We start from the raw sequence: 144179 nt of genomic DNA, 5'->3' as shown, positions 1-144179 counted from the left end.
ATGATCCCCAAAGGAAAGTTGCAAGGACCTAAGGGTGGAGTTAAGCAGCCACTTTCTCTGTTTTTAAATAAAACCAGCCATGTTAGTGGGGTCTGGGGCACTTGGCTCGTGCTCTTGGCCAGGCAGGTTTGGTCTCAGCAGGTCATTTGGGATTCCAGGTCGGCGGAACAGGTAGGACACATTTAAGAATTTATCTCCCTCTTTTCTCCCTGAGTTGTACATTTCCTCATTCCCCTTTCCTTGTAAATAAACCTTTGTTAACCTTTTGTGTGTGCCTGCAGTGTCCCTTTTAAGTGCATGTGTGAGGACCCACAGTCAGGCAGCCCGTTTTAGAGCGGGGTTGCCCTGTAACACTATAGAATACTATATTTAATGTCGTCCAAATTCTATTTAAATAGTGCTTACCAAAAAGTTGTGAAGAATGTCATGAACATTTTAAAAGTGGTTGAGACTACAGGTAACAGGTTTTGCTTGGGTGGATACTGTTATTTGATATATTTTCTATGCTGAGCAATTATTGATTTTGTCATAGCAAAGCAATAAAGTTAATTAAGTATAGTAAATAAATAATAGCAATTAAAACTCAAGGCTGTGTGCACAGGAAGAGGGCACTGACCAGACTTGGGGCCCCAGGGATTAGACCACCTGCAGAGTGAAGGCAAGGACAAGGTCATGTCTTATTCTCACCAACTTGAGTACCAAAAAAGGTAATAACTCAGTGTTGTTAATTTTTATTACTTTGATACTAGTGTTGTTAATCACTTACCTTTTGGAGAAAACACTGAGAAAGCCCTCCAATCATCTGCCAGATAGACTATTATCAAGTAGACACACACAGTGCTTTCTGTACACACAATAGTCAGGCTTCTTTTGGTGAACTTTCCCTAAAATCCATGGATGAACTATCAGTGTATCATAAATAAGTTTCATGGAATTCTGTATTCCACCTGAGAATCATTAACCCTAAGCAGGAACTGTGAATTCAGAGCAGGCCTGTGGTGGTAGGTGAGTTGGATGGCTTTGGAGAAACACTGACAATCTGAAGGGGGGAAGGGGTTCTCTGATTACACTAACCACAAACAACTGGTATCCCAGCATCCCATGCCAGCATTTATGTTCCACCACTGGATGAGGGCCAACCATTCACAGGGATCTAGGAGAGAGGAGAGGGTCAGCCACTGATGAAGAGTCATGGTTGATTAGGCAGTGACAAGCAAAAAAGGAAATGAATCAAGCCTCATGTTTATTTCTGCATTTTCCACTCTCCACTACAGACCCACTGAGAATTTTCCCAGGAAGGAAAAAGAATCCTTCAGTCATACTGATGTGTCACTCTGGGCATCCCTCAGGAAGTCCTCATCACAATTTGCTAATGTTCGTGCCAATGGGAAGACTTACTTTTAATATCTATTATGCTCTTCCCACACATCTGAACCATTGAGAAAAATGTCCCAGAATTTTAGAATACCGTTCTCGTAATCAGCATCACCGTGGTCAACATTACTGACTTCAAACTGATGGTGCCATCTTCATAGTGTTGTATGACTTCGCTTTGCTGAACCAATTTTCTGAACAAAGTTTTCCTGATTTTGTTACAGGGCAGAGAGAGGGTCACCCAGAATCCCCAAACCTGCCTGCTTTAAAAAGGTTCTGCCATCCTCCACATCAAGACAAAAGATATAAGACCTTTAATGGAAAGGAACTTTAATACAATTAGTAAACAATACAGAGAAGACAAAGAATATAGTTTCTAAATCAAGCACCCAAAGTTACCCATCTCCTCGTGGGTAAAATTCCACCCAAACGGGACTGGCCCAGAGCAAGGCCTGAAAGCCTGTCACAGGTCTAAAGCACCTTCCAGCGGGCACCCATAGAAAAGGATCAGAAACAACCAAACTAATCTGGGAGGAAAAGAGAAAAATCAAAATCAAGATAAAAACTGCCATTGTCACCTCCCCACGGGTCTCTCACCCACATCTCTTTTAACCAGTCCAGGACCAAGAAGCAAGTGCAGCTTCTTCACATGTCTCTCTGCTCCATGTGCCTCCTCCAGGTCTCCTTCCTGCTCTCCATCCTGTTTCCTTCCTTCTTCAGTCTCCAGCTTCTCCTCCCTGCTCAGCTCTACCCTCCTTTGGGTGGGGCAAGGAACCTGGAACTTCCCCTTTTCCTGGGCACCACCCTGTTACAGATTGACTATAGGATTGAATGACACCTATTGATTTTAGGACACCACAAGGAAGAGTTAGCATGAGTTTCATGTGAGATTTAACAGGATGTAGAAGTGAAAACTGTACTTTAATCAATTTGGCAACTATTATTTACATAACACTCAATATCACTATTCATGACATCAGTGACTAATAATGCCTTATTTGTTTGCTTTTTATAAATTATCATATAGTAACATCAGCCTTTTTTTTTTTTTTTGGCATACACCAGTACAAATTATTAAGTAGGGATTCATGTAACCACCACCACAATCAAGATACAGAATGATTCCATCACCTGAGAAAACTTCCTTTTGCTGTCCCTTTGTAGCCAAACTCACCCCTGCCCCCCTCCACTGGCCACTAATCAATTCTCGAGCACTATATATGTATATATTTTATAAAATGTCACATAAACAAAATTATACAGTACATAACCTTTTTTTTAAGATTTATTTATTTATGCATACAAGAGCTGGGGTACAGACCAGAGATGCAGAGGGTGTGAGGACTCATCAGAGACAGAGTGGGGAACAGAACAGGCAGACTGACTGAAATACACTGCTGAAGGGAGCAGTGCACGAGACGGGAGAGGTCTGCTGCGCTATGTGGGTTGCTCTCTGGCCGGCCGGGGAATCAAACTTGTGTTGCTGAGGCTGTGGATTGCTTCATACTGCAGTGCTCAATCCCTTGCGCCACCAGGGAGGCCTACAGTACATAACCTTTACATAACTCCTTCCACTCAACGTGATTGTGCTTGCATCTTTTTCAGTGCTGGATATTGTCAGTAGTTTTTATTTTAGCCATTCTACAGATATATGGTGATATTTCATTGTAACTTCAATTTGCATTTCCCTAATAGTAAATCATGAATATCTTTTTGTGTGCTTATTTGCCATCCCCATACTCTCTTTGGTAAAATATTTGTTCAAGTCTTTTGCTCATTTTTTACCTTTGTGTCCCTTGCTCCTTTTCCTTCTCCCTCCCTCTTAACCTTAGAGCCCTCAAGATGTTTGTCAATGTCCACTGGCTTTTTAAAAGTGTTTTACATTGTTGACTTGCTTCTTAGGTGAATGACCAATATTTGTTTTTTCGTTCTGACTTACTTTGTTTACTTAATTTCTCAAATTCCCTCCATTTTGTTGAAAAATGGATCCATTTCTTCTGTTTTTGTGGCTATATGATATTCCATGGTGTGTGTGTCCCATGCCTTCTTGATCCATTCATCCACTGAAGGAGATTTAGGCTACTCCCATGCCTTACCTATTATAAATAATGCTACTGTGAATATTGTAGAACATATGTATTTTTTTTATGATTTTATATTCTGTGGATAGATGCCCAAGAGTGAGATTGCCAGGTTGCACAGTATTTCCATTTATTCCCCTACTTTTAATATCTTAAGGTAAATCCAGATTTACCTTAAAGGTTTTAGTACTCAACAATGTCAAGGAACAGTACCAAGGAGGGGTGCAGGCGACTGTGGGTCCTCACCCATGTGCACAATTGTCACCACTCAGGCTCAAGTTCCAACAACAACAGGGTTTATTTCATGAACAGGAGATTGGGAAAAGGAGTTTCTGAGGCCACAAGTGGCTGGCTGTCTTAGCCCAGATAGGGTCCACACTGTCGAGTAGTTCCAAGCAAAAGCAGCTCATGCCAGTTGGCGATGCCCTGTCAATGAAGGCCTGGAGCTGGTGGCACATTGGTCAGCAGCACACCAGGGTCCAACTCGAGGTTCTCACAGGTGGGGCTGCTGAGGTGCACCTGAGCACACAACAACAGCAGTCTGAAGGCCTGGATGGAAGCACAGATGCCAGACTAGTATGAAGGATTCCACAGCACCAGGAGACAATTCCAGAGGACCAGAGGCAGAAGACAGAGCTCAAAGGTGGCCAGAGAAAATGCTGATCTCTGATCAGTATTGTTGGTCAGCACCTGTCAGATGTCAGAGACACAAGTGCTACAAGTCTTTGTGAGCTGTTGGTTTGAACCAATAGCCAACAACTCTTTGAGACACTGGGCTGAGGGTGACAGCACTCCTTGCAGGCAATGTCAGTGACAGGAACAGAGGCAGGTGCAGCAGTCTGGAAATCTATGGGCGTCTGCAGAAGTCTGCTGAATCCCATACAGATTATCTGCTGAATGCTGTTTTTTTGTTTTGTTTTTTTAAAGATTTATTTATTTATCTATATCGAAATACACTGCTTAGGTGAGCAGCGGGCGGCGGGAGAGGTCTGCGCAATGTGGGACTGTTGCCGGCCGCCGGGATCGAACCTGCGCTGCAGAGACTGCGGGGCAGCTTCCCTGCCCAGCGCTCAACCGCTGCGCCACCAGGGGAGGCCCTGAATGCTGCTGCTTTCTTTGAAAGCTGGTTGCTTCTTTTCTCTTTGGAGGCTTCTGACTGACTCAAGCTGGCTCTACCTCTGCATTATAGTCTCTTCATGTTCCCCCCACCCCCTTCCGCACCCTACAAGCCTGATTGGACAGTTTTTCAAAATTAAGCACCTGACTGGTCTGGTTAGCACCAGTCAGCTCACTTTCATTCCCTGTTGCCATAAATAGCTCAACCCCTTGACCAACAGCCAGAGAGCTTGAACCTGAATGCCAGGCTAAATGTAATACCTCCACTCTTCTTTTTCTCAGAATTGCTTTCGCTATTTGAGATCTTCTGTGGTGCCATACAAATTCCAGTCACTTTTGTTTTATTTCCTTGAAGAATGCATAGCAATTCTGTGTTAAATATATATAGTGCTTTGGTTAAGATGACTGTTTTGACAGTGTTAATTCCTCCATCCATTTCTTCGAATCTTCTATTTCTTTTAACAGTGTCTTACAGTTTTCTTTGCACAGATCTGTTACTTTCATTCCTGGGTACTTAATTCTTTTTGATGTCATTGTTAATAAGATTGCTTTCTTGATTTTATTCTCTTCTAGATTGTTGTTTGCATCTAGAAATATAACAGATTTTTGTTTATTAATTTTGTAACCTGCCATGTAACTGTAAATGATTGTTTCTAGTGGTATTTTAATGGAGTCTTTGGGGTTTTCTAAGTATATTCATGTCAGTTGAAAATAGTGATACTGTTGGGCCTCCCGGGTGGCGCAGTGGTTGAGCGCTGGGTTGTGAAGCTGCCCGCAGCCTCTGCAGCGCCGGCTCAATCCCCGGCTGCAAGGAGAGGGTCCCACATGGCGCGCAGACCTCTCCTGCCGCCCGCTGCTCCCCTCAGCAGTGTACTTCGGTCCTTCTGCCTGCTCTGCTCCCCGCTCTAGCTCTGTAGCTCTGGTGAATTCTCTCACCCTCCCACGCTTCTGACTGTACCCAGTGCTTGTATAAATAAATAAATAAATCTTAAAAAAAAAAAAGTTAAAAAAATAAAAAAAAAAGAAAATAGTGATACTTTTAATTCTTCCTTTTTATTACTTTTTATTACTGCTTTGGCTAGGACTTCCAATACTTGAAGAGTAGTAGTGAAAGTGGACATCCTTGTTTTGTATCTGATCTTAGAGGAAATTTTCAGGTTTGCTTGTTTTTTTTTTTGTTTTTGTTTTTGTTTTTTTTGTATTGGGTATGATGTCAGTGCTGTGAGTTTGTCATATAGGGCCTTTATTACCAACATCATTTGTTTAAAAAAACATTCTTCATTTAATTATTTTTCAAAGTCAATTCACTGTATTTGTGTAGGTCTATTTCTAGTCTCAATATTCTGTTTCATTGCTCTGGATGTCTATATTTCATTGTTCATACACCTACCATCTTATAACCATAGCTTTTGTAAGTCTTAAAATCTAATAATGTCATTCCTCCAACTTTATTCTTTTTTTCTCAAAATTTCAACAACCAATTTTCAATGAACTTTTGCTATAAATCCAACATGCTAAGAACAATACGTTATTTCACTTAATTTTCATAACAGACATTTGAGGGAATGTTGGTTTAAGTCTGCCAAGAAACACATGTCAAGGTGGATTTAGAAGTGTCATGAGTTTACTGGGGAAATGACTCTAGAGGATATAGGGGAGAGGGAGCAATAGTACCAAGGAAAGCCTTCAAGTTGTGATGGTGGTCTGGTATCTATGAAAGGCAGAGAAAAGGAAGAGGGCTTGAGCAGGAGCAAACTAGGTGGTAGCACAGCCCTGTGAAGATCGCAGCCAGGATTATGGGAGAAAATTCAGGAAGAAGCTTTCCTATTAGATGTGTCCCATCTTGGGCAGGAATTGCCAGTACTCATCCTCCACCATGCTAAGCCATCAAATGGGAGCAGCCTAGGGCCAGCGTGACCTTAGTGTGAATGCTGGAGAGAAATTCAAGTCCAGAACAGTCTGATTCTAAATTTTATCATTTCCCCAAAGGCAAATTTCATCTCATGGTTAAATTTAATTATATTATTACAAAAATATAAAATAAACTGAACCATTTCCTACTCAATAATAAATATCTCAAGGTTAATAGAGTTAGAAATTTTATAGCACTTTCTGCTCTAGGGAGTTTGATATAGTGCTTTTGTGATGGGATTTAGATCTCTCTCCCTAGACAGACAAGAGACTGGACTTGGAAGCTATTTCTTGTCCTGGTTCCTTGTTAATTGATACTTAATACTTTTTGCTCCTTCCTGTTCTTCCTTTCTTATCCCTCTGTAGAAATTTCTTCAAAGATCAAAGTCGCCATCCACTCATGTCCTTCTGTCTGGTTAACAGAGACCAGCTGTGTTCTGCTTTATTAAAGCACCACATTTCAGAATCTCTTTAATCAATGCTCCCATTTAATATTTGTAATAAAGTGCTAGAAATGGTACACCCTATCATTGACAGGCAAAACTCACTTTAATACTTAGGTGCACCCCATTGAAGGTTTTAAGCATCTCAGTTTGTATAAGATATTTTGTGTGTTTTTATACATATATACTGACCAGCAGCTGGCAAATTAAGACCTCTCCTCCACTAATCTTTTAAAATGATCTTTCATTTTATGAAAAGAAAGTTTCAAATTTTAAAGGTTTTCTTTTTCTTTTATCCTTTTTTAGTAATAGTGATAACACCAGCTTATATGTAGTTGTCTTTAATTTGGAATGTGATTCATTTTTTTAATCCTGAAATGAATCTGCAAGATAGAGGTGGTAATATCATCCCCATTTTACAGATGAGAGAAGTTAAAGTGACATTAAAGGCAGAGCTGCGGTGAAATCTAAATTTTTATGACTCAGATCATGGGTTCCCATCTCTGTACATGAAAGCCTGTATATAGTATCCCAATATGTAAACAAAGACAACATAACAAGCTATTAAAAAAGTAAATAGTTGACAGAAGGTTTTGAGTGTTTGTGAACATGGAACATGCTAGGCATACACATGTTTATGGAGGAGCCAACCACCCACGCTAATGAGAAGCTGACCCAGAGAAGGTTCAGAGATAATTGAATGAATGAATGAGTGAATAAATGAATGAGGGACTGTCCCAAATCTGGTCAAAGCTGCCACTGTGAGTGTGGGGAGTCAGATGATAAACACAAAGTTGTGCTTATTTCAGAGCTTCTCTTCCTGAGTCATGATGTTATGTTTTCCTCCCACTTGCCTGAAAAGCGCTTCCAGGAAGCCTCTGCTAAGAGGCAGGCTGTGAAGGTAGAGTGTTTTCTCCAGCCCTGCATAAAATTCACTTTCTTGATCTGGAAAGACAATGAAATGGTGGGTCAGCCTTTCCAGTGAGCTCATTTGCACCCATTGAATTCATCCAGAAAATGTATTGATTTCCTTCTATCTTCCTCCCTGCCATCACTACACTTAGCACTTAAGTTACTACATTATATATGTGTCTCCATCATTGAGTGAGCAACATGACTTCAGGAGCACACTCAGTCATCTTTAAATTCTAAAGCGCTGATCACAATTCCTGGCATATTGGCCCTCATTAATTAATTGTCCATATGAAGGAATGAGGGCAATGTTCAACACAAACACTAGGTGTTTTATGATTCAGATAAGGATGAAGTAGATAAAAAGGATGTTGATATCAATTAATATTTATCAGCACTTACTATATGCCAGGCACTTTTAACACACATAATCTTATTAATTTTCATAGCAACCCTTAGAGGGAATTATTGCTAGTCAGGTTACATCTATAGGACTGGGACTTCTTGAGGTTAAATAATCTGTCAAAGACTACACAATGAACATGTGGCAGAAGTAAGGCTGTTGGAGTGTAGTCCTAATTTCTATGTTATTCTGTTGATCATATCGTACAGTCCAGACAGTTGATGAATGGTGTAGACCATAACCTTTCAAAAAGGACAGGAAAGATTTCTTGAAAAATATGCAAAGTAGCAACTTTATGGGAAAAATAAATTTAAGTAGGAAGCAGATTCTTATCTTTCAAGGCATAAGAAGATGAACCCAACACCTACATGAATGAGAGTGACTCAGACACATGAAACTGACTGTCTAGATATCCACTCATTCACCCAGACAGCTATTCCTCTGCCACTTGGTGAGTACAGACTATATGCCCCACACTCTGCTAATTGCTTTATGTCTGTTTTCTTAATAATCCTTCCAATGACCTTTAAAACATATTATTATCAACTTATAAATGAAGAAATCCTAAGTTATTCATGTTAGACCACAGAGCTAAGAATAAGTGGTGCATTTGGGCTTCCATCTAGGCCACATGACTGCAGAACCCAGAATACAAACCACATCCTCGTGAACTCTGAACCAGGAGTGGCAGCAATCTGGCCATTATGCCTTAAGAGGCAAGTGTTGCCAAAACATACCACTAAATGGAGACAACTTTGTGAAGAATGAAGACCCATAACAAAGACTTACAGACTTGGTGTAAACCAGTTTTTCCAGATTAGCTAATAATTCAGTTTTTTGGGGCATGTGACATAGGACAGTTAAATATATTATTTTCTGCCCAGAGGTGTCAGTTATGCATGAAGGGAACATGAGGCATCCTGATTAGATGGAGTGATGTGGTGACGGGCCTTGACAGGATGGGAGAACTATAGCCTAGGACTCTGGAAATTTGAAGGAAGGCAGGTCTGCAAAGTGGGTTGGGGAACGATGAGACCAAGGCCACAATTTCACAAGAGACTGACCCTGCTTAAGGAAGTAGAAGAATTGTGCTTTGTTGACTAATTCTTGGAGGTTATTCTGCTTATTTTGTTATTCTTCTCACAGAAGCAGAGTATTACCTAGTAAAATAATGAACATTTTGGAGCACTTAATTTATGTGCCAGGCTATGTTCTAAATAAGTTTTGCATGAATTATACCTCATTAAGTTATCACAACTAGCTATTAGGTAGTTGATTCTCAACAAATATGAGTTTTATAAATGAGAATTATATGTATTAACCTGTCCTTGCTTTTTGTTTAACTTAATATGTTTGGAGCTATTTCTAGGTGAGGAAAGAGTGATTTTTTAAATGAGTTCACATTATTCTGTGGTATTAATGCAACATGATTTATATAATCATTCTTCTATTGTAGGACATTTAGGATATTTCTATTCTATTTTTATATAAACAACAATCCATTAACATCTTTGTTCATATATCCTGTGTCAATTTGCCAAAGTTTCTGTAGGATGGGTACCCAAAATAAATGTCATGGTTGTTTTTTTCCCATGCAGCTACTTTACTTTTTATTGAGGTAACATTGGTTTACTGTGGGATTTATCCCAGCCTCCATTGCTCTTGAGGATATTGTCTTAGTGCCCAGAGTCCTCTCACCAAGGGTGAAAGTCCTGGTAAGAGGAACATACTAGGAAACCAGTACCTCCTGATAACAGCAGGCAGATATTAGAACAGAGATAATATACTTAGACAGGCAGGAATAATGGAGCCCCCCAGGCAATAGTACCCTGGTCACGCCACCCTAGCTTACATCCCCAATAACTGCTTCCTCTAAGCATGCACGCTCCTTATGTTCTTGTCCCACCTTTGTACTCGGCTAATAAATGGGAGACTGCCTTTGGATCGGGGCTGCACATTGCTTGAAGTGTAGCTCCTCTAGGCTTCTTACTGTTCCGCATGGACTTGAGTAATCTTTCCCTTATCCTACACCGCTTCCAACACTGCCGGCCCGTGAGACGACAGTTTACAACACTGCATGTGATTCAGAGGCACAGGATCAACACCTCACATGTGTGTGCTCACACCACACTCACTAGCAAGGCACCTATATTCCTCCACAGTCCATTATGCCCCTCTTCTGTGTCTTCCCAAAGTCAAAGCTTTCTTAATTGTTGAGCTGATGAAACAACTCCAACTTTTGATCTAAATTGACTTTTGAAACTTTCGTTTCCTGCTTTTATCTGAAGTCAAATATCATCTTGGTTAAAGATAGGAGATACAAGTTGTAAGTCTTCAATTTGAGATAATAGATCAAAAAGCTATCTGTGCTCATAACACAGCTATCAAATTCTATTCTGTGCTTCTGTATGAGGCAAATAAAAAATTTCGGCGTAATTACTAAATTATAGGCTGTTTTGATGTCAACTTTAGGCTTCACATCTATAGTATTGCCCTTCAGTACTCAAATTTTCAATTGACTTTTGGGTAGATTTGTCATTTGAACATGGTACACAAAAATATGAAGGGAACTGTATTAGCAAACCTCCTATGCTTTTTAAAAACCTTATTTTGCTTCTGTACATACTTTGACTCAACTATCCTCTAAATACCTGAATGTATGGTTTCAGAATTAGAAAGCAGTGGTAGGGAGAGTCAGTAGGAGGTAGAAAAATAGAAGATTGAACTAAAATACTACCTGTGGGGCCCTCTGCCTATACAGAAAGTCCCTAAACTCTGAAATAATTGCTTATAAGCACCCCAAAAGCCCTTTGACAGATGAAGGAATAAACAAAATGTGGCAGATACATACAGGGGATATTGTTCAGCCTTCTTAAAAAAAGGATGTTCTGATACAAGCTACAGCTTGGATGAGCTTAGAGGACATAATGAGAAGTGAAAAAGGAAATTACAAAAAGTAAATATTATATGATTCTACTTACAATAAGAATTCTCATTGGCAAATTGGGAATAAGAACAATATCCACTATGTTGAGTAAATGTGGTGATTAACAATGGTCATTTAAGTAGAGGACTTAGAACAGCACCTGGTATGCAGAACCATTACATGAGCATCCAATGTTATTGTGGTTACTCATGTTAATATCATCTGGTCTCAGGTCTTGATTAGTCTGTGATGGTTCCTGCCATGTGAGTGCTCACCCCAAACTATAGGCTGCCCCAGGATTGCTGTATTTCAGTTGATTCTGTTCCAGAATGCTCCCATGTTCTGTAAGCATGATGCTAACTACCACGCTATTCTGAAAAAAAGATGTTGGTGTCTCATCCAGACCCCTTGGGATCCCTTTTACATATTGGCTGTCTCCCCAGTTTCTGTGGGTGTTTTGACTGAAGGCTTACCCCTGCAATGATGTCTGGTGTTTTGCCCCTAGGGAATAGAAGCCTCCTCCTCCTCCTCCCCTTGCCCCCTCTCCTCAGTTAAAATGCCCTCATCCAAGGTCAGGAACCCTAGAGTAGGCTGTAAAAGTCTTTGCTTCCTTGTCTCAAAGCAGACATGATTTATGGTCCAGAACTTGAGAGGATCTGGCAGAAGCCATATCTTTTCCCTTCCCTTAACTTTAGCACTTACAAACCCCACAGATAGTCCCTGAGAAAACTTCTGTGTATGCAAAGTTTGAAGTTCTATCATAAACTCTGTTTCTCTCTCTCTCTTTTTATTATTTTTTATTGAGTTAATATTGGTATCCAATACCGCATGATATAGGATCCCACCTCTTCAGATGTGTCTTAGCATACCACACCCACCCTCTTTCTTTTCTTTTTTTTTTAAAGATTGATTTATTTATGCATACAAGAGCTGGAGTACAGGCCAGAGGTGCTGGAGGGTGAGAGGATTCACCAGTGACAGAATGGGGAGCAGAACAGGCAGACTGACTGAAATACACTGCTGAGGGAGCAGCGGGAGAGACAGGAGAGATCTGCTGTGCCATGTGGGTAGCTCTCTGGCTGACCAGGGATCGAACTCCTGCTGCAGTGGCTGTGGATAGCTTCACAGTGCTGTGCTTAACCCCTTGCACCACCAGGGAGGCCAGTGGGTCCTCTTTCTAAGAAACTTAACCTAAAACATGGTCTCAGGCATTAAGGCACAGTAGGAACTGTTTAAAGTACATGATAGGTGCTCTGGGAGAGGATCATGAAGTACTGTACAATTGTAAAGGAAGGAGAGATTTGGGCTGGAGGAGCAGAGAAGGCCTCATTGAGTGGCCTGAGTCAACATTTGGCTTGTGCATACTCAGTGGAAAATCATACCTTTCCATTAGGCTTTGTTTTACTAGCCACCTTCAGATGTCATTGTATCCATGTACATAGAATGTGTAATGCTATTTCTAACTCAACCTTAGTTGTCACAAAAATCCATTTTTTTTTTCTCAAAAGCAGTACCACTTCTACCCCTTAAGGCTTCCTTCTGCCTCGATCATAAAAGTAAATCTTAAGAGCTCAAAGTTTTGTTGCACCTAGAAACCAAGCAAAAAGTTTCTAAGACAAGTAAAATTATGGTTGTAGTTTTTCCTGAATAGATTAAAAAAGAAAAGACCAAATAAACAAGCCATTAAATTTTGAGATATCTCAGCAATTCATACTATTATCTTTTTGTTTTATTTTCCCTTTAGGTGATACACTGCTTAATACGTAAACATTTATTGCCATAGTGTCTCAGTACTTTACAATTTTATTTCATTACGTTTTCTGTAGTTTACATGTTTATGTTCCTTCCTGACTTCCCCCACTACCTGTGACAACTCCTGCGCCCATTTAAACTCTTCACTCTCACATCATCCATACAAAGTCTTTCCCCACGATCTGTTGCTTTTTTTTTTAAACAGAAGAACTATGGCCATTGGCAAACTGCTCTGGGGCTTGTAGGAATATCATAAGGATTCACCCAGAAAGACAAAGTATATTCTATAGAAGGTGCAGATAATAAAGCTAAAGAGTAGTATCTTCCCCAGGGCCTCCCCTGGTGGCACAGCAGTTGAGCGCTGAGCTATGAGGCTGCTGCAGCCTCTGAAACTTCTGCAGCACCAGTTTGATCCCGTCCGCATGGCACACAGAACTCTCCTGCCACCCGCTGCTCCCCTCAGCAGTGTACTTTGGTCCTTCTGCCTGTTCTGCTCCCCACTCTGGCTCTGGTGAATTCTCTCACCCTCCCGCGCTTCTGACTGTACCCAGTGCTTGTATAAATAAATAAATAAATAAATAAATAAATAAATAAATAAATAAATAAATAAATGTTTAAAAAAAAAAAGTAGTATCTTCCCGAAGACATAAAAGTGTCCAGAGGAAATAGCCACAATGGCCAATCATCTGCCACTGAATAGGCCCAGGAAAAGGTAATGAGTGACTCTCTTCTACTCATTTGTATTTTGATCCCCTTCCTTCTTATCCATAGTCTTCTTAGCTTTTCTGGACAGTTACCAGGAACCACACAGAAATACGCTATACTGTGGGAACTGTATCTAAGCTGTCAATGAGGGAACAAGAAGATCCTTCCAACCCTGCTGGGCCACTGGCGGGGACAGTCCGCCCATGTCAGCTGGCTCCACCACCCTGGACCTCCTTGGACAGAGGTGCTTATACATCAAAGGGGACTTGGAAGGGGCAAAAGAGAAGACACTCTTTATCTGCCCTTCTTTATCTACTTCTCACTTAGAAATACACTGCCATGTATGTTTTGACACCTTGACATCAAAATTATCCAATCTAATACTTTGTTTTTTGTTATTTTAGAAAAGTTGAAACTGTAACAGGGTGGTCCCCAGGAAAAGGAGAGGTTCTAGGTTTCCTGCCCCACCCAAAGGAGGGTGGAGCTGAGCAGGGAGGAAAAGAAGCTGCAGAGGAGACTGGAAAAGGAAGGAAGCAGGAGGGACAGCCAGAAGGAGATCTGGAGGAGGCGCATGGAGCAGAGAGACATGTAAAGAAACTGTGCTTGCTTCTTGATCCTGGCTGGTTAAAAGAGATGTGGGTGAGAGACCTGTGGGGAGGTTAACAATGGCAGATTTTATCTTGATTTTAATTTTTCTCTTTTCCTCCCAACTTGTTTGACAGTATCTAACCATTTTCTATGGGTCCCTGCCAAAACGTGCTTTAGACTTGTGGCAGGCTCTCGGGCATTACTTTGGGCCAACCCTGTTTGACTAGACATTTACCCACAAGAGGATGGGTAGCCTTGGATGCTTAATTTAAAAACTATATTCTTTGTCTTTTCTGTATTGTTCACTAATTATATTGAAGTTCCTTTCCATTAGAGGTCTTATATATTTTGTCTTGATGCGGCGGATGGCCACACCTATCTAAAGCAGGTAGGTTTGGGGGTTCTAGGGTGACCCTCTCCCTGTTCCATAACAAAACTTGGAAGGAAAGTTACCTTTATTCCTCTCATTTCTCTCTTAAAAATAGAGTAATATATGTTTTGGGACTTTCCAGTCTTGTTTTATTATACTTTTGCTTTACCCTTTTTCGTTCTAAGTAAAAAATGGAGCTAGACAAGAATCCAGATGTCTTACACATTACTTCAAGGGGAAATGAGGAATTGTACATGTAAACATAGTGTCCTCACAATTCAGCCATGCACACTTCACCATAATTAGCAGCAGTGACATGCACAGCCCTTTGACTTTTTCATTTTTCCAATGGGGTGACTTTTTTTCTTAATCAGGTTTTCTAGGGGGTCTAATGCTTTTATTATAAGACTGACTTTTTGCTTTGTTAGTTTTCTCTACTGTTTGTCTATTTTCTGTATAATTAATCCTGGCTTTACTGTTGCCTTCTTTCTACTTATTTTAATTTATTTTGCTTGCCTTTTACAGCTTTGTTAGTTGGAAATTTAGAAAGTTTATTTGAAAACTTTCTTTCTCATGTAAGCATTTAAAATTATACATTTCTGTCAAAACACTGCTTTACCTGTACTTCCCAGACTTTAAAACACTATTTTCATTTTCATCCAATTAAAAAATCTTTCTGATCTATCTTGTGGTTTCTTCCTTGAGCCATTGGTTATTTAAAATTATGTTATTTAATTTCCAAATGTTTGGAGCTTTTTCTATTCACTTCTGCTGTGGCCAGAAAATATATTTTGTAATATTTAAATATTTGGAAATTTATGCAGACTTACTTTATGACCCAGTTTATGGGGCACCTTGATGAATGCTCTGTGTGTTCTTGAAAAGAGTATGTGTTATGCAGTAGTGTTCTGTAAATGTCAATAAGGTTACACTGATTGGTAGTTTGGCTCATATCTTTTACATCCTTACTGATTTTTTAAATCAATTTATTTTATCAATTGCTGAGAAAGGGGCATTAAAATATTCAGCTACAAAGAAACCCAGTTCCCTATAGTTCTGTAACATTTTTGTTTCCTGTCTCTTAACCCTCTATTACTAAGCATACATATTTTGGATTATAGTGTATTCCCAATGAATTAGCATTTTTAACAAGAGAAATTTTTTTATTGTTTGTAATATATTTTGTCTTGAACTCCTACCAGGTTTCATGGGCTTACTGTTTAGCAGGTCTATTTTTTTCCTATTTTTCTTACAACCTATTTGAATCTTTATAAATAAAGATACACTTCTTATTTTTTCCTAATACATATGACTTTTATTTCTTTTCTTGTTTGTAAATTTATTGTTATTGAAGTACCATTGTTATCCTTGCTAGTGTCTTGATAGTATAGTGTCCCTGTAGATGTAGTCAATGTAGGGGTCCCATCACCCAAGTACCCATAGTCTTCTTAGTCCATTGTGTTCTTCTCCCCTCCCTAACCTTTTATCCTCATCCCTCTCCCTCCCCTTTTGAAAGCTGCAAATCTGTGGTTCACTTTCAAGGGTTTGATTTTATTTTATTTTTTAAATTTAATTAATTAATTATTTTTTAAATAATATTTCCTTCCCCCAACCCCCTCAGGTTGAGTCCCCATAGAATTTCCTTCCCCAAGGCACCTGTACACCATCACCTCAATCTTCTGTTCTCTTCCTCAAGGGTTGATTTTAAAGTTTGTTTTTATCTGACCCTTTTGCTTATTTTTTCTATATTCCATGTGTAAGTGATACCATCTGGTATTTATCTTTCTCTTTCTGATTTATTTTGCTTAGCATAATCCCTTCCAGCTTCATTCATGTTGCTGCAATGGTATGAGTTTATCTTTTTTGATTGCTGAGTAGTATTCCATTGTGTATATATAACACTTGGACATACACTTCTCAAAAGCTACCTATTATCCACTCATATTTGTATTCCTACTGATTTCTGCCTTTAATTGGTGAGCAAAGTCCATTTGAATTTGAATTTTAAATATTGTTATTTGGGGGCTTAATTCTACCACCTTGCTTATTTTACTTGCCTCAAATGTGAGAGAAGGTGATCAACCATTCTGGGAAACATGTTGGTCCAGGCACACGGTAAGAATTGCAAACCCTTAAATCATGATATGCATCTGTACTTTGTAAACCCCTAACCTGAATTAATATTGTACCTATTCATATACACTGAAAGAACCTTACTATAATTTCGTTTACTATTTCTCTCCATTCTTTACTGTTCCCATGGATTTTACTTACACATACATTATAAATTCCAAACTAAATTGTAATTACTTTTGCTTTAAATAACAAAAATTGTTTTCTGTAGAAATTGAAAGAAGGAAAAACTTTTAAAAATATATATGTGTATATATATTTATCATTCCTGGTGTTCTGCATTCCAGCTGAGCATTTCCATTTGGCATCATTTCTCATCACCCTGCAGAACTTGCCTTAATATTTCTTATAGGAACATCTATTGGCAATGAATACTTTTGTTTTTTGCTTTTCTGAAGATGTCTAACTCATTCTGATTTTTCAGAGATCTTATTACTAAACATAGACTTCTATATCAATAGCTTTTTTACCCCTTTTAGCACTTTAAAATAAATTTCCTCTGTCACCTGGCCACTGAAGTTGTGTTTACTGTGTCTGTTATTTTTGACCTTTAATAGATTTTCTCTTTGGGTATATACCTAGGGGTGGAAATGCAGACTACAGAACTGAGGCTTTCAGAAAGGAAGGGAGAGCGAAGGACCAGCACAAAGTGGGGAGGAAGCACAATGAGTTGTGGTATGGACTATGTGAGCTTTGGTGGTAGGAAGGCTCTGATAACAGCACCGGAACGGGAGTGGGGAATTCTATACTTACAAAATAGGAACGATGAAAAATCCTATGTTGTGAATAAATAAACAAGGATGTTTAAAAAAAATACAATGTAAACCAACATTACCTCAATTTAAAAATAAATGAATAAAAAAATAAGAGATTTTCTTTCTACCTTTGTTTTTGAACAGCTTGACTACAATATGACTAGGTGTGATTTTCTTTGTATTTACCCCACAAAATATTTGTTGAGCATTCGGAGTCAAATCTGGCTGATGTGAGTGATATATTGTAGGGAAACTGGATTATTCTGCCTTTCTTCAAAAAGTGTTGAGTTTTATCGTGGCAGGCAGCTACAATTCTGGTAGATCTTAATTTTCCTGTCAGATTTAGTTTTATGCTCTGTTGAAGTGGATCTATTTTGATTTTATCCATAGTTTTAAGGAAAGGCTAGACCTTACTCTTAAGATGTGGTCTTTCTCTGATTTTAATGGAATGCAGTAACATCTCTCTACTCTGACTCGGGCAGGGCTCCAACACTTCCAGCAAGTGCAAACATACTATCTCTTGCCTGAAAGCAGCTGTCCTCTCCTGGGCTTCTATACCTTTCATACCTTTCCATAAACCCAAGCGAATGCCCATGCAGACTTTTTGATCACCTTCTGTGTTGCTACCTCCTTTCTAGTAGTTTGCTCAAAATTTCAGGTGTCTGCATTACCTGTCTCTCATCTCAGCAAGCCTGCTTTTGGATTTTCCCTTCCTGAAATTTTCTTCCTGCAAATTTCCCCTAGGCAGAGAGCTGGTGGTAGCCCTGGGTAACCTTCTGTGTATTTTCCGTTTCTTAAGAATCTTGCACTGCCTGTTATGGAGTGCTCTACAATAGGCATCTCATATATTTTGACCAGTTTTGTAATTGTTTATAATTTGGATCTGAGTGGGTAAATCCAATAGCAATTACTCCATTCTGGCTAGAAGAAGTGATATTACTGGGTCTTTACAAGCTTTCACTTTGTTTTTATAAAAACTTTGAATTTTTTATAGGGTTGCAAAGCAAATTGAATTATGACTTACACCCACAGTTCAGAGATCTAATTTCTCATGTTTTTGCAAAGCTGTCACATCCTCAACTATTACAAGATTTTCCCCTCTCACATGTCGGAACATTTCTCTGGGACACTTACGCACTATTCTTCCACCCCACCCCCACCCCGCACTGTGCCTGCAGATGCATGTACGTCCAATTTAAGCACACTATCCCAGAATTCCACATCATCCACATCTTCTGGAATATTTATCTCAAAACCTGAATTCCTTAAAAATCTAATGTCCAACCATCACTTGTATGAAAATGCTTCTTTAGTCTGCTTATATTTTTATTCTGTCATATTTGGGGAAAAGATCTGCAATATGTATTTTTTTTTAACCTTTATGTATTTTTAAACTTCTCATAATAAAATGCCACAGCAAAAACAATAGAAATGTCCAAAAGTCTGCATATCTATCGTTTTCATTTGCCCTCTAATTATTTCCTTCAAGAACTAAGTGATGCCCTTTATTTCCAAATCCAGGATTCGAAGACATGTGTGCCCTCTTTACACGTTAACTTTCACTGTTCTATAAATCTCACTTTCCTGCTATGTTTTATCCTGCCTGAACCCAACTATTTTATTTAGTTTCTCCTCATTGAATCACTCTTAAATCTATAGACAGTTTTATTACTTTTTTGCAGGATCTGCAAATGTCTTTTATGTCTCTTTCTGAAACATAGTAACCCCAGCAGCATCTGATAGTCCAGGAAAGCATCCACTATGGATATCCAGCAGCTTCTCCAAATCATTTTGTTATAATGTTGCTATATAACATCGGCTGTATAATAATAATCCTGCCCAGACATTGAATGAAAGGAGAAATTACTCAAGTAAATGTCATTTTGTTTGAAGTATCAGTTTCCAAGAATCTATTAAAGACATTAAGTTTAGACTTACTGTGTACACACAAAGGAAATAAACATCACTCAGCAAGGAGCTGCTGAGTTCACACCTTGAGGTTTTCTTTTGCTGGACACACATATTGAAGACCTATGAAAATATGCAAATTATGTTCTCCAATGACAATATAAATCAGTTAGCCCTTGAAAATAGAGATTCCAAAAAACTACAATCATGGAAACTTAAAAACACATGTAAAAACAAAACTGAAAACGCCCTCCGTAAAATATTTACTAATTTTGCTTCAGTTTTTAAAGCTAACAGGCAGCTATTGCCTCCAATTCCCAACCAAGAAGAATTTATGGAAAAGATTTCAGAAGACTTTTATAAACTCCAGACACACTGCCCTGGGAATTATGGCTCTAAAACTCACTAGCTGGGTCAGTTTTGGCAAAAGATAGAAACTTCTCAAGCCACAGTTTCTAGTCTGTCTTATATAGACATTTCTTGGTGTGCATGAAATTTCTCTTGAAATGTTCACCTTGCAAAGAATTCTTGCTCTTTAAACCTCTGTACTCACTAAGTCGGTTTCAAATCTCAATGTGCATGTCTGAAGTCATAACCATGTCAGTCACCCTGCCATAATTTTAGTGTTACTCCTTTTGGAAAACAAAAGAGAGTTTAGGAGGGTTCACCAAAGTGCTACTTCTGAGCACCCTACTCCCACCTATGGGTGCTTTTAATTTCCTTGAGGAGGATTCAGAAGAGAAATCGACCACAGAGTGTCTGTGCATTAAGAGCTACTGCTGCTCCATGTAGGCAAGGCGGGCAAGCCTTCCCTGTTACTGAGGCAGAGGCCCGGGAAGAGGGAAGCTTCCTTCAGGTGACCTGGAAGGGAGGTCAAACAGCACATCTACCTGTGAGTACAGGGACACAGGAACAAAAACCCCTTTGCTTCCACCACCTATGGATCCTCATCTTAAGGATACTTTCATATCAATGGATCTGAGACCACGCCTGCCAACAGAGAAATAGAACACCCGCTTTGAGCAAGAGCAGAAATAATTAGATCACCCATACAAGGAAATAAAACTGCTAGAGGTGACAAACGAAAACATGTAAAAAAATTAATACACGAAGAGCACAAATCCAGCTATAAGTTAATGAATTAAATGATAAATCCATCAATAATAAAAATGATTTTCCAATAAAAATGCGAATATGTCTTTATCAGAAAATTGCTCTCAGGGATCATCAAACTAAAGGATAAAACTCAAGAATCATATCAATACCTCTTTAGAAAGGGTTTTGATAAAATTCAAAAACCCTTTCAAGTATCTCCCTGGTGGCTCAGGGGTTAAAGTTTCAGCGCTATCTAGCTATCAATAGCCACTGCATGGCCAGGGAGCCAACCCACAAGGTGCAGCACATCTCTCCTTCCTTGCCACCTGATCCCCTCAACAGTGTTTTTCAGTAGATCTGCCTGTTCTGCTTCCCATTCTGTCTATGGTGAATCCTCTCACCTACCTGCCTCACCTCTGGCCTACACCCCAGCTCTTGTATTCATAAATAAATAAATCTTTAAAAACAAATTTCAAGTAAATATCAAGTAATGAGACTCTGATTACTATTGTCATTCTAAAAAAGAAAACAGAATACACTAAATTGTGTCCACTAAAATCAGGAGCTATGTACATTGGATGCCTTTTGTTTGCCATTATTTTCAATAACACTTTTGTCATTAGATAACTGCATAGACATTAGAAAATAAATATAAAGCCATACTTTTTGCTGAAGAAATGTGTCTACCTAGAAACACAGGAGACGCAAGTGGAAATCTAACTAGATCAATTAAAAATTTTTTTTTAATTTTTTTTTATAGAGGCATGTTTTTTATTTATTTATTTGTTTGTTTGTTTGTTTTGTTTATACATGCACTGGGTACAGCCAGAAGCGCTGGAGGGTGAGAGAATTCACCAGAGCCAGAGCGAGGAGCAGAGCAGGCAGAAGGACTGAAGTACACTGCTGAGGGGAGCAGCGGGCGGCAGGAGAGGTCTGCGCGCCATGTGGGACCCTCCTCTGGTGGCCGGGGAGCAGCCGGGGATCGAACTGGCGCCGCAGAGGCTGTGGGTAGCTTCGCAACCCAGCGTTCAACCGCTGCGCCACCAGGGAGGCCCCAATTAAAAATTTTTGTAAGGGCCTCCCTGGTGGCGCAGGTGCTTGAGCACTGCACTGTGAAGCTGTCACAGCCTCTGTAGTGCCGGTTCGATCCTGGCTGGCCCGCGAGGGTCCCACATGGTGAAACAGACCTCTCCTGCCTCGCCCTCTGCTCCCGTCAGCAGTGTATTTCATCAATTTGCCTGTTCTATTCCCTGCTCTGTCTCTGGTGCATCCTCTCACCTTCTTGTGCATCTGGACTGTACCCTGGTTCTTGTATTAAAAAAAAAAGAAAAAAATTTTGTAAGATGATAGTATACAAAACAAATATTAAAAGATTGAACAGTTTTCCTCTAGCAATAAGTTCCTAACTAAAAATGAGGGGAATTCTATTTACAATAGAGACAAAGTATATACAAATAAAGGGAATATATAAAAGAGAGACACAGGCTCTAAAAGAAAACTATAAAATCTTATGAATAGGTATTTACAGGTCTGAACAAGGCTGAGTGTAACATTTTCTGCTTTGAGATGACATGTAATTTTAAGAACGTTATTGTCCCTAAACCAAGCCATAAATTTAGCTCAATTCCAAATGGAATTCTAAAGTGATTGTAACTGTCTAAAATATCCCTAGAGTTTATGTGGATGAAAAACTATCCCCCAAATGTCCAAGAAAAACTTTAAAAAATTGAAAAATATTTGTGGTTAGGGAGAGCTGGAACATGGCTTTGGAATTATCAGAAGTATCAGAGAATCAGGTAATCAAATATATACGGCATGACAGAATAGACAACTAGAGCAACAGACAGAATAAAGAATTGGAAATTGTTCATACTATAAGAATATGTATACTATGAATTAAAACCATATTGTAGAGGGATATATTAATAACAATTACATAAGAAGTCTCACAAGCAAAAGGAATGTTACCATGTAGAAAAATGGAAGAAGGAAATGAATAGATAATTCATAGAAGACCAACTCCAAATACAACAAACACATGAAAAGATGCTCTATGGTCTTAACAGTCAGAAAAATGCACATAGCTTCAGGAATGAGCTATCACTTAATACTTATCAAACTGGCCAAGAAGAAAGCAAACAGCTATTGCTGGCTGGAGAAAGGAAAAGGATATTCTCAAACATCACTGGTGGAGGTGTGGGAACTTTTTGTTGTTGTAAAACTGTGAAACACTAGATCATAAAATTAAAAATATTTACTTTTTAATGCAACAATCCCACTCTTGGGAATCTAAGCCACTGAAAGAAAAATCACCATTAACTATGGAAATATATAAAAGGTATCTTCTGTTCGTAGGAAACAACTGGAAACCAAATGAATGCCAGTTACAGGGAAATGGCTGGATGGAGCATGCAATACTCACACCCAAGGGACTTAGGCAACCATTAAAAAAATGAATGAAAGTTCTGTCAGGTCACTTAGAGGAATTTATATAAGATGAACAACGTGGTTAATGGGATCCCACTTTGTAAAACAAACAAGAACAATAAAAACTAACAAAAACTCTTGCACATGTCATGTGTGTATGTGTCCATATAGAGTTTGTCAGCAGAGAGTTAGGAAAGGGGAAATAATTCAAATTGGGCTGTCCACAAAGATTACTGTAATGCCTGGGGGCCTGCCTGCTGTGAGAAGAGGTGTGTGTGTGTGTGTGTGTGTGTGTGTGGTGTGTGTTGGGGGATCTGTATTTACAATGCAATCCTGCAATGAGATCTGCTGAGAACTCATTTCCTTTGTCATTTGCATAACTAATAGCTACATGAAATAGAGCAAAATGTTAATATTTTGAGTTCTGATGCCCTGATAAATTCTTTTTTTTCCTTCCCAGAAGCATTTTCCTTATTTCTATTTGAAGCCAAAAGGGTGATTGTTGATGCTTTTGTTTTAATAATTCAATTTTCTTTATTTCCATCTCAGAACCTACAATTTTGGGATTTTGTTCTCATTCTCTGGGTTTTATTTTGGGTTTAAACTCGTTATATGTGCATATTTTTCTTTAAAAGAATAATGGCTACTCTTGTTTCCTAGACCCTTCTTAATGTTATTCAGTTTTTTCCTGTGTACTTTTGCCCACAATAGATGTTTCTATGAGCAAATTTTACCATGACTCAAGTATTCTATCCTAGGCCATAATTAATGGTGGAGAATTATCTTGAAAATCTGTCATCCAGTTGAGGGGCTTCAAGGAAGGCTACCTGGAGGAGTACATGACACCAAGTAGGCACTTAAATATTTGCTAATGAGAACATTTCTAAACTGTCACTTCATTGGCAAGTAGGAATTAGCTGGGCAGGAAACTGGGAGTACAGATAAATTATTCCAGGCAGAGGAAACACTAATAACAATGACTGGCATTTATAACAACTGGCATTTATTGAGAAAACTGGCACTTATTGAAAGTTCATTATGTTCGGAGGGACTTGCTAAATACTTTACATGTATTAGTTCATAGACTGCTCCTATTAACCCTGTAATCTCAGACCTATTGATGAGGAAACTGAGGCTTAGATTCAGTGGTCTGATCAGAGGTCAAGACATCTTAGAACACAGTGAGAAGTGGGACTGGGATTCAAAGCCCAGGCTGTTTGTTACCAAAGCCTGAGCTACTACCCACTGTAGTGCACAACCTCTGCTAACAGCTGGTGTATGTGGCTGCATTCAGTCTCCTTAATGTATTGGCTTTCTTACCAACTCACCCAAGTGTGACCATCCTACCTGTCTCACTTTTCACTGCCTGAAAGAATTTGGTAACAGTTTTACACCTGTACATTTAAGCACTTTGTCTTCTAGATCTTTTGGGGAAATGTTCGATGACGTGATTTTCAGCACCAACTTGTAGGTGATCACAGTATTATTTTATTCAGAGAAATATCTATGTATTCTATGCTACTTTTTGGAGTTTTGAAGTTACCTAACTATTGTATGTGGAAAACATTTCCTCCAAGGTAATTTGACAATTTATATATTTTTTAATTTAACAATTTCCCCCTAATCTAAATAATTTTATGGTAGTTTGTTTTCATTAAGACTGTTCTCTTTTTATACATACCCCACAAAGCACTAAATGGCAAGGATTCCATTCTGTTGAGAATGAAGAGAAGGTAGTCAAAACTGCATCATTTTTATCACTGTTTTTGTGATCATTTACTAAAACCCTGTTAAACTAGCTTAAAAATATATTAAATGTATTTCATATTCCTGAAGGAATAGAATTGATTTGTATCTCAAAAGAGGTTAGAAAAAGAACTGAAAAAAAAATCAAGAATCTATTTTAGAGTCATATGTGCTGTATTTCTGCTTCTCTCTGTTTGCCTGTTTCATTCTTTATGCTGGAGACCAGGTTTTTCTATTTCAGCACACAATGACCCCTTGCCAGTTTTGGATAACTCCCAGGTCAACATAAAATTAAATTAGACTCTGAATTCCTTGCTTTAAATGATCCGAAGGGTGAATCTGATTGGTCATTGACCCAGTAATAAATTGCTTCCCCCTATATCCAGCCCTGTTCTACATAACTGTGTGCAAAGAGGCATGGAACCATTTAGTAGGTAGTACGTAGGGTTCCCCACCTTGTAGACCTTCTATAAGATGGTTCTTTAAGAGCGGTGAGCTGGGTGAAGGCTAGCTGCCAATAAAGTGATAGTCTCCTTACAGTAGTAACACAAGTATTACCACTTTGTATAGAATCAGCCAAGATTACATTTGTTTTCTGTTCAACTGGATATATACAAATACAATGCAAATTACCTTAAGATAACTTTGTAGAACCGTCCTTCCCAAATTCATATATCTAAGTATAACTCTTAGGAAATGCTGCTTGATGTCCAAGAATAATGTAATTTTATAAATAATGTTTTCTTAAAATTTTCATATCTGATTTTAGGAGTGAAGTCTGATATTTACCCTATATAGACTTGTGATGTGAAAATAACTCTTTATTTAAAAATATATTTATTCTAACACCTTTCAGTAAAATTAGTGTGCCCACCCAAGAGTTCCTGGCATGCAGCAGATGGGCCATACGTGTTTGTTAAATGAATGATGTCAAGTTTTGCAAACTTCTTTTTTTTTTTAATAATGTATTTATTCTTTTTTTTTAAAGCTTTATTTATTTATTTATACAAGCACTGGGTACAGTCAGAAGCGCGGGAGGGTGAGAGAATTCACCAGAGCCAGAGCGGGGAACAGAGCAGGCAGAAGGACCGAAGTACACTGCTGAGGGGAGCAGCGGGCGGCAGGAGAGGTCTGCGCGCCATGTGAGACCCTCCTCCAGTGGCCGGGGAGCAGCCGGGGATCGAACCGCTACAGGGGCTGCAGGCAGCTTCGCAACCCAGCGCTCAACTGCTGCGCCACCGGGGAGGCCCAAGTTTTGCAAACTTCTTAAGAACCACACTACTGTGTTAGAGAAACCAACACTGGTGTTTTGACTCTTGTTTTATTCAGGGAATAATTTATGTATTATACAGTTCCTTAACTTTCTTGCCTGTGTCATGCTGCCCAAAATGTGACAATTTTGTTCAACATTAGCACCGAATCAAATTATAAAACTAAAGTCAGGCAACAACACTGGCAAAGGTTGATGGAGGCGAATGGAGAAAACAGTGGAAAGTTTGAAACTAAAAATGGATTTTTTTTGGATTGCCTGTAGAGTTTAGTCATGGATTCAGCTCACTTGCCATTATTAGCATAAGTAATTAATAGTTGGCTGACTCTTATTTTCAGGTTCTATCATCTTTCAAGTGCATTTAGTTGAGGCTGATCCTATAAATGGATTTCTAGCCTAGGCACTGGTAACATTCCAGGGAATGACAAGTGGAAAAGCAACCAAGGATAGTAAGGTGGCATCTTTCTCCCTTTGCAGTTTCCTACTGACAGCTCACCTTGGGACACAGCACCTGCTTTTCCATGGTTATAATGTGGTGTCATTAGCTATCATTATGACAGAGTCTAATGTGTCAGCTTTGGCTAAAAAATATGTTTCCAGGGCCTCCCTGGTGGCGCAAGGGGTTAAGCACCACACTATGAAGCAATCTGCAGCCTCTGCAGTACGAGTTCCATCCCCAGCCGGCCAGGGAGCAACCCACATGGTGAAGCAGACCTCTCCTGTCTCACCTGCCTACTGCTCCCCTCAGCTGTATTTCAGTCAGTCTGCCTGTTCTATCCCCCACTCTGTCTCTGGTGAATCCTCTCACTCCCGCATCTCTGGCCCATACCCCAGCTTGTGTATGCATAAATAAATCTTTTTAAAAAAAATAAAATAAATATATGTTTCCAGTAGAAAACATATTTTTTTCAGTATGAAAAAAACATATGTTTTTTCATTTTCCAGTAGAAAAATATGTTTCTACTTCTATTATTTAATTTTATTTTGTTCTCTGTAATACTTTTTTTTATATATTTCTGTAGCTCAGCTTCTATATTCCGTTAATTTTTTTTTACCTTTTCTTGTAAGATTCTTGAGATAGAGTATTTATTCTTGCAGCAATAATCAGTGAAGCTATTTGGGAAGTGATTGGTTTTGCTTTTTTATTTGCTGTGCTCTTCAAAGTACAGCCCACAAACAGATGCCCCCGAACTATTAGGGAGAAACCTTTGGCTCTAGCCACAAAAGACACAGTGTATTACGTATACGCCACAAAATTCCATGGAAACTAAGTCCTCAAACATTTAAAAAACATTCCAGTTAGCAAAATACACAAACAGGCTGCTAAAGACTGAACATTCATATTCCCTTCCATCCCGCCCCACCCCCAAAAAATTCAAATTGAAATCCTAATCTTCAAGGTAATGGTATCTGGTGGTAGGGTCTTTAGGAGGTGCTTAGAGTTTGGGGGTGTAGCCCTCATGAACAGTACTACCGTCCTTATAAAAAAGGCCCCAGAGAGCAACCTTGCCTCTTCCACCACTGAGAACACAGCAAGAGACCACCGTTAAGAACCATAATGGCTCCCATCAGCCATGGAGTCAGCTGAAGTTTTGACTTCCCGGACACACCAGAACTGGGAGACATAAATTGTTGTTTATAAGCCACCCAGTCTATACTGTTTTCCCTGTAGTAGCCCAAACAAACTAAGACACAGGTTTTCATTTCATAGTCAGCTCTTTTGTAGCTGCTTTCACTATTACACAATCATATTATCCTTTTTGGTCACACTGTCAGTGGATTACAACACATGATCTTTAAGACCTATTTGTTATCAAATATGTGCTATTGTGTGATCCCCAAAATGATAGGATACCCATACGACATATACTCTGTGCTATGTTATCATTTATAAAAACCAAGTCACTTAAACTTTCACAACTACCAAGAAATTAAGGATACATCTTGGGGTTCACGAATAGCTACCTTCCTTGAACAAATGTATCTGCTTACTCATTTTTTTGACAGTCTTCCCAGGATAAATTTAGAGAACAGCCACCGTGCTTGTTAGGTGGATGGCCCAGTATACAGAAATAACTGAGAGGCAGCAAATGAGTACATTTCCCCCTTTTATTGGGATTCTGTTTTATTTGATGAATTAATTGTTGAGAAGAAAGTGGGTGTGGTCTTGCCCAAAGCTTGGGGCTGCCTAGGTCTCTTTTGGGGTGGGGGGAGGGAGTGGTAGTAAGAGGTGACATTTTATGGCTCTTCCCACTTCTTTCACATTGCTTTCAGCTTTTCCTTTGGAAGCTCCTTTCAGAAGAGTCCCCACATCATGACATTCTTCAGCCCACAAAGAATCCATCTTAAGCCAAGTTGGACCACACTGACTCAAGGGGCAACTCAGTTTCTGTAGAATCAGAAGCATCCAATGTTACAACTTCCAGCCTCCTGATCTTTTTCTTTTCTTTCTCTTCTTTCCACTCTTCCTTTTCTCTATATTACCTTGCGGACTGCCAACACTTGAAATGGACTATGCCCACGGGGAACTTGGTAGTTGGCACTCAAATCAAAGAGCCGGATGTCTCTGAGTTGTACCTCTCCAGCTCTCTAAGTTTCTTTCTTTCTTTGATATTTATGGCATTGAAAGGTTCCCAGGATAATGTTATTCTCACTGACAGCACAACTGTATTTTATTCTAAGTTCAAAAATTATCACAGTTACATCTACATGGACATCTACATATCTTAAAGGCTCACAACTCTTAGGCAGTAAATACCGAATTTTAGATCAAATATATTCAAGAAATATTTATTGTATGTCTTTATGTAACAGGAAAGAAAATACAGTGTGAACACGACATAAAGTTCCCTGGTTTCCTAAACTGGGCATGCCAAGAGCCAAATGACTCCATAATTCATTTACTCCATAAATCAGAGAGAAAAATAGGGTTGCAAACTGGAAGGGAACATGCATTTGCCATGTTCTGTATGTAGTATACCACCGACAGAACTGTAAAAAAAAAAAAGGAACAAATAAATAAATAAATAAATAAATAAATAAATAAAATTCACAACAAGACATTTCAGATTAATCATTTCCATTCAGGAAATTCATGCTTATTGTTTTCCTCCAAACTTTCTAGAAGTGACTTCATTTTTTCTTTGAAATTCTCTTAAATCTGGGGTTGTTTAGATTCTATCTAATTTCTCATCAATTGTCCTATTTGCAACTTTCAAAGTTAATACCTCTCTGCTGAAATGCAGCCTTAGGGGCTTAAATCGTGTGTGAGGCAGAAAAGGCATTTAAGCTCTTAATGAAATTATGAGCTTTGAGTGTGGCATTTTGGGTTTACAGGCGTCTTCCTCCACGGGGGTGGGTGGGAGCCCTGTTAGGGAAAGTGGAAAAATACTCTTAATGCAGTATTTCCCTTTTATTATCCTCTCTTAAATTAAGATTCACGGACAGTTCGCATTGCTTGAAGGCATCTGTAAACTTTCTGTGTTTTCCCCAACTCTCTAAGAAGCAGTTTCTTTCTACGGGTCAAATTTTGCAGGCAGAAAAGTCAACGAGGTCTCTGGCTGCTTCCCTGATCTTTCTCCAGACAACTGAAAGCGAAGAGAAAACAAAATTGAGCCGAAAAGAGCATCAAGGAGAGAGAAAGAAAAAGGAAGGCAAGTAAGTGGGAAAGGGAGAGCGAGAAAATGAAGGCGCACGGGAGCGCTGCTTGCGGAGGAGCCGACCCGGAGCAGCCACAGTTGCAGAGCGCCCACTGGTCTCCAGAGCTGCCAATCGGGGCGTAATCCTGTAGGAATTTCTCCCGGGTTTATCTGGGAGTCACGCTGCCGCCTCCTCTCCCCCAGACGCCCGGAGGAGCGGAGAGAAGCAAGCTAGGAGGGAGGGAGGCAGGGAGGGAGGGAGCGGGAGGAGCGGAGCAGGAGGAGCACTCGGGGAGGCGGTGGCGCGCAGGAGGAGGGGCGCAGCTGCCGATCCACTAGCCCTGCTCGGACGCGCTCTGGCCAGATACTCCGGGAGCTCCAGCCGCGCGCCTCGCGCGCCCCCACCGCGCTGGCCCCAAACTTCAGCTGCAGCTACATTTCCAGCCATCTAATTTATTACTCAGATTCCGAAACGGAGCCACGATACGGGGAAGGCGTCCGCGGAGGAGTAAAACAACAGCAGAGCTAGGAGAGCCCCGGAGAGCAGCCTCCCCAGAGCAGTAACTCGGTGTTGCGAGCGCAGAAACCAACAAGTGAGAAGGCGCCGCGTTCCCGGGGCGCAGCGGAAGGCGGTGGGAGCAGGCGCCGGAGGAGCGAGCGAGCGCCCCCGAGCCCGGAGCCGGAGCCCCGGAGCCCCGGAGCCCGAGCCGCGGTCGCTGCGGCTGCTCTGCTCCGGATCTTGCTGCGCGGGCTGCGCGGGGCGCTGGGAGGAGGCTGCGTTGCGTCCTGGTTGCAGTCGGCGCCTGGGAGCAGCTGGTCTCCGGGGAATATGCGGCGCGCGTGGATCTTGCTCACCTTGGGCTTGGTGGCCTGCGTGTCGGCGGAGTCGGTGAGTGGGCCAGGCGGGGGACGCGCGCGCTGTCGGGGTGCTCGAGGCCGTGTGGAGCCCGCAGCGCCTGCGGGGGACCTGGGAGCGCCACCTGGGGGATCTTACCCTCATCCCAAACGCGGAGAGAGCCCCCCCAAACCCCCCTCCACGCCGGAATCTGCTGGGGCAAATGCGCTTGCTCGTGCACCTCATTTTCCTCCCTTTCCTTCAGAAAAGCGGGGCTCACTAGAGTTGTCCATAAGTCCCCGGGAATGAGGGCGCGAGAATTGCAGTTTTGTCTGACCGCAGGGGCTCCTGATGTCACTTCCAATTTCCTCACCCACTGGGGTCTTGCTGCTCTACCCGGGGGGGATCGAGGGCAAAGGGTAGCCAAAGAGCAAAGCCAAAAAGCTAAGCCAGGGTAGTAGCCGCGAGGAAAAGGGTGCCTCCCGCGCGCTCCCCCAGACTCAAGGACGACCTGGAAACTTTGGGGGTCTGCTATTCCGCCCACGGTTCTACCCCCCACCCCCAATCCCCCACTCCCCAAAAGGCAAGGCCAACTTTCCTACTGGAGCGAATGCAAGTTCTGGTGAGGTGGGGCCCAGATTTAAGAAATCCGCCAGTGCCGGGAGAGCAAAGTTTGTAAAGTTCTTTTGTTTGATGTTCCTTGCGACCGGGGCGAGGTGGTAGACACTACGTGGAAGCACCACCCGCGAGGGCGCAGTGCGGGGTCCCGCTGGGGGTGCACAGGACGCGCCTGGAAATGCTGGGGCGCGAGTGGCTGGACGACCCTCTCCTCCTTGAGGTGCTGAGGGCGGCCGTGGAACCCCGAGGGGCAGGAGGACATTTTAATAGGAATTGCACTGGAGTGGGGCTTCCTAGGCCAGGCGGGGCGCGTGTTTTCCTGTGCTCGCTCGCCTTCGGGTCCCCGGACCACTTGCACACGAGGCTTCCAGCTCTCACGCTCCCCACAGGGACCCTTTCGAGTCCCGAGGCGTCTTCCCTGGCCTGGGTCGGCTGCCGGCGTCCAGCCTTCCTCCCCGGCCGCAGCAGATGGAACTTGGTTTCTTCTCTGCTGGAGCTAGTTTCCCGGCTTCGCCCGGTGAGCGCCCTCTAAAGGGAACTGCCTCCTGGGCTTCCCCTGGCGCGTGCGGCCCCTACCTGGGCTCTCCTGGCTTTGTCTGCTTAGGTGGGAGCCCAGTCCCCCGGAATTTGGTGTGCAGCTTCGGTGCTGTCTTGGGTTTAGCTTAAGCAGCTGTTTCTGTCCCTTCTACTCCTCCACCCTCCTCCCTTTGCCACCTAATAACTTGTCCATTTGTAATTAACTGAGCTGTTTCATAGAAAACAAATGTCATCTTTCGGGGGTTTTGTGAGTCGTGTGTGCTTTCTCCCTCCACTCTTACTCCCTCCCCCCTTGGGGTGTAGCTTCCCCCTCTCTATTTTTTGGGAGGCAGTTTAGGGCTGGGAATCCTCTTTGGCACTGAGCAGCTGATAGGCATTTTTCATCCATGTGGGAGCTTGTGAGGGCTAGCAGGTACCCAGATGTTGCTGGAGGTTGAAGAGCACGTAGAGTTGTAAGCTGCACAGATAAATGAGTATTTGGATGCTGAAGCTGTGAAATAGAACTCCGAACCTTTGCGGCATTTCTCTTTGGCAAATGGTGGTTTAATCCACCGGGATTGGTAATCGCCCAGGCAGTCATGAACTTTGCCTCCTTGTACACAGGAGAGAGATTCTCTGTTAATTTCAGAAAGACATACATTATTGCTTATTTCGTTGCAAAACAGGGCAAGAGGAGAACTCATCTAAAGATTTTCAAGAGCAGTTTGCCTAAAATCTGTGCCTTTAAAGGGTTGAGGATGTCTCTCTGTCTCTCTCTGTCTCTCTCTCTCCCTCCTACCCCCCTTCTGGGATTTTCTGGGAAGCATTACTGTCCAGGTTTTCTAGAGAAAGGATGTCTTCATTTTTCTTTCCGGATTTTTGCATAAGTCTGACTGCTCCTTTAAAGAAGCTTTTTCCACTGAACTCTACCTATCCTCCCTGGTGACACCTTTTCTTGAATGCTACCTTCGGGATTCTATTATATTTCATTTCTAACCAGAATTAAATGCTCTCCGAGTGAGCGGCTTACTGGGGTAGATATTATTTTCAGTGATTGGAGTATCATCCAAAAGTGTGATTAGATGTTTGTAAAATGTCAGCTTGAAGACTAGCAGAGTCTTTGTTAGACAGTGAGTCAGTCTTTCTCAACAGAAACTGTTTCAAAGGCCAGGATGGGCTAGTAGTTCATTTAAATTCCCATGCAGTCTCAATTTGTTTCATATGTCACAATGAAAACTTTAATTCGAAAACATGTAGTCATTAGAGTATATTATTTCCAGAACTTCCCATTTTAATTTGGAAACTGCACTGTTTCCTGGGAGTTAAGTAGAGATCAAGCTGAACTTAGAGCCTCTCTTTAAAAAGAAGAAAGGAAAATGTTTACAGTTAGTGAATTTTTGTGATTTATACTAAGCTCTAGAGGATGGAAAGGGCGGTGGGGGGGTGTGGGTGGGGAGGTTCTTAGGAACTAACACTCAAAGCTGTCTTGGAAAAGGAACTGGTGGTTCTGCCTTTGTGGATGCAGCAGGGACAGCGTGTTCGGGGTGATGCAGTCATACTTTCCACTGGTAGGTTAGGACTTTCACTTCACTGAGGGAACACTGTGCAAGGAGAAGGACTGACTGAGTGTGGCAGTAGTGATATGCTGCTGGTTTTTTAACCCATTTTTTTCTGTAATTTTATCTTTGGAAATATTGTATTGTAGACTACTATAAATGCATCATTTGAACTGGAAATGTGTTGAAGGAAAGGAAGCACTTGAACTAGTGGGATTTTATATATAGGCTTAGATGTCTGTAGAAAAGAAGCTGTCAAGTCATTTGGACCCATGCATGACTGTTCAGTATATTATGAAGAGCAGGCTTTGGAAAGTTTGTATTAGAAAAGAAAAAGTCGGGCCTCCCTGGTGGTGCAAGGGGTTAAGATGCAGCCTATGAAGCTAGCCACAACTTCTGCAGCAAGAGTTCGATCCCCAGCTGGCCAGGTAACTACCCACATGACATAGCAGACCTCTCTGACTCGCCCTCTGCTCCCCTCAGCAGTGTATTTCAATCAATCTGCCTGTTCTGTTCCCCACTCTGTCTCTTGTGAATCTTCTCACCACACCCCTCCCCCCCCCCCCACCTCTAGCCTGTACCCTAGCTCTTGTATGCATCAATAAATCTTTGCCAGTGAATGAACCGGCGCTGCAGAGGCTGCTGGCAGCCTTACAGCTCAGCGCTCAACCGCTGTGCCACCAGGGGAGGCCCTGCATAAATAAATCTTTTTTAAAAAAGTAAAATAATATAAAAAAAAAGAAAAGAAAAAGTTATTGGAACCACATAATCTTTTTTCAGTCTCTAAAAAATAGTTTGGCTGTTGTAATAATGAAACAAATTACTTTAGCTGGAGAATTGGTTAGAAACAAGGACCTTTTCTATGTTCCTTAAATGTTAACAGTAGGTAGATGTCATTTAAGAAGGAAAGATAGAAGATTAGGCTAGCAGAAGGTGGGTGTTGTAGGAGGAATTTGAGTATGTCCATCAACACCTAATTCTGGGACCCTACACATTTAGTTTTAGTGGGGGTCTTCATTTGCAGGACTGTATAACATGAACCAAGTAACATGATTACTTTTATGCAATCATTACAGTTGACCCTTGAAAAAGGGGTGCCAAGCTTGGGGTGCCAAGCTCTATGCAGTAGAAAATTATAGTTTGGCTCTCCCCAAATCTAACTACTAATAACCTAGTGTTGACCAGAAGTCTTACCAGTACATAAATGGTCAATTATTGTATACTGTATTCAACAATAATGTAAGCTAGAGATAAGAAAATGTTATTAAGAAAATTGTAAGAGAAAATACATGTATAGTACTATAGTGCATTTATAGGTGCCTTAAGTTTGCTTCCTCTGTCTACAAGAAAGTATGAGTTTAAGTAGATCCAGGGAAGTCTAGAGTTTACTGTGTTTAGAAAGGACTTCAAAAGATTGTTTAGTTTTGTCCTGGGTGGGACTAGTTCTCATATCTCTAGAAGCCTCCATTGTCTTGAACCAGCCACAGGTGGCCTCGAGTTTCTTTAGGTTGGCAAGGCCCCTGAGGCTGTCCCAGCCACACAGAGCTCTGTCATTAAGGTTTATAGGGAGTCTAGTCAGGCCACTGTGCTGTTGGCATCAGCTGGCAGTGATCCAGTAGGTCATATGAGGAATACCGTCTGAGTTTAGATTCTCATGAGATTATTTCTCTTCCATTGCCAAAAATCAAACTCGAAGATCTAGCCCATCATTTTCTTCTTTTCAAGGTATAAGACCTGTCATTTATGCCACAGCAGACAGTGGAATTCCAATATCATAAGACCAATTAATTCTTTCATGGACCTGAAGCCAAAATTAAGTTTTAAAGAAAAGCAAGAAGTAATGAAGAAAAGTCTTTGCTGAAAACAAGCTACTCATTTAATGTTTTATTCAGCTGTGCCAGTACCATCATCTTAATTCTGGTCTTTGGATATGAATATTTAGGAAGTCCTTGACCCATATCTACTTGGCCTCTAAATCCACCTACTAATTTTGCATTCCCCAAATATTTATTCAGTACCTACTAAGTGCTTGGGAGAAAGCAGTAAGGAAACCAGGCAACTCTCCCTACCCCCCACCACCAGCCTTCTTGGAGGTCACATTGTAGTAATCCAGATAAGTTTCCCATTCAGAGTTTTCTTTTTCTAGGCTATACCACCTCCTGACTCTAAGTCAACAACCTTATCGTTGCTCTCTCTCGCCCAGATGCTGTGTGGTGTATCTTTGTACCACTTTGATCGTGTTGCCCGTGGTCCAGACCCATGTCCCCTTGTCATGGTGTGGAATATAAATATTATTGCCAGATTTTTGAGCTTATTCCTTCCTGTTTATCCCTACTTGATCACTGTCCATGATATCCCCCAGCCCTGATCAATGGCCTCACTGTCTTGATCACTGCAGGGACCTAACCACCTCTTCAGTGCTTCTCTGTTGAAATTCTATTCATTCAAATCCAAGCTCCATGACCTTTCATGACTGAGCCAACTCTGGTTTGTATCATTCTGTAGATAGTATGGCAAACTGATGATCAGAGTCACTGGAAGTTGGTAAAAAGACAGATTTCAAGGCCTCGTCTCAGACATGTAGAATCAGAAATCAGAGAGAGAGGGGGGCAGTCTGTATTTTAATGACTTGGTTAAGATGAGTCTAATGAACCCGCCACATTTGGGAACCTTTTTGCATGCCGTCATGTATCAGTCCTAGGGCCCAGCAGGAAGTAGCCATATGGCACTGGGGTCTGGGAGAGCACAAGGACTTGGCTGTGGGAGTTGGACAATCTGGGTTCAGCGCTGGTACTCTGCTGCTCACTCTGTGTGTTAGGACTTGGACAAGATACTGAAACTTCGAGTCACTTAAAAAAATATATATGTGTCTATAAATTGCATCCAAGAATCCCCTTATAACCTGACCATTATGAGGATAAAATAAGGAAGTATAGGAATGAGGCATGAGGCACTGGGTTTTGGTTTTTTTTTCCCCTTCCTTTCCTTTCTTGGCTGCAAAATGAGGGAGCTGTGCAAGATGTTTTTAAGGCCTCTAATTCCGCTGACGTGCTCGAGAGGTAGATTTTTTTCTCCCATGGAGATTGGTGCTCTCAGAGAGAGAGACCATGTTTCCAGACCTTTGACTCCTACCCAGCACTGAGCTTGGTAAACACCTGTTGAAGCTCTCTATTTCAGTGCAGGTGGCCTTGGGCTGGCATTTAGGCCCAGATGGACCTGCTGAAGCTCAGCTTCTCTCTGACTGCTGAAGGCAATGCAAACTTCAGTTAACTGACTCCCTGGACTTCAGTTTCATCAACATTGCAGTATTAATTGGAAGACTAGACAAAACATTGCTGTCAAGCCCTGCACATGAATATTGTACATTTATGCTTCCTCCCATTCCTTGGGCTGCACTGAGATTCCAGCATGTGGAAAGGAGAGAGTTATGTCTACATTGCCCGCTGGAGTGCTGCTTCTCATCTAGAATGAGGTGGCAGGGGTGATGAGGGAATATTGGTGAGCCTGGGGGCAGAAAAAGGGAGTATTTTTATATTTGAAGGGTGGAAATGCCTGAAATTTCTCCTTGCAGCTATTTGAGCTTTGGGCCCTACTATTAAAAATCTACATTGTATGTTTTGACAGGTCTGTTTCTAGGGTAGGATTAGCTTTAGCAACAAAGCTAGAGAGGTGACCATCTCTGGATAAGAAAGGACACCTCTCAAATAGAATTGCAGATGTCTGTTTTTCTTAGGTATCTCGCAGAATCGTGAGGACTTAGAGAGGATAGAAGCCTTTAAACCTTTCAAGATTTCCTATTTAAAATCAGAGTTAGACAAATGGTCTGTAGTCGGTAATGTGAGAGCCAGCTCACGGTCTTGGACTTGGAACTTCAGAAAAATGTTAAGGACAAGGTGGTCTTCACCTTTTTTTCCTTTGCTGTGGGATCTGTTTAGTGAAAGATGTCACAAAGATGTAGTAAATGTGCCCTATAGAAAGCATTTTGTGTTTTTTTAAATGATTGTATATTAAATGTAAATAGTGCTTTAATTTAAGGAACAGATGCAATTAATAGAGTTTGTCTTATAAGAATGACACATGGAACAAGATACTCAAAATTATTTTAATTTTTCCATGTTTTTACTAAAGAAGAGCAAAAATATGCATTTCGTATGCTTTGTTTTTAAATAGAAATAGTAAAAATAAATGTGTGGTATTGAGGGCAGGTTTTACACACGTGTAGTTAAATATCTTAATCCCTGTGCGATCTTAACTTACCCATCTATAAAATGAAGGAGTTGAACTAGAGGACCTTTCTGCCTTTAATAGTTATTGATATGCTTTTGGGTGTGATTAGAGAAATGTTAATCAATAAGTAATTATTAAGCTCCTGCCAAATACTTACTATTTATTATTGAAACAAAGAACTCATTCACGTTTCTCAAATTCTTATTTCTAATAGCTGACGCTAATCAATGACCTTGAACTGCATATTTGTCCTACAGTGAGATTATATGTTTATATGTTGCTCTGATTATCATGTTCTAATTAATGTCTGTCTGGTATTTTCTCATATTTGCTGTGATCAGTCATTGTAACATCAAAACCAGTTGATGTGATGAGAGTTCACTTTCATTCTAGATAGACAATAACATGACTTGATGTGATTTGGAGTGCTTTTTGAGGCATAAGTACCAGTGTCCTCATTTGGTTTCTTGCCTAGACTTCATTTCCAGAGAGGTCCTTATTGCTGCCTTCTTTCTTCTCTGTGGCACTGGAGCCCAATGTAGTACTGGGTGACTACAAGCAAGAATGTAAATGAGCAGGTAATACTGAAGAGTGGCTCAGAGCTTGGGCTGTGAAGGGTTTAAATCTAATTACTGTGTAACCATGAGCAAGTTTGTGACCCTCTCTATGCTTAGTTTTCTCTTCTGTAAAATGGAATAGCTTAAAATAGACTCAGGATTACGTGAAACAAATAGACACTTGCTTTTTAACACAGTGGCGTATCCATGCTCCATTTACAGATTGTTAGGTCATTGTAATTCCTGGTTTCTGCCTTCCTAAAAAGTGGAGGCTTGGCTTAATTCATGGGCTCATCCGATAGCCCCCGGTCCAGCAGGTAGCCCAGTGTATGCGTGATAGAACCTATATTTTTATAGCTGGGCCTTTGTTCCTTGACTTGGGAAGGCCTAGTTCTATTTTGAGATATTGGGGATAATGTTTGTGTTCAGCTTTTTTCTAAATGTAAATGATATGAGAGAATATGCCATTGACTATTTCTGGCCCATGGGAAGTTCCTTCCAAGGTCTGGATGAATCCAAATGTGTTAAGATTTGATAAATTCATCTTTTCCAGTAACTTGAACTCCCCAAATCTAACTGAAAGAAATAATCATAGCTGGTTAATGTATTTATTGCAGATTTATATACAATAGTTAAAAAACTAGAAATAACCTGAGCGTATAGTAATAGAAGAATGGTTTAATAAGGTGCTATTTTTGTGCATTCAATATGCAATGATTAAAAATGTATCTGAAAAAATGTGTATAAATTGGAAACTTTGTAAGACAAAGAGTTGGATATAAAACTATAGTAAAACAGTGGTTTTATTAAATACAGATACATATTGCTTATATGTGTATATATGTATGTGTGTATATATACATATGTGCATAAACCTGTACATGGGAGAAAATGGTATAGCGTTAAGAACATGCACACATACACACAAACTTAAATGAATAAGATTGACTGATTGTAGTAATGTCAATATCCTCATTGTGATATTCACTATATTCCCATAGTTTTATAAAATGTTGCAATGGGGGGAGGCTAGTTAATGAGCACAAGAAATCTTCATTATTTCTTATAACTGCATGTAAATCTACAATATCTCAACAAAAATTTCAATTAAAAATATGGCACCAGACCTAAATGGATCTACAAATAAATTCTGTTGATCCTTCATGGAACAGATAATTGTTGAGTTCAGAGAATGACAGAGGCTGTTCTTTATGTTTCATGAAGTTAGCATTACTCAATGTCAAAACCAGGCAAAGAAAGCACAAGAAAACAAATCTGCAGGCCAGTTTCACTTATGACTACAGATGCAAACATTTACAATAGAATATTATCAAACTGAATATAGCATTTTATTAAAAGAATAATGACGAACTCAAGTAGGGTTTACCCAAGGATGCCTCAACATCAGAAATAGAATACATTTTTTTAATAGTTAAAGGGAGATAACAATGTGATCATTGCAACATATGCAGAAAGGCATCTGATCAAAGTTTACAAAGATTTTAATGTAAGGATCTCCAATTTTTGATTAACTGAAGGCTTACTATATTGGGGTTAGCACATCTGTGCTGATGGCTCAATTCACTTGACATGTTTAGGAACCAGGCGGCTTCTGTTTACTGAGTTGTTAGGCAAGTCTCTGGTTGCATGGATAACAGGTGTGTGACAGTGCAATAAACTATGGGTCATAACATATGCAGATTCTAATTCATATGAAATTATTGTTCTGACATTGCCAAGGTTCTGATGTGTGCACTTCCAGATTGAAATAATGTAGGAGATAATCTTGCAGGTTTTGAAATAGGGTATATTGGGGTTCAGTTTCTGGTATTACCACCTAAAAGCCATGTGATCTTAGGGAAGTTTCTGTCTCCAAGCTTGTTTTCTCAGTCTCAAATTGGGGACTATATTTTGCTTTTTGACTACTTTTGAAAATTAGCTTCAGTAATAACTAAAACTTCTACTTGAAAACCTGACCCAAAATAGATAATTTAAACACATTTGTTTCTCTTTCCTTCTAAATTTAAGTTTTGTGATTCTGGAATATAAACACATGTATACACATGCATTTGTTTCTCATTTTCTTTCTGACACTTGACACTCAGAGACAAATTTATGGCCAGTTTATTTTTTATCAGGCAGTATGTGATGCTGAATCTTTTTCTTTTCCCATCACTTATGTTTCCTCATGTTACACTCATGTTACAATCAACTCAAAATAGACTTTCACATAAGTTGGAAATTTAGTTAAGACTCAAAAATCTCAGGTAGCACTTGGGATTAAAATGATATAATTGTAATCTTACATTGCAAACATTGATTTATCTAAGGTTACTAATGAATTGAAAATTAAACTTCATTTATGTTGCACTTCTGAACTCATTTAGATAGAAGTGATATTTTGCTTATACTAGATTTGATTAGATTTTATAATTGTCCTGATTATTGATTGAATGAAGTTTTGTGTTTGATAAGTCAGGAAGTTAATTAAGTCACATTACTGCACACCTACCAAGAGTAAAACTCTGTGCTGGTCTTGCAAGTTAAAAAGAAATAATGACATCATACCTACCGTCAAGCAGTTATTATCTATGTTGCATTACTTAGGGTAATTGAAGATGGGTTGGGCTCTTATTTAATATATACCTTTTAAATAAAATATGCATTATTGTATTTTTGTCTGTATCTAGTTAAACTTATCTAGCAATCAAAACTGCCAGAGAACTACAATTGAGAGGGATGAGAGGAATCCTTTAGAGAAGAGGAGCCACTGCTTTCCCAGAAAAATAAAACCAAAACCTTCCCTGAAGTGGCACAGTGTATTGGAGGAATGTCAGTATTCTATTGATGACTTGAAGATACTTGAGGTTCAGATTTTTATTCTCCGCTTGCTCACCAAAGAAATATTTCTGAGTATTAAAATGTATAGAAGTCACAAAAAGCTAGATATTAGAACCTAAATAATTTTTTAATGTTTTTATCTGGGGGAAAGGAAATTGTACATTTCATCCAGTCTCACTCTCTATACTTGATAAGCTTTGGGTTCTTAGTTAAGAGCCGACCCTAATATTAGGTTTTAATATCATATAGTCTTAGCTGATGAATAAAAGAGATACAAAAATGTTATAGTGATTTTTGTTGCATTCTTTTGGATTCTGCTTTTCAGTATGTAGCAATGGATTGTAGAATTGATATTGACTTTCAAAAGGATACATATCTAGAGAACTTTAAGTGATGTGTCCAAGTGCCCTTAGTGGCAGAGTTGTAAATTGGGCCTAGGCCATCTGATTTGTTAATATTATTTCTTACTATATAACTTCTCCTGTTTGGATCTTTCTTCCTCATTTCCCACATTAATGTATAACACCCAGTCCACTCATTTCTGGCACATGTACAATGAATAAATTAAATACAAAATGGAACATTCATTGTATATTATACACTGCATTAATGCCAGTTAATATATATTGTGCAAAATGAATACTTAAGGTGATGTTTAAATACTTTCTCAATTTCAACAAAAATCCTGCTCCAGCTAACTTCTTTATTGTTTGCAAAGCTTTTGGCCAATTGAGGAAAGAGAACTGGGAACTGAAATTTGGAAGACCCAGAGATACCAGGGACTGAATAAGGTTGATTTTTTTTTTAAGTCTTAGGAGGTCTGTAAAGACTTGTAGGCAGAAAAGGAGATAAAAGCTTCCAGGAGATAAAAATCAAAACTAGAATCAAAATCCTCATGAATTAATACCACATTTCATGGAAAAAACTGTGCTATTGTAAGTTGACGGAAAGACGAGCATTCCTTGGATTTTTATATATTTTTGGGTCAATGCAGTCCAGGAGAAAAGTGTCTGCAACACCTTTGGCCCAAGTAAAAGTGCTTTTTCTCCCAGTTCTTTCTGCTAAGGTTGGTTTATCTTTTTTCCAACATTTTCCTCTTGAGCACCACTTGTGTACAGCTTAACATAATGACATAAATATATTTGAGTCATAGTTTTTTCATAAAATAAGTCTGTGGGTTATTTTTAAGAAATGGATTTTATCAAAAGACAGAACATTAAAAATCTTAACTTTCATCTTCTGTGCACTTAGACCATGATAGGCATTTTCTGTTTATTGTTATTGTCTCACAATCGCCAAGGCTGCATTGCAGGTTAGATCCTTAGTTTTTTCAGTTTTAAGTAGTTCTGATAGGATACTATAATCTTTCAAGAGAGCAGTGAAAGCATTTGAATGTTTCACCACGTTCTAATACAGTTTAATGGGTGCAGGTCAGGATAGTGAAGTGTCAGACTCTTTATTTGCATTGGTTGCCTTATATTCGGGGTCACTGATATTCTGATTTTTTTGTTATTGTTAACATTCAGCCTGTTTGTCCCACAACCTTCATCTTGTAATTGAAGAATTAAGGAGTAGAGTTCATGGAACTTTCTTTAAATTTCAGCTCTGTTGTTATCTGGCTGCCTGGACTTTGGGCCAGTTACTTAACCTCTGTCTCAGTTTTTCCATCTGTAAAGAAGAGAGTCCCAGTAGCCACCTCATAGAGCTTCTAGGAGGCTTAATGACTCTGCATGTTGAGCATTTAGCAGAGTGCCCAGTGTAGAGCCAGCACTAGGCTGATGCTGATAAAAATGAATGGTTAATTAGCTGTGCTGATTCAACAAAGGATCCTCTTTTGAGATTTTGAATCTCAGATTGAGAAAAACCATCCTGCCACAGACCAGATAGAAAAGACTGAAGGAGAGGCTGATTTTTTCCCCTCTTTTTTTTTTTTTTTTTGTGACTCCTGTCTTGGTGGAAAGAGGGGCTTTTAGTCTCTCTAACTCTTCGTTTCTCATCTGGATAGTGAAGGACAACTCTCCATAGATCAGTGATTCTTGACCCTTTCTGCACATTAAATTCCAATTTAACCTTTAAAAGCTACCTTGCCTAAGCCCATCCCAGACCAGTTAAATCAGAATCACTTAGGGGTGGAGCCCAGTGCTCATTTCTGTCAAAGCCAAGGTACTTCTAATTTCCAGGAAATTTGAGAACCACTGCTCTAGGTGACTTTTTGGTTTTCTCCAGCTCAGAGGAAGTCTAGAAAGTAAGATTTTGTCTTCCTAAAGTACGCTGTCTGTGGCTTGTGACCAAGCCTCTGAGTGCTGGGCAAGGACTGACCCGCTGCCCATCATGGGGGTGGGGGTTGAGGGGGATGGAGGGGTATAAACCTGGCAAGTGCTTGCTCCCTCCCCCCTTCTTCCCTTCTCTTTAACATCTGGCTCACACTTTTCTATTAATTATGTTAGTGGGTTATAATACATTTGAGAGTTACTCAGATGAAAGCTTTTATATGTACAAATGAAATTTTTCCCAGGATATCTTAAAAATCATCAAAATATTTCCCATAACGAAGGAAAACGTGCCTCAGTGGAACAGTGGACGCTTGCCCTCTTGGTCTGGTTGCCGAAAAGCTTGTTTGGTCAGTTTATTAGATATGCCTGAGCTCATCCTTTGAACAGAGAAATGGTATGTTTTATGATTGGAAATGTATTCCAGGACTTGTCTCAATTTCCTGATCTTGTATAAGCCCTGTGCACGATGGCCCTCTTATTGGAACTGCACTTCAGTTCGGCAGCTTGGACTTGGTTCAAGTCGAATTAATTCCACGGAACTATACTGTTTCCTGTTGAAGGAGAAGAGAAAGTGCTTTAGGCTGTCCTGTGAATAAAACATCTGAGTTGTCTTTAGTTCTTGCTTAAGTCAAAAAGCAGCAGCCCATTATCTAATCTATTCCTAGGTTACTTTGTTCAGATATCTAATTTGGGAACATGTTTGCCCTCACTCAACTCTGAAACACAATTTTCTAGCCTATGAATAAAAGGAGATATCTTTAATTGACTCAGGGAAAAAGAAAAAAAACAGGTTTAAGAATTCTTGAGTTCTTAAAGCTTTTAAAAACTGCCCTGCAGGATACATTAAAATATTGCCCCTTTAGAAACTGCCACTCAACAATGTACTGTCCTCCTGTGGAGTTGGAAGGATTATTTGAGGAGCTGTTAAAAATGAGCTATTTGCTTTCAAAGTCATAGGCTTTTATTACATGTCTGTAATATCTAGGATAAATTTCAACATTATTTTGGTGGCCATAGGGTTAAATGTGTCCTTACAAATATTCCACGTGCCCATTGGCTAATTTTAGAAACTAAGAGAGTGGAAATGTGGATCTACCCACTTCTCCTGGTATTTCTCTGTTAGATGTTCCAGAGCATGGATAGAATACAATTTGCAGATAGGAATGTTCTTGGTGCAAATCATGGTTTATTATAGGAGTCATTAACTCTAGCATTAGGTCAGTGTTTCTCAGAGTGGGGTCTAGTCATCAGCATCACCTAGGAACTCGTTACACAAAGTGTAGGTTCTGGGTCTACTCCAGACCAACTTAATCAGAAAAGCTGGGGCAGGGAATGGAGGGATATCCCAGAAATCTGAGTTTGAAAGAGCCCTCTGGGTGATTCTGTTGCATACTAGAGTCTGAGAATTTCTGAGCAAGAGTTCTCATTCATGACCCCACGGGTACTCTTAAATGAGAGCCCTTGGCTGGGAAGCCCAGATATCTGTACTTCTTTTTAAGTCTCCTTGGCGATTTCGGTTTGCAGTGAAGCTTGCAGACCACTGCTCTAGGACCCTACTACTCAAAATGTGGGTACCAGACCAGCAGCATGGGCATCATCTGGGAGCTTATTAGAAATATAGAATCCTGAACCTCACCTGAGACTACTGAGTTATAATTTGCATTTTAACAAGACTCCCAGTGACTCATAAGCATACTAAAGTTTGTGATGAAACACCATTTTATAGAAGTGGTGCCTTTCTTTTATAGAAGTCTGTCCCTAGAACTCCTCTAATTGAAAAGTTTTGTGAATTGGCAGGTTGGTGACTTTGGCTTCTGCCTAGGGAAGTAGGCATTGATCAGGAGGAAGGGTTAGTTCCATAGCTACTGCTGTAAGGACCATAAGGTGTTACAGGAGCCCATAAGCCAACATCAAGTGGATGACAGCCATTAAGACACTTCCAGATGTGAGTAACAAAACTCTTGGGTTGGTTTAAGCAATAAAAAAGATCTTTTGACTCAGGTAATGGAGGTGTTGAGGAGTGGGTGCATCTTCAGGATAGGCTGCATCAAGAGACTTCTGTAAAAAAAAAAAAAAAAAATTAAAAAAAAAGAGACTTCTGTAATGTTATCAGGCCTCGGTTTTACCTACCTCTCTGTGCAACTTTCCTTTGTTAAAGTCCCTCCCAGACCTTATACTAATTACAGTAACTGCTAAAATGAGCCCCAATTTAACAGGTCAAAATGGATGTTTTATTTTCCTTTGACCTAATAGTCTAGAGTCAGGACTGGTAAGATGGCTGTGCTGTGTTCTATGCAGTTCCTACCTGTTTTTCCATGAGGTTGTTCACCTTTACTGTCTCCCAGACAGGAGAAAAGTGAAGGGGAGCACATACCTATTCCTTTCAAGGCTGCAGACTAAAAGTGTACATATCACCTCTACTTATATTACTTTAGTCATAGGGCCACATGAGGGCCACGTGCAGGCTGGGAAATGTAGTCTTTATAGTGGCAGCCATGAATACAACAAAAATCTGGGGAGGTTATATTACTGAAGAAGGGAAGCTATTAGATATAGATCACCACTGTAAATACCGCCCTTTGTGATGGTATAGTGGGGTCTGGCAGCTCCAGGTAATGAATAGTCTGTCTTCTTAACAGTTGTAGAATTCCCTAACAGTTCTTCTTAAGGATCCAGTCATAACTTATTGTTAACTCTTGATTGGCTTGGGTTAAAGGCATGACCCTAGAACTATAAGGAGGAAGCATCACCTGATTCCCATGGACTATGATTGCGTAGGATTGGTTCCCCAAGGAGAAATGGAGAGACTTACCTGAGGGAGGATGATGGAATGCTGTCAAGACAAAACACCTTTTATTCTCTTCCTATGGTTACTTCTCTTTTCCCTTTCTCTCTATCCTTCTCTTACCTGATTTTGCCAGGGTAAGATGTTTGGTTCACACAGTAGTATGTATTGGGGCTCTAACTCCTAAGAACTGATCTTGGATTCAGTATCACTTCCATCCAGGTGAAAACTCATGTGCATGCATCTCTTTGGTGAAGGATGAAATAGCAGTGAACTTCATCTTGCACTTTTGTTTGTTGGCATTTGGACCTAGACAAGAAAGGGAAGTGGAGAACTTGGGGTGTGGGGGTGAGGATTTACTGTCAACTTAGTTGAGTATAGAATATTTGAAGATTGTTTACACATTAGATAAAAGACATTAAAGAACAAATTTATTTGATGAGTTTAATAAACATAGTAGACCATAGCAATCTACTTTTGATGTCTTATTTTAATGATCTGTAAGTGTGAATAAAGGAAAAGATAAATTCGTTTATCTTAGGTTGATTGGCAAATACTTTCTTTCCCTTTAACGTTCTAAATGAGATGTTTTGCATCTTTCACTGCTAAGTATTGTATAAACAGATCACTTTAGTACATCAAACAGTGATGAGTGCTGCAAAAATGATGAATTTTACTGTGTTTACCCTCTTCTTCTCAAGGTTTTGTTTCCTTTGATTAATTTTTTATACCTAATTCATTGCACAAAGAATTTGAGGTAATTCCCAAGACTGAATACTTTTTCTACAAACTTTCGAAGAGATGATGTAAATCGTTGAATTATACTTATGCAACTGGGGCATTCTCAAGGCACATTTAGTAATCTGTTAAAGAAAAGAGTTAACAGTCTTGAATGATAGGAAAATAATACACAATATTCAAAGTAATATGCTATTTCCACACTTCTCAATTGAATGCTTATTGTCCTTTTAATAAAAATGTGGATTGCAGGCACATCTGCTGTAAATGAATTAAATTTTCATTTGCCCAGAACTTTGTGTATTACATTAATAAAATTTGCCCAAAACACTCTTGTTGGTTTAATAAATATTAAGAGAGCATTTGGGAGATGCCTCCTGGTGTTTGCTGCTTTTTTTTCCTTGGGCATTAACTACTCTTGTGAGTCTTTACCAGGCTGCTCTTGTTTTTTGCCTTGAGGTATAAATAGAGACAGAAAACTTAGAAGATTTAAACAAATTCCATACCATAAACTATTCACAGATGTGTTTAGTATTCATTGAGGAGAACCTTTTCGTTTAATATAAAACTACTTTCTTTTCTACATGTGCAAAAGGTTCAGTTTTTATTATACTGGAAATTTAAAAAACAATAATAAAAACATTTTCTGGAAACTATTATCATCTCACAGGCACCATGAAGATATAGTATAATGACTTACATCTGACCCTTTGTCTTCCTGGGTCTTATATTCTTTTTGACAATCAGAAATAAAAGGAGTGGAAACTTCCAAGGAAACATATTTTGATTGAATGAAAGGAAGACATTTCTAGAAGACAACCAGCGATGGAACAGAGCACTTCAGAAGTATCAAGGGTTCATGCCTAGAAGGAAACAAGAATGTATTTGGATGTCCATTTATTTGGGATCTTCAAGATCAGCTAGCTGCGAGTTAAGCTGATCTTTAGAGCTTTCTTCGAACCTTAGATTCTGCTGTTTGCTATTATATTTTGAAGTTGAATGCTGAGCAACTTAAAAATATTTTGCTTCCATTCTTGATAACTTGGTCTGACTAGCCTAGTCATCATTTGTTGCCCTTAGTTGAAGGAACTTGGCATTCTGGGACCAACTTTAGATCAAACTAATGGCAAAACCTCTATTCGCCAAGTTAGTAGGCAAGATAACTACTGATAAGTGACATTGCCTCAAACTTCAAGTGGCTCTGACAGGTACTTCATTAGGTCAAACAGCCAAGTTGACTGGTGTGAACCAGAGAAGTCAGTAGAGGGGAAATAAGGAAAATTCAAGGCATAGTCAGCAGCCACTGAAGAAGAAGCAAGAGTCTCCAGAGGTGGAGAGACAGAGGATCTAGAATTTGTTAGTGGGCAGAATGAGAGTTACCCCAGGACCCACAAACCTGCCTGCTCTAAATGGGTTCTGCCATCCGCCACATCAAAGCAAAACATACTCTAGTGTATAAGACTTTCAACAGAAAGGAAATTTAATACAATTCATTTGCAATAAAGAGAAGAGAAAGAATATAGTTAAAATTGTTTCCCCATGAAATACCCAAAGTTACCCATATCCTACTGGGTAAATGCCCAACCAAACAGGGTTGGACCAAAGCAGGACCATTGAGGCCCGAAAGCTTGCCACAAGTCTAAGGCACCTTCTGGTGGAGACCCATTGGAAAGGGCAGAAGGGGCCAGGCAAGTCTGGAAGGAAAAGAGCAACATTAAACCACAAGTCAAGATAAAGGCTGCCATTGTCAGTCTCCCCATGGGTTTCTTACCCACGTGGCTGTCTCTTTGAAGTGTCTCCTTCCATGTCCCCCAAGTCCCTGCTACAAGTCTAAGGTCAAGAAGCAAGTGCAGCTTCTTCTTAACATGTTTCTCTGTGCCATGTGTCTTCTTCCTAGTTCTTCCTTTCCTTTTTTCTCTGCTTCTTCATCTTCCCATCCCTGTTTAGCCGTACCCTTCTTTAGGTGGGGCAGGGAACCTGGAACCTCTCTTTCTATGGATATGATACTGTTACAAAGCCAGCATGAGAGTCTAAGGGAGAGGGACCTTCTGTCCCTTTGACAGGTGTGATAGGTGTTCTGTTAATCTCCCAGGCATTCATTCCACCACTTTGCCACTGGTACCAGGTAATTTTTCTTAGACTGGAAAGGACCATCAGGCTGTGTCATCATCGAACATGAACAGGGGACATAGCACAGAGCTTTCTCCACGAGCCCCAAGTGACCTCTGTGAAAAACAACAGACACAAATGATGGGTGGAAGAGAGAAACCATTTCTCTACCTCTTTACCTTTTCCTACTTTTGTTCACTTCTGTGTGAAGTAGGCCTGGTAGTCAGCCGACTTGGGTTCTTCTAGACTGGCCTTTCTCTGCCAGTTGTATTCAGCTGTGACTTTTGACAAATCACTCCACCTCTTTTACGTCAGTTTTCCCATTTGTGAAACCAGTTGATTTCTTTTTTAAACTGTATTATTTTTTATCATGATAATGTTCATATATAGTAATGTAAAAATCATTTGATTTCTGCAGCCAAACATTCTGTAGTCTTATAATGGTTGTGAGTGTGTGTTTGTGTGTGTGGGGGGGTGTTTGGTTTTTTTTTAAGGGCATCATGTTTTGTACTTTCTACCTATTGCCTTGGAATAAAATTTTGAAAATTCCAGTCCACATTTTAACATTATGCTCTATTCTTCTCTCTTCTTGCCAGCCAAATAAATTGGTTACAGTTGTCATTTAGAATGCAGTAATCTTTCATGACTAACCATTTCCTCTCAGAAACACCACTCCATCTAGCTGCTGTAGCTCAGATTTCTTCCTCCCAGATAGGAGGATGGACATTGCTTTTGAGTATGGGAAGTAGAAGTTGGAGTAGGAGTTAAAATCCTCACAGTAGGGGAAAAATGTCCACCTGTTAGAGACAGGAACCAACTGGGATGTGAAGGCCAGCTGTCCTTGTTCTGTGGATGACGGATCCCAGCAGACCTCCCTCAGCCCCCCACCCCCTTGCATTTTAGGCTCTGAATGTTACATCCTGGATATATTGCCTTGTTTTCCTGCAGTCTAATACTTTCATTAAAAACGGGCAGTGAACACACTCTAAAAGGATTATGAGGCTGAGAGTATTTAAAGTATTATATTCTGGGGGTCCCAAAAAGTTGATGAACCTCATCTTCCAAAGGTTAACCTTTCATCCAGCATGCTTTCAGGTCCAAACGCTTTCAAATTTGAAAATCTCTTACATGCCTATGATGTGAATGGCAAGAATTAGCAGGAGGTAGGTGACAAATGCTGCCTGTGACCGTGACACACCCTCCTGTTCATAGCTCATTGGTCCCAGGACTGCCAGGAGAGCCTAGTGGCTGCCCCACAAGAGAACTGAGACCCACTGATGGGTCTCCTTGCCCAAGGTGCTGTCCTTGACTGTATTAAAATCTTCTTGGGGGAGGGTGGCATGCATCCTCTTAGTTTCTACTCTAGACTGTGTTTTAATGAGGCCCAACATATTGAATTTACAGAATAACCATTTTAGACTGTAAGGCTGGAAAGCTTGGAATGACTTTCTATGAGTCCTACCTCTCTGCTCACCTTTATTTTTTTAAGATTTATTTATTTATGCATACAAGAACTGGGGTGTAGGCCAGAGGTGTGGGGTGGGGTGAGAGGATTCACCAGAGAGAGTAGGATAGCAGAACAGGCGGATTTACTGAAATACACTGTTGAGGGGAGCAGTGGTCAATGCAGGAGAGGTCTGCTGTGCCACATGGATCAGCTTCCTGGCCAGGGATCGAACTAGTGCTGCAGTTGCTGGTGATAGCTTGATAGTGATAGCTTGTGTTTAACCCCTTCACCACCAGGGAAGCCCCTCTGCTCATCTTTTTGATGAGTTTTTAGTTCCAGGTCCTCTACAAAAATGCAAAAAAATAAAAAAATTCTGATGAAGCAACATAGCATTATAACATTATATAGGTTTAAGGTGTGCATCATTATTAATCAACATCTGTAAATACTATATTAAGTTCATCACTAAAATTCCATTGGTTACCATATAATTAAACCCTTTTAACTGATTTACTCACTTCCATCTGCTCTTTTCTTTTGGTAACCCCTAATTTTGTCTTAAGTCTAAAGTTTATTTTTGTTTTACTTAGTTCACTGCTTTGTTTCTTTATTTGCCACATAGAATTGAAATCATACTTTGTCCTTCTCCGTCTGTACTTGTTGCACTAAGAGTAATACCCTCAAGGTCCATTCATGCTGTTGCAAATGGCAGAATTTCTTTCATCTTTTTTTTAAATAACTGAGTAGATTTCCAGTGTGCATATATACCACATCTTCCTTATGCAATCATCTGCTTAGGTTGTTTCCAGCTCTTGGTTATTGTAAATAATGTGGTGAATACGGGTGAGCAAAATGCACATGTTGACATTGAGTTTAGGATCAAAACATCCCTAGCATTATCTGGAAATTATTAATTTTTTAGAAAGTAGCTTATTTTCCATGCAGTAGAATAACTGTTAAACAATATTTTTTTATGCTACATGCAGTTGAGGTGCAGATATATATCATAATATTTTATAACTTTTTCGAGGTACAGCTCATACCACAAAAAAGCACCCATTAAAATTGTTTGATGGTTTTAATATTTCCAGAGTTGTGCAACAGTCACTACAATTTAATTTTAGAACATTTTCATCCCTCCCAAAAGAAACCATGTACCCACTGCCAGACACTTCTCATACTTCCTCCCACAAGTCCCCTCCTATAAGTCCTAGGCAAGCACTAATCTTCTTTCTAGAATTGCTTGTTCTAGAATTGCCTGTTCTGGAAAGTTCACATGAGGGAATTCTGCAGTATGGTCTATCATGACCTGCTTCTTTCATTTCATATGATACTCTATTGCATCATGTAGCAGGGCTGCAATTCTCTTGATTGCCAAATAATATTTCATTATATGACCATATCAGATTTTGTTTTCCCATTCATCAGTTGATGGGCATTTGACTTATTTCATCTTTTTGATGATTACGAATAATGCTTTGAGCATTCATGTACAAGTTTTTGTGTAGACATCATTTCTCAGGGCTCTAGTCTGGGGAATAAAATTGTTGGGTCATAAGGTAATTCTGTTTAGTATTTTGGGGAACCACCAAACTGTTTTCCAACCTGTTTTCCAACAGCTCACTTTCCCACCAGCAGGATACAAGGGTTCCAATTTCTCCACATCCCTGTTAATACTTGTTATCAACTGTCCATTTGAGTCTAGCCATTCTAGGGTGTGTGAAGTGATTTCTCATTGCAGTTTTGCATTTAACTCATAACTAATGATATGGAGAATTTTTCTGTGTTCCTATTTGTAATTTCTTTTTGGAGAAATATTTATTTAAATCCTTTTGTCTTATTTGAAATTGGGTTATCTTGTTAGTATTGAGTTTTAAGGATACTTTGTATGTTCTTGATACAAGTCCCTTATCAGACAGACTATTTGTAAATATTTTCTCCCATTCCATTCTGTGGGTGTTTTTTTTTTTTTTCATTTTCTTGGTTATATCCTTTGAAGCACAGTAGTTTTTTATTTTTATGAAGTCCAGTTTATCTTTTTAATTTATTGCTTTTTGTGTCACATGTAAAAAACTGTTGCCTAACTGAAGGTTGCAGGGGTTTATACCTATGTATTTTTGTAAGCAGTTTATGGTTTTAGTTCTTACATTTAGGTTTATATACATTTTCAATTAAGTTTTTCCTATTTTCTCAAGTAGAAAAAAACTTCAATTTTTGCAAATAGTATCTAGTTGTCTCAACACCATTTGTTATAAACACTCTTCTTTCCCCATTGAATTGTCTTGGCGCCCTTGTTGAAAATCAGTTGGCTCTCACTGTAAAACATTATTTCTGCATTCCAGTTGTAGTCTGTTTATCTATATCAGCTATGTTCAGTACCATATGTACATATACATAAGTATATGTGTGTATGTTTGTGTGTGTTTACACACATACAGACGAAGGAATTGTAAACAAATTTGGTTGTGATTGGTGTCTTTCCTTTGGTAAGGAAATGGAGCAAATTAAACATTAGGATTTGAAGACATTAAACTATATCAGAAAACTTGGCGTATACTGTCCCTCAAGCCTCAGTTGCATTTCCTTGCCTGGGGAACAGAGTAGGTGGTAGAGGGTTGTTTGCTGTTAGATTCCCCCTGCCTCCCCCTTCCTTCTAAAATAGAATATGTTACCGTGTGTTTTAGAGTGGAGAGTATTTTAGATCTCTCTGGTTCTTGGCGTGATGTTCAGTAAGGACTTGTTTAAGGGATGTTAATGAGCTGCTTATGCCATCCACCCTGCATGTCCAGATTCTCTGGGCCTGAATGTCTTTATCTGGGAAGTGAAGGAGCTGACTAGATCCTAATGCTTACCCCTTATTAACTTGAAACCATGATGTGTGTGCATGGTCACTCCTTAAAAATGGCATGTCTTATCACTGTTGTCTCTATATATGTGAAAAAATCAAGACACAGTCTATTCATTCCCTCATCGTTTACTGCTGATTCTGGTGAGAAGAGGCCAGGAAGCCACAAATAGTGGGATTGAAAAGACCAGTTCTTTTAAATTATTTAGTTTAAATAAATAATTGTGTGCTCTTCATAGTGTTTCTTGGCTACTTTAATTTTTAATGATAAAACACATGATATAGACAAAGGAAAACACAAGTTTTTGCTATCACATGTGATCCTGCCTTGTGGATGCCTTACCTTGGGAGCAGTTAATTACTGATATTGCTGAGACTTCTTTCAGAAATATCTTAATTTTATTCTTGGGTTTGTGGGGATTTAGAAATATAGGCTTTTAATTGTTCACAGCTGGAACTTGAATAGTGTGGTAATAATAATTAGGAATACTATGGGTCACCTCTTAAATTTAGTTTTAATCCACTAAATATTTTTGATCTGAAGTCTGGCAGAATCTTCAAGTGGAATATTTGGAGGAGATCCATCCTAGTTTTGGGTTAGAAAGTGCTGGAGTCCACCTTGTCTTGCTGATTTGTTGCAGTGATTTTCATAGCTTGATGTCAGCCGTCTTCCTCCTAAAAGCACACACACACAACCAGCCCATCCATATGCAGCAACATCCTTCCAGATGTCCTGACTGCAGAGTGCTTGTGCAGAGGCATGGAGGTGCCCAAGCCTATATCAAACCTATTAGGTGCGTGTGTAGAAGGGGTGGGGCTAGGGGTTGCAGCCTCAAGAGTGGGAGTCTTCTGTGCTGGGACTATGGTGTCTGGTAGAGATGGGAGACTTGTTAGGGGCCAGAGTTTGCTTAAAGCCTTTGTGAATGGAGAGTGCACTCATGTGTGCTGCTCATTACTCCATTGAGATAAAAAGAACTCTTTAAAATCTCTGGATAGTGGTCCTGAAAATCATCCGATTTAATAAGTTATGTATTCCAAAGCTGTAATACAAGTTATGGGTGGGAGTTCCCTTGCCATAGTTTCTTAATGCTCCATCCTAGGGAAATCTTTTCAAAATGTTTCAAAATGATCGATATTTATTCAACATTAGTATAAAAAATAGAATGTGTGCTCCTGAAGAAATGATTTGCATGGAGGTTATGCTCTGGGAAACTTTAAAACAATAACAATAGATATCTTATGAGAAAAGGTGTTTATAACAAATTATTAAAGCATACCTTTTTTACCTTGGAAAACTTGAGTGAAAACATCTTAAATTTACTTTTTCTACATGAAAAAAAAATTTTTAGAAGCAGCAGTATAATATTACTATATGAACAAGTTGATAGCTTCTCATCATTTATGCTGGTCACTAATTTGACTGATGGAGTCCGTAGTTGGTAGTCTGGAACTAAGTGATTCTCATAACACATCAGCTTCACTTTTCTCAGAGGCCTTTCTGTAATAAGATTACTTTTGCCAGTTAGAGTGGATATAAGAATCTGCCAAGGAAACTTGGTCATGAGGACCTTTTTACTTTTTAAAGTATGTCTAGAAAAAGTACTCTTGAATCTACAAATTTGAGCTGTTAGTCTCATTATATTTCCAGAAAAGCAAGGTAGAATTGTTTTTACTTTTGAGGACTCTGGAACTGAAGCAGAGAGAAGTTGTGATTTCATGAAAACACGAGGTCAGTATTAGAAATAAGTGTGAGATTCGTAAATCTAGCAATTTCCAAATGGGTGACTTTTGCTGTTTTACTCACTTTGACTTCCTCATGATGTATTGTTTGGCGAAGTGAATAGAGAGGCAGTAATCATCCTGTTAACAAGGAGTGCTGCTGCCCTGTCCCTCAAAGGCCTTTCTCCCACCCCTAGCTGTCTGTATGTCATCAGCATGTGGATGCTGAGCATGCTTATGTTTTAAGTATTTGCTTCTGGAGAGCCAGCTTGAAAAAGCAAAACAGAAAAACCCATTGGCATTTTGAGAGTTTATCCGCAGAAGATGTTGTTTGCAATGTGCCGAAAACATAAGGTCCAAACAGCCGGAACAGGCCTGGTGCCAGGCAATTTCACTGTGAGAGAAAGAGAAGGTCTGAGCAGTCCTTTTAGGATTATCTCCAGCTCAGCAGCTGCTGTCTGAGTTTGATTATGCACATCCTGCTCTGGGAGAACTGCATTAACCCTCAGACCCCTGGGGAACTTCAGGGCTGCCTTTTAAACAAAAGACTCTTCCCTTGGACACCCAAGGGCAAAAGCCAAAATAATATGGAGGTTAAAAGAAGGTGGAGCTTTTGGAAGACTGGATTTGAGAGAACAAGTTAGGGAAGAAACTGAATGCAAAAGTTCGGAACTACAACTGCCATTTAAGACCCTTTCATTTTACTGATGAGGAAGCAGAAACTTAGAGAAATGACTTGCTCAAAGAGAACAGGCCAGAACTGACAGCCAGGTCTTCTCATTCCCGGGTTAGAGCTGTGTTATGTTGGGCCACCTTGATGACATGATTCTCAGGGTAAAGTGAATATTGTTTTGTGTGTTTTTGAAAATCAAGCTGAAAGAGAAGAAACTTTTAAAAAGTGTGTAGGAATGATGTGTTAAGCACTTTTAACTGCCAGGGCACATTCAGATTTTTCATTGAAGCAATAGGGTTTTTTTTTTTTTATCAGTGTGTAAATCCTAATAAGTGACTGAAATAGTTGAAATAATTCATTGGAGCAAATTCTGTATGTAGTTCTTAAAGACAGATCAGGCATATTAAAGAGGTGCTAGGAGGGAAAACTTGAATCTAGAAAGATTTGCTCTAAAAACTAGAAAGGATGTTTATATAACAGGCTCTTTTGTTCAGTGATGGTGGTGTCTACAGAGGGGCGGCAGGCCCTGAGGATTTATGACCTCCAGTCTGCTAGAGGTAGGTGGGCTCATATTATATATGCTGAAGAACATGTGTAGGGTCTTTGAGCCTCAGGCTGTCCAGGTAACAAAAGGCTTTGTCAAAGAAGATGGCTATCTAGAGTTCTTTGAGAAGAATGTGTGCTGTTTATTTCACATCTGGGTTGGAAATCAAATTTTCCTTGCTGTGTGGTTGTAACAAGATCCCTCGTTGTTGTTGTTTTTTTTTTTTGCTTTTAAAAGTTGGGAAGCTAATTTCGTGTAGGAAATAAAACATAAATTCAAGGATATCACTAAAATGTGGATGCTTTCTCTTCTTGCCTAATTAATTAAAAGGTTGAGATGTTAAGAATTTTGTTTAGGGCCTCCCCGGTGGCGCAGCGGTTGAGCGCTGGGTTAAGAAGCTGCCCGCGGCCTCTGTGGCGCCGGTTCGATCCCCGGCTGCTCCCCGGCCACCGGAGGAGGGTCCCACATGGCGTGCAGACCTCTCCTGCCGCCCGCTGCTCCCCTCAGCAGTGTACTTCGGTCCTTCTGCCTGCTCTGCTCCCCGCTCTGGCTCTGGTGAATTCTCTCACCCTCCCGCGCTTCTGACTGTACCCAGTGCATGTATAAACAAAACAAACAAACAAACCAGCAAACAAATAAATAAAGCATGCCTCTATAAAAAAAAAAAGAATTTTGTTTGGTATAATGACTCTATTTTATTTTTACACTGATGACCTGAAGGGTTTTGGCTAAGCTGGAGAAAAAAAAATCAGGTTCATCATATTTACTAAAAGTTCTAGTGGATTTAGAATCTATTTTTAAGCTTTTTAATAAGGGGGTTGTAATGCTTTATTCAGTTTCAAAGGTGAAGTTGTGCATGAAGCGAGTGTCCCACCATCCTGTCAGCAAAACTTAAAATTCTTCATTATCATATTCTGTTAAGCTACAGTGGAACATCTTTCTTTGCCCTTATTCACTAAGATTTTGGATATATGTATAGATGTAAACAAATGGTTAAGGGGAGGTCTAGAGCACATCCCAAATAGGCAAATATGAGTCTTCTTTTAGAACTATAGTTTGGGAAATTTTTTCACTTAATGGCATAATGAGGACTTGCATATATCTGCTTATTGAATGATGAACTTTTGACATACCTGTTGCCTAAAAGTGAATATTTCAACTGGTTACCTGACACCACCCCCACCCATGTCCCCCTAATTTCCCCTACCCTTACATTCCACTCCTTGGAGGAAAGTTTTAGGGCAGGAAGAAAAAAAAATTTATATATTATTCTTTTTGTTCTTTGCCAAAGGCAGTTTTGGGTATTTTGCAAGAAGACGGTATCAAAGTTGGTTAATTCTTTCCTTCTTTGTTTCTCTTAATTGATAGCAATGGCTCCTTACTTCACTGAGAGATATTCTGAATGGCATTATTATCCTATAATGATATCAAAGGAGACAAGCAAAGTGATTTTCTCTGTAAGCAATTATTCTAGTTTATATCCTATATTATAAAACTTTTGGGAGAACTGTTTGGACTATTATGGTAATAGATATTAAAGACTATTAAGAGAAATAACTTAAGGATGTATGATCTATATTTGAAGCAGTCATTTACCATCTAACTATATTTGGAGAGTAGAATAAGTTTCAGGATGTCAGGTATAAGGTAAGTCCTGTATAGGTACTATTTCTGAATCCTCATTTCCACCAGAAGTCATTCCGCAGGTGGTGGCTTTCCTTAGGAAGGGGATATGAGTGTCTATTTCTGGATTAGCTTTACACACATGAAGTGAGTTTCCCACCTGCTGCTCTTGCCTGGGGTTGGAATTTTTCCTTTTCACTGCTTGTCACTTGGTCTTTGAATGGAAATGTGTCTTCCTTTCAGAGACAGAAGAATCTATAGTGATTCATCAGGAAAAATTTCTCCGAAGAGTTACTAATTCGGTTATTCCACAGTTTATGGCTCACATGGCAATGATCAGCCCTCTGAATTGGAAATCTTTAAAGATTTTTTTTCTTAAAAAAAAAAGCAATCAGTAGATTTCTGAGTTAAAAATCACAGCCTTTTTACTATTATCCTCTGTATTTGTCTTTTTTAAAAGAAGATTCAGTGCTGTTTCACTGCCTGAACTTAAACCATATTAACATGAAGATCCGATTTTTGAAGTGCAGTGGTTCAGGAATCATAATGGAAGGCATTTAGATTTCCTTGAAGAAAAAAGATGAATGTATGGTGAATATACATGAGTCTCCCATGTTTGCAAATGTTACTTATTAATTTTAGTGTGAGTTAAGCTTGCCCCTGGTGGATTGGGCTTCTTCCAGGAGTAGTATTTTGAGTCCGAGGTGCTTTGAAAGAGGAGTCTTTCATTCTCTACATTCTGGGGGAGATTTACATCTGTAAGCCGGATAAAAATATGTGGAAAGGTGATTAGTTTAATTGGCCCACTATTATAATTATTCAGTAGGAGTTGACTGTGGGATGGCTATTATAGCCCAGAGTGCCTGGTAGGCAGGGGAGGAGACTCATTCAAAACAACAGCAACATTATAAAACATTGGTTTAAACGTGCATTTAATAACTAATTACCCTGGCACTTGAAGAAGGATGGAGGAATTCCTTTGGTACAAGCACTCACCCCCCACACCCCCCCAAAAAAAGAGGTGGGCTTTTTTCCAAAGATAATTATGGGGAATTCTGCTAATGATTTCACTTCCCTTAAAATAGTACCCCGGATAACAGGATTGAGTAGATGTAAACTCATTTTGCTCCAAGTGTTGTAACTTTTCAAGAGTCATTCTGAAGTCCTTGCTACAGACACTCAGGGTGGCCGGGATCATGGCAGTGTTTTAGCTGCTTTCAGAAAAGCCCTGTGCTGGGTAATGTTGTAAAAGTGGCATATTTTTCTTTCACATCAAAGGGTAGGGGATGTTACACAGACAGCGAGCTAAGAAGTAGCCGAGCAGGCATTTCAGAACTTGCTTTGGGAAACTATGCGTGGAATGTCATAGTTCACGGACCAGGGACCCTGAAGTGAATCCAGGTGCCTGCAAGGTACTGTTTTCCTGGAGCAAAAATGACTGCGGGCAGAAATTGCAGCCAGATGAACCCCAAATAAAATTGATGGCTTTATTGGACATTCTTTTCATGAAATCTAACTTTCTAATGTGCACGTATATTACTCTGGGGATGTCATTATAAATGACTGACCTTTTGTTTGGGGGAGCCGCTGCTTGCAGTCTGTGCAGCTTGGGCTCAGCTCAGCTTTGATTCTGACCCACATCTGTTGAGCATGTGAAGCGCACACACACACACACGCACTCACACACACACGCACCAGCACATTGACAACTAGCTAAGAAGATTTAATGAAAACTAGTTCAAACTAATTTCAGTGAGATATTCCAGTTTAGGGTATCAACTCTTCTGGTTTCAGATGTAGAAGTGATGGCTTCCTAAAAGTTGGTGTTGATGGCAGCATCAGGAGTCCCTTTGGGCAGGGCCTTGGGTTTCTGTGTCTTCCAGCACCCCACCCCCACCCCACTCCTCCTGGTGGGTTAATGATTGCAGGGTGGCTGGGAATAAGCAGTGCAGCACAGCTTGTTATCAGCAAGCTCCACTAATGTTTAAAAGTCACTCCTTCTCCCTCGTCCTCCTTTCCAGAAGGCTGAGCCCTGCTATGATTCCAACCAGTGCACCCTGCAGACTTCATCAGGCTGTGCAATGGTACCTAAAGCGTGTCTTTGGTTCACGTTGGTGGTGGCTCTTAACTTTTGTGCAGCTTTCTGCTCAGTCTTGAAAAGAAGTGAGCTTTGAGGACTTTCCAACAATCACAGTCTTTTATGGAACTAGATTTGAGACAAGATTTCAGCTGTTATTTAATAGGCCACGTTGATTTCCATATGAGCTGGGGAGATACTGGAAGAATCGGGTGCCAATAATAGAAAATTGTACTCTATGCTTCAGCTCCTTCCAGATGAGCAATTAGAAACCCCCACTCTCTACCTCCCTTCTTCGTGTAAATCCCAGCCACAGTGTCAGCCTCAACCCGAGTGTTCCTGAATGTTCAGGGCTAGCTGTGCCTCCTCCCCATGGCATGCTCTATCTAACTTTGCCCATCTGGAGGCAAGAAGTGGTGAGGCAGGAGATGGAACTGTCTTGATCATCTTGGAGGTGTTTCTGCTTGTCACCTTGAAAAAAGTAGTAACCCCTCTTTGGTGGTGTTGTGGCTGCTTTTCCACTCCCACTCCAAAGCCAGCCTCCCATTCAGTTAATACAGGTAGGAGTGGAGGTGGAGTGGCCCATTTAGGTCATTGGACAGACTCCTCATCAGCTCTTCCTTCCCATTGGAGTGAAAATGCACCCCTTCCTGCCCTCGTCATCCTTTTTGGGCTGCCATTACCTATGAACTACTACAGGGGCAGGGAGAAGGCTCTTGCTCTATGGATTGGAAGTCACGCCCAGTTCCTCTGGTTTTTGTTTTCTAGAAAGCTCTCACGACAAAGTATTCCTTTGCTGGTCTGCCCTCCAGACTGGTTGGTTGAACTCAGATACATAAGAAAAAAGGAACTTGGAAGGATGTTCCTGGTGGAAGACTTGGAGTCCTAAGTTTTTTTTGAGTTTTAGGGCTTTCCTTTGGTTTGTTGGATTCTTTTTTTTTTTTGCTTGGGTGTCGGTTTCTCCCTATGTAAAATCAGAGTGAGACCGCCAATTCATAAACTCCAGGGGGTGGTCAGATGGTCAGAGCACTTCCAGAGAAATGGGTCCAGAATGTTTGCTTAAGTACTTTATAATCTACAGGTTGTATTTTCCACACAGTATCAGGCTTAACTCACATTAGCTCTAGGGTAATAGCACCTTGTTTCAAGGATGAACAATGTTAACATCCCAGAGAGGTTGAAGGGGAGGCTTATCCAAACTGCCTTCAGTAGAAGTTTGTTAAGCATCAGATGATAGAGATGGTCTTGACTATAAGATGTGATTGTGAGGCAGTGGTAAGCGTGTTTGCCTATAGTTATTTCCTGATGTTTTGGTTCTTTAGGTTTCCCCAGAGTGACATTTAACTATTTTTGGTATGGGTTAAATGATGTTAGAATTCAGCAAGTATATACTGAAATTTTGTGATTCCAGTTTTAAACATAAGCTTCTTTGAAAGGAATGCAAAACTGAAGTATCAAAAGTCATTTTATGTAGGCAAAAGACCAAAATTAGAACTTCACAGTGCTTGATATACAGAGGGGATCTCCTTAAAGCAGTTGTTAAACTATCCAATTCCCACATGACAATGTTTGTTTCTTGTCATGCTGCATATGCCCGTAAATGGCCTAACTGAAGTGACTTTTCTCCCTTCCTTGAAGGTTAAAAAGGTGGAGCAGATGTCTTTAGTCTGTTTTCAATGCAATGGGGGTGTAGAGGAAGGACTTTCTAGATTGCTGGAGATGCCAAGGGTGTGGTCTTCTGTTCTCAGTGGGTAGATTGTGCCCAGAGAAATGAGGAAACTCCACCCCCATCAAGTTGGCCAATAGAGGTAGGTGGTGGCCCTTGGTTGAGGTTAGGATGTGAATGGGGCTCAGTTTGTATAGCGCGCCATTGGCTGTATCTGGGAACTGACCCAGTGTTCAGGAGCAAGAGGCAGGGCTTTCTGGGTGGAAGGTGTGGTGTGAGTCCAACACCTAAAGGAAGAACTGAGTGTGTTTTGAGGTTAAACTGTGAGCAAAACATGGAAAAAGGTCTTTTCCATTTTTTTTTTTTTTTTTTTTTGAGGATTTCTAAGACCCTTCCTAAGTACTGTGATACATCATGAAGGGTCAAGCTGGGAAACAAAAACTGAGTTCTGTATCAATCCGCATGTATCCTTGTTCAGGCTGCATGATTTCACTCTGCTTCCATTGGTTCATCTGTATAACAAGGATGATGGCTGAAGGACGGTCGCTTTGGGTGACTGAAGGAAGACTGGAGGGATACTCCATGGTTTCTGGAACTGCTGGAGGAATAGCATGGGGGTGTGACCATAATCTGGAGGGAAAAGGCAGGTCCTCTGGAAGGCGGTGGTTCCACACCAGTCTTTTCCTGATGTCTGGGTGACTCCAATTCCTAATATTTGACTCTGTCTTTGGATATCAGTGTCATATTCTTCATTCTTTATGACACCTGCTGGTTTTTGGTACTGACGCATTTAGCATTTATTTCAGCAGCTAGCGTGGTGCCTGGCCTATAGTAGGTGCTCAGCAAACATTGTTGAGAGAATGTGCTCCATAGGGGAAAGAGGGAAGGTGTGGTGATGATCTGTGAGGATAGAGACTCAGCTCAGGTTTAGATTCATGAACTTTATAATTTCTGCCTAAGGAGCATTTAGCAGTACCCTCTGTAGTAACAGGGGTACTTTTGCAGTATCATAAATACCACTTGAATCTTCTCTCTTTTCCATCCCCACCATCTTTGCCCCTACTCTTTGAGAACAAACACTAAAGGAAACTCCACACTGTTCTTCCTGCCTCTGTTGTGGGCTTCATCACTAGCTGTCCACTCTCAAGGTTACCTTTATCCTCCTGAAAAAGAAATCTGATCATGGCATTCTCCTATTTCAACCCTATGAGGGCCTTCCTGTTGCCTCCAGTGAAGTCCATACTCCTTGCTGCCAGGGCACAGGGTTCCGTGATCTGGCCCTGAGTGCCTCTCCTGCATCAATCCTAGGGCCTCCATGCACAGCCCTGCAGGCTGTTCAAGTGGGAACTCTAATCTACCAGGTAGGAGTTAGATTTGTGGGGATTTTAAAACAGACAGCTTTGAGTTGTATCTCCAAATGAGCTGGGAATATTTGAGAAGGGTTAGCAAGGGACATTTAAAAAAGGGCAATGAATGTTTTGAACAGGAGTGCAATAATTTATGTTAAATAAGCAGAGAAAATTGAGATATTAAGGGATCTTTGATTATAATCCTTAAAAATCATTTTATATGAAGTCTGTTTTTCAAATTCTGTAGTTCATCTGGAAAATATATATAGCATGTAAATGTACACATGCACACATGTACATATACATATATGTATTTTTTAATTTGGAGAAGAAAAGGAATGGGACAAAGGCCTCTATTATTAGAGATTAAAACATATAAAGCTATTAAAATTAAAGCAGATGATGTGGATATATATAAACAAAATGTATATAAGCAAAATAACACCTCAGAAATATTTCAGTGTGTGGAATAACAATTATATGTTAAGTCATCATGGAAAGTATAGATTATTTGGTGAAGGAAGTTTTAAAATTGGGTATTAAAAAATCTTACTTAGAGCTTTGCCTTATGTCATGCATTAAAAAGTCATTCATGCAAATTGGAATTAAATATATATTCTTACAAACCTAAACTGTAAAAACCTAACTAAAAAAATAGAGTATATTTGAGCTGTAAAAAGGATTATTTTTAAGCCTGAAAGGCAGAAATTATCAGTAATTGCTCAACTTGTGAACATAAAATTATTCATTTTACTGTAGAATTACTGATGACTAATGACTGGAATAAAACAGATGCGAACTAACCAAGTTATTCATTGTACTATCAAGATATTAGGAAAGATTTAGAGAATGCAAATACGCATCGCTCACTAGGATACTGCTTAGAAACCCATTCTAGAAAGAAATTAATTGGAATTTTTTAGTAAAATTATCTAATTTACTATTGAAGTTATTATTGACAAATAACATCGTAGCCTCAGATATACAACATCATGACTTGATATTTGTAAATATTGTGAAATGATCATTTCAATAAGTCTAGTTAACATCCATCACTAGTGACAATATTTTTTTTCTTGTGATGAAACCTTTTAAGATCTATTCTCTTAGCAACTTTCAAATATACACTATAGTGTTTGAAATATTTTAAAATGGTTTGAATTTTACATGCATTGAGGAATAATGCTGCTTAAAAACTAGTATAAATTATTCAAAAATGAAAATAATCTCTAATTTTGGTTTTGTAATCTTCTTTTTAACCTTACTTTTGTTGTTGTTTTAAATCTTTGGTCTTTGGGTTGTCCGAAAGAGGTATAGCTGTAATTTACTACTCTTAATGATGCACTTCTCTCTATAAAAAATAGCAAAGAGATAAACCATTGGGGAAAACATATGCTATAAGGGGTATTTATGATCCTTACTATCATTGAAGATCATAATGATGCATTCTGTATAAAAGTCAAGTCAGTTTAGATTCCAGTTTCTGATGTGCTCAAATTGTAATTCCTGGGTCTCAACGTCCGTATGAAGAGTTGGGTTAGTTCATTCTTCCTAACTGGGACGTCTTAACACAGCTGTGCCAGGATGCCCATGCCCGTAGCTCTCAGTGCAGCTGGATGCAGCCCCAGGTAGCTGGATAGAGCCTGAGCTGAGGCCAAGGATCCCTCGCTTCCAGCGAAGAGCATCCACTTGTTTCTTTCAGTGGGCTGGGAAAATACTAGCATGGGCAGCACTTACTGCATGAAACCTGTATGAAGTGAGTTGCTCTACCTTTAGGTTCAAGAGGTGCCAGCAAGGTAGAAAGGGGATAATTTCAAATATATTGCACCACTCATAATCCTCACTCAGTGTTCAAGAGCATGTTACAAAGTAAGTGGATGAAAATATATCAAAATGTTACCAGTAATTATCTCTGGTAGTTTGTTTATAGGTAAGTTTTATTTTCTTATTTCTCATTGATTGCTTTCAACTTTACTGTGTTAGAGTGGCTTAAGTTTACAATAAGAAGAGTTATTAAAAACCAACTCTCACTTCGCACCCTTGCTTTTTTCAAAACTCCGTGAGTCCAGGTGGCTGCTATAGCTGTCTGTGGTTAGAAAACATCAGACCTGGCCCTGTTTCTCATTATGTAAATAATTTGGGGCACTTTCATCCCAGGGTTTCTGGCTTCCTGCTTATTTTTGAGGCTGGTTTCAGGTGTAAGAAATAATTTTTGTGCAGAAGGTCTGTCCATAGAATGAGCCTTCTCCTCACTCAGGAGGTCTCACTCCAAAACCCTTCTTACTTTCTCCCAGAGATGCTTTCTTTCCTCTCCCCTTCTTCATGATCTCTGGAGGTACTGATCAGTTCTCTCTTCCTTTGTTCTTCTTGCTCTCCTGTGTGTGTATAGTTAGAGGTCCCTCGTGCCTTCTCAGCTAAGCGATGGAGTTCTGTTTTTAACTTATCCCTTATAGCCAACCTTCTAGTGCCTTAGTCATTATTGTTTTTCCTTTCCCAGCTCCCTCCCACTTATTTACATCTTTCTGGTAATGAGTTGCCTAGAACGTTCCAACCTATTAGTTTCAACCAGATTTGGGAGTGGGGTGGCGCAGATGGGTTTTTTTTTCTTCGTTGGTTTTGCTTTATTTTGAGGATAAACGCTCTACACATTAATGGCAACTAAACTCTGTTTTCTCTGACTTCTTTAAACAGGTACTTTTCATTGACTCCAAACATTTTAATTCTCTGAAAAGTGTGATTGTTTTGTCTAAATGACAGAGGGGGCAGACGCATGCGGAGTCAAGAGAAGTGCCATTATAATTCTTCAGGAGAATTTTAGAATGATTAATAGTGAGCCTACCATGGCCTGTTGTGCTTAGTTATAAAAATTAGAATATGCTATAATAATGTTAGTATTAAAATTATGGTAATATACTTTATGTAACACCTGAGGATCTTACCATGTACTTTAAAATTTTGAGTGTAGATAATAAACTAAGATAAGAAGTAATAGAGATTTCCAACTGATAAATGGTAGTAAACAACACTGTAATTATACAGTTAATGTTTAAAATAATGTTGATTTCTTACAAGTAGTGTCTTTGCATTTAAAGCTATTGTAACACATTTTTGAGTGCCTCCTAATTATAAAACACAGGGTCTGCATTGCAGATGGTAGAACCAGATAGTAGCTGGCCTTGGGCAGTAGCTCGGGAGGCAGATAATTCTAGAGTCACAAATGAAAGAGTCAAAATGGACCAGGAGATCATCTAATCTCATGCTTCCCAGCCATTTTTATAACATGGCACACATTGAAAAGGTTTGCACAGCTCACTGCGGGGAAACCAGTGGCTGTTCTGAGCTGTAGATGATGTGTTTGCACTCCACCAGCTGCTCTGAAGGCCAAGGGGCAAAAGGACCTTGACACATTTGTGCCAGGGCTCCCCATTTAACAAACTGTGATCCAAGCCACCCTCTTATGTTATACATGAGGCATACTGCATTTACACATCGAGACCTATACAGGTCTGAAGTAGCTTGTTTAAGGACACAGGATGAATTATGGTAGATAGGATTTGAACATTTCAGAACCTGGAATCTGATATGACTCCTCTTACATAAGATCCCTCATTATGGTCTTCTTCAGGACAGTAAAACCTTTTATAGGGTATATATTCCCACAAGATTTATCTCTTTGCCATATTTTATATGGAGAAGTATATGATTAAGAATAATAAATTTGAAGTATATGTCTATTGGATGACCCAAAGAATAAAAAAGCTGTACAAAACAGATTAAGGCGCTGAAATAAAAACAGTGCAGTGTATATAAAAACAACCAAAGCCACTTTAAAATATTTTATTTAAACAAATCAAGGATGCACTCAAAATATGAAACCTTTGTGCTTGGGAGTTGCTTTACTTTTAAGAATTGTGAGGTAAAAGGAAGATGGAAAAGGAGATTAAAATTTAAATATGCAGAGTATTGACCCCCAAAATTAAAATTAAAAAAATATTTTAAAGATTTAAATATCAGAACAAATCATCACCACATCCATCCTTACATGTACCAGCCATCAACTCTTCAAACCCATTATAACTAATAGGAAACTATACTGGTTATATGGCATGGTTTTATAACTCAATTTTGGTAAACTCTAAGTTCTTCTGTTGTCAACCCCTTTCTAAGTTACTTAAGCCTCTTTGTCACTCATGTCTCCTCTGCTCCAACACAGTCTAGTCTCTTTGTGTTCCCTTCGCACCCATTGATAGATTCGGTGTTCCCCTCCCAAACAAACACCCACTTGAGTAGGGTTGTCAGATAAAATACAGAACACACAGTTAAAATGGAATTTCAGATAAACATTTTTTTTTCCTAGCATAAGAATATCCCATGCACTTCATACTTAGACTGAAAATTACACATCATTATGTAGAATTCAAATTAAGCTGGACATCCCTTATTTTTAAATCTTCATGAATATCTGTACCAGTAATATTGTTATAATCTTTACTCCCAAGCAGCATGCTAACAAGAATAGGGCTTCCTTGGTGCCCGCTAGAGCCTTATTTTGACTACCTTAAAAAGAAAATGCTTGCAGGTTAATAGGAAATTCTGACGGTTGGTAGGGAATTATGACACGTGTACTTAGATATGAAAGATCAACACAATTTAAAAGATGGTCTTTTGCCAGTTAAGTAGTACATTAGGCAGTTTTATGAAACGTAGAAATGGGTTTTTCATGCAGCTCAAAGGCATGATGTTGAAGGGAAGAATCTAAACTGGAATGATTTGTTTTTGTCAACCATGGACATGTATGGAAATCATAAATATCTGCGGTTACCGAAGCTATCAGATGAATGGACTTGACCCCAAAAGAATTTAATTTATGGGTGAGAAATTTGAAAATAAAATGGTGTATCCTAACCTATCTTTTTCTTCCTTTTGTTTCTTCTTTTAATTTCCCTCCTAAGAGATAGAAATGGGTCTGCCACACATATGTGCAGGAATATCCAAGGGAAGGTGACCGAATTGGGGATACACCCAGGTGGTCACACTCAAGGCTCAGTGAACTTCTGTGGGATGTGCTTTGTCCTCATATTTGTTGGGTGTCTTTGGTGTACCTGGCAGGATTGTAGATGGTGGGGGTAGAGCTTCTGGCTTCATGGGGCTGTGGTTGCTAAAAATCTAAATACGTACCAGGTCAGAGAGAATCCTGCCTTTTGGGGCTGATAACCTACAAACCTTCCTTCTGGGTGATTAGAGTCTGCTGTTATTGGAATCCTAGAAACCTGCCTGTGCATTATTGTTTGAAAAGCTCATCAGATTCAGGACCCTCACTGAGGATTATACCAGCATCTTCAGTGGGGTCCTGATAATGGCAGGCTGTATCTAGCTACTCAGTCTATCTATCATTATAAAGTAATGAAGGCATACTCCATTTCATATCAGAATACCTCCTAATATTGGTGCCTTATCAGTACCTTTGTAGGGTAGTGAAAAATAGTATAACTTGATTAATTTTAATGACATTTTGATCCATTTTAAGAGGATACAAAGATTGTACTGTGACAGTAAGACTTTTTTTTTTCTTACCAAAAGAAATTATAAATGGCACAGAATAAGAAAGAAGGCCAGTAGTTCTGGCAGTTAGAGTTTTTTTGGTGAAGATAAGAGAAAAACTAAACCTGATTTTAAACCCTTTGTAATTTGGACTGTTACCTGTGTTCTAGAAGCTTCTTGGGTTGCTTGGGCACTCCATTCAGAAGTTTACCTGACTTCAGTGAACAGGTATTTTAGTCCTCAAGAAATCCTAAAGACAGTATGCTTAAATATATACGTGGAATACTCTTTAAGGCTAGTAGGTGTCTCTGTTGGGGGACATAACAAATCAGGCAGTAATGAAATGTTACCATGTCAAAAACACTGCATAGAAGTCAGTAACTTAAGGTGTGCAGGGGAAGGGAAAAGAAATTAACTTTTTGTCTGGAATATTTTTTGCTGTTGGAAAATTTTATTCATTTTTACTGGTGTTAAATGCTATTCGATTAACTCCAGTATATTACAGAATGTGTACTCATGAATTTTAAAGGTAACTCAGAGGAGAAAAGTTCATTATCCCATTCCTTAAGGGCTGCTGCATTTAAAAATACCTGTCAGCTTTGTCTTAAAAATCTTTTTTATTTACAAGTGACCCCTGACTTCAGACCTAATTGGTTCCTGAACATTTAGTCTTGAGGCATGGCCATAATACAAACTCTTATTTCCTGTAGACCGTGTTAAATGTAAAGCTTATGTTACATATTGGGCTTCCATTCCTGGAAGTCTATTTTATATATAAAAATAACAACTAGATATAAAAATATATCAAAAATACAAATGCACTATTTTTTACACAAATAAATATTTCAAATCAAAGATAATAAAGAATGAAAAACAACTTTGTTGTGAATGTTAACTTTTGGGGAATTTTTTCTGCTTAGGCTGAATGGTCTTCAGCTTGTTTGAGTCCAGTATTAAATCTCCCTAAAGCAAATACAGTATTTTTTCCAGTGCTTCCAGGACCTTCAAATTGTATTACATAATAGGGTTATCACCTCAGAATTTGTTGTGCATGCATGAAAAATGTTGAAATGCTGCTATGTTTCTTAATTGCAGAAAGTCCAAGAAGGGGTAGTTGTCACAGCAACTTTTTCAGCCACCACTGCTGCGATATTTCAGAAGGATCTTCTTTACTAAGCTGTGAGTGAAATATTAAGAATTCAATCAGGTCTTCAGAAAGTGAAGAGCAGTTGCTAAACAAATGCATTTGCCCTCAGCTCCCAGGGTCTGTACGGTCCCCAACTGGGTCAGCCTTGCCAGCCCACTGACCAAGACATTGGCTTTAAGTGTAGTTTTTAATGGGTCTGTTTTGGTGATCCTTATGAGGGTCTTATACGATGAGAGGCAGTTGCAAGTTGAGTTGACTTTGGTTGAGTTTGCTGCCTGGACATCATTGGGGTGTTCTCTTTTAATCTGTAAGTGCTATGTCTCAAGAAAGTAAGAAAAACAGAAATGTTGGCTAAAAGAGCAGATTTCTACTGTAATCACTTTCTGATTTTCCTTTTAAGTTAGGGGACAAAGCAGTACCTGGCATTGTCTAATAATAAGTACTGACCATAGAATGTATGTGCCTTATATGCGCCATCAGAGTTCTGCAGAAGTGACATTAAAGGAAGATCTTTCATCTCCTGTGTTTTCAAAGATGAAACACATCTAAGCATGAACGAGATTATATAAAAGTATTTTCTTCAGACATTTTTGGGAACTTTTTCTTACTGATCTTCTCAACTGGATTTTGTGCTTTGTAGGGCTGCATATATGGTAAAGTACTTTAGCACTTGTGGATTTATGATATGTCCACTCACATTATGACTGAAATTGTATCTTTAAAAAATTACTGAATTACATTTAAGGAAGAGACATATTTTGCTGTACTGCTCATAATCAAGTAAGCATCAGAACATGTGTCAAATCTAGCAGGTATTTGCCTGGCACTATTCCCACAGGGATCAAAAGGAAATGTGAGGACCGGTCTCTGCCTTTTTTAAGTTGCCTGAACTGATTTCCTGACCATTTATTGGTGATGAAATATCAATATGATGTGAGTTTAATTAGATTTTCACTACAGTGCATTCCAGTCATATTTTCATTTGTCAGCTTTCTTATGTTAGATAATGTTTTTCGCATTCTTTGTCTTACATGTCATTCCCCTGCTCAGGTTTTCTAATTTTCTAAGGTGTCCTTCCAGGAGCAAAGTCCAATTTAGCCCTTTCCTATCATTGGGACATCTATGATAGAAATTAAGAAAAAGGGCCTCCTTGGTGATGCCAGGGGTTAAGTATCAGCACTAGGAAGCTATGGGCAGCCAATGCAGCATGAGTTCAATCCCTGGCCTGGGAGCTAACCCCCATGGTGCAGCAGACCTCTCCTGTCTCATCCCTCAGCTCTCCTCAGCAGTGTATTTCAGTAGATCCACCTGTTCTGCTCCCCAGTTTGTCTCTGGTGAATCCTCTTACCCCACACCTCTGGCCTACACCCCAGCTTTTGTATGCATAAATAAATTTTAAAAAAGATATTAAGAGAAGTCCTGATCAATAAACTTGATGGAGAAGATGGGGCCATATTGACAGGAAGAAGTGTTTTTAATGCAAGATGTATATTTGACTTTATTGAGATAATTACATCAAGCTTCCAAGAAGTTTCAAAGAAGAAAAAATGTAGTGTTAGTTATGAAAATTATCTGTGCTTCAGTATTTTTGGTGTCTGTTCAGAAAAGCAAAGTCTTTACAAGTTCAGTGCCATGAAGGTGACCAGAACTATGCTCCCTCACGTTCAGCAGGCCTGCTCTGTGCTCAGCTGCACCTTGGGAGGTCACCTTGTGGAGATAGTGATTGCCCAGAGGCTCCTGCCCAAGCATTTCTGTTTTAGACCTCTGTGGTTTGTGCAGGTTGCTGGGATTTGGAAAGATTTAGCAATGTTTACTCACCCTGGAGTGACTTGGTAAGATAGATGCAACTTCCCAGCAAGAGCTGGGTTCACACAGATACATTATTGAGTCATACATTTTCCTTGAGTGGTTGGTGATGAAGGAGAGGCTTGTGGAAGCGTTTTCTTACCTAATTTTTTTTTAATTGCCATCTCATCTCTGCTTTTTTAAGAAATTTAAAATATTCCCATCCAAGCATGAGGCTTGAAATTCCTTTAAATTGGAGGAGATTATACTGTAGTCTCTGAGGTATACTTATTTCATGGATTCTAAAATTTTTTATGGAAAAATAACCTGTGGTGTAAAAATACAAATATATATAATTCAGCCTTTAAAAAAAGAAGGAAATTCTATCACATACTACAACATGGATGAAGCTTGAGGCCATTTTCCTAAATAATTTAACCATTTACAAAAAAGCCAAGTAATGTATGTTTCCACTTATATAAGGTACCTGCAGGTTCCAATTCACAGGGACAGAGAGGTTAGAAGGGGGGAGTTGCTAGGGGCCGAGGGAGGGAAAAAGGGAGTGTTGCTTAGTGGGTATAGCGTTTCAGTTTGGGGAGTTTTTTTAAAAGAGTCTGAAGGTGGGCAGTATGTGATAGTTGTAGAACATTCTGAATGTCCTTAACCCTTCTGGTTAAGATGGTAAATTTCATGTTATATGTACTTTACTAGAATTTTAAAAAGGCATTTATTGAACACCTGGTTTTTTGGGTGCCAGTTATACTCCTGAAGACTGACACAAAACTCCCAGATATCAGGGGCCCCAGGAAAGCTGAGGTTGAGGTACTGCTAGAATAAGACCATATCATGTTTGAGGATGTTTTGGTTCAAAACTGAGATGAACCTGAACCTAGTCATGTAAAGAAACATGAAATGGTACTCTTTGTAATTCCCACTTCTGTCCAGCTGCCCCTCACAATCTGTATTGCTGCCTCCTTGCTGCAGCCAAAAGCCAGGATCGTGGGATCATTTCAAGCAGCCTCTTCTTTGTTTTGCTTTCTGTTCTGCTCCCACATCTAGCTCTGCTCTTCTTCCTTGGCTTGCACTTCTATTTCCCTCATATGATGCATGAGCATCTCCTATTGTGCAGTCCATATCATTTTCCTTCTTGGACTATAAATTCAGAGAGGACGTGGGCTGTGCCCTTTGACCTTTGCAGCACCCAGCACAGTAAACCATACTTAATGAATGTTTTGGATGAGGATGAGCCTCTGAAGTTGGAAGATGACATTGCTAATGCCTATTTAATTGAAGGTTATTAATGCGTCTTTAGCAGTGAAAGATAGTCTGTTCACAGCAGAGAACAAACAAGCCCTCAAGTTTTTTCCAGTGCTCCCAAGGAATTTACATTCAGGTATTAGCCCAGTGCAGACCCACCTGGACTTTGCATCTCATCGAGGAGTAGATGGAGGTGTAAGGAGACCCATGGAGTAGAGACCCATGTGGCAGCAAGGAAGCTTCTTTCTTGTGCACTGTTCAAAAATGGGAGCTCAGAACTGGGATAGGACTGAATATTTGCATACTGGCTCAACTTAGTAAATATGAGGTTTTTATTCTTCTCCTCTGTGAATAGACTTTCCCTTCTACCCAGAATAATAATTGTAAGTAATCGTACCACATGTTGCAGGTTTTTGTTTTGTATTTTTACCCTTGTGTTTTCATAGGACTTTTCAAGTATATCCTTATTTGTTTTTATTATTTTCAAAGAAATCGACGTCAAACTGGTTTATAAACGTAACGATGTATATTTCCCATGTACAGCATTGTAGTCTGGAGTGTTTGATATATTCTTTGGATAGAAAGAGTTATTTGGCTTTTAAATGATAAGTCTGCTGGTCTAATATGTTACGAATTTGACAGTCTTGAACACTACATGGAATCAAAGGGAGATTGATTTTAATTAATTATACTATAGCATCCTTTCATTTAGGTTAACAGGTTAATATATTTAATTAGAATTTCAAACATTTTTATGGCTCATGGCAAAAGAATTCTCTGTAATGTACAAATGTGTACATGGACCTTGTATTTGTTTCCTTAATTGTGAAAATGTTTTCTAGTCTCATTGAAATTTTATTTTATATGTGCATTATTTGACTTAGTTGTAATAGTGAATGTTCAATATTGATTGATAATTAAGAAAGCTAAGCTGGTAGTGAAGGAAATTAGATAGATTCGTATTAATTCATTTATATTTGTTATTGAAACGTCACATAATCTGAACAGAACAAGTGTTTTTTAAATGAAGTGTAATTTAGGAATTTTTTATGTTGCAGTTTTCGGTTTTAAGGAGTTTGAGCTGGCTTTCTGTTAAGGAGATGTATCTGTATAGGTAAGTGGGTATAGAGTGTTTTCATGGAGGGTTATCCAGCACCCAAACAATCTGAGCACCATGCTGTTTATTTCCATTTCCCAGTTCCAGCATCTCTGGATTCTGCTTTAGCCAGAGCCTAGTGCTCCACTTGTGGACAGTATCATATCGCTTGAAATTTTTATCACGATAATATGTGTTTGTGAATTGTAGCAAGTAGTGTGTGTGTGTGTGTGTGTGTGTGTGTAGTGAGTGGTAAGTGTGTCACCTGTGTACTTGATTTTACAAAGATCCTTCATCCATCTCCTTGAATCACATCCCTCTTATTGGATCAGCAAATAGTCTTTTGCTGGGTGAAAAAGTTACCATTTGTATTTTGCATGTGAAAGAACAAAAGTGTGACTTACTCAAGGTGTTAAAGCTGCCAGGATGAACTTGGACTCAAACCCAGGGCTTCTGACCTTCTGTTTATCACACTAACCATGATGCTTCCTCTTCTGGCTCAGTTTATTTCATAAAGAAATTCTGTTTTACAATTCCCTTTCCACTTAGGCTTAATTTGAGTTTGTTTTCACCCTATAGTATTAGGAAGGAAACAATCTGCGTGTCTTGGACTAACTGGGTATGGTTTACCCAACAGTAAAGTGACTGGTGTACAACTGTTGCGGTCTTACATGAGTAGCCAAGAGAGGCTAAGGGGCCTCGATCTAAATATTCCTTTCACAGCACAACATCTCATTCCATTCAGGCATAGGGATTATTTCATCTGTGCTCTTTAGCTCCTGCCCTTCCTGCTTGGTGACAGTCCATGTATGCTACTCTACTTGCCAGATGTATTCCCATCCCTCAAAAACCCTTTGAAATGCTAATGCAATTTTCTCTATTTATTCTAGTAGTTGTTCTTTCTCTCTTGAGTGCCTCTAATACCTTGAGTTTCTCTTAAGACACTTATCATACACTGCTTTACACTATCACTATTTGTCTTTATTATATTCCTCCCTGCAAGATTGTGCTGAGCTCCTCAAGGGCCGTGATGGTTTTTCATACATCTTGGTGTCCCCATAGCACTCAGCACAGTGCCATATCCCTAGGAAATTTTGCAGTTAATTTTTTGCATATATGAATGGGTTTAGAGATGGTTATGCCCGCTCTTAAGATTTGTGGATTACAGAATTTTAAAAAACATTATGGAATCTTATTGGTATAATTATATCCTGGTTTGTGCATCATTAAAAAAGTAATTGTATATTTTTAGGTAGTAAGTTATCATGTACAGTTTTAATTCTGTACTAAAGTAGTACAGTTTATGAGTTTATGAGTCTGCCATTTAATTAAATTGCCTAGGTGTTTTCTAGAATGTTACTGTGAGGAAGAGGGAGAGGAGGTGCAGAGCGCTGGTTTTTTTCAGAAGCCTAGTGAGCTGGCTTCTGCAGCTGCCACCGATTCTCCTTAGGCTCAGCCCTGGCACTGCTGCCCCACCCGACTAGCTTTCTTCTTATAGTTTGTATTCACTGTATTAACGGAGAGAATCTGTTAAAAGATTTTAACTCTGCCTGCCCCACTTTCAGAAAGCTTCTAGAGGATTTTTGGAAAATGGAAACTCATTAAACAATTTTGGTGGTTTTGAGTGCTCCCTCTGTTTTATGTTTACTTTTTTGTAAAAGTACATATTTACATTTCAGTATAAGTTCTTCCAATTCTATGGAGCTTGGGCTGGCAGAAGAACTGGCATTTTTGTAAAGATTTATTTATTTATGCACATAAGAACTGGGGTACAGGGGGTGAGAGCATTCACCAATGACAGAGTGGGGAGCAGAATAGGTGGATTGACCGAAATATGCTGCTGAGGGAAGCAGCAGGTGAGACAGGAGAGGTCTGCTGTACCATGTGGGTCACCTCCCTGGCTAGGAATCGAACTAGTGCTGCAGTGGCTGCGGATAACTTCATAGTGCTGCATCTTAACCCCTGGCACCATCAGGGAGGCCCCAGAAGAACTGGCATTTTTAAAGAACTAGGTAATTCTGATGTGTGGGATCAGAGAAAAATTCACTTTTAAAGACACAAAATAGTTAAGTTGGAAAATGAGGGATTCTGAGGTTGACAGTCTAAAATGTGTAAAATTTAGGTAGGTGGAGAGAATATTTCCATGTAGAGTTAAGAAATAGATCAATTTCAGGCGCACACAAACCGGCCAGGAGAGCAGCACAAACTGGTCGGGAGAGCAGCAGGCAAGAAGGATCCTGAACAAGCTTCCATGAAGATGTCTTGAGAACAATGGCTTGCAAACAGTGGGTGCAGTGAGGGAACTCAAACGTTCACATTCCTGAATTCCAACTACCCCCACCCCAATTCTGTCAGTTGGAGTGTTCTGAGACTTTCTAACAAATATGCCATTGACCTATGCCATTGGCTATGTGGGGTGATGGAACTCCTGCTTTACAGAGGAAGAGGATAAGTCCTTTTATTTTGCATGAGGGTTTTAGGTTTCAGGTGGGGAGCTGAGCTCTAGCTGGGAGATCAGTACCAGAGCTTCTGACTAATCCTGGTGAGGTGATGCAGGCACTGAGGGGTCAGAGAGGATGTGGGTCAGAAATAAAAGGTAAGAACTTTTCCACTGAGGGAGGTACATGCAGCCGAAAAAGCACTTTACTCTTCTGTAAACTAAGAAGTTACAGAGAGGGCCTCCCCAGTGGCGCAGCGGTTAAGCGCTGGGTTGTGAAGCTGCCAGAAGCCTCCGTAGAGCCGGTTCTATCCCTGGCTGCTCCCTGGCCACAGGAGGAGGGTCCCACATGGCGTGCAGACCTCCCTGCCGCCCGCTGCTCCCCTCAGCAGTGTACTTTGGTCCCTCTGTCTGCTCTGCTCCCCTCTCTGGCTCTGGTGAATTCTCTCACCTTCCCGCGCTTCTGACTGTACCCAGTGCTTATATAAATAAATAAACAAACATAAATAAATAATAAAAATATTCCTAAAAAAAAAAAAAAAGAAGTTACAGAGATATTTACCACTTACATAATCTCTTCATTTTTCGGAAAGTGACCTTTTTTAATCCACCCTTTAATAAGTGCCTGCCAAGGCCCCTCATAGACATGCAAAAGTACCCTAAGATTAGAGATTGGTCTAATCCCTGGTGTTTGATTGGAAATCCATGAACCCTGCACAGACAAGGATTTCATGAATCAACTCCCCAAATTGCAGATTTGTGGTTGAACCTCAGTATTCTGGGGATAGCATCCATGGTCTTGCTCCATCACATTCTCAGAGGAGCCCTCACTGGGATTTTGAGTAAGATTATTTAGTCCTTTTCTTATTGGTAGGCTGTCTTTCTCCTCCTTCTTTTAAAATCCAGAACAAATTCCGTTTAATGAAAAAATTCACCAAAAGAACGTAGAGGGCCCCAGTTCATATGCTGGAATGAAAGAGGAGCCTAGACTTTTTTACAGAAGACCTTCCACTTGTTTTTGTGTGGGTGGGCATGCCATATTAATAGTTAACTGGGGGGATAGAGGGGTCGAGGAACTTTGTAGAATGTGTATGAATTTTTCTGTTCTTCATGGAGCAATTTCAGTGGTCTCAGCTGAAGTACAAGAGAAGCCTGTTTTAATGGCAAGGTGGTGAACTACTAGTTATTACTCTCAAGTTTGGAGCTGAGGAAAAAAGCTGGTGTGTGAAACAGGACTATGTGTGAATGGATTTCTCAAGTGCTTCATTAAAGATTCTTCAGAACAGCCAGCCCTCTAACCTTCCTGGGATCTCTAGCTTCTGATTCCTTTGTGGAATTAAAAAGTGCTTTTGGGAAGAGGGGGCTAAACAAGCCTTTTGTTTGAATTTCCACATATTGATTAATGGGCACAGCAGAGCGTCCTGCTGTGAATTCCCTCTGCTGGTGGTTAACCATTACCATGAGCAAAGCTTTTCTGAAATAGCACTTTCCACTCACCCTGTAGGCTGCTATATTGGGTGTGACCATTTTTTAAAAAGTCACAGTGCTAGAATGAAAACTGGTCATTTCTAAATGTCCTTTTGATTTGCAAAACCTTTTTGTATCAGATTGCATGATCTCATATCTGAGTTGAGGAAAAAAGCAGGCTATCTTTAATTTATCGTTGTCTTAAAGGTTTAAATTGCCAAGCTTCCTGGGATGATATTCTGGAGTGATATTCAACTCCATTTGAAAGGTCTTCTTGCATTTATCCTGTGGTTATACGTGAAAAAATCTGGTTCCTAGCTTATGCTATAACAAAGTTCTACAACCCCACTTACAGTGTGAGTCATAGCCAGTAAATATGGATCCAGAAGGCTTAATTATGACTCAAGCTCACCCATAAACTTGGGGACCACCTTCCCACCAACGCTCGCCACCAGGCTATTTATAGAAGAAGCCAGCAACAATTGTCAGGTGTCTCCTGCCTGATAGGGTTTGTGTTCATTTGCCTTATCACCGTATTTGATCGTGAAGCTAGTCTGGGCTTTTCATAAGAGTTAGAGACCTGACCTGGTGTACCTGGTAGAGTATGTTAATTGCCTCTCATGTGAAAATTTTGGATCTGAGTCTAAAGGATGCTCTCTTTGCTTAATGTCTGGGCTGAGGTGGAATGGCTCTTCATTTGACTTCCTATGAAAACTCTATGTGGCTTTTGTTGATGTTTATTGCTTCGTCGATGTTTATTACTTCCAACAGTAACAATAAAAGAAATGGAGATAGGGGTGGTTCTGTTCCCCCAAACATGAATGGTCAAGGAGGCAGAAAGTTCTAAGAATCACAAGTGCTACTTGCTGCAGGCACATGATAGGGTTAATCTGGACAGGGACTTCTCGTAGGCAGTCTTCAGACTAGAGTGAGCGGAGTGCCAGCCGTTCACCTTTGTTCAGCCTGTATTTTGCCCCATCACTTCAGTGCCATCTGTTTTTCTTCTTGAAGTTGCAGAAATATTCGTGAGAAGTAAGAAGCTGCCTTAGCTGTGACCAAAAGTGGTCAATGAAATCCCTGCCGTGGGCCCTCTATTTAAACCCCCAGTTTTAACACTGAGAATCTGCTTTGCAATGAACATGAAACAAGGAATATGCCGCCTTGAGCAGTGTGTTTTATTGTCTTTTTTTTTTTTTTTGGTGGGACCCTCGCCGGCGCCCCTGTTTTACTGTCTCGATGTTGATTTTAGTGGTAAGTGGGATCAGAGCAGTAACAGATCTGACCCCGACTCTGTATGTAAGACAAAACTAAAACTTCCCAGATTATCCTAGAAGAAGTGTGGCATGGAGTAGGCATCTATGGGTTTTTTGCAGCATATTCTGTGTTGTTCGAAATTCTCTTTTGTCACTCTTCTAGTAAATTGAACTCAAATGTGCCTGTGTCCCTTTAATCTCTTGTGTAGCAAATTATATCTGTCAGAAGCATTTCTTCGGTAGTCTGAATATAGGAATCTAAAGACTGAGTATTCAACAGAATACTCACACTGACATTGAGATTCGTAGTTCCTCAGGAAAATTTACAAAACCATGTTATTTAAAAACAACTGTGTATAGGGCCTCCCCTGGTGGCACAGCGGTTGAGCGCTGGGCTGTGAAGGTGCCGGCAGCCTCTGCAGCACCGGTTCGTTCCCTGGCCACTGGCGAGGGTCCCACATGGCGCGACAGACCTCTCGTGTCTCGCCCGCTGCTCCCCTCAACAGTGTACTTCGGTCCTTCTGCCTGCTCTGTTCCCCACTCTGGCTCTGGTGAATTCTCTCACCCTCCCCTGCTTCTGACTGTACCCAGTGCTTGTATAAATAAATAAATCTAAAAAAAAACCAACAACTGTGTATATTTCCAAACTTTGTTTTCCTCCTTAGTTTTCCCCCCATCTAGAGGCATTGAAATGATAAACAACCAAACAAAACCTTCTTTCCTCAATGTCATATTTCCTGTTGTTGAGCTGCAGCCCTAAGTGGGTCTGGTGGCCTTGAGCTTCCCCGTCCCCTTGCAAGGTATGGGACAAGTGAGTGTAAATAAGAAAAACAACCCTAAAATGGGACTGACGTCTTCAGCTTGGAGGACTGTCCAGCAACTGCTGTGAATTGAGCTTTGTTTTAAGAAAGGAGTGATGGCCTGTGAGCCACTGGGAAAGGGTGACATGTGTTCCTGCCTGCAGTCACGTGGGATGCTTTGATGCAGCAGGTAGGGAGGTAGAACCACTTGTCCTTTACCTGGTAGGTTTATAGGAGCCAGCAGTTTGGGGGGGGGCATTTATTGGTTTGCTCGTTGTTTCTCCTTCTTCCAAGTATATTCATCACGTTGCTATGTTCTTGTCTCCTATCAAGAAAATGGTTTTACTGATGGTGCATGGGTGCCTGGGGAGGGAAATTCTATGGGGACTCAATCTGAGGGGGTTAGGGGAAGCAAATATTGTCAAAAAAAATTTAAATTAAAAAAAAAGAAAAATACGGTTTTACAAGGACTCATGAAATTCGCTACCAAGGACTGGTTAAGAACTCATACATGTTCGCCTGCCCTGAAATGCCTTTGTGTAGGGACTCAGTATATGTTTACTATTGGATTTGATTTTTTTAAATTTATTCAGCATTGTGGAAAACAAAACCTGTTTATGGTGAACCAGAGACTAGAAACTGTTAGTGATGTGTGCTATCCTGCAAATGAAAAAAGAGCTGCAACTCTTTCAAATAATTTTTCTGATTTATCAGTTTGAAATCCAGTTCACTTTGAGAATGTTTACTCTTTTAGGTTTGAAATTTTGCACTTGGCTGTTTTGGGTCTTTTGGGCTTCCCTTGTAGTATACAGTACTTCCAAATATAGGCAGCATAGAGAGGCTGTGGTCCTCTCTGCTTATACAGAAATGTGAATCCAAAAGTTTATAAAGACCTTATTTACAAGTGAGTAAGTATAAATAATGTAAAATATAAAAATGAAATTCCAAATGGAAGATAAGAATGGTTGTCACAACCTCTCTAGAATTTTGTGTAGAATCCAAGCACTTGATGGAGAATGCTGCAAACCACTCCGAGAGAGAAAAATTGCACTAAAAAGGGAAGTTTAGTGGCTGTTAATCTCACTACTGACACAACACTTGTGTCAGAGATGCTCCTGAAACAAGGAATGCCAACATGTATGTATTACATGTACTGTGACTTGGGCTGGTTCCCAACCAAAACACAGACCTCCCAGAACCCTGTGGAAAAAAATAACAAAACAGCTCAAAACAAGTCACCTCATCTCTGTTCTCTGGGCACATTTTAATAAGAAATAACAAATGTTCTATTGATTCTTATTCTAGTGATTCTTATTTAAACTGGCAGATTCCCATAGTCCAGTTCCCTTCCTTGATTATTCTTCATCAGCATCCAGAACCCCCAGGAGCCGCTTGTGTGGCTGGGTCTCACTCCTGGGATGGCAAACGTCAAGTCAATTCCTGTTGATGGGTGCCCTCATCTTTTTTTCCCTAGTCCTAATACTGTCAGCTTTTGCTTCCTACCCACAGTTTCTGTGATCATCTGTCGAAGAGGTCACCGGGTGTACACAACTTGAAAGTAACTGTTGAGGGAGACTTGGAACTTGCCTGCTGCCCAGACAGTGAATAGCAGGCTCACCCAGGTCTCCAATGGGGAGGGCTGGCAGAAACAGGTGACTCTCCCTGGAGAGATCTGCTTGGTTCAAGTCCTGTTACCTGGGGAAGGGTTTCTTTGGCCTCCACCTAGCCTGGGCAGGTGGTGTAGGTGCAGAGATACCTGTCACACCCTTGCCAAGGGTTGCATCACATTTTTCCTAAAGTCCCAAGATGTCTCACCCACTAGATGGGATTAAGGAGAAAATATGTTGATGGTTATAATTTTCCTAATCAAAACCATCTCCTCTTCATAGGACAGTATGAAACAGACCACTTCCTCAATAAATAATTACTAGTAATTGACACACTGCTTACTTACCATGTGTCAAGCAGCTATTCCACGCAGCCTACCTGGTAAGTCATTGAATCCTCAGGGTCATCTTATGAGGCAGGTGTATTATTATTAGCCCAGTTTACAGATGAGGAAACCAGAGATAGGGAGCAGCTAAGTAACTTGCCCAAGGTCATCAGGGCTGGTGCAACCAGGAATAAACCCAGCCCATCTGGCTCCAGGGCTCAGCTCTAACCACCCACCTGAATCACAAGCTAGTTTCAAGTGGGATTAATTTTGGATTCTGAAGCACTTGTCAGCTGATTGGGTTTGATCCTTAATGAGATCAGGTAGGTAATTTCTGAGTCTGCAATGGGGATCCACCAAGAGAGGACCTTGCTAGTGCAGGGCAGTTGGCAGGCCCCACGGCTCAGGGACTTTCTTCCCTCCTTCCCCACTCTGATGCCAACCCCCATGAATTTGCATGCCAAGTCCTCTTATGCTCACATTTTTGTTCTTGGAATATATTTTCTCAGATATCTCCATCTTTCTTCAACTCTTCTCTTCCTCCTTCCTTTTTCTTGAACAAGATTGGCCTGACTTTACTCTTGTGTCAGAGGGTAGGGCAGTGTGTACCCCCAAGAATCAGGCACTTGATTGGCAGGGGGAGATGCCAGTTCTTGTTGCCTCCCTGGATGGAGGACTTGAATGTCTCCTGATTTGGGGGAAATAATTCACAATATACTTCAACAGAAGTAGGACACACTGGTGTGCTTGGCTTGCTTCTGATTTGATGTCACTCCTCTCTAGCTAGGCCCACCCCTGCTTTACCCAGACTTTGTTGTAGGTATTGTCTAGAGCCTCCAAGTAAAATGAGAAATGAAATACAGATTCTAGTATCTAATATAAAACTCTAACTTGTTTTTTCTCTGTGCTCCATCTTGGGATTCTGTTCTATCCAGGGGCCCTGAGGAACTTCTTTCCCTGTTTTGTTTTGATATATTAAGTTCTTGAATTACATTCCATGTTATTGATCATGACAAATGTGGGTTTCAAAATTGAGAGAAGTGAATGGTGCCGTGTCGTTATCCTACCTTTGTCTGAAATGTAGCCAATGTTGGGAAGAAAGGCATTATATCCAGCCACCATCTTTTGACATAAAATCAGTTTACACTTGGCGTTTTAAAAAATGGTTTCATTTATTCCGTATGTTTGGCATTTGCTGTATCTTTGCCTTTATTCTGATTCAGTATCATTGTAAAGTCTACATTTTGCTTTGACAAAATTTTCTTCTTTATTTTTTAAATATATTTTGATTTTTAATTTTAATTCTTTCCCTTTTTTAGGTACTTTTTAAACTTTTATTTATTTTTTATATTAATTTTTTAATTTTTTACATCATTGTTCATTTTTAAACAATATTTGCTTCTCCCACCCCCTCAGGTGTAGTCCCCATAGAGTTTCCTTCTCCAATGCACCTGTGCACCATCACCTCAGTCCCCTGTGCTCCTCCCTCGCTCCCTCTGATCCCTCTCCCACCTCCTCCCCTGCAGGATGTCTCTGATTTATAATTGTCCGTTTTTGCTTTGTTGTGTTTTGTACTGTTATTATTTTTTTACAAAATTTTCTGACCCACTTACAGGCTGTCTTCCTCTGCATTTAAGACTGAAAGGGACAAAGGAAGATTTTTTGGTCACTAATTTAAAGCATATAATTAGCAATAATTTTATGCTGTTTTGAAAGCTCTAAATTTTTTTCTCTTGGTTCTTCTGCTTCTTAGAAGGGATGCTTTATGGTCCTTTAGTGTATGTGGTTAACTTTTCATAGGAATGTGGCCTCCTCCTCCCCAAGGTTAGAAGACTGAAAGATGAAATCCCTCTGGACTCTTGAAGCATCTTGCCTTTGTTAGGGGGTAATGTTTCTCCAATTCATTGAGCTAATAAGAGTTTTCTGGTATTGAATGAAAAAGAATTGCAGGTATTTGAGGAATTCCCAAGTAGCTATTTTATACTCAGACCGATGAAAAGAAAGCAGTTTTAACTTGGGGTTGTATGTAATACAAGTTTAAAAAAAAAAAAAAGAAATCTGATACCCTTGCTTATTTTAAAAAAATGCTCTTGTACATTGAGGGAGAAGTTGCTGAAAAGCATAAAATAAGTTTCATTTGGTAAATATCTGAAAGAAAGATGTGTTTTGTGAGGCATATTTTTAAAATAGTCTTAACCCCTGTAAACCCATTTTTCATACTAATTTCAGAAAATATTAATTATCATATATTCAGTGTAGGTTAATAATATATAAATACACTATCCAAACAGCCTGCTTTTGATGTTTTATTTTGGTTTAAAAAATTTTTGAAGATACCTGTAGCATATTGTAATTACAAATGAAACTATACTTTTTAACATATAAAAAGGGTTTTGTGGATTTTTTTGGTGGGGTTTCTCTTTGGTCTGTTGAGTTATTACTCTTACTAACTTTGATTGCTTTAGTGTGGAAGAGATAAGGGTAATGGGAATTTTAGAGATACACTGGGAGAAGTGCACATAACACTAAGAGTAGATAATACAGCAATTTACCCATTGTAAAGAACCACAAATGCGGTTCTCTTCCTGATGCTTTATTGCTGTACTTTAGAATATTGCCTTCGGATGAGAGCCACTTGTGTTTCAACTTATTTGTGTTTAATTTTATACAGAGATTCGTAATCTGTCTGTCTGGTGTGGCTCCATGCTCGCTCTGTAATAAGGTGATTGGTTGATGACATGCAAGTCTGGATTTATATCAGGGGTATTTTTTCCTAAGGAAGGGTACCTGGTGATTATTTAAAATATAAGATTCTAGTGTGTTGAAATTTAATAAGTATCTGAGCAGCTTGCCTTCCATTTGTGAAGGGTCATAATACAGATTAACTCCTGAATTTTAATGCAGTCTTGAGTAAATGAATATGATTCCCTTCAGTGAGGCTCAAGTATGTGACTCTTACGTATCTGAACTGATTATATCTTTGGGCAAATGCTTATTAATTTGTCTCTGATTTTAAAAGGAAAGAAAGATTTTATGCAAGTTAGGGTTTATGTTTCAGCATTTAATCTTAAAAAAAAAAATCTGTCATCTTGGAATGTTCATTTGCCAACATTACAAAGCTGTTTCCTCACAAGAGTGTTTTGAGAGATGGGTGTCGGTGTCTTCAGTGGTCACACTGAGTGGGGCGCAGACCAGGCCACAGTGGCAGGATCCCCACCTGTTTTTTTTTTTTTTTTTTTAAATATTGGTTTGGTGCCCTTTATTTATTTATTTGTTTGGTTTTTTTTTTAAGGATTTATTTATTTATTTATACAAGCACTGGGTACAGTCAGAAGCACGGGAGGGCGAGAGAATTCACCAGAGCCAGAGCGGGGAGCAGAGCAGGCAGAAGGACCGAAGGACACTGCTGAGGGGAGCAGCGGGCGGCAGGAGAGGTCTGCGCGCCATGTGGGACCCTCCTCCGGTGGCCGGGGAGCAGCCGGGGATCGAACCGGCGCCACAGAGGCTGCGGGCAGCTTCGCAACCCAGCGCTCAACCGCTGCGCCACCGGGGAGGCCCCCCCCACCTGTTTTTGAGCTGGAACTTGACTCAGGTTCACTCATCTGATTTAGGATGAGTCCGCTTTCTACTATGCCACAGGAATCTTTTTGTTTTTTGTTTTCCTTCTTTAGGTTAAGATAAGGATGCATCCTTAAGTAGACCCTGAAGTTCTGGCCTCTGACCACTCACCACTGTGATCCACCTACACACTCATAACTCTGCTCATCTCTCATTGGAAACACTTCTTTTTCCAGATTTATTTTGTGGTACTTGGTTGTCTCCCTATTCACCAGATCATACTCAGGAGTCATGGGGAGTTTTTCCAATTTGTACCCTGTGTCATAAAAGTGGGAGTAAGTGCCTTTTGTGGGGTCTTGAAGAATCATTCCAACCTAATTATGGATATTATACTCAGACATGTGAATGAAAGGACTTCTGTATTTACATGTCCTACAAGAGGGAGGCACACAAGAGGGCCCAATGGAAGGAGCTCCAAGGGAGTGCACTTGACCAAGCAGGTGGGAGCAGAGTGAGGACTCTGGATAGTGCCTTTATTGGGACCAGGGTGGTGTGCACAAACAAGAGACTTGAGGGGCTTCCATTAATGTGTTTGAATGTCACTGATCATAGTTAGGGGATAGCAAGAAGAAGAACTTGTAGCATGGACCAGTCTCAACCCACTGAATCAGGCAGGGGCCAACACCCTATTTTCAGGGAAGTGGAGTCAAAGAGGAAGTTTTTAAAATTTGCCGTGCACGCCCATTCTATGGCACGGTGTCCAGCTCATAAGAGGTCTCACATTCCTTTTGTCTCCATTAGAATCGTAGGGATCCTGTGGGATTCCTTTAGCCTCCATTAAGAGTAACTGAAATAGCATTCAGTTAAATTTGAACAAATTAGAAATCCTTTGTTGTGTTTACTTCCAACTCCAATCAAATAACCAATATCGGGTATGAGACAGAGCGTCAAGTGCTATACCTCTGTCATCTTTGTTTCTTTATTTCTCTGTCTTACCATATCTTTGTTTACAAAGCAATGATAATGATTCCAGTAACTGCTAGAATGCACCAGGTAAAAGTATGTAGTTAATAAATATTAACATTTGTTAAGGGGAACTGCACAAACATTTAAACACAAATGTATGTCATTGGTGGAATTTAATTAAGTAGGCTAGACCTAAATTTTTTCCTTTGGTGTATAATAAGTACTTCATGGTCTTGGAATTTTGCAGAAAATGAGGCCACTTCTCAATTACTTCTGACAAAGCTTACTCTTCAAATTTAATAGCATTTTCTGCACCAATGTCCTCCCTTTATTCATCTTTTCAACCTTTTTTTTTTAATTGACCCTGAAAGTTGAAGCATCGAGACAAATCCACAAATCCACATACTAACTTTTTTGTCTTCAGAGAAATTTTGAAATGGTGCAAATTTTGTCTTGGCCTAAGAATAGCTTGAATTATAATAAATTGTTAAACTTAGTGAAAGCTATCCTGCGCAACTTCTTCTTGAATTTGGTGGTTAAACTATAGTTTGTTTGGAGTGAATTCTCAGAATATGCCACATACACATATATATTCAAACGTATCTATGTGACATACTGGGAAATCAAACTTGAATTAGAAAGTCAATGTTTTTTCAAATTCAGCATTATGTCTCCCTCTTTGGGGCTGATAATTTGATAAATTAACTAGATATAAAATAGCTTCAGTAAGAAATTTATTATATGAAAAGAAATAAGCTAAACATGGAAATGATTTCTCCTTTTTGGCTACCCCACAGCTCTCACCACATGCACTCAAGCTTTTAATAAACCAATTTAGGGTTGTTTTAATGAAATATTTTACCATTTGTCTGGTCAGTTGGTATCTTTATATAAGAATAGTCTTGTTTATAACCAAGTAATCGTTTTATCTTTTTGGTGCTGGCCCCAAACCCAAGAATGCAGTAGCTTTGTTGTGCAAAAGGCAGTTCCTGGAACACTGAGCTGGATTTTTTATTTTGATTTTTTTAAAGAAGATATGTAAGTACAGGAGGAACACAGTACATTAAACTGATCCTGAGGCTGGATGTCAGGGCGTGCCTGCACCATGTGTACATTCGGTGTCCTTTGTAAATAAAGCCTGTAATTGGTACACATGAGTAGTCAGAGCAGTTCTAATTGCATGAAACCTGTCTTTGAGAAGGGCTCATTCTGTTCTTGGTGGTTGAGGAGAGTCTAAGTGGAGGGTAGAGCTGTGTATCATTTAGAAGTGGTTTGCTAGGGCTTGCTAGGGTTTTTCTTTTCTGGTGGGTGGAGATGGCGTGAAAGAAAAATAGCTGGATTTGCCCTGGTTCTTGGGACTGGAGAAAAGAATTTTGATTATGCCTCAAGATTTGGGTAACCAAGAATGAATTTTCAAGCAAAAGAGGTGACTGGTATTGGTTTCATGGCAAGCAATTGACAGCCTCCATTGCAGGTGGTTGTCACTATAGGTCCTTGCGTGGGTTGTTGGCTCCAATCACATCCTTGTACTTGATTAGAGGAAATTTTTCCAAGCAAACGTAACAACGAAGAATCTCATGAATTTTTCCCTCCTGAGGTTGACTTAGGGTTCTGTGACTAAGTTCCTGGTAGTAGATGCTCGGTAATATTTATTAAATGGATGAATGACAAAATGTGAATTTTAAATGTGGTTAGTGCATATGAATAAAATATGCATTTTTGGAAAGATTTCCATAAGTCAAATGAAATTTGATTGTTACCTTGTAATAAGATATGTGATACATATTAATGAAGCACGTCAATGGAAAACTCTTAAATCATGCAGTTTCTTAAAATTCACACGTAATGGTAACTTCCAGATTATGGCATGTATTGCTAGTAGAAGAACTGGTTTAATTTAAGAATGTTTTTGCATGTCTTGCTGGAAATGGGGATAAATCTGCTCATGGTAATTTAATACCTGCTTTTTACTCAAATCTGGGCTAAGTGCTGGCTACACAGCATCTCCCAAGGAATAGTGGGAGATGACACATTTCACACAAGGGCTAGTAGGAACTTGGTGGGGTGTGATGGCATGAGAGAGTAAAGTCAAGGCTAAATGGCTGGGTGAAAATTGCATTTAGAATTTTGACAGCTAGAAGACAAAAAGGAATAGATTGCTGGAGGATCTCACTTAATTTGGGGTCACAGTTGAGTGTGGGACATTGAGGAGGGTGACCCATGTTCTAGAGTTTGTTGGTAAATGAGAGGGAGTTTAGGACCAGGCTGAGAATTAGGACTTGAATAAGAAAAATTATAAGAAACCATTGATCAGCAATCAAAAAAGATGAACACATGCAATTTGCAGCAACATGGATGGAGCTGAAAGGGATCATGCTCAGCGAAATAAGCCAGAAAGAAAAAGAAAAATACCGGATGGTCTCACTCATAGCAGGAATCTAGAAAACCTAAATAAGGGACCAGGAAAAAGAATAACTATAAGAAAGAAAAAATCAAAATCAACAACAACTATGAACCAGAGACACACTATGGGGGGAGGGCGGGGAAAGGAGAGATTGGGATCAAAATAAGGGGGTTGCAATTGTGTAGGGAATATAAAAATAAAATTAAAAAAACAAAAAAAGAAACCATTGCGCGTTTCTGAAGAGAGAAGTGGAAGAAAGAAACTGGTTTAAAGATAAGCTTGATTTGCTATGTCCATGAATACCTCCCATGATCTGAGTAGACTTTGCTGTTTGTATAGCCATATGCCAAATATTCTCTCCAGTGAGTTTTGTGCCTTCCATTTTAGCCTAAAGCAAATGACCAATAATGATTTAGTGACTAAACCTTTCTAAGTATTAAGGTTTTGTTCAGTGTTTATACCTTAGTTAGGGTGCAAATAATAGTGTGAGCCCCATACTGGAGGAGGAAGGTGGATGAAACACAAGTTCAGCTGAATTCTAACCTCGTTGCAGTGAATCCAGGAGTGGTAAACCAATTTTCTCCTCCCAGGTACTACTGAACTTCCCAATACGAGATGCATTGTAAAGACTTGGCAGAAACAAAACACTTAAACCCATATGAAGCTTGAAAGCTTTCTATAAGACTCACTCTTAGTTCTTCAATTGGTATTCATTTTGATGTTAAAGATGACAATGTCAAAAATGCATTATCCCCATTTTCGCTAGATTTTTTAACAGCTTTAAGGAAATATGATTCATTTTCTATACAGTTTATCCATTTGAAAAGTGTTCATCATGGTTGTTTTGTTGTTTTGGTTTTTTTTTTTGGTTTTATTCAGAGCTATGCAACCAACACTATCATTTAATTTTAGAACTTACTCATCATGTTCCTGAAAAAATAAAACAACAAAAATAAACAAACAAAACATAAACCTGTATACATTTGCACTCACTCTCCCTACCCTGAGCTCGTAACTTGCTCTCCTTCTCTCTCCCTCTCTCAGCGACTACTAATCTAATTTCTGCCTCTATAGTCAATTTTTTTAATTTAATATTTTACGGACAGTAACTATGGATTTTGGTGTCAGACCTAGGTTCAAACCCCTGCTTACTTGAACTTGAGAAATGTTCTTAACTTTGCAATTTTATAAAACATGGATAATAATTCCAACTTCACAGCTTTTTGCAAAGGTGAAAGAATATTTATGTAGAAATGTCCTGTGAAGTGCTGTATGAGTTAGTTGTTCCACAGGAGATGTGAAACTATTAAGGAGTTTCAGATACCTTCTTTTAAAATAGTTGGAATGTAATAGAATGCATTACAAATGTTTGGATATGAAAGAACAGATTTTGTGTTTTTAAGGCCGTGGTCTCATTGTGTATGTGACTTTAGGGTTTGACTTTTAAGATGGAAGAAGTTTTTCTGGTTGTCCCTGTGGACTCTAGTATGATAGCACTTGTGCTATTCTTGGATCACAAATTCCTTTGAGAATCTGATGAAAACTTTGCAGATACATTTGATTTTATTTGGAAAAAAATCAGACTGTTCATGGATCCCTTAAAGCCATCCATACATTCCTGATACCAGGTTAAGAGCCCTTGATCTAAAAGGAGATGAATTAGCTGATGGCCATAGTGAGTGGTCCTATGCACTGGCAGCACAACAGCCATCAGCCTGAATTGCATTTCTTTACCTTCCAGTTGTTAATTTATCTGCGAAAGTGTGTGAAGTGTGTGCTTGCCCAAGGAAGGCGAATTTTCTTCTGCATATAGGAATATACATACACCTCACATCAAGAATAAATGAAGGGACTGGAGGATGCTATCCCTGAAAGACAGAGCTGGTGAGAGGAAGAACAAACAACCAGAGTGTCTTTTAATGTTGTAACAGTACCCCTTGGGCCTGCCCATTTTAGAACCATTGTATAAACAAGCATTGGATTCCCAATGGCCCCGGGGGCAGGTGGGAATTCACAGCAGCCCTACTGTACAAGGTACATGGGATGGCCTTGCTTGAGTTTATTCTCCAGGTAGCTGTTATTCATCAGTCACTTGATACCAGTGTTGTTTATTACAGGGTGTTAAATGGCACATTGGGGTAACATCCCTCAGCAGATTGTTAGAAGTTCTTACTGTGTCTGAAAAGAAAATTTCTTCCTTACCCAGTCTGGCTGCCCTCTTATTTCTCTTGAGTTGAAACATTTTTTATTGTGGAAAAATAGTTGGGTACCCATGGGAAAAGGATCCAAGTAAGAACATAAATCAGAGGGTAAGGACAGGGAGAGAAATAAAGTGTGCAGGCCGAGGGACACTAGTGAGCAGAGTGGCTGGCTGGTCCCTGTCAGATAAGGAGGATCCTTTGCTCCACAGCCCCAGAAAACAGTCCTTTATCAATTAAGTCTTTTGCTGGTATTTTCAGCTGCTGGTTTGTCTTCTCTTGGCAGTGTCTTTTGCATTGCAGACGTTTTTAATTTTAATGAAGTCTAGCTTATCAATTATTTCTTCCATGAATTGTAGATTTGGTATGGTGTCTAAAAAGTCATTTCGTACTCATGGACATTTACATTTTTTCCCTATGTTATCATCTAGGGAATTTCATAGTTGTATTTTTCATTTGTATCTGTGGTCTATTTTGAGTTCATTTTTGTGAAGGCTGTAAGGTCTGGGTTTAGATGCTCTTTTTTTTTTTTTTTTTTTAAATGTGAATATCCAGACCACTTTTTCTCCAGCATATTGTCTTTGCCCCTTTGTCAAAGATTGGTTGACTATGTTTATATGTGTTTATTTCTGGGCCATAAGAGTGTAGAGACTTGATAAGTAGAGATGGAATCTTTCACTAGAGTGGCTCCTTTGCTTTGCCCTTGGCTGGATTTCTGAAAAACATGGTCGGGTACCATCCTGGGGAGTCAGGCTGTCAAGGAACATTTCTTCCCTCAGGGTCTTTGTAGTTATGGGAGATTCTGAGGAAAGAACTCATTGTTATCAGAGTGAAAGTGAGAGGCTCTGCATTAGTGGAATAACAATGAATCTGATCCTCATTTCCTCTTCTGCAGGCTCCTCATTCCTTACATACTCATTTTAACTGATAAAATAATTAGAGCACAATTTTATGTAACTGCTAGAACAAGGGATTCCATTGAAAAAAACGTAATTGGTAATCCTCACCTTCAATTCCTCATTCTGGCAAAACCTAAAATGAAATTAGGGTTGTTTTCAAGCAGAGCTTTTATGCTTAAATTACCACATTTCTCTATATATACTTGCTGCTGAGCCAAATTTCAGTTTTCCCATTTGGAGACTTGGATGGTTCTCCCATGGAAGCCGAGGTTAATTTAGTGATAACTTAATGAGTGTGTGAGAGAGGACACATTCACAGTACAGTTCCCCCCCTTTTTTTTTCTTTCTCCTTTATAGTCTACCCTCTCTCAAAATCACTTAACTCTGTGGCTTCAGACCATTTCACACACATCACCCCTAATTCTTTGTTTGGCTCTGTGTCCTTTTCTTTTTCACTATTCCAACTACTTGATCGACATTTTCCCCTCTGACATCCTGTTGATACACAAAAGTAGAATCTGCCTGTTTTCTCACAAACTTAACTTTTCCATTGCTAGTTCTATAAATGGTGTCAGGGAGATGTCTCTGTTACCACATCTTGTTCAAGTTTCCAGTTCATAAATTTCCCCCTTTGCGTATTGTATTACCTTGCTCTGGATTAGCCTTTGACAGCCTTCAATGTAGTTTCCTGGCTCTTCCTAACCCATCTTGTCAGGGCGTCATTTTTTGCTCACAAGAGCTCACAATTTCTAATTAAGAATTTCGGCATCTTTGGTGAACACTCAGTGTCTTGAATTTCCTGCCTTTTACCTAAATATCTAATTTATTTCTAGTACATTCTCTTTTGTTCTTTGTTACCTGAGTGTTCCCCCACCCTACCCACCTTTCCAGTCACTATCTTATACTTTTACAGTTTTATGTCTTTGTTCAGGCTTCTAAGCCTGTGGTCCTCAAGCTAACAGGCATCAGATCCAGCTGGAAGACTTGTTACCTCAGATCGCTGGGCCTCACCCCCAGGTGTCTGAGTCAGTAGGTTTGGGTGGGGCGTGGGGTCTGATAATTTACATTCTTTGCAAGATCCAGGTGATGCTGATGCTGGTGGTCCAGGGACCCCCACCTTTTGCCTTGAGAACCAGTCTTCTAAGCTCTGTTCAGAGTGCTATGGAAGGATGATGGTCCATTTTGGGGTTAAAAGATACATTTGTTTCCTAAGGCAGCATTAGTGACTTTGATCTGAGCGTTAGACTTTATGACCAACAGTGCTAAAATAGTTTTGAAGGAAAACCCTACTTTCTGCTCTTCCTCTATGCCAGCTGACAGAACTTTGGCCTGTGCGGCCACTGTTGAAGTGAGAGTAGTTCCTGTCTCCTCTCTACATACTGAATGAAGACACTTGCTATATTCACCCCAAGCTCTTGTGGGCCATGCTTTGTCATTACCGACCAACAGTCCCTACAGCTGGTCAACTGCCTGCTACCACCCGCAGGCCTGTATTCTGGAAGTGTTTCTGCCAACTCTGCTGGCATCCTGGTTATTCCTTCTTTCACCAGGTCTAGGCAGTCTTAATGGTTTGGGTGGCTTGGGAATTAGACCCGCTTAAAGACTCAGGTGTTTCCAGTTGTCCTGATGAGGTTTTACATTTCATTCTTCTTTTTAAATGTGGAAATCATTTCCTTGTCTCATTCAAAATGGGAGCGTACCACCAGTGAGGGTAGGGCAAGAGGGGTGGGCAGATGCTGTGGTCATGGGTTCACGGCCTCTGCCCACGTGTATACCCTATTAGAGGCACTTTAGTGCTTTTAACTTTGCAAGGGCATGTCCAAGAGGACTGTGATTGAGCAGGGCATTTGGAACTCCTTAGAAGGTAATCAGGATCTAATGGAAGATTTTTCTCTTTTCATTACGCTTGCTTTTACTGGTCTAGACTGCAGTCCCTTGAACGCAGAGCTTTACATGTTGGTTGCATGTGGCCGAGCTTCACACAGAGAAGAAAAGGACCTCTAATTTCATGGGGCTGCTTTTGTGAAGGATTCTAAAGTGAAACCTTGAAAAGTGCTCTCTGATTGGTGAATGAATATACCTAAACTGCTTCTGTTCTACACCTCTAGACTTTTGATATCTAACCTGAAATAAAACTTTCCAAGGAAATGCCTTAAGAGTCAGGATTTTTCTGGGCTTCATTAGACACATTTTATTATCTTCTACAGGTAACTAATGAAGTCAACCCTGCCAGTGCTTTGGGAAAGCACCATGCCTATTTTTTTTTGGGGGGGGGGGGAATTGAGCTTTGTGATCTTTTAGAAAACTAACTTGTCTGAGGTTTAGTCATTCTCTGTGCACTTGTTACTGTGCCTCATAAACTTTGATAAGTCAACAATGGGATATCCTTTTCTACCAGGTGTATTTTTTTATTTTTTAAAAATTGCATATTGGGGCCTCCCTGGTGGCGCAGCGGTTGAACGCTGGGTTGCGAAGCTGCCCGCAGCCTCTGCAGCGCCAGTTGGATCCCCAGCTGCTCCCCGGCCACCAGAGGAGGGTCCCACATGGCGCGCAGACCTCTCCTGCCGCCCACTGCTCCCCTCAGCAGTGTACTTCGGTCCTTCTGCCTGCTCTGCTCCCTGCTCTGGCTCTGGTGAATTCTCTCACCCTCCCGCACTTCTGACTGTACCCAGTGCTTGTATAAATAAATAAATAAGTCTTAAAAAAAAAATTACCAAAAAGAAAAAGAATCTCTAAAAAAAAAAAAAATTGCATGTTGAAGAAGGTGCATTTTAGGAAAATTACAGTGCATTAGGCATGTACATTAAAAGTAAAAAAGTATATATTTCCATTATAGTGTATAATAGTATATAAATTAATTATTATATGAACAAATGCTATACAGAAATAACCCTAAACTCTAATTTCTGAAGTTTGTTTTAGAAGTGAGGTTTCTGTTAGTCTGGTTAAATGAGTATACTTGCTATTGTAAACTATTAATTTTAAAATATTCTCACAATTTTTTTCTGGAGGTTAAAGTATTATTAGAGATGTTCTAGTGCAATCTCTCATTTAAAAGGTGAGCGCAGTGAGGTCCTGATTACTGAAGCCAGTCTGACTTCATCTTTGATACAGAAGATATTTCAGTGTCTTATGGGTTCATCATACTAAAAGATGTCGCTCCATGCTGAAGACATGAATTTAGTTTGAGTCTTAGTTTAATAGGGTTTGGGATAGAGTTTAACATAGATCAATCCCAATTCTACACGACATGTAGTGTTGTCTCTTAGGGGTATGGTGTTGGGATGTAACCTTATGACTGTCTCAGTTTCCCTTACACGAGTCCTACCAGCATCACACACAGATTGGGAAAGTGCATTTCCTTTGACATCCCTAAATATGTCTGACTGGAAAGACAGTATAGAAAACTGCCATGAAGACATTGGGGACATTTGGAAAGTAATGGCATTTCTCCTTAGGGTAGGTGAAGCATCCAGGGATAGATAATTGAGGACTCAGTTGCCCAGACTTGGTGGAATTGAGGTTCGACAGCCAGCTGAAATATCTAGTTGGTGTTACCTTACAGAAGCTTCATACCATTAGTATTAAATACAGAGGCCATGCCTCCCAGAAGACCTAGGCTCAGCTCAACTTGTCTTCCTTACTACCCCTTATACCACTTACTAGCTGTGTGCTCTTGGGCATCTTTTTTGTACCCTAGGTTGGCATCTTTTTTGATGTTGATGCTGCCCACTGCCTGGTCTCCCTACTTGAGGTCTAGTAAATGTAACCACCTCACACGGTGGTATAGTGAGCATCTGCTAGCTCTGGATGACCTGAGTGTTCATCATAGACATCCAGCATGTTCTGTCACTGCCGTTACAGTGTGCATCATGCTGGCCGACTCTATCACGGGTTTCGTAGATGCTTCTCTAAAAGAAATATGGAATTGTAATTTAAAAATATTTCATATAAGAACATTGGAGTTGACTTTGGGAAATCCATGAATTGAAATGTTTAAACTCACAGCTTTTAAATATTTCTTGACTATTTAGGAGTCACTTGACTATTTAATTCATTAATGCTGTGGAGATAAAACCACTAATGATATTATAGCTCAGGAAGCAGAGGCTACAGCTAATTCATTCTAATGTTAGAGAATATTGTGAAAGGGCTTTAAAGCATTGTACTCACATTTCTGGGAAAATAATGAAATGTGGACCACACAGATTGTAATTGGGCAGATTTTGCATGTCTGAAAGAACTCTTGTGCTTATTCGTTTTATGTGAAATGCAACTAACTGCATATATGTCTAACAAAAAATATTTTTGCTGACTGTTCTTAATTTTCTCACGATTGGCAGTCTTTTTTTTTTAAGTCACTCTGACCTTGCAATTTGAGAAAGGTGAGCATTATTTTCACACTTGAATACCAATGTAATTCTATTTATTTATTTTTGATTTGTTTTTTACATCATTGTTCATTTTTAAACAATATTTGCTTCCCCCCTCCATATAATTCTTGACATTTAGGCAGGGTGTTTATGGTTTGTGTGTGTCTTTGAGTGTATATGTTGAAGTATTTATTTTCTAAAGTTTATACTTGTGGTAATTTATTAATGAAATGATTTTTATCAAACATCATCAAGTCTAAGAATTCTGGGAGCAAAAATATAGGGACGAATTCTCATTTCTCGGTTACAGTTTGAAGAGAAAATGATGTCATTATAAAAGTTTGAAGTTTTGGCATGTTCTGACATCTTTATTCTGGTTGAGAGTTCAGAAGAATAATTTACTTGTCATAGATAGTTTTTTCCCTGAACTTGTTTTTACATAAAAACCTCATTACCCATTAGTATTCTAAGAAGTGGAGTGAGAGTAACATCTCTTGAGCACCTACTATGTGCCAGGCATATTTAAATATTTTATGTGCAGGTGGCCATTATGATCACCCTTGAAAATAATGGTATTGAAGGTGGTGTTGTAATCTTCACTTTTTAAAGAAGGAGATTCCTATAAAGTGTTGCTGTTGTTTGAATCCAGGTGTGCCACATACTGGAAAGTCCATGTTTTTCCTACTGCTTCCTCGTAGAGACATAATTACTCTTTACCTAACATGCCAGTAAAGTCTTTTCTTGTATTTTAGCATCAATGAACTTAAAGGAAAATGGTCTTGTGTTTGTGTTTTTTTTTTTTCAACTTTGTTTTGCAAAGTTATATGAGGTAGGAGCCAGGTAAACCCCTCTGTCTACAACAAAACCAGTGGGTTTTTCCTCTCTTCCTCAGAAGTTCTTAATTACTCTTGGCACATCTTGTGGTGAAAGAATACATCTTGTGGGGGTGGAGAATGGAACGTTAACTATAATGAATAAAATTGGCCAACCCAGAGAGTTGGTTTAAAGAGAAGGGGGAGAAGCTTGAAAGGGCTTTGTTTTTTCATAATATACCTCTAAAATATAACTAAAACCTGTTGGGCTCTAAAAAACTGTTCAGTGCTAGAATGGTCTCAATAGTATTTGGTGATGGAGCCCTGAAGCTCTGGCTTTATTAGCTTGATAGGCAAGGTGGCTGGAGTGTGCGGGGGATTTTAAGTGGGTCTGAGGGCTTCAGTGACTTGCCTAAGGGAAAAGCTGGAGGTGGAACTCTCAGTTGAAATTCATGCTTCGTAGGTGGAAATAAATACCCCAGAAATTGGGTTGGAGCCATCTTTTCTTGTATCTACAAGTTTGTAGAATGTGAGCTGGTCAGATACTATAAATTGAGCTTGGGACGGCTGAAGCCAGCAGCTGGTAGGTGATTGGTCCAGGACCATAACTTAGGCCACGACTTTGGAAATGTAACTATTTAATCATAAGGGAAAGTAGGAAAACATAGGGGCAAAGTAAATTCATTCGGTAAACATCTATTGAATATTTTCTGTGCTTAGTAGCACAGAAACAGGTGACGTGGGAAACTCTACATCTGTTTGGGTTAGGAAGACAGCAGTAAGAGTGTAATACAAGTAAGAGGCATGAGATTAATGAAAGGTGATTCTACAGTGGGAAGGATGAGAAGTTTCTTGTGACTGTGCTTGGGAAAGAATGGTGGAATATTCTTTAATGCTTACCACCGCTTCTTCCTTGTTATGTCTCGGCCTAGATACTCTTTCTTCCATGAAACCCTGCCCTTAAATCCTATCTCAGGATCAGTTAGGTTCCCTTGTCTTGGGGTGCTAGAGGGCAGTGTACAATACTTAGCAGACCATCTACCCCTGGATTATAACTTCCCCTCACCTACCTCTCCCATCTGACTTTATGGTTCTAAGAGAGGAAGAGCCAAGTAGTAGTAGGTCCTTAAATATTTACTAAATGAAATGAAGCTGTAAAGATTTGACTTTCATTGTGGAGAACCCAGTAATAATAATTTATATTTACTGAATGCTTACTATATGCCACGTTTGGTAAAAAGTGCTTGATGTGTTATTAATTCAGGCAATGTTTTCAACAATCTATAAAGTAGATACTATTATTATCTCATCTCATAGATAGGGAACCACAAAATATTGAATGTGTTTTCAGAAGTTGCACAGCTTATTTCAGAGCCAGACTCAACTCTAGCCTGTTAAATCTGGAGTGTTGCTCCCACCCACCTTGTTCCCTGCCTCTAGCTCTCCCTTGTGGGGAATTTAGACCGGTTGCTGGAGGCAATGGAGTGCGAGCCAGGCCAGATTAAGTAGTGTTTTAAGTATAAAATACACAATGGAATTCTCAGACTTAGAATACAAAGAGAATTATAAAATATCTCTTTTACATTGTTTGTACCTTAAATTTTTAATTTATTGGATCAAATAAAGTATATTAAGTGAATGCTAAATTCAGTAAGCGAGACTCCAAAGGACAAATATTGTATATTTCCACATATATGAGGACTAGTTAAATTCATGCAGACAAAAAGTAGAGTGGTGGTTACCAGGGGCCAGGGAAGTTACTGTTTGATGGGGGTACAGACTTTCACTTCCAGTTGATGAAAAAGGTCTGGAGTTGAATGGTGGTGATAGTTATATAACAGTATAAATGTACTTAATGCTGAATTATACACCTAAAAATTGTTAAAATGGCAACAATGGCAAAAATATATGGCATCCATTTTATCACCATTTTTTTGAAGTCATAAAATGAATTTAACTTAAAAAAATTTGAGTCCTAGAAAATTTAGAGGACCATGTGTGGCTCTCATTATATGTCCATCTAACTTGCACTGGGATGGTGAGGGGTGTCAAGAATGGCCTTTTTTTAGGGGACCCTCAAAAAAGACAAATTTGAGAAGGAAGTGACCACATACATGCTTGAGGGAAGAGATTCAGGCAGAGCTGGTGCAAAGACCCTGGGGTGGAAACAAGTTTGCATGTTTCGGGTGGTGGGATGAGGTGAGGATGGAAGAAGGCAAGGAGCAGATCATGTACTTCTGTTGGCTGTGGTGAAGATTGGATACTACTGCTGAACTTGAGAACAGAAACAAAGTAATAAAATCCTCAAATTCTATATCGACCAAACCACATGAAATTGCTGATTTTTCTGATCTACAAAATGGTTGTTTCATGTGATTGAGCATAATATTGTGTTCGTAGTTTTGGCGTTTGATTATTTCACCAGAACATGCCCAATCTGCTAGCAAAAAAACACACTTCATAGTTTTCTATTTATTTGTTCCTTGGTGGGTACCTCAGAGGACAGTCTGGTCCTGTTGGCTTGCAGAACACAATACCTGATGACAAATCTGTGTTGAGATGGAAGAAAACCTAGCGGACCACAAACTAAAACTGTCACAAATAATAAAAAATCCTGAAGGCAGTACTTTGAACATTTCCTATTTCATAAACCTTCATCTTTGTCAGCTTGGTGACTTCTGGAACCCAGAGGGAGAGATAATAGTATCATTAGCACCTTTGGATCTTGACTCGCTCAAGTGACCAGGGGCATTTACTATTATTGCACAGGTAGACTTCCTTCTGGAAAGGTCTTGGCTCAGGACAAGTAAATTGAAGGGTTGGCTTTCTTGGTAGGGTAGGGTTGTTAGAAAGGGAAGCTGGGGTTTGTTTATCCTTATATTAAAGGCCATCATCAGTGCTGTCTCGGGTCATCTCATGTATGCCTTCTGTTTTCAGAATCTACCTTGGTGGCCTCATTGTGTGTTATTACTACCTTCACGGAGCAGGAGCCTGAGACAATGAGAGGCAACCCCATAGGACGTGCTGTGAAACAAATATTTTTCTTAATAGTCTTTGACTTTAGAGCCCTGGTGGAAAATGTTTGCTCATATTAAAGGGAAAGGTGGTTAATACCTAAAATCTTTCATTTTGTGAAAACATTTTCTGGGCTTTGAAACATCCTTGGCCACTGCTGAGACCAGTGAGTTCTGCCAGCGATAATGATTATAGTCTGGTGCTACTGCCTTGGTGGGGGTGTTCATGTCATATTTGAACTCCCCAAAGAGACTGTTCTAGTGGCTCTCAGCTTCTTGGGTGGTGAGAGGCACAGGGACTTCAGCTTCTCCAGGCTGTTTGGATTTCACAAGTTGACTCAACTGCTCTGGGATGACCGATATTTCCTGGTAGCTAGGTGCTAAGCAAGTTAATTTTCAAAAAATAAAAGGTTGTTCTATCCATGTTGTGTAATTATTGGTATCTGAGCCACCAATCAGAAATCCATGCCCAGAAACCATCCACAATTTTTAGTAGGTTTCTCAGCTCTACATATGCTGTTTCCATCTCTGGAGAGGGCGGTGGGGGTAACTGTTGTGTCATCTGTTCTGATTGTCAAGTCATTAACTACATTAACTCAACACTTTTTAACTTCAGGAGGAATTCCTTACTTTTGGTAGGTTTTATGAAGTTGGAGTCAGGCTTACTTGCACATCCTTCTTCATTTACAGTTGGCCCTTAAACAACTGATGGGTTAGGGTGATGGCTCTTCTTACAGTTGAAGAGCTAACTTCTGGCTCTCCCCAAACTTAACTTCTAATAGCCTGCCGTTGACTGCAACCCTCAACAATAAGTAAGCTATTGATGAATACGTAACTTTGTATGTCATCTGTATTTTATAGTGTGTTCGTACAGTAGAGTAAGCCAGAAAAAAGAAAATGTTTAGAAAGTCACAAGTGAGGGCCTCCCCGTTGGCGCAGGGGTTGAGCGCTGGGCTGCGAAGCTGCCCACAGCCTCTTCAGCGCCGGTTCGATCCCCAGCCACTGGGTGAGGATCCCACATGGCGCGCAGACCTCTCCTGCCACCCGCTGCTCCCCTCAGCAGTGTACTTCGTCAGTCTGCTGTTCTGTTCTCCGCTCTGGCTCTGGTGAATTCTCTCGCCCTCCTGCGCTTCTGACTGTACCCAGTGCTTATATAAATAAATAAATAAATAAATAAATCTTTAAAAAAGTCACAAGTGAATTGTCATAAAGGTCTTTGTTTTTAAGTCTTCATATTGAGAAGGCTGAGGAGAGGGAGGGAAAGGAACGGTGGAGAAAATCCACATATAACTGAATCCTTGCAGTTCAAACCTGTGTTGTCCGAAGACCAACTGTATTTTCATTTTATCTGTTTTGTTCCTTCCAGGGTTAACCAAGTTATTGTGACCACCTGGGTTAGTTATGACCGACTATAAAAAAGCTCTGTGCCAGCCTTGAGGTGACTTGAGTTTGAGAAACAATTTTTTTTTTAAGAACATGACCTGTTGAAAAAGGCAAATGCTGCTACACAAATATAAATAATTGTTTATATTGGGTTTTTAGCTCCCAGTTTACATTAACTGTTTCGCACATTGTTTCCCTTAGTCTTCATGTGCTACCTGAGAGATTGGTATTTTTTTACAGATAAAGAGATTCAACCTCAGAGTTTCAGTCTAGGTGAATTGTACAGGTTGGAATCTCTCACCACGCCTGCCAACTACCTCAATGCATAATTTTCTGGCAAGTGGTCAAAAGGGCTACAAGAATCCAGTCATTCATCATAAGGGGGGAGGATGCTCATCTATCAAATATTACCTCTGTGTCTCGCTTTAGTAACTCCTCTTGCCATGTCCTGCTGTTCATTCTTCAAACTCATCCGTCCTGTCTCCAACACAGCTCATTGTCTGCACCCCAAGCCTGCTTCCTGAGTAAATGAAGAACTCTGCCCTCATCCAGGACCCAAATCAGAAACACTGGTGTTATTCTTAGACTTACTGTGTGGGTGGTAGTGGGCCATTCATGTGATCACTAGGACTCAAGTTCCACAGCCATAAAATCGGGATAATACCTGCATTGTTAGGCGTTGGGAGTATGTTGGGGTTTCATTCATGTAAAATGCTAACAGTTCCCAGCACACAAATGTTCTGTAAGAAAAGCAGCTACTATTTTCATATAAAAGAAAAGTCAACACAACTTTTTATTGGCTCCATGCTCTCAGTTCTAATCCCTCTGCCTTAGACTTCTTATGTAATTATACAAGATTTTGGTTTTTTTTAAAAAAGATTTATTTATTTATGTATACAAGAGCTGGGGTACAGGGCAGAGGTGTGGGGGGTGAGAGGATTCACCAAATTCAGAGTGGGGAACAGAATAGGCATACTGACTGAAATACACTGCTGAGCGGCGCAGTGGGTGTGACAGGAGAGGTCTGCTGCACCACGTGGGTCAGCTCCCTGGTGGGGGATCGAACTCATGCTGCAGTGGCTGCTGTCAGCTTCACAGTGCTGCAACTTAACCACTTGTGGCACCAGGGAGGCTCCTATACCAGATTTTGACTCATCATTTTTATTCCAGCCCAGTTCCTTTGGTCCATTATATACACTGCAATCAACCCAGTAGTTCCAAAAACACACATTTGAACTTCTCCTGAAAACCCCTCATTTGCTTACCCCGATTTCCCTCCAGTGGTCCTTCTGGATCTGACCCTTTCATAGTCTCATCTCACATTGCTATTTCTGTTCCTGGTCACACACTGTACCCTGAGCAGAAACCTAGGACTCACTCACCTGAATTTCCCCCTTGACCCCCTGATAAATGCTAGTGTTCCCTGTGTCTTAATTTCCCCTATCCTTCCCTTGCCCTGCTCATCTTCTCCTCTAAGCCTAGAACTGTGGTCTTAGCCCCTTGTATGGCACCCCACACCTAGTAGGGCATCCTATACCTAGTAGATGCTTCATAAGTACACACATTAATTCTTGATTTAGGTGGATACACAGTGGCCAGCATCTTTTACCTGGGGGGCTCTCAAGTCTATAACTCCTCTGGGGGGTGGCAAGGCTGGACCCAATAGGATCTTAGGTCCCTGGATTGGTAGCTGAGTGACCAGAAGACTCTCTATACCTGGGAACGTGGGGTGAAAAGAAATAAGATCATTGTCACTACAAGTCCTACATGATTTATCTGAGTTGGATTGTGGATCACAGCAGCTGCTCCATCAGGAGGTTATCTTGAGCTGCTATTTAGCTAGCTATTCAGAATTTAAACCATAATTGCCCCTAAGCATTCCCTGCACAAGCAACAGTCCTTCCCACCAAGCAACAACCAACACAGTGGTTATCTGTGGTTACCAGATGCAAAATCTGCATTAGCTGTAAATCAGTAAAGCCAGGCCTGCTGTTCACACACACAGGTTGCAGATTTCCTGTAGAGATAGGGATCACACCTGTCCACAGTCATCTGACAGCCTTCCACTGAAGATTTTGTGGCCCAGTCTAATCTTACTGTTCTGTGAGAGACATTTAACACCATCCATATTTGTGATGCTTTTCATTTCTTTGAAAAACTCAAGAACTTTGGAAAAATTATCACATTTCATGTATGTTCTAAGTAACTAGAAATCCAAACCTTTCTCCTACTTGAGCATATGGGTATTTAACTTCCTCCCATGAAGTGCAAGTCCTGCTAAATATACTTGAATGTTAACATCTCCTTGACTTTAGTACTCAGCTGTACAGCTGCGCCTGCAGGAGCACCACATGACCTACCTGCTGTGTGTCATGTAAATACACACAAATGCAAACCCATGTAAAGTGACCAGGGAAAGGGTTGTTTACTAAGACTCAGGTTATGTTGTTTGTTTGTTTGTTTTAGTCAACTTTTCAGTGAAATACAATGCAGAGAAGTAACACCAGTCACAAGTGTACAGCTTTATTGCCCTTTTAATAGATTTAATATATGATATGTTAATATAGGGACTGATGCAGCCAGTTTGGAGAAAATCTGAATTTACCTTAAAAAACTAAAAGTGGAAATAGCATACCACCCAGCAATCCCACTCTCGGGCATTGACCCAAAGAAATCAAAGCCATCAACTCAAAAAATTACGTGCTCTACAGTATTTTTGCAGCATTATTTACAATAGCTAGGACACGGAAACAACGTAAGTGTCCACTTAGGCGAGAGGATTGGATCACGACAATGGGGTATACCCACAGAAGGGAACACTATTTCAACCATAAGGAAAGATGAAATGTTGGCCATTTATAGCAAAATGGAAGGAATTTGAGGGAATTAGTAAAACAAGTCAAGAATGACAAAGACAAATATTGGATGTTTACGCAGCAGATTTGACTTAGCACAGTACTTACAAAAACTAGTGGACACTGGGGGCCTCCCCAGTGGCTCAGCGGTTGAGCGCTGGGTTGCGAAGCTGCCCGCGGCCTCTGCGGCGCCGGTTCGATTCCCGGCTGCTCCCCGGCCACCAGAGGAGGGTCCCACATGGCGTGCAGACCTCTCCTGCCGCCCGCTGCTCCCCTCAGCAGTGTACTTCGGTCCTTCTGCCTGCTCTGCTCCCCGCTCTGGCTCTGGTGAATTCTCTCACCTTCCCGCGCTTCTGACTGTACCCAGTGCTTGCATAAATAAATAAATAAATAAACAAATAAATAAATAATACATGCCTCTTTTTTAAAAAAAAAAAAAAAAAAAAAAAAAAACAAAAACTAGTGGACACTAATAAAGGAAGTTTGGCTTCTGAGGTTAACAGAAAGGAGAGTGGAAGAAAGGGTCAAGTTTTGTAAGGGATGATGGTGGGAGAATAAAAATCATTGAAAAAAATCAACTTATTGGGATTTGGCACTACCACCAAATATTGGTCTTATTTAATTAAATTAAGGGCTTGGTGTGGTTGGTGATAGGAGTGAAATTCTGAATTTTGTTCTCTTGACATAGCTATTTAATAGCCATTCCTCTTACATACAAGGAGGCAAAGTTTTGTTTTCCTGGTGATAATGTCTGAGGCATTCACAGCTCATAATTTCTGCTGCCGATTCCATTTTTTTTAGCCTTTTGAATACATACATAAATTCCATTAAAGCTGCACACATATAAAAATGATCTTCTCCTGTCTCTCTGGCCGAGGAGAAAGATGCCAAAGAGTTTAGCTGCATGTGGTCTAATAAAGAAGTTCCTTTCTTGGTTCGATTTGTTTTCTCTGCTTACTTATCCCTGTGTCTACCTTTTTCTGCCTTCAAAGGAGAAACCTGCTCACTTTAGGGCTCTAAGTTGTATCTAAAGTTCACAGCCTCTGGGCCTCCCTGGTGGTGCAAGGGGTTAAGTCACAGCACTATGAAGCTGTCTGCAGCCACTGCAGTATGAGTTCGATCCCCAGCCGGACAGGGAGCTATCCACATGGCACAGCAGACCCCTTCTGACTTGCCTGCTACTGCCCTCAGCAGTGTATTCAGTCAGTCTGCCTGTTCTGTTCCCCACTCTGTCTCTGGTGAATCCTCTCACTCCCCACACCTCTGGCCTGTACCCCAGGACTTGCAAGCATAAATAAATAAATCTTTAAAAAAAAAATAGAGTTCACAACCTCTCTTCTCTGAGAACACCATCTGATCATCTTCCCCTGCCCTATGCAGACTTGTGGACTCAATGACTATAAGCCAGTTAAACACAGGATGGTATATATTTTTTTAACTGGTAGCCTAATCCTCTTTTCTTTTTCCCATCTATGAGAAAAGTAGATTTAAATTCACCATCCAGGACCACCGCAAGTGTGAAGATATGTGAAATCTAAATATGTTTAGATGATAGCTAGGCATTTATTGTTTTATTTTCCCCACCACCACCAGCTCTTATACCCCTTGACCATTTCTGCCTGCCCCCCATACCTCACTTTCTTTATTAGTATCCGCCAGTTTGTATAAGTATTATGTTTTGTCATATTGTTGAAAAAATACACATCCAATATTTGTCTTTGCATTTCTGACTGACTTTACTACACATAATTCTCTCAAACTTCTTCCATGTGGCCATAAATGACAATAGTTCATCTTTGCTTATGGCTGAAATAGTATTCTATTGTGTGGCTGTAACACACTCACATCATCTTGATCCAGTCCTCTCTCCCAAGTGGGCACTTAAGTTGTTTCCATATCCTAGCTATTGGAAATAATGCTGCAAAAAAACCACTGAAGAACATGTAATTTTTTGAGTTGATGGTTTCAAGTTCTTTTTGGATGGATGCTGGGAGTGGAATTGCTGGGTCAAAGGTATTGTATTTCCACTTTTACTTTTTAAGGTAAATTCAGATTTTTTCTAAAATAGCTGCACCAGTTTATATTGCTACCAACAGTGTGATTGGGCTCCTTTTTCTTAGCATCCTTACCAGCACTTCTTGTTGGGCATCTTTTTAATAAGTCAAGGATAATTCCAGTGTAGTTTAACTCAATCATCCGCCTAGCATGAAAAGGTTGCTTTTTTTTTTTTTTTTTTTTGTCTTTTCCATTACCAACAAACTGTTTGCCTAATCCACCTTGGTTTCACTGAAAATTCAGCTGGAGTTCCCGCTCTCCCTCCCCAACTTCTTAATTATGTTAGTTCTTAAACAGAAGAGTTGGAAGAGTAGGACAATCTCTTTCACCTAAATTCAATTATTGGTAGCATTTTACCATATTTACTGTATTCTATCCCATAGAGAGATTTTTCATCGTTGTTCTGTTGATTTATCCTGAATTCTTAGGTGCTCATCCCCTAGGAGTTAGGACAATATCTTATCAAAGAAAGTCAACAATGATTACATCTTGCTTTCTAGTAGCCAGTCCATAGTCACATTTCCCCAGTTGTCCCAATATTGCCTTTTAATTGTTTTCTTTTAGACCAGAGCACACTACAGTCTTTACCCTCTGCAATTTATGAATCCATCAGAAAAAAATCCCAGCAATTGTGATCGCTACTTACAGGAACAATGGTGCAACTTGTTACTTAATACATGAAGACAAATGAGCCATTTTCCCAGAAGCCTGTATTTGCCTATCTGCTGCCGGCAGTTTCCTTCCTTGCTTGACGCAGCAGTGTGGGCAAGAATGAATGAGAACTCATAAGACCTATCACCACCGTGAATGGGCCACTTAATAACTTTTAGAAATCCGGCAATGTCTTATTTATTTGGTGAAGCTAATTGAGTCTGATGCCATGGGAGTGAGGCAGCCAAGTGCACACTCTGTTAGCTACTAGGAGCCATCTCTTGTGCGCTGACTTGCCAAAAACCTGTTGTCACTCTAGCAGGGAGCATAGCTCAGGGCAGAATATTTGGGCAGGTCTCAGGAGTTCTCCAGGATTTTGGACTTCATGATAATTAATAGACAATGTTATTTCCTTTTTTTGTACACTTTAAGATTTACAGAATAATTAGACACTTAGTACCTAGAGTTTCATATACTCTCTTTCCCTTGTTATTATGATATTTGTTATTGTCTTACAGATTTTAGTGTTGTATATGTTTATTATTATATCTATTGCACTGAATTAACCAGTACTGGCATATTATTATTGGCTGTAATCCATAATTCAGGTTCATACTCCTGCAATTCTATAGATTCTGACAAATACGTAATGCCATGTAACTACCTTATCTGTGTTTCATACAGGACTGTTTCACTGTTCTAAAACTCTCCTGTACTTCACCTATTTATTCCTCTCACCTTCCCTCCAACCCCTGATCTTTTAGCTGTCTCCATAGTTTTTCCTTTTCCAGAAAGCCATAGAGTTGAATTCATACAATATGTAGCCTTTTCATATTGCATTCTTTGGCTTGGTAATACTCATTTAAGATTTCACTGTGTCTTTTGGTGACTTGATAGCTCATTTCATTTTATCACTAAACAACATTGCCTTGTGGCTGTATCAGATTTTGTTTATCCATTTACAAGCTTTGCTATTTTATTTTTAAGCAAATGATAGCATATTTCAGCACATAGTAGATGTTTGATAAAATAGACCGAATTCTTAGTTTTTGTGGTAGGAGGATAGCACTGAGGAAGAGTCATGATGAGAAAGGCAATTAGGTTTTTATGCACTGATTTCTGCCAATGTGCATTTAAGATCAGAGCTTTTAACCCTGCAGTGGCTTAGCCCACGTTTCCAAAAGCAGGTTAAATCCCCTTGAGAACTGAACTATCCAATACAGTAGTCACTCCAAATGGCTAGTTTAATTAATTCATTAAAATGAAAATACAATTTAAAAAATCAGAGCCTCTGTTGCACTTGCTGTGGTAGTACTCAGTGACCATATGTGTCTAGTGGCTACCATTTTGGACAAGATACATACAGAACATTTCCATTGTCACAGAAAATTTCATCAGATAGCCCTGATCTAGAACATTCCAATGGAAAGATTGAGCTGAAATTAGTTAACCAGATTTACTCTGGTTTTCTCTTTAATGCTTAGCTGTTTTGTGCTGCAACAGTTTTACAATGGAAGAGACTAATCCCAGAGATTTGTTTGCTGGAGAAAGGTTGCTTAAAATAACTTACTGGGGATAAAAAGGCTGCCCCAGCCAGTGAAGCTGTGAAATCCTCCTTGTGTGACAGCCCCAGGAGGTACGCCTTGACAAAGGTTGAGGCCCTTGATCAGCAAGTGTTAAGGAGTTTTACAGAATTCTCAAATCTTGCTTATTTAGGTTGGTGAAAAAGTAGAGGTCTTCTCTAATTTGAGGGGTTGGGGCTGGGTGTGGAGAGGGAGTTTAAACTTCTCAACTAATAAATTTGCAAATTGTATATACTTATTCGGTCAGTAAACTCCTGTGGTCTTTGGATGTCAGGATTGGGAAACCTGAATGAATATCAGATATTTGCCACAGAAATTGTAGCTCACTCCCTTGAAATGAAAATAACTCTCATTTGGGAGCCAAGCAAATGGTAGTTAAGTTTTCTGGTGGATTTGGTCAGCTCTAATTTCCTTCACATGGTGAGTGCCATGCTGACAAAGTATTATGGGCTGTCAGTCTACTTAGATTTCTACTTTTAGACTACTACTGTTTTCATTTTATAAGTGTGGCATTTTAATGAAGTCTTCAGGGCTTTTTTCTTCTCAACAGAAGCACAGATAACAGGCATTACAATAAATTGTGCTTTTGCTAAATGTCTAATCAGAAAATTGATGCTGGTGCAGATTTTTAAAATAATTTTTAAATAAACATGCCATATTGCTTTAAATGTTGATTTCTTGTCTTGAAATGCCGGAGTTTCTAAAAGACCTCATGTGGACAGGCAAATTTGACAGAATTATATATCTCCCATAATTTCTGTGAAAAGACTTAAAATATTCTGGTATTTGGGAATTCAGTCAGAAGGATGGGACCACTTCCAATCATAATTGTCTGTAAGCCCAAGCTTAGAACTGATAGTTTTCTCAAAGAATAGGCACAGAGAAAATAGTTTATTATCTTGCAAATGAAGAATTGGAAATGCCAGCTCTCAAATGAAGACAGATTTCCCTTTAATCTTTAAGCTAGTGTCACCTGCTAAACAGCTCTTACAGGAGCTGCTGAGGTTTAATCAGTATTTAATAATTATTGAATTTGTCCAACTGATTTTCTTTAAAAAAAAAAAAAAAAAAAAACTTGTCCCTTAAATTGAAATGCAGGATTATGGTTGGATTTCTTCTCTCTGCTATGGTTTTAATTTAATTTTTAAAAATACATTTTAAGTTAGATACTGTTTCATGTTAGCAAAGTCTAGAGAAATTGATTATGGTTTCTTAGCATGGGATTGTTTTCTTAAAAGGCGTGAAAGGGAAGAGAATCAATATTAGGGCTTTCCAAGTAGCAGCTTTTTTACAGAGCCCCCCAGCACGATTGATTACAGCTGCTTTTGTAAAGGATTTAAAAAGAACAATCTGTATTAAAAACATCATTCTTTGGTATGAGCTTGAACAGTTCCAAATGGGTTTCCATGGGGGCTGCGCAGCAATGTGACCACTTGAAGGGATTGTGGTCCTCACCGGTGGGCCAGGGCAGCGAGGCAGGGGAAAGGCTGTTAGGTGGGGAGTTGTTGGCATGCATGCCAAAGAGGTTGCCCTGGCAGCTGCAATCATTCAGTCACATTCGTCAGCCTCCAAAAGAAGGAGGAGTGAGAAGCAAGTAATTTTTTTACAAGCGGTGCGTAAGGTTAAACAGCAGCGAGAGTTGGAAGTATGTCTTTGTTCCTGGACGCTGGCCAAAGGCAGGTAGGTATGTCCAGCTAAAGTTAGGAATAATCAACAAATCACTCCCCAGCTTTCATTGGCCAAGGCTTGTGAGGAGTGGCCCGGTCTTCACTGGGCATTGCTGTGACCGAGTTAGTCTAACAACTGCAAACCGATCTTGCACCAATTAAATAAGAAACTTACACTAGGGGCAGAGCCGCTGTCTGGAGGTGGGGTTCCTGGAGCAGTTAAGTACCCACCAAGGAACAAATAAATAGAAAACTATGAAGGGTGTTTTTTGCTAGCAGATTGGGCATGTTCTGGTGAAATAATCAAACCCCAAAACTACAGACACAATATTATGCTCCATCAGATGAAACAACCATTTTGCAGGTCAGAAAAATCAGCAATTTTGTATGGTTTGGTCTATATAGAATTTGAGGATTTTATTACTTTGTTTCTGTTCTCCAGTTCAGTAGAAATATCCAATCTCCAAAGGTGTGTTACAGGATCCAAATGAGAGACCCTTTCTGTGGGCTTCCAGGATTTTTAGTTCTCAGAATCTGTGCTCTCTAAAAAATGAAGATATAACAGGGAGTCTCGGTGGTTTTATTCCCAAAAAGAGGGCTTTTAAATCGACCTTGTTCTTGATTGCTTTACAAAAAGCATTTATAGGAATGGGGAAGTCCATTAATTTAGAAAGAATTAAAGATCCTGGGGAATGTGAGGATTTTTGGAAAACAGTATTAGGTTTAGCATCCTCAGTTTTTAGTTAGTACTCAGGGGTGCTAAATTGCCACAGAGGCCTTTGGTTTGGCTTAGCTTCAGCAAGCTAGTGGAATCAGCTAGCTAGTAAGCTGCTTTTATTACTGCATTCCCTTGAAGAAAAAACAGTTCTTTGGGATGGTCTGGTATCTTTTTGACTCATGACTGTTTGCTTTTCTTCATCTCCATGTTTTTAGAAAACTGAGTGCTATGTCTTTTATGCAGTGATGCCTCTGGATGGATGTTTGTGTGGAGACTTACAGATCCCCAGTGAATCAGTCTCACATGGAACAAAACCTAACAATGATAGGCTCCTTTCCAATTAAACCTCGAAATCACTCAATATTATTTTTTTAATTGAGTATGGAATTTTACCATCTTGCAAGTTCTCTCTTCTTGCTCACACTCCACACCCTCACGTCATAAGAATCAGAGCAGAGCTGGCCCTTTAAGCAACAACCTTTCGTTCAATTATAACATTTCATTTCATTATAACATGATGAGAAAAGAAATCCCAGGCTGCGTTGGACAAAAAGACATAAATTGAGGACATGCTTTCATTATATATCACCTCACTTAAAGTCACGGCTTCCAGAAACCTGTCACTAACAGAAAGTGAGGATTTGGTGTATATAGTTCTACTAACAGAATGTCAGACTGTTCTTCATCTATAAACTCTGATGGAGGCAGATCAGGAGGACAGAGGCAGAGCTGGGGAGGATTAGATTACCTTTTGAATTTTTTAAATCTTTGGCCACATGTCATTTTGTACATCCAATGTTTATCTTTGTTGGAAAAAATATTGTTATCCACAGGTCTCCTCTCTTCATCATTTGGAAAGACTGTAAATGTTATCTTCAGACAAATTACTCACACACAGCACTTGAGCACACCAACAGGAGCATGTTCTAATGTGTTTGCTTAGAGATGGCACAGGCCATGAAAATAAACACACTTCATATTATACCCTCCCTTTGGGATGGGAGTTCATGGTCCTGCCTCCAGTACAGGCAGGGGTGGGAGGCACAAGGGGGAGCCTCCATTTCTTGGAGAATTTCATGTAGTGGCTGTGATGCATTTCATAATAGACTAATACCTAATAATAGACTAATACCTAATACTAATACCTCTAAATCTTTCCTGGTTCTCTATCAAGGAAATCATTTCTTTAAAAGCTGCTTAGCCCTCGTTGCTTATTTTATCTGGGTAAAAGGTTTAGTCAAGAACAGTTTTGTCATATATGTTCATTAGATGTAGCACTTTCCTAAAGTGTGAGCCTTTTAATAATGCTTGTCTCTTACACACCCATCTACCTTCATCATGCTTTCTTTAGATTCTTCATGTATATATATATATACTTGTCTGTGTTTGGAACCATTAACTGTTAAATAATTATTAAATTTGTTGACATAGTTCATTTGTACTATTGATGTTTGGAACTTGGCCCCTGGCCTCGTGACCAGAACTCCTTGGTCATATAAATGTAGATATAGGTATAGATATGTATGTATATGTAGCTATAATATCAGTTAGGAAAGAAATCCTTCACAAGCCCACCAACTCTCACCAGTTAATTCTCTTCATGTTTTATTCCCCTTTTCATTAGGTAAGTACTGACACTTAATGATACATTAAATGATATGAAACATTTAATAGAGTTGAAATATTAGAAAATATCAAATTTTAAATTTAGTGTGTCATCTAAACATTTTCCTTATTCTATGGCATATGATTTTTAATGGCTATATAGAGAAAGCTAATGTATCATGCATCATTTATATTGTTACCCCTCGAGGGCTGGCATTTAGGTTGTCTCAGTGACAATGCGTTAGTAAACACCCCAACTTTTCTCTTTACAGTATTTCCTTAGGATAATTTCTGAGTGCAGATATACTGGTCAGACAGCATAAATATTTCCTATGTACTTAAAACACATTACCAGTGTGTTTTCTGAAGGTCTAGTGTCAATTTCAGTTACCTGGCATCTTTTTTTTTTTTTTTATTTTTTTTTAAAGATTTATTTATTTATTTATACATACAAGCACTGGGAACAGTCAGAAGCGCGGGAGGGTGAGACAATTCACCAGAGCCAGAGCGAGGAGCAGAGCAGGCAGAAAGACCGAAGTACACTGCTGAGGGGAGCAGCGGGCGGCAGGAGAGGTCTGCGCGCCATGTGGGACCCTCTTCCGGTGTCCGGGGAGCAGCCGGGGATTGAACCGGCGCTTCTCATTACAGGCCAGTTTTAAAGTGTCCCATATTCCTGTTAACAGTCAAGCTAAGTGCTGTCTGAGTCCTGGCTGAGCCCTCTGAAATGCAAGCTCAGGGGGGATTTCCAGCCTTGGACAAGGACTCTGCAGACAACAGGCCCTCTGCATCTTCCATGGGGTGTGGTCTGCCCTCTGGACTAAGCTTCCCCCCATTCTCCCAGCCCAGAGGCTTTGCTGTGGCATGCTGTCAGCCCCTGTATAGGGTGGAGAATCTCTGTGGTTGTGCCTGGAGCCCAAAATTGTAGCAGTCAAAAAACCCTTAGAATGAATTATTAAATCTAAACCAGAGCCTGTTGGCTTCCTGTGCTTGACTTGGAATCTGTTCCATTATGGTAGTTTTTACAAAACACTTCTGAATAAGAAATAAATTCCAAATCCCGTTTTTTCCCCCTCTCCTGCCAAACTCCACCAGGAAACAGAATCTCGTTATTTCAGTTAGAATTTATTAATCTTGACCCGCTCGAGCACATGGGACTTTTCAGGTTAGGCTCACACAGTTTCTATTTTTACTCTAGTCTAAACTGTGGTCATACGGATAGCAAAATAAATACTGGAATATTCTAGTTTGGGAGGGGGAAAGGCAGCATTGCTTATAATAACATGACTACAAACCCCTTGCTTCCCTCTGTTTGATATTCCAAAAAAGGAAGAAAGGCCAACTTGGAGCACACCTCTAAGTAATGAACATTTCCCCGTGCGTCATACATATTCAGCGGGACCCCACTCAGAGTCTCAGAGTCACTTTCATATACATTGCTTCGGAGAGCCCTGTTTTTGTTGCTAACAAATTTAATTCAAGACAAAGGTTGCTTCCCTTCGCTCTAGATTAGAAATCCTAAACCTTTTGTGCAAACAGAAGTAAGAGTTTTTGGGGTGTTCTGCTTCCCCACCACACGCTCAGTTGACTTTTCCCTTGTTGCTAAGGAGGAAAACTGTTTTTCCTTTAGTATTAGCAATAAACCAGTTTCAAGAACAGAATTTTTTTGAAGCATGTTGAGGAAAATTTATAATTCTCATGTTTCAAAAATCAAAAGATACAATGGACAGGAAGTGGAAATTCTCTCCAGGTGAAATACTTAGTTTTTACTTAGTTTTCTCTGTAAATTCTCCAGGTTACAGAGTATGAAGTATGTCAAGAATTTGGGTATAAGGTTTGGATTTCTTTCTCCTCTGTTTATTTAGCTCAGGGCTCTTCATGAAGTGGTGGCTTATAAAAACAAAGGGATTTGGCTCCCTGGAGTTTGGAGAGTAATGTGCCCATGATATGATTATTGGTAGGTGATTAATGAGCATGTGTGATCAGGGTTTGTTGTAATCAAGTTCTGAAAGTAAATGGGACTGAGGGACAGACATCCTGTTTCACGTAGCCTAATGTTTATGGGTGGGGAAGTAATGCACCATTCCGTTAAATAAGCACATCGACCTTTCTGGGCCATCATATCTGAGATGTGATTGTAAATTCACCCACCATACTCTGCATATAGAGCCAGGCACTGTTCTGTAGAATCAACAGGTAAACACTGTAGAAAGAAAAATATTTGTGAAGCACCAGCTCTACCAACATACATATCATCAGGTGCCTTTTCTGAAAATGATATTGATTCTATTGAATCATAAATACACATTTAGACAGGCCAAGTCATCCTTTAGCAAGATTTTGTTGTTTTTGTCAACATGCTGATTATTGTACAGAGCATTTTATTAAAGATTTTATTTCATCTTTGTTTGGCCAGGATCTATAAAGGCGTGGAACCACATTAAGTTTGTTTTTTAAAAAAGGAAAATTTCTACTGTTAAGGACACAAATACAGAATTATTTTGCAAATGCTTTTCAGCCTTTTGCATTTTTTCCAAAGATTAGTGTTGTGCCTAGTGCATCAGAGGCATTCTAAGGAGTTGGAAGTTTCTTCTTGGTTCACACTTACCTTTGTGGCCATCTCTTCATTGCCCTTTTAAAAGAGACTAGATAAGAGAACATTGATGTAGTTTTCCCAAATGTTTGGTAACCAGGTAACTTCCTGAAGATGCTGGATTATGTCCACTCATCAAATGGCCTTACAACCTTTTTAGTATGTGTTAAGTCCTTTATCATAAGCTGCCTCTCAGAGCTCCATTGTAGTCCTGGTAGGGCTGCAGAAAATACCAGACCTGATCCTGATTCTTGAGCCTTTTCCAGGAAGGCACTAAGGGTTGAGAATAAGATTCCCACCCTGTATGAGAAATCCAACAGGGAAATCCAGTATTAGTGGTAAGTCCTTAATGAGTGGCTCAGACTTGAAGGAATGAAAAGAGATACTTAGGAATTCTGTCATCTGCCTTGGTATATTTCAAAAGGCTCATGATATCAGTCAGATTTTACCATCGTTGCCTATGATTTTACCTTCAATTAATTTTTTTTTATTTGGCAATTTTTTTTATGAGGCATCTTTTTGCCTCATATTGCACACCCAAATGTGATTCTATCTACCTTCAAAATACCGTGATTTTTCTTTTCAGGATTGGGTTTCTTTTTCTTTTTTCGAATTTATTTATATGTATTTTATATCATGGTTCATTTTTGTGCAATGTTTGCTATCTCCTCTCAGGTGTAGTCCCCATAAAATTCCCACCACCAAGTCACCCGTGCACCATCACCATAGTCCTTTGTGCTCTTCCCTCCCATCTTGATCCCTCTCCCTCCCCTGTAGAATGTCTCTGATTTATAATTGCCTGGTTTTTTTTTTTATTAATTATTATTGGTTTTTTTTCCCGATCCCTTAGTTGGTTACCCTATATTCCTCCTATAAGTGAAACCATCTGGTATTTTTCTTTTTCCTTCTGGCTTATTTCACTGAGCATAATCAAAACACAATAATTTAAATTCATTCCCCACTTTAGGTAAGGTATGCTGAAATGTTTCTTAAAGTAAAAGACTTTAGGGCCTCCCTGGTGGCGCAGCAGTTGAGCGCTGGGTTGTGAAGCTGCCAGCAGCTTCTGCAGCGCCGGTTCCATCTCTGACTGCTCCCCGGCCACTGGAGGAGGGTCCCTCATGGCGCGCAGACCTCTCCTGCCGCCTGCTGTTCCCCTCAGCAGTGTACTTTGGTCCTTCTGCCTGTTCTGCTCCCCACTGTGGCTCTGGTGAATTCTCTCACCCTCCCCCGCTTCTGACTGTACCCAGTGCTTGTATAAATCAATCAATCAATCTTTAAAAATAAACAAATAAATAAAAATAAAATAAATAAAGTAAAAGACCTTAGCTTTCCTTAATGAATTAAGGATTAATATAGATGTTTGAAGCAATTCTGAGCTAACGACCTTTCTTAAGAATATACGTGGAGCGTTTTAGAATTATCTTTCATGCGTGACTCACCTTTACCCTTGGCTTTTGTGTGTATTGTATACAGATTGGTAGACAGGACACAGGTGATAGTTCTTTTTAAATGCTTAAAATACAAATACAACAGTATTTGCTTATAAACCTATATAACCCAGTCATAACTCACATATTCCAGGACAACAGTACCTTTTCCCAACAATAAATACAGGGTTTTTGCCTTCTCTCTTCTTTGGTTCAGAAGGGACACCTAAGAGATAGGAAGGTATCACTAAAATGAGTGACGGGACCACTGACACACAGGCTCCAGGCAACCTCCATGGGATGGGTTGGGAGCTGGGGTAGGGGGACTTCCAGGACATCACTCAGGAAAGAAATTATGGAACTTGAACTCGAACCCAGTGCATTTTTTTCCCATCTGTGATGCTGAGAATACTAGTTCTGAAAGATGTTAAATAGATATTCTGGGAGCAGAATTTCCATAACCAAAGTTCAAAAGTGCTGAATCAAGCAGAGTTCAACCTAACTTTATTGGAGTTCTTCTTGGGCTTTTATTATGATTATGTGTGAATCACAAGCAAAGGGAGGAGAGGTAGGCACAGCATGACCAGAACTCGGTGAGCACAAGCTTTGAAATACAGACTTGGACACAAATCCTGCTCCCCACTTCTCTGTGTTTTCAGGCAAAGCTCAGTTCCTCAGTCTGCAGTAGAGGTTGTTGAGATGATTAAATGTGCAGTGCTTATAAAACACTTAGCACAAAATGCCTGGCACATAATAAACACTTAACAGTTAGTGACAGCTAATCCTTTTGAACCCCAGGTTGAAGGCTCTGATATCTTCATGTATTTTACAACACAACAGAAACCCCAGAATTAGGTGATGAGAGCTTTGGGCTCCAGTTTGCCCGCCAAACAGACTGGATGATATTAAGCTACTTTGCAACTGTGGTGTTCTCTTTCTTCACTTTTGAAATAAATAGGTGATGTTGATGCCTATCACATCTAGTCAAGCCCTAAGATGATACCTAAGCCAGAATTGGCAAGTTCATCTTAAGGGTAATTATATCATCTCTGCTCGACTGTGTGGGAGAAATTTTTAACTATTATTTCATTTACAATTTGTGTTAACTAGTCATCAAGTAGTTTATTAAGTCACCTCTGTAGAGTCAATATATGTTTGACTCTATATCAGGACAAGGGTGTGTCTTTATCCTAAAACTAAGGCATCATCTAGGTATGTGTTTTTATGATGTGATATGAAAGGTAATCTCAGGCCACACAAGGACTTTATTTTTATTTCTGAAGGCTGGGTGTAGGGGGCGGTTGGGAATATGTGTCCATAGATAGGTTTTCTACTTTCCGACTTTGTTATTAACCCAGGTTTAAGCCACACAGTGAATTTAATACCTAATGCTTTGAACTTTAATTATCCTGACCATTGTTTATAGGTTGCACTTCTTTAGGGCACTTAGAGGACATTTATCTTGTAGATAAGTTAGTGTGTTTTTCAGGGAAGACTTTGGATATCTAAATACAGATTACACAGCAACAGTTTGAAATATGGTATTTGTTCAATTTAGGTTTTACCAGCACAAGAAAAATCCAACAACTTCAGTTGCTATTTTACAAATTTTCTTTGCTAAGAGAGTGGACAGGCTTGTGATATTTCTTTCTAAAACCTAGACTGATGTAGTTGATGGTCTTTTACAAAATGGATCAACATTTTCTCTGTATGCTTTTATTGCAAACAGTAAGTTTGGGCAAAATCATTTTGTCAGATACTAATTTCCATCATCCTCAAGTATGTAAGCTTTAGATCACTATTGCCTTCCTCCATTTTCTAGCCTTAAAGGAGTTTGTTTACTCTGAAAGATTTGATAGAAAGGAAATTGGTATCACCAGGTCTGGTGGTAGAGTTGTCATAGAGCATGGGGGTTGGGTAGAGGAAGTGGCAGCAACTGGCACTGAAAATCCAGGTGAGCCATCGTGGTAAAAGAGCTTTCCATGTTCAGTTTTTATTTCATCCTTTAGGTCACAGGGAGACAGTAACAGGTTTTTAGCAGGGGAGTGATGTGGTCAAGTTGACACTTGAAAACGGTCCTTCTGTCAGGATGGATTCAAAGATGAAGACTTGACCAGTGCCAAGTAAGGAGGTCTTATTAGTAGTGCAGCCCCAATGTCCTGCTGCTACTGGAATTTGGGGCCAGAGAAGGAGGGAGGGGGTTAGGCAGCAAATATGTATTTTTGCTTTCCTTGTAGGCATTGTGGGGATGCAAAATCAAGTCAGGTGCATTGTGCTTTGGGAAGAACCACCCACTTAATGCTTCAGTTTCTGTAACTGAACATGGCATGAAAAGAGACCTCTCTATTTTTCTGAAATACCATTGGCTTATAACATTACATAAGTTAACATTATATAACATTATTTAGGTTTCAAAACAAACAAATCAACTAAACAAAACAAAAATAACCATTTGGACTATAAGGCCAATCGGTGGCTATTAAAGGGGGAGGAGATAGGGACATATTTTGGTACAAAGGAGACAATTACATGGTGAAGGATAGAATTAGACTTTCAGTGGTGAATTTAATGTCATGTATACACATGTTGATTTTTATGATGCACACCTGAAGCTTATATAATGTTATGTGATGTTAGCTCAATAAAAATGAGTTTAAAAAATCATATAGGTTTCAGGTGTACAGACATACATACCAACATCTGTATATACTACTTTGTGTTGGTCTCCAAAAATCTAGCGTCCATGTTCACCATACAGTTGACCCTTGTGCCTAACTTACCCCGCCCACCGCCCCCAACCTTCCCTTCTGGTGACCAGCATTTTGTTTTTTGTTTAGTTTAGCTTTGTTTTGTTCGTCATTTTTGTTTTTTTGTCTTCTACACATGAATGAAATCATATGGTGTTTGTCTTTCTCCTTCCGACTTACAGAATTTGTTTCTCTTGGTCTGCAGATTTTCCTTCTCTCGGTACCTGGTTGCCTTCCACAGCTTCCCTTTGCTCCCTTGTATTCACTTCTTGCATCAGCCAAGGGGGAAAAGGTCTGAAAGACCAGCTTTGTTTTTCTTCCAGCTTGTACTCTGAGCCCTGTTAGCCAAGAGCTTTGGCTCTGGCTCACAGAAATGGTCAGTCCCAAATTAAACAACCTCCTTGTGAAATCCTGCACCAGGCTGCAGTGTGCACTTCTGGCCTAGACCTTGTGCCTTTCCTCTTTTCCTCTTAGGTACCTTCTTCCGGGCAGCTCTGCCCACTGAGCAAGAGAATGTGAGTGTATGTCAGGGGCGGGAGGGAGGTGGAGAGCTTCTTCTGTTCAGCGGGCAGGCCAAGTTTGGCTAGGTGTACGAGCACTCATCTCGAGTCTCCATTTTCCTGACTTTCAAGAGACGTACATCTTGTCCAGAGGGAATGCTGGCGCCTAATTCATTTCCCTCTCCGGGCATGTTAACTGCAAAAATCCTTTCAGCATGGAGTGTGGAGTTTTTGCAAAAGGAATTTGTGTTTGGAAAGGCATCTTTGTTTAATAGAAAGACAAGAGTGGTATTCTTCGAGCATTATCTGCTATGGAATGAAAAGGGCCGTAATCATTATTCAATCAGATTCTGGCAGGTAATCCCCCCTGTGTGCCTGTTGCACCTGACATCAGAGCAGAGATGACTTTCAGTTGATGTCAAAACTATTTGCACCATACTAGAGGACAGAGAACAAATATTTTTAGATGCTCTCGTAGGGAATTAAACATCCCATCAGGCCCTGGGCCACTGTGGAGTCCTATACACCCCAAATGGCAGAGGGCAAGTCAGTTTCTCCAGAGTTGCCCTAACCTCCACCCCAAGTTCTTAGAGTAATTCAGGCCTGACAATTGCCTCAGAAGGCGCTGGCTGTCCTGGGAGCTTGCTTGTCAGGCTGCCTGTGTTAATTGTCAGGAGGCCAGAATTTTCTGGGAGATGTTTCTTGGCCCATCTGCCTATTAGTGTGACAGATGTGTCAGTCTGGACAACTGAGTCACCTAATGAATAGAAACTCAATTTACACATAGGGATTAAATATCTCAGTGTGACCCATGCCACATCAAATTTCTTTGACAGAGCCAAGTGGAAAATGAAAGGCATTCAATGTTTTTAAAAAGCAGACAGGTTTCTCATATGTAAAGGGAGTCTTGTACTATTTTTAAGACTCTAGATCACTTGAGTACATACACTACACGCTGGTTGGGAGGATTGTGATAGATGGTTGAAATTGAGGGACTTCAACTATAGAAATCCTGGAGGTCCTGTGACATGTGCTCACTCTGAAACCTGAGTCAAGGCCAATTTGTTTTAGGTAATCTTAATGGGCAAATATTTATTGAGTACTCACGTACTTGGAGAGGGCAGGGAGCAAGCACACAGGGGTCATTGAGGACCTGCCTTCAGCAAGATATTCTTGCTGAATGGTAAAGACACACAGAATGATTAAAAATAACAGTGAAGGCCTCCCCAGTAGCGCAGCGGTTGAGCGCTGGGTTGCGAAGCTGCCCGCAGCCTCTGCAGCGCCGGTTCGATCCCTGGCTGACGGCGATGGTCCCACATGGCACACAGACCTCTCCTGCCGCCCGCTGCTCCCCTTAGCGTTGTATTTCATTGTTCTACCTGTTCTGCTCCCTGCTCTGTCTCTGGTGAATTCTCTCACCCTCCCGCACTTCTGACTGTACCCAGTGCTTGTATAAATAAATAAATAAATAAAGCTTTAAAAAAAAATAATAACAGTGAGAATTTATAGCTTAGACTGTTCAAATGCTATGAAATCCAAAATAGTAGTTTATAATAAGGGGCATAGAAGGACCAGTGGAGTCAGAGCCTGTTTTCGAGTAGATGGTATTCGAGAGAGAGAATGAGAGGACCCTGATTTTAATACCAGCAAGATTTGTATTCAAGACTTGCAGAAAGCAAATTGCTTTAAGAGGGAGCTCAAACAGCTCAAGCAATATTTACTGAGTACCTCCTCTCAGCCAAGCACCATGATTACGGGGAGTTGGGGTGAATGAAAGATGGATGAGGTATAGTCTTTGCCCCTAAAGGGGCTATGAGTATGATAGAAGTCAGTTAAGTGGATGGTGGAGCTGTGGAACGCTCCTGATACGGTTCACAAACTTTGGGAATTATGGCCTAGAAGGGTAAGAACCCTGGAAACCGAATAATACAGCACGGCCTCAGATTGCAGAGTTAAGCTTTGACCATTCTTGCAGAAAAATTCCAGCACACTCTTGGCTCAGGGTGGTCATTCAATGCCTGCAAGCCTGCCCACTGGAAAACCAACTCCTGAGGTTTCAGTTCTGAAAATGTGCTAGTGTGTTAGCTCAAACAAAATGGGTTCCCATACTTTTCTTTCAGTTGGCACTGAAACCTGGTGGAGACTATGGGCTCAGGTTTAAAATACTTCAGCCTCTGTAGCCAGCAGCTGAAACTTGAGAGAATAAAGTGGTACTGTTATGGAAGGCTGCACCCGTCTGTCCTCCTAGGAAGGTTCCAGTCATACTGACTGATGAAACAAAAAGTTTTATTTTAAGAGGAACTCTAATGAAAGCCAATGGAGTGAGGGAAACATTTTTTATAATTCCTTTTCGGAACAAACATTCAATTTGATTTTTAAAAATAGGACGATAATGAGTATTGCCTGTTTTCAAACACAAATGTTGTTTAGAAGCTGACAGTCTGCTTTGTTTGTTTCTGGGCTTTTATGAGATACTGGTGGTAAAATATCAATTTACTAAAACCATTTAAAAAATTATACATCTACTCTGCCTCCAATTCCTGTGAGTTACTTTTTTTGGCAGGATTAGCTTGAATTTTAATACTAAAAGTCTATTGAACAGCTAAGAAGCTGTGGAACTGGTATACTTAGCAAATGATCCCTCTTCATATTAAGCGTGTGATTTGCTGTTACCCAGTGCCAGTAATATAAAAAGAATGTGCTCTTGTGGGTTTATCTGCATTTGTCATTAAGGCCCTGCTAAGCCAATGAGCCCTAGAAGCAGGCTTACAGTGGACTTTCACCCTTGGCAGATGAACCTCGCAGGCTCTGCGACACGCAGGGTGCCATGCTTGGCATCTGCGTGGATGTGGGCTATGGCTGAAGGCTCTGGGCTCTCTGTGTAACTGGGGAGCTCTTGACTGGAGCAATAAAGTTATTAGCTCATGCTAACATTTGGTGGACCTGGATGGATCCCTGGGTGATGATTTAGCCTAAGCACCATAATACTTTTGTATAGATCCCCAAGAAAATCTTAAGTGATTCCAGTGTTTTGTATCTTTTCCAGTAAGGGAGACTCACGGTGACTTTGTAATAAAGAGAATGCCTGAGATGGCTTATAACTAGCACTGGGACAATTGAAACTCAAAAAGGTTTAGTGGAATGTAACAAAATACCCTCATGGTAGGTGCTTGAGCCTCTGAGTTGTCTTCTTTCTACTGGATTAGGCTGCAGAGACTTCCCCTGGGGGGCATTCGTCCATGGTCAGCCTCTGCATTAAGTCAAGTTGTCGGGGTCTCCTGAGGAAGGGTTGGGCCAGAAATGTAGTTCAAAGGAATGGAGGAAAAAGAGGTAGTAAAAACCGGAACAGTGATAAATAAACATGTTCCCGATCACTCACTGTCTCAAATTCTTCTCTATCCTATGCAGAGAGCAGAGTTAACGTCTGATAAAGACATGTACCTTGACAACAGCTCCATTGAAGAAGCTTCGGGAGTGTATCCTATTGATGACGATGACTACGCTTCTGCATCAGGCTCAGGTAAGTCTGGCTACTCCCACGTTTGCATCCATTCTCCATGCTTGCTTTTGCAGGTGCACATGTGCACACCTCACATACACACATGTATGCTGTGCTGGAACTTCAAGGAAACTGGCAGAATGCACAGTGGTTAAAAGCATGCTCTTCAGAGTCTAAGTGTCTGGGTACAAATTCTAGCTCTCCACCATTTAAGCTATAAGCTTTGGGGAGCGTATTTAACTTGGCTGAGCCTCAGTTTCCTCATTTATAAAACAGGGATGATAGGAGTTCCTCCCACATGGGCTTGTTGTGAGGATTAAGGTGGTTGACATATCTGTAATTCTTAGAGTTTGGTGCTTGGCTGCAGTCAGTGTTCTGTCAACTGTAACTCTTAATTTATTTTTAAGGCTTTCAGAGTGATGTCATGGAAATCATGCTTAAAGGAATTCCTAAACATGCATTTTATAAAACCGCCAGCCATGTGGTAAAGATTGTAGGTGAGACCAAGAAGAGTTATACTTTCTTACTCATGGTGTCTTGCTCAAAATTTGGAGGGCAAATGTAGCAGCCAAGTAAAATGATGGTGTAGTGATAGCAGCTCTCGTGGTGTATCAGTTACCTGTTATCTCAGAAATGCTGCATAACAAACCTCCCAAGTCCCAGTGACTGAAAACAACAGTTATTTACTTAGCTTGTTATGCTGCAGTTTGGTAGTTTAGGCTGGGTCAGCAGGCTCCCTTGCACATCAGTGGTTAGCTGCAGATTGGGGTGCAGCTTTGCTGATGTTGGCAGAGTGCTGTCATTTCTCTAGGGCCACTGCACAGATGTGGCTCTGGGCCACACCACTTCTCTGATTTGCCAACCATTTGTTCCCAGGGAGGAGGCAGGGATCCCAGAAGAGCAAGAAGCATCCTGCAGAGTTTCTGGAAACCTAGGCTTAGAACTGGTAGGCTTAGAACTGGAAACCTAAACTTAGAACTGGTACCACTGCTACCAAATTTTACCAGCCAAAGCAAGCCATGTGGCCATCCCAGAGTCCCCATCTTCATGGAAGGAGCTGCAAAGCCACATTGTAGGGGATGTGACTAGGGGATGTAGAAGGAGGCAATAAAGTGTTTGGGCCATTTTTGCCATCTATTCTACCTGGTAAATGCTTCACATGCACTAGGATTGGTCCCAAGAAGCCGAGAAAGAGCAAGAGCCTATGTGTATACTTAACTAGTGGTCAAATTAGGAATTTGTGGTAAGCAGAATGCGAGGAAAGTCTTATCAAGATCTTCCTTGCTTAGAATGTTCATTGTAGGTTCCAGAGATGGTCAGAGTTCATGCTGAATGTAGATGTCTGACAATCAGATTGGTCTGGGCTCCAGAATGACCTAGAAAAATTAAATTATATCTTTGATGGCAATCTCACAATAAAAAAAGTCAGTGTTTTAAAAGCTAGAGAACAGCAAGTTGGAGAAAGACAAGAGACGTGGTGATTGACCTAGTAACAGTGAGCTTACAATGCCATCCTAATGTAAAAATAACCTTAGTTATTCTTGGGAGAGTGATATATATCACACACGCAGAATGAGTGTGAAAAGAGTTGTTCTCCATAGCCCACGACTCTATTAATATCTCTCACTCATGGCACCTCTTTTTTTTTTTTTACCACCTCAAAAGTGCTTTGTAACTGTCATCTTCAAAATGTCCCAGGATATAATAAATATGAATATTATTTTGGTTCCGCATTTCACAATTCTTAGACTCTAAGAGATGTTTGAGGTTTGTAGGGTTTTGTTATCCAAGTCATCTTGCTGATTTCTGCCAGAGTTGTTAAGTTGAATACAAAGAAAACAGGTCCAGAGTCCTGGCCCTCTGCTGCCGCATACCTCTGGGTATGCGGGTCCCAATTCAGGTGAAATGGGTTAGGGGTGGGCCATTTGAAATCCTGAACCCCCTAATGGTATAGATGGGAGCTAATGGTTAAATATGAGCCCAGATTGCTTTTGCCTTGGCTCTAGCCTGAGGCAGCCCATTGTTTCAAAGTGGAAGAGCATTGTTTTGGACTTTGGAAGCCCTCTTGTGCTGCACCAGGGATGTTGATTTTCAGCTTAAAGGCAGTAGAAGTTATAAGTAAACTGAATAAAGTGTTTACTGTGTGGTCCGTACCTTTCCTATCCTTATTACATTTCTATAAGGACAGATTCTGTTATTTCCATTTTTATGTGAGAAAACCTGGGACACAGAGAGATTAAGTAACTTGCCTCGATCACACTGTTAGAAAGTAATTGAGCTGGGCCAGGAACCAGGAAGTCGGACTTGAGAGTGGATTCTTTCTCAGGCCTTTGCTATACTGCCTCCTTGCATCATAAAAACCCACTCTAGATTTAAACCCTCGCTAATGCCCAGGCCCAGCTGCAAACTAGGAGCCCCCAGTTTTGGCCGTTGTTCTCTCTGTCCTCACTCTTCTCAGAATATCTTGTAGAAAAGCAAATGGACTGGAGGAGAATGGGTCAAGACCCAGAGAGTACTTCCCAGATGAGGAAATGGGGCATGCTTTATGTGTGGACTGAGGGATGAGTATTGTTGACATGAAAACTTCAACCGTTCACTTAAGTCTCTCATAGGTATTCATTGTGTGCCAGCTCCTGCCCTATCCTTGGAATACAGAAATGAGAAAGACCTGGTCACTGTCCTCAAAGAAATAAGAATTTGATGAGAGAAATGTAGAAACGACCAAAAAAAAAATTATAACACCATGTCATGGGTGATAGAACATAGGAAAGTACTGTGCAACAAAAATTTAAGAGATAAATAAAAAATATTGGTTAAAGTGGCAGATTGAACACACATACTTTCCAGTATCCAACTAAACCAACATTAAAGAAATTGGACATAAACTCACAAGGACAAAGCAGTGAGAAGACAAAAGCCGCTGTGTTTTGAAAGCTGGGAAGCAGATGGTCTAATAGTAACAGACCTGGCAGACATGAAAAATTGAGTTAGCTGGAAGTGGGGGAGTCAGGAGCACCCAGTGAAGATAGCAGAGTCCCTCCAGGGCCCGGGAATTGGTGTCACTAGGGGGAAGGTGAGAGTGGTACTAAATTCAGGGTGATTGGTTGAAAGTCTGTTTAAAAAGTAAGTAGATTCCTTGATGCCTTCCCATCATAATGCAGCAAAGAGACTCATGCCCCCAACCATGGAAGCAAACTGGAGGATTATTATTTGGTGATAAAATAGAGAGTCTTTGGGCTAGGGGTAAGGGAACCCTATGGAAGACAGAACGCATTCTTAGATTAAGAGTTCTTTAATGCTGAGTTATCCCCAGTTGTCTTCTCCCAGTCAGTTCCCAGAACACTGACAATCTGACCTTTGCCTTCTCTGGGAAACTGGACAAACTCAAAGGAAGCAACTCAAAGATCCTGGCATTGGAAGCTCTCCAGCCAAACACAAAGCATTTTCTTCTCTGATGGTACCCACATTTCACAAGCCTCCTATATGCCCAGAGCAGCTTATCAGCTTTTCAGCATTACCTTCTTACATGTCCCAAGGTTCCCTATTTATGGAAAAATTCAGAACATAGAACTAAAAACCACTCCCATCCCCAGTTTGGGAGAGGACAGAAACTCACAGGGATAAGAGAACTTACTGGAAAACTTATTAAATGTGGAGAGATAGGAAGGAAGGTGTTTTCTTCAATGCTGAAACAAGAAGAGGACACTATAAAAAAGGAACATTTTGAAAGTACAAAAGAGTCCTTAGAGATTAGAACTATCATGTCAGAGATGAAAAGCTAGAGAAGGTGAGAAGATACAGAGAGGATATTTATTGATTCATCAGATTAACCCTCAACTACATGGCAGAACAGGTACCAGATGCTAGGTGCTAGGAATACTTAAATAAATAAATTTGAACAATGCTTTCCCTGGTGGTAGAATAATTTTTATTCCTTTTTGTATTTATTCTATCTGGTGGTAGAATAATTTTTTATTCCTTTGTGTATTTCTGTGTCCAAATTTATCTGTGAAGTTGTATTTTTTTTAAAAAAGAACATTATTTATTTTATATGTAGAAGAAAAAGTCATTTTAAAAATAAAGAGAAAAGATTCAATGAAAACATAAAGAAACACTTCCACAATTAAGCTATCAAGGAGAGCTTCAGAGAATGGATGCCACTGATTATGGGTGGGATAGTATAAGTAGGAGCTTCCCAGTTGGAGATGGGCTCATAGCTCTGAGCACTTGGGCCTCCGATGCCTCAGGTGGAGAGCACAAGGCGAGCTGGGGATGAGGGAGAGGTGATCAGCAGTGTTCCTAGTTTCCTGGTTTAGGTAAAATCTTTTTTATAGTCAATAAATACAGTCAAAGAGACACATGATGAGCTAAAGACTCATCTGTCTCTTAGTTAAGAAGTGCTACCTCCTGACTACAGTCTGCCTTTCCATATCTCTTTTCTCTCACAACAGATTGTCCACACCTCTGCTTTGGTGTTTCATATTGGTACCTATTGTGAACCAAGGTGGTTTTACAAACCCTCAATTGAAAAGTGTTTATTTCTCCTGGAACTTTTGTTTTTTGTTAGAAAATCATTTGTTATAGAGGCAAATCAAGTAGGTCATAGTAAAACTTTGATGGAAAATCAGCTAGGCTGATATGAAAAGGAATGTATTTTTGGTGCTGTCATGATTGATGACTTAATTTCATACCACATCTGATGTGCACATTATGTTACCAAATATGGCATGTTTATACATCTGAGAGCGAGCTAGTATTATCCCTATTTTACAGAGGAAGAAACTAAAGCTCAAGCATTATTTTCCCAACACCATAGATCTGATAAATACCCTAAGTTGTACTGGGTTTGTTTGCTGTTTTGTTTAATGTCAAATCCTGTATTTATCCCAATTTACCTTGCCATTTCTTCTGTATAGTATGAGTATACATGCTGACGTGAAAGGAGACAGTTAATCTATTAAAACATGAACCCTAGCCAGAGCTGTTCTACTGTTTCCAGTGTGTCACCTCTTAACTTTCCAAACTGCTTATTACATTAACATGAATCTGTGAGGAATTTGAAACTAGTCATCTTTTGTTCCTCTCTCAGGCAGTAGGTTAGTTTGAGTTAGAATTTGAAAGTATTAGGGTTGTTACAAATTTGACAAATGATCGACTTGAAATTTTATATTTGAATGTCAGAAATGCTCAAATGCTATTTTGGAAAAAAGCAAAAAAATAAAAAAATAAAAAGGTACCCAGATGGCAGTTGGTGGTGAGTCATTATCCGAACCAGTGCTGGGTGGGAGCCTGGGCGTGCTTGGGACTGTCAGGCACTCAGTCAGCAGAACAGATGCAATCCCTTAGCCTTATGGAGCTTCCAATCTAGTAGGAGAGACAGACTTCAATCAGCAGTTACACAAATAAATGCATCATCACAAACTGGTGATTCATGCAGTTTGGGTAAGGAAGGAGGTGCTAAAAATTCACTTTGGAAGATTCTGACCTAATTTGCAGGGGAGACCTTCAGTGACCTTTGAACTTAGGTCTGGAGGTAAATTGGGAATTAACTAAGCAAAGGCTTCTGTCAGAAGATCCAGGAGCCCCAGTTGGAGTCCAGGGGACAGTAAGGACAATGAGGCTGGAGGAAGCTGGAAAGGTAGACCTGTACTAGACCCCTCAAAACTGGGCTGAGTGGTTTATATTTCTCTCAAGAGCAGGCGAGTACCATTGTAATAGTTCTAAATAAGATGATGGTGGGATCACAGCCAATTTGTGGACAGCAGATGAATGGGAGCATTAGGAAGAAGGCAAATGTGGTGGTTCATAGAAAGATTACAGGGCCTTGGATGAGGGTGGTGGCCCTGGAACTGTACTAAGCTGTTAGAATGGAGAAATCCAAGGGTTGCATCAGTAGAACTGGACGATAAATTTAATGTGGTGATAAAGAAGAGGAAGTCAGAGTTGTGGTTTATGGGAATGAAGGGTTACAAGGCAACAGAGGGACCAGGTTCTTGGGGAAAGGGAGGGCAGCCATGGGTTCTACTTTAGACATGTTAGGGGTGTAGAATACCTTCAACCCACTGAAAATGAAAATGTCAAGTAGGCCAGTGGATATATAGGTCTGAATTTCAGAGAAGTGATAGAGGTTAATGATGTCAACTTAGATTTTATTTGTATTTAGATGGTTATTGAAGCTATGAACATGGGTGATGGAGAAAGAGTAGAGTCAGAAGAAACCTGAAGCCTAACCTTAAGAAACTTGGTATTTTGTGTCCAGGCAGAAGGGACTGAACCTGCAAAGGAGACTTGAAAGTATCCAGAGAGGTTAGGGGGAAACCAGGCAGTCAGTCATGGAAGTGCGAAGATAGCATATCAGTAAGCAGATGATAGTGGGCCAGTGTCCAGTGGTTTGAGTAGATGAAGACCATTCTGGAAATTGTCATTGATTGTGATGGGGGACATTGGTTACCTTAATAAGACAGTACCAATAGTGTGATGACAGGGAAAATCTAAAGAGAAGAAGTAGAGCAGAGAATGGAGTAGATGTGAGGAAAGGAGCTAGTGAGAACCCAACGCCACTGGAAAACTCTGGCAAAAAAGGGGTAGTAGTTCCCTTCAGGTAAGTGGTCAGCTGTAGGGGCCTCTTCCTTTTTTGTTTATTGTGTTTTTAAAAATGGAAAATGGAGTATATGTTGCAGTGGAGAAAGGAAGAAATCTCATTGAGGAGAGACTGAATAGGCCAGGGAAACTCAGGAATGTCCAGGAAAATATTATAGAAAACTTGCCTAGCTACCCACAGCCCCATTCAAAACCACTTCTTCAATGCAGTGACACTACAGGAAGGTTTGTGTTGAGTTTTTGAGCAGACATTTTGAGAGAACTCGCTGCTTCTGTATCAGTCTCATGTTGTCTGATAATGCAGGAATCTGTCATGATTCATGTGCTCAGCTCATTGTTGCTCCCCCTTCCAGGAGCCGATGAGGACATAGAAAGTCCAGAGCTGACAACATCTCGACTACTTCCAAAGATACCATTCACCAGTGCTGCTCCTAAAGTGGAAACCACAGCGCCAAAGGTACAGAACAAGATACCTGCTCAGACGAAGGTGTGTTTTGTTTTGCATTGCATGATCAGATTATTGTAAATGCTCTTTTTGAAAATGTGCAGAATGGACCTTTTCAGAGCACCATTTATTTATTTATTTATTTATTTGTAAGAATTGAAGTGTTTGTATTTCTTCTTTATTTTTTAAAATTCAGTTTCCACATATATCCATACAGACAGGATTTTGCATACATAAATGCACACATTTGTTATCATATTTTTATTTTTATTTTTTTTATAATAAATTTTATTTTTATATTCCCCATACAATTGCAACCCCCCCATTCTGACCCCAATCCCTCCCCTCCCGCCCCCTATCCCCCAAAAAGTGTCTCTGGTTCATAGTTTTTTGTTGATTTTGATTTTCACTTTCTTATAGTTATTCATTTTCCTGGTCCCTTATTTAAGTTTTCTAGATTCCTGCTATGAGTGAGACCATCCGGTATTTTTCTTTTTCTTTTTGGCTTATTTCGCTGAGCATGATCCCTTCCAGTGCCATCCATGTTGCTGCAAATTGCATGTGTTTATCTTTTTTGAATGCTGAGTAATATTCCATGGTATATATGTACCACATCTTCTTGATCCAGTCATCTATTTTTGGACATTTGGGCTGTTTCCAAAGCTTAGCTATTGTAAATAGTGCTGCTATAAACATAGGGGTGCAGGTGCCCTTTGGAATTAATGTTTGTGTCATTTGGGTAAGTACCCAGGAGTGGAATTGCTGGATCATATGGATGCTCTGTCTTTAGTAGGTCAAGAAATTGCCACATAGCTCTCCACAGTGGTTGGACCAGTTTGCACTCCCACCAGCAATGCAGGAGAGTTCCTTTTTCTCTACAACCTCGCCAACACTTGTTGTTGCTAGTTTTTTTAATATGTGCCATTTCACTGGTGTAAGATGGTGTCTCATGGTAGTTTTGATTTGCATTTCCCTGATTACAAGTGATGTTGAACATTTTTTCATATGCCTGTTGGCCATTTGCATTTCCTCTTCAGAGAAGTTTCTTTTTAGCTCTTCTGCCCATTTTTTGACTGGATTATTTTCTTTGTTGTTGTTGAGTCTCATCAGCTCTTTGTAGATTTTTGTGATCAGTCCTTTATCATTAGTGTTGGGTGCAAAAATGTTCTCCCAGTCAGTGGGGTTTCTCTTTGTTTTTGTTATTGTCTCAGAGCACCATTTAAAATTATGTTAGGCTCCTGGGGCAGTCCGCCGCTGTCAGCCAGCGATGGCCGGTCCAAGCCGCCTGCCTGGACCTTCAGCCCGAGAGAAGGAAGGTCAGGCGGGAACGAGATGCTTTCGGCTCAGGGTATGGAGTGGCCCAAAGCGGTCAGTTAAATACTGTTAATGAACAGTGCTCTTGTGCCACGGTGAAGGCAATAAATAAAAAGTGCAAAAGCCTCTTGCATCTGACTGCAAAAAAAAAAAAAAAAAAAAAAATTATGTTAGGACAACTAGTCTTTCATGGTATTATTATAAATGGCTTTTCCATTTATGATTATTTTGACATTTACTTGTTGAATAGATATATTTTAGAGTTTTAGTTTCACAGCAAAATTGATTTCCCATACATTCTCTGGCCCCATGTATGTACAGCCTCCCCTACTATCAACATCCTGATTAGTCTAGTGCTTTCTCTGGGTTCTGAAAAATGTATGACTTGTATCCAGCATTATAGTATCACAGTATAGTTTTACTGTCCTAAAAGTCCTCTATGCCCTGCCCCTGCCTATTTATGTCTCCTGTCCCCCAGTGCCTGATCTTTTTACTGTCTTCATAATTTTGTCTTTTCTAGAATGTCACATTGCTAGTAGCATGTAGAATGTAGCCTATGCAAATTGGTTTCTTTCGCGGAGTAATATGCATTTAGGAATCCTCCTTCTCATGCCTTGATATAGCTCATTCTACCTACGAGTTTTATCACCCAGGCCTAGCTTATTGCATATTTTTTACAGGAAATCACAGCCCAGATAGTTTGTTTTCATTTTATGAAGAAATTGTTCGGAGTTAAAGCCAGATCTTTAATTGTCTCTAATGTGCACTTTACATATGCTGACAGCCATGAAATAAGGAGACTCCAAGTATTAGTCTCAGTAAGGTATTTCTCAGAATCTCCTCAGGCTCTCCACCAGTGGTATGTAAACTTGGGCCTCTTTAATGATAATAATGAATCTGGATACAATCTCCCTATCTTCATTTTGAGGGCAGACTTAATAAGAAAGAAAGTTTTTGACCTTAGAACAGAGCAAAGCTAGTACCTAATGAAAACTCTGAACCCTGAGATTTTGGCCTTATTAGCATTATATTGAATTAATTGACCACCCCCTACTAGGTAAGCTGTTTAAGTTTGAAAATGCGCATTAAAGTCTGCAGAAAGCCTACGTTTCAAATCCTGGATCTGGTCAAGTTTGTTAGCTTCTCTGAGCCTATTTCTCATGGGTCACTGAAAAGATTAAGTGTGAATCCAGATACTAGGGCACCTGAGACCCAGGAAGCATTCTGGAAGCCTTCATTGAAGCAATAGAGACCAATCCAGTTCGCCAGATGAGCGTGTGTCGTAACTGTGGTGGCAGACTTTGCCAAAGACAGAGCAGGAGTAACCTGCTGCTTACGGACTTAGAAACACAAGTGTCCCCTTCTGGAGCGCACCCATCTGTTTGGTGACAAATGGCACACTGCCCAGCCTTAGCAGCAGATAGGATGTGGAAGGCTATGTCCTGAAGGTAGAGACAGGACTTCTCTGCAGCAAGAAGCACCCCCTGCAGGCAGGAACACTTGCAACTACCCCACTTTAACCAGAGTACCTGCTTCTTCCTGCTCCTGCTCCCCTGCTGGCCTCCTCTTCCTCTTTCCTCCATTCTGCTAGTGCATGTGAACAGGGTGGTGAGTAACAAGGCTGGCTGGGTTTCTGCAGATTTGAGCCAGTCAAGTCAAGCCTCTCCAGGCTGTAGAACTAAGAAGAGTCAGTGACCAGTGGTGGTGCACTAACGTTACAGTTCAGGTCTTGAGGAAGAAAGGAGAAGTTCTGTGAGCAACAAGGCGCACGGATCTGGCATGAGCAGACTCCCTGTGTGGTAACTGCTCCACACATCTATTAAGTTGAATGAATGAATGAAAGAAGCGAGAAGGGGTGACATGAAAAGTGGCAGGTGCCGCTGATGGTAGGGTGACTGAACACTATCTGTGTGAGGCACAGTTACTCTCTGTGGCTGTTGAAAGGGGCATTGGATCTACCACATTTGCATTTGGTCACTTCTCATAACTTATTCTCTTGTAGTCAGTGACTATCAGAACTCACGCACTTGAGACAGGCGAGTTTTGGCTTTCAAACCTAATTTGACATAGAGTCTGGTCAATTGTTAGCAATGGATTGAAAATTGATTTAGGCTTTTAAAAACTGACTTTAAGGAAGTAATTGTGCTAGCTCAAGATAAAGAAGATAAATTGTTTGGTAGATGGACTCAAACAATAAGGATCCCAAAACACCGTAATATATTTATATTCCTGGTATCTGTTTGCGTTCAATGTCATAATAAAAAAATTCATCCATTCATGGGCAATTTGTTGAGTGCTGCTCATAATGTGTCAAATGCTGTTCTAGGTACAGATAATGATGAATATTGGTAATAAATAATATTTAAAATAATAGCAATTAAATTTTCTATTTTATAATTATTTGACACAGCTAAATTAAACATTGTAGGATACCATTAAAGTAGACTTTGCTTTTGTCTAGTCTCATAATGGCATTTATGTCACTCTTCTAGATAGTCAGTCGTGTTTGTTGTAAATTTATGTCGCAAAAAAATAAAAAAAGTTATTTGTTCAAACAGAGCATTTTACTTCCATTACATTTCAGTGGCATCCAAACAACCCAACATGGATGTGACAGATTGTAGGGTAAGGAAAAATGTCAGGCTTTTCTGCCCTCCCGCCATCAGGATAGATGATGGATCCTTTCCGTCCTGAATGCATGCCTGATGGCGGGCACCTGGAGTAGGGTGTGGGCATAGGTAGATGGGATTCACCTGGGCTGAGACTGGGCTTTTAAGGGTGGCGTCACGGGGACGCCAGGAGAAGCCAAAAGAGAAGCCGAGAGAGAAGCAAGAGCAGCAGAAGCCGAGCGAAGGCCGGAGAGCCCACAGAGTGAAGACCTGCTGGGGGCTGGGAGGCCTGCCAGCCTCCCTGCCCCCCCAGCACCCCTGCCTGCCATATGCCTGGTGAACCCCAATAAAAGACCTGCAAAAGCCACTAAGGACTCTGACTCCTCCTTTACCCGGTCTGCTGGATCAGAAAACCTGCACTGTGTCTATTCCTGCCCCTTTACACAGATCTTTAATTGACTTCTTTTAATCATCAGTGCTGCCTGAAGTCAGTGGAGTGGCTAAAAAGTAGAGATCAGCTAACACCACCTGACCGTGCTATTTGAATTATTGTGAACTCACTAACTAGCCCTCTTGTCTAGATGTGTGATGGGTGTTACGCAAGACTGTGAGCTCCACAGGTCCTTCATAGGACGCACCCATCGGTGTGAACACCACACAGTGAAGATCCCCATGATTTCCTAAACTCACTATTTGAAGAAAACCAACTTTGGTATAAAATTAGGTATTGTTCCTTGCCAGCACATTTTTTTTATATCTTTATAATCTTTCCCTGTCTCCTATTCAGACACCTGAAGAAATTGATAAAGAGAATGTTCTCCCCTCTGATTCTGAACGCAAATTGGACCCAGCTGAAGAAGATACAAATGTTTATACCGAGAAACATTCAGACAATCTGTTTAAACGAACAGAAGTGCTGGCAGGTGGGTAGCTGGTGGGGGTCAGGTGGGAGGGGCCTTCAATAGGCCTCTGTTTGCCTGAATAATATTCTGAGATCTAGGCCCAGCTTGCTGAATGTCACCTTCCTGTTGAAAGTAGGCTTGAGTGTTTCATTTCAGACAGAGGCAAGAGTTTAGACAAATGTTTTTATTATCTGTCAGGCCCCTGACAGAAATGGCTAGGCATTTTGGGGTGGACAACTGAGTGGTGTGGTAGGAGGTGCAGATCAATCAGTCTTGCTTGAAATCATCCCTGATTTCTAATTAAACTTAAAGAGAAGGAAAAGCTCTTCAGGGAGGAGGGCATTTGACACAAATAATGCACAATGGCATTAAGATTGTCTCTAATTGTAGTTTGATGAAAGAATTAGCATTTGATTTTAAAGAGGAGGACTTGAAAGACTTTTTTTTTTAAGATTTATTTATTTATTTATTTATTTATACAAGCACTGGGTACAGTCAGAAGCACAGGAGGGTGAGAGAATTCACCGAGCCAGAGCGGGGAGCAAAGCAGGCAGAAGGACCGAAGTACACTGCTGAGGGGAGCAGCGGGCGGCAGGAGAGGTCTGCGCGCCATGTGGGACCCTCCTCCGGTGGCCGGGGAGCAGCTGGGGATCAAACCGGCGCTGCAGAGGCTGCGGGCAGCTTCGCAACCCAGCGCTCAACCGCTGCACCACTGGGGAGGCCCGCAAGATTTTTTTTTTAAGATTTATTTATTTATGCATAGAAGAACTGGAGTGTAGACCAGAGGTGTGGGGGCAGGAGGGTGAGAGGATTCACCAGAGATAGACTGAGGAGAAAACAGGTGAATTTACTGAAATACACTGCTAAGGAGAACAGTGGGTAAGACAGGAGAGGTCTGCTGCACCATGTGGGTTAGGCCCAAGACTTGCAATATTTAAGAACATGTTAGCCTTGAAAGGATGGTCCCAAATCTAAGACTGAGAGAAAAATTTGCATGCTTTCTTCGTATTTACTCTGACAAAATTTAAGTCAATTATAGTGTGTTTTGTGTTTTCTTTGAAAAAGCAATTAGAAGATTAGACCATGAAATGTGAGTACTGAAAAGACTAGAGAATTTTAAAGTGAGGAATTAGTTGAGGTCATGGCCAGATTTTTCTTATTGAGGCTTTGGGGGATATTATTAATACTCATCAAAGGAAGTATCGTACCTTCCTGAGAAATGACATATTTGCATAATTACCTGGTTACTTCATTGAATGCAGTTTTTACATTTTCTTGGGTTTTCAAATTAAGCCTTTTAAAAATGTGTAAATAGATTGGGCTTGACAAAGCTAATTTCTGCAACCCTCGAATCTCTTTTAAAAGTGATCTTCCTTTGGTGTGTTGCAGCTGTCATCGCTGGCGGAGTTATCGGCTTTCTCTTTGCAATTTTCCTTATCCTGCTGCTGGTGTATCGCATGAGGAAGAAGGATGAAGGAAGCTATGACCTTGGAGAACGCAAACCATCCAGTGCTGCTTATCAGAAGGCACCTACTAAGGAGTTTTATGCGTGAAACTCCCATTTAGTGTCTCTATTTATGAGATCACTGAACTTTGAAAAAAATAAAGCTTTTGCATAGAATAACGAAGATCTTTGTTTTTTTGTTTTTTTCATTAAAGAGCCATCCTGGCACTTTAATGATAAAACCCCATTGTATTTAAAACTTTTCATGTATTTCTTTAGAACAACATAAAATTTAAAAACTTAACATCTGCAGTGTTCTGTGAATAGCAGTGGCAAAATATTATGTTATAAAAATCCTCAATGTTCATGGAATCGGTTTAAGCTTTTATGCGCAAATACAAAAGGATTGTTTTTATTCAATGGTTCCAAGAGGAAAGCTGTTTCATTTGTGTCAGCATGTCTCAAATTGACCTTACCAAGTTGGTCTTACTCTGTTAATTTATCTGTTGTTCCCCTCTCCTTTGCAACACCTCTTGTCCCCTTAAAAACAAAACAAAACAAAACAAAACTCTATGCCTTTTGTAGCTGTTACAGTGCAATTTGTCTCTGGATAATTCAGATAATGGTAATTTAGTGTATATGTGCTTTTCAAATATGTAAACTTTAACCTCCACTTTGTATAAATTTTTAAGTGTCAGACTATCCATTTTACACTCGCTTTGTTTTTCATTACCTGTAGCTTCAGACAGATTTGCAATAGCAAGTTAATGTGTAAAATTGGATTATTACCACAAAACTGTTTAGTCATATCTATCTAATCAGATCTTCTTTTGGGAGGATTTGATGTGAGTTACTGACAAGCCTCAGCAAACCCAAAGATGCTAACAGTATTTTGAGAAGTTGCTGCAGATTCCTTTGGCCACTGTATTTGTTAATTTCTTGTAATTTGAAGGTACGAGTATGGATTTAAGGAAAATTGGTTTTTGTTCTTAAAAATGCATTTAAGTTGTAAACGTCTTTTTAAGCCTTTGAAGTGCCTATGATTCTATGTAACTCGTCGCAGACTGGTGTTAATGAGTATATATAACAGTTTAAAAAGTTGGTATTTTATAAGCACAGACAATTCTAATGGTAACTTTTGTAGTCTTACGAATAGACATAAATTGTAATTTGGGAACTTAAAAACTACTGAATAAATCATGTGGCCTAATATTGAAAATGTCACTGTTATAAATTCTATACATTTTCGATCAAATGTACATCTACCCTTTACTAACGACCGTCTGCTTTCAAGGATGATGTGGGTTTGATTTCTGTGTGTTCCAGAGTATCCGTAAATCAAAACCAAAGAGCTCATCAACGAGGCTGTTTATTACCAGATTCACTTCTGAATTGGCTAGAGTAAATCTGAATGTATCATCCTGTGTGTGTTCCGGTATAGATATTGGAAGGCTGCCAGGAAATTGTGAAGTTTGCAACCTTTATGGGATAGCTGATGGAAGTATTGAGATGGATGCCTGCTTTTGCAAATAACTGTTAGAACTATAAATTCCAAAGAACTGAAGGGTGCTTTTCTGACCTCGGTAGCTAAAGTTTAGTCCTAGAGATTGATTTACCTTTAAAACGGTGCTTCAAATTTCTCCTGAAGCTTAACAGAAGAATAGGTGGAATCCCTTACATAGTTCACACACAGGCAGGAAGGCTCTGTACATTAAAAGGAGGGCCTCACTGCTTCGGATGTAAGTTGCTGGAAAGAGATGGAAGTATAAGAGGGCCCTACCTGGGTACTTCTAATGGAACATTTCCTTCTTCTATTTTTGTCGTTAATTTTGCTTTAAACTATGAGCCACCAGAGTAGGAAGAAGACAGCAAAACAGCAGCGACCTTTCCAACATACAATTTACTTTTTAATAAAGTGTGAATACTTCATTTAGAGAACATCCCCTGGATTTGCCACAGACCTCATTAAAAAAGGAAAAAAAGTTTAAACAGCACTCAGAATAGTGTTTACTTAAATTCTTAATGGCCTTAATTCTCAAATTCTTGTCCCATCACTGGCAGAATCCATCCACTTTGGAGTGATTAAAAGGAAGTGCTAGCACCTTCTAAAGCAGCACAGCATCCCTCAGTTATGGAGGTAAAGAATGTAGTGGGTGTTCCGCTAACTGTGCAATGCATAGTGAATTCAGTTCGTAGGATAACAACTGCTTGGAATATCCATGCCAGGAAAAGAATATTTCTGGCAAATATTTTGTCACTGCTGTAAAGCAAAATATTTGTTAAAGTGCCAAAATAAAGTCTGTCGTGCTGAAAGTGAAAAATTGTATAGACTGACATCTAGTTTTCTTCAACTCTGTTTTCTGCTTAGTTTTTAATTTTCTTTTTAAAGATGCAGTAAATAGTATTATTGAAAAGGTATTAGTAATGATTACCAATTTCAGGAAAATTCTGGTAAAATATAACATTAAAGCCAAGGTGAAAATTTCCTGTTTCCTTAACCACATGTCAATGATTTCCTTTGTGTGACTATGGCCTTCTGTTTGAAAGCCTTGCATATTCAAACTGCCCCAGTTTCAGCACATGGGGTGATTGGAATGGGTTCATGTTTGTCTGTTTGTTTTTTAAGTTTCAGCTTTAAGTGTGTAGTCTCTGGACTATAGGATGAGGATCTGGTTCATAAAATTGAATTTAGATTGTACAAGACCACAGAAATTGCCATCTATTAACATTAAGTATTCATAGTTTTGTTACAGGGCAACCCCAATGTGAAATGGGTTGGCCTGACTCTGGGGCCTCACCTGTGCACTTAAAAGGGACTTATAATTATGAGACTGAACTGTAGGTACACACAATAAGTGGTAATAAAGGGTTTATTTACAAAAAGGTGGATTGAAGAAATGAATAACTCAGGGAGAAAGAGATAAATTGGTGAAATCGTCCTTCCAGTTTTACCGAGCTGGAGCCCCAACAACATACTGAAGCCTGGCGAAAAAGCCAAAGACCCCTAAGGCCCACATGTCTGGTTATATACCAAACCTGGCTCCTTAACTTCACCCTCAGTTTTCAGCAGTCCTTTCTTTGGTGGTGATGACATTATGGGATTTGTACTCCTTGGTGTCTTAGATCTCTTTGGTCTGCAGTGGAGGTGGGGTCCATAAAATCTGCTTGTGGCGTTTGTTTAGGACATTCTTTGCCCCCAAGAATTTCAGGTCACATGTTTAGTGAATTGGTATTTTGGTAATATACTTTTTTGCAAATTAGACAAAATATACTGAATTATTGAGGATATAATCTGTGTAGGGTCTAGGAGACTAAGTAAGTATAACAGAATTATCTTTCTCTGGCTCCCCTCAAGAATGTAAGTTTCCTACAAAGGGTTCCTGGAAGAACCCATGCAACAATAAAGTCATTGTTATTAGGAGCCTGGTTCTTCAATAACTTAAGGTATCTTGAAACCTTCAACAAGATTTTAAGTGAGTAGCAAAAATATAAAACTTAAAAATATGGCAGGGTTATTTTTATAATCTGGATGATCTTTATACCTTTACTAAATTATATAACGGGATAGTAGAAAAACATTTTTTAATTTGCTTGGTTTTGAAAGACAATGATTTTAAGCAATACAACCTCTAACTTAGAAATTTGAGTTTCTAAGTTCTAAGCCTCTGGCAGGTCTAAGAAGCTTTCAATTAAAATTAATAAAATTAAATGATAAAGTACTATGAACTGAGTAATCACTAATCATTTTTTCAGTGGTATCTTATGGAGGTAGTGAAATTGGAGATCTGGTCATTTCTGGAGAATTAGATTCAGCTGGCATAGGACACTTTTTTAAAGTGGAACAATTGAGCCATAGAGTGGTAAAAGCAGTACCCACATGAATTTTGCCCCTTTCTGTCTCCAAACTCTTGGAAAATTTTCTCATGATTTGTACTTCTAAGATTTCATTCCTTTTGTTTATATGCTGCATATGGTATTTAGCAGGGACTATTCTGACCAAGGAATCATGACTTTAGGAGAAAGTTGGTTTCAGGGAATTTGCTGGAAGGATGTAACCTAAGTGATAGATCCAACCCACAGAGATTGGAGTAAGGCCGTAGGTTTTGGTGCTTCAGATGTGCTGAGAGCAAGATACATTCATGCCAATTTCCTTGGCAAAATAGTGTTCAAACAAAAAATACTTGCATGTGCAAGGCACTGGAGGTGTAATTGATAGATATATTGGCGGGGGGAAGGATGTTCTGAACAAGCTCCATAAACAGGTTTTATGGACCCCACCCTCACCCCAGACTAAAGAGATCAAATACACCAAGGACTACAAATCCCCTAAGTCATCACCATGGAAGGGAGGATTGCTGGGAACTGAGGGTGGAGTTAAGCAGCCAGGTTTTGTGTATAACCAGGCATGTCTGCCTTGGGGAGCCTTGGTGTTTCACTGGCATTCAGCATGCTATTGGATCCCAGCTCAGTGAAACCGGTAGGACCCATTCACCAATTTCTCTCTCTTTCTCCCTGAGTTATTCATGTCTTCATTTCTCTTTTCTGTAAATAATCCCTTTATTAACCTTTTTTGTGTGTGCCTACAGTTGAGTCCCATTTAAAGTCCCTTTTAAGCATGCAGAGGAGGACCCAAAGTCAGGCAACCCATTTCACACTGGGGACGCCTTGTAACAGTTGCTTCCTACTGACCATGCACTTGGCACTCAGGTGTTAGGGGGATCATTGTGAACTAGGCAAAGCCCCTGCTATATCCTGGGATTTGGAAAGGTGTATAGTGGAAACAAAATCAAGTGGAAATTATCAGCTGGTGGTAGTTTGCATGACATGAGGCAGGCTGACCTGGGGAATTGTTATCAACCTGGACAGGTTAGTTACACTGAGTAACAATCTCAAAGTATCCACATCTTGTAACAGTAAATATTTGTTTCTAGCTGGTGGTATATGTCCGGGAAGCAGAGAGTTCTGAATAATTGACATCCTCACTCCATCATGTCTGCAGCTGAGGGAGTAGCCATTATCTGGAGTACTGCCAATCTGTGGCAGAAGGAAAAGCTTAGTAAGGCACATAGTGGCTTTTTAAGGCTCACCCAGTAGGGACATATATCACTTCCACCCACTTATTGCACTGGCCAAAGCTAACTATCTAGGGTGCAGAGAAATGTAATCCTATTTTGTGCCCATAAGGAGAAAGGGGATATTTGTGAACAACTATGATCACTAAGTCTGATAGGAGAGATCTCTCAGAGGATAAGACTTGAATGATGCAGATCCAGTTTGCTCCAATCAGGACAAGGCCTCCGGGCTGGGGAAGGCCTACCAAGGGAAGGGACTTGGCATTTTAGAGGAATAGCGAAAGGCCAGAGACTAGTAAGCAAAGAGGCAGTGGTAAAAGAGGCAGAATTGGAGGGCTGAGAAATATAGTTGCCCCCTAACCTACTTTGGTTCCTTTATTTTTTTTGCTCATAACAATGATTTCCTTGTGATTTTAATCATTTCCCATCATTTCTCTCAATGGCTCCTATAGCACTTAGAATAAGGTCCCTGTTTCTTCTTTTTTCCCTCAACATCTTCAGGAACTGACCCCTGGAAAATACGTTATGAGGCAACATGGGGTAGAGGGGTAGCATTACCAGTTAGGATGTTATTATAGTTACCTAGGGAAGACGTGACGGTGGCTTGACCTAAGGTGGTAATAATAGAGGAGATAGACTATCAGAATCAACGGGTCTTTCTAAAAGGTTGAAAGAAATAAGGAAAGAAAAGAAACAAAGATTACAAACTATTTCTGGCTAAGCCAGAAGGTAAATCATATTTGGGAAGGAGAATATTCAGGGTAGTTTGCTGGTAAAACAAAGAATTCCTTTTGGACCATGTTAAGTCAGAGAGGACCATATTAGACACTCAAGTGGAGACATCAGGGGAGTGGAGCAACTGAATATAAGGCTGGAACTCAATGAAGTGTGGGCTGGAGATATGAATTTATGAGTAGTGCCATGATTTGCCTATTGACACTTTGACTCAAGGCCTGTATTTTCCTGCTCTGCTCCATATGTGGTGGGAAGTGTAGGGGGGAGGGGACAGCTTTGCAAACTACATTTCTCAAGTTTCCTTGCCAGCTGGCTTCTGGGAAAGTTTGACCAATGGAAGTTACAGGCAGGCTAGAGGGCAGGAGTAAGGGAAAAGCCAGAGTGTTTTTCCCTTCCCTCTCTGCCTTGGGCAGCATCCTGGCATGAATGAATCCCCTCTATAGTCTGAATTCCCATTAGGTCAACCCCCCTTCAAATTCCTAGGTCACACTGTTCCTAAATTCTCATAAGCCCCAACTTCCCCCTTTGTCTCTCCAGCCCTGGGGAGGGTGGTGACTTCCTGCTGTAGCTACTCTTTTGATTATTTCACTCTCCCCAGTTTGCCCTTAGAGCTTTTCCAACATCTTTGTAGCTAATTCCCTGGATTAAATTCCCTCGATTGCATTTCCCAGCATGGGTTCTATTTTTCTTCCTGGACCCCAACTGATGACATGGGAGTGAACAGCATGTAGATGGAATTAAAAGCCATGGGACTAGATGATATCATCTGCAGAGGTAAGTAGCTAGAGACTCTGGAGGATGGCCCTGGGGCTGCCTTCTAGCACATTCTATCTTTATAGATGAACCATTACCCTGTTCACTCTTTAGCACTCATCTCAGGACCGAATTCTCATTTTGGCAGGTGCCTGGCAGGAAACACAATCTTTAATTGCAAAGGGAGAAAAATGCCCACAATGCATCACAGAGAGCTCATTTTTGAGCACATTAGAAGGATGTTAAAGTATCCACTTTGCCCAGCCACTAATAACAGACTAAGAACTGTCCTGATAATTGAAAAAGGTAATTGGGCAGAGAAGGAAGAATTATCTGAATATTTAGGAAATAGCTCTATTACCTTTGTTCCCAATGGGAAAATAATCAACAAAACAAAACATTAAGTAATATTCTCACTTGTAGGCTTGTCCAGGGATCATTGAAAGCCGGAATTTTTGTTTTCTTAATTCTGCTTAGGTAAATGCCAGGGAAAGCTTGCATATTCTCTGCCCAAACTCACTGCAAGGAAAAGCAGTAATGATGGTACAAAATATAGATGGATTGGCTCCATGTCATACCCGTAACTTGGGGTTTATGAAAAGTTTCCTCTTCTGATAACTCTGTCTTTTCCTTTTTCTAAGTATCTGTTACTCTTTTTATTTCACTTAACTCATTTTTTTGTGTGTAAAAGATACCATCTATTGCATTAACATTGTGGGAATTCAGTGAGACAAATTCAATGAGATGATGTGCTAGTGCACTATCTGGCATCTGGTAGAACTTAAGAGAATCTCAATACAGGATCATTTATCCCTTCCTCCACCAAAGATTTCCCAGGTTCTCACTGTGTGCGAGGTGTAGTTCTAGGCCCTAGAAATCATGAACTAACAAAACAAAGTTTCTGCTCTTGAGAAACTTGCATTCTATTGGGAAGAGACAGACTGTAATATTCGAGCAGAGACTTGGAAGAGGTGAGCCATAGTGGGCAAGAGAGGCCCCCCATTCCCCTTTCAGGCAGAAGGGACAATAACTGCCAAGCTGCAGACTAAAGTGGTGGGCAGTCAGTAGAGGATCTACTGGCTTATCTATGACCCAGGTGGTATATGGATGGCCTTGAAACTCTTTTAATAGTCTTTGAGAATTGTTGCGGAACTCCATTCTCAAACCTTAGCAGGTATCAGAATCACTGGAAACAGTAGTTAAAACACAGATCCCTGGGCCCCACCGCCACAGTCTTTGATTGTATAGGTGGGTAGAATATGAGAATTAACATTTCCAATAACTTTTCCAGGCATAGCTGCTGCTGCTGGTCCAAAACCCCCATTTTGAGGACTATTGCTTCAAAGGGAATGCTTTAATCATTGTGTTGAGAATAGACTGTGAGTCATGAATGTGGGCAGAAACACAGGCTATAGCAGTATTCAAAGAGAGAATCATGGTAGATAGAAGTGGTGAGAAGTGATCAGATTCTGAAGAGCCAGGGTGCCACAAAATTTGGGAATCTGGATGAATATAAAATAAATGGTTTATGGAC

General features: G+C 40.0%; 1 protein-coding gene across 1 annotated transcript; it reads left to right on the top strand.

The window, feature by feature from the left end:
• The first annotated feature begins 29779 nt into the window (after nt 1-29779).
• On the top strand, nt 29780-138400 carry SDC2 (syndecan 2). The gene is made up of 5 exons (XM_037503761.2): nt 29780-30442; nt 122681-122792; nt 129725-129858; nt 134527-134662; nt 136031-138400. The coding sequence occupies exons 1-5, from the start codon at nt 30383-30385 to the stop codon at nt 136192-136194; spliced, it is 606 nt and encodes a 201-aa protein (XP_037359658.1). The 5' UTR covers nt 29780-30382; the 3' UTR covers nt 136195-138400.
• Nucleotides 138401-144179: the final 5779 nt, after the last annotated feature.

Source organism: Talpa occidentalis, unplaced genomic scaffold (genome assembly GCF_014898055.3).
Source record: "Talpa occidentalis isolate TD23 unplaced genomic scaffold, MPIMG_talOcc4v2.1, whole genome shotgun sequence".
In the NCBI taxonomy this organism is placed as follows: domain Eukaryota; kingdom Metazoa; phylum Chordata; class Mammalia; order Eulipotyphla; family Talpidae; genus Talpa; species Talpa occidentalis.
This window is presented reverse-complemented; position numbering and strand designations above follow the sequence as displayed.

What these genes read in the sequence shown, in the direction of transcription:
- SDC2 (XM_037503761.2), top strand. Translation starts at nt 30,383, where the DNA reads ATGCGGCGCGCGTGGATCTTGCTCACCTTGGGCTTGGTGGCCTGCGTG. An exon ending in AGATACCTGCTCAGACGAAG is followed by an intron (nt 129,859 to 134,526) that starts GTGTGTTTTGTT and finishes TCTCCTATTCAG; the next exon opens with ACACCTGAAGAAATTGATAA. An exon ending in ACGAACAGAAGTGCTGGCAG is followed by an intron (nt 134,663 to 136,030) that starts GTGGGTAGCTGG and finishes GGTGTGTTGCAG; the next exon opens with CTGTCATCGCTGGCGGAGTT.